Source organism: Hyperolius riggenbachi, chromosome 1 (genome assembly GCF_040937935.1).
Source record: "Hyperolius riggenbachi isolate aHypRig1 chromosome 1, aHypRig1.pri, whole genome shotgun sequence".
NCBI classification, from domain to species: Eukaryota; Metazoa; Chordata; class Amphibia; order Anura; family Hyperoliidae; genus Hyperolius; species Hyperolius riggenbachi.
In genome coordinates, this window is record NC_090646.1 from 345,952,239 (window position 1) to 346,096,417 (window position 144,179).

Below are 144,179 nucleotides of genomic sequence, written 5' to 3' on the forward strand. Positions count from 1 at the left end.
AGGAGATAATTCTCGAGGACGGACAAGCCAGGTCGGCAACAGACAGACAGATCAGATACAGAGGAAAGAGACTGATACGGAATCCTAAGGCACACAGGGTTTGGCAACGGAGTATCAGATATAGCGAAGTACCAAATCAGAGATCAGAAGAGAGGTCAGGAAAAGCAGAAGGTCATAACAAATAATCAACAATTGTCTAGTCTAAAGGTGTGAGCTCCTTGATCATCTACACCCTGGAACTAGTCTGAAGATATAACAGGATGGTAAAGCTAATTCCTAGTCTTGGGTGTGAGCTCCATAGTCATCAACACCCTGGAACTAGTCTGAAGAATAACACAGATAATATACAGTATTCCTAATCTGGGGTGTGAGGTCCGTGATCATCAACACCCTGGAACTGGTCTAGAGAATAACACAGAATCTGACAAAAAGGTCTGAGTGCTTCCACGTAGTGATCGCAACGGCAGACAACCAGAGAATGACCAGCACCCAGTATATATAGCAAGGCGCTCTCCAGCGCCTCCCCTAAGTGCTGGACCAATGGGAAGTGGTGGAATTGTCAGCTGACCGGCTTGGTCAGCTGACTTACTTCCGGCTGTCAGAAAAGCTCTGCCTCTCAGCGCGCGCGCGTCCTTCTGAACCTGTGTGGACTATCAGTCCCAGCCACACCAGACCTGTGCTGCAAACCATCCGCTGTGCTGAGCGCGGAACCAGCCGCACCGCTATCAGAGCATGTGGCGGTTCCTCCGCGTTCAGCCATACTGCCAGATGTAGGCCTATGCGTGCAAACCGCTGCGTCGGATGCGGAATCCGCCGCCTTGTTTTCAGGACATGCGGCGGTTTCTCCGCGTTCAGTCATGCTAGCGGATGCAGGCCCACGCACGCAACCTGCCGTGTTGGACGCGGAATCAGCCGCCTTGCTCTGAGCACCCGCGGCGGCTTTTCCGCGTTTTCTCACACTACATTTATTTTTTTTCACCTCGCAAATCCTATAAGTAACCCTTTAACTACAGATGTATTAGGCTGGCACACATCAATCCTTCCTAGCAAGCTGTGTGGACAAGTCACAGACTAGTCCAGTGTTTCTCAAACCTGTCCTTGTGGTTCCCCAACGGTGCATGTTTTGTAGGCAGCCTCACCTATGCACAGGTAGGGTAATTAGTGTCTCAGCTACATGGAATCCACCTAGCTGAGACACTAATTACCCCACCTGTGCATAGCTGAGGCTGCCTGCAAAACGCACTGAACTAAGGCCCAGTGCACACAAAAACCTCTAGCAGATCTGCAAAACGCTAGAGGTTATTGAAGCAGATTTTCAGAGCGATTCTAGGCATGTTTAGACAGGTTTTCTAAACATGCCTAGCGTTTTTTGGAGTGTTTTTGTATAGCAGATGTCATATATTGTTACAGTAAAGCTGTTACTGAACAGCTACTGTAACAAAAACGCCTGGAAAACCACTCTGATATAGCAATTTTCAGAGCGGTTTTCCACTTTCCTATAATTTCACATTAAGGCAGAAATGCCTCAGAAATCTAAAAACTGCTGCAACCCCTGAGTTTGCGTTTGTGGAAAAAACGAGCCGCTCTGGTGTGCACCATCCCATTCACTTTCATTAGCCAAGCGGTTTCCGCCCTGCAAGCGTTTTAAAAACCGCTTCAGAACCGCTCTGGTGTGCACCAGCCCTAAGGGGAGGGGAAGAAGGGGGGGATGCAGAAGGGAGACTAAAAATAATTTGTGTAGTTCCTTACCTCTATAGCTGAGAAAGCTTGTTTTTCCTGTTTAGTCCTGGAAACAGTTAAAGCGGATCCGAGATGAAAAACTAACTCTAACAAGTTACTTGTCTATATATCTTATCTAAAGTTTAGATAGTTTACACAGCATATCTAGCTGCAAAAGTTTATGATTATTTATTCCTGTCATACAATGAGGGCAGCCATGTTCTGTTTGTCACATTACACACAGGCTAAGGGCTGGAGATGCTATCAGCTTCCCTGTGTGTAAATTCAGTCCCCTCTCCGCCTCCCTCCTCCCCTCTGCCTCTGAAATCAATGGCTAGTAACACCTCCCCCTCCTCCTGCCCAGACTGAGCTCCTGTAAGCTCTTGCTTGTTTGAAAATGCTAAGGCACTCTGAAAAGCTGTGGGTGAGGCTTGTTTAGTTCCTAGGCAATTAGAGTATTAAAACAAAAACAAAAAAGTATTTGGCTTGAGGAATGCCCTATAAACTATATGAAAGGAACACAATTATGCAATGAGTAAAGGTTTTAAAAGTTTATCTCGGATCCACTTATCTCGGATCCACTTTAAAGGGAACCCGAGGTGAGTGGGATATGGAAGCTGCCATATTTATTTCCTTGTAAACCATGCCAGTTGCCTAGCAGCCCTGCTGATCTGGCATAAGTAGTATCTGAGTCGAAACTCTGGAACAAGCATATGGCTAATCCAGTAAAGCCTGTGACAGCTGAGTCAGAGTACCTGATCCGTTGCATGCTTGTACAGGGTCTATGGCTAAAAGTATTAGAGACACGGATCCTCTGTCTCTAAAGCCCCGTCTACACGGGGTGAGGTTTCGGCGATGTGCCTTATCAATCTCGCCACCGCCGATTCCCTGCTCGTTCCCCACGAGGGGACACTGGCAGGGAATCGAGCGGAAGATAAGCCGCGCCGGGTGGGGACGAGGGTGCATCGAATGCGGCACACGTGCGGGCTAACGGGACGTGGCGGGTATGCACGGGGATGCGGAAGAGGCGATCCGGCGGCTAATCGAGCCGCCGGATCGCCTCGTGTAGATGAGGCTTAATACATTTAGCCGTAGACCGTGAACAAGTATGCAGGAGATCAGGTGCTCTGACTCAGCTGACACAGGTTTTATTGGATTAGCCATATGCTTGTTCCAGAGTTTCGACTCACACACTACTTTTGCCAGATCAGCAGGGCTGCCAGGCAACTGGTATTGTTTAAAAGGAAATAAATATGGCAGCCTCCATATCCCTCTCACCTCGGGTACCGTTTAAAGGACCACTATCGCAAAAAAATAAAAAATTAGAACTCCATGTAAACACATACAAATAAAAAGGGCTTTTCCCGGGGTAAAATGAGCTATAAATTACTTTTCTCTTATGTTGCTGTCACTTACAGTAGTTAGTAGAAATCTGACAGAACTTACAGGTTTTGTACTAGCCTATCCCATCATGGGAGATTCTCAGTATTTAACTTATTATTTACAAAAGCGCACCTGTATCCGCACTACTCTGGCAGTTAGACTGAGTACATGCCGTTCCCCAAGTGCTTTTGAAAAAAAAAAAAGGAAATCCTGAGAATCCCCCATTAGGAGATGGACTAGTCCAAAACCTGTCAGTTCTGCCAGATTTCTACTACCTACTGTAAGTGACAACAACAAAGGAGAAAATTAATTTATAGCACATTTTACTCAGGGAAAAATTTCCTTTTTATTTATGTGGAATTGTGTACATTAAATTTTACAATTTTTAACAATGGCAGACCTTCACCTGTATGTTGCTAAACAGAGGTGCCCGAGGTGGGGGGAAGGGCACAGTATAAAGCAGGGGGGCCTGTGCTACTTCTGGCACCAGTGTAGCGATGCCCCTGGTAACGTGAATATGTCAAATAAATGCTTGGTGTTACAGCATTAGGAAATTCTAAGCATTCGCAGATGCACAGAAGTGGTTATGAGGAACTATTTAGATATTTCTAAACAGAAGGAAGTGCTGGAAGTTTGGCATTATTATCATTCTATCTGTCTATTTGATTTTGTGAAGTGTCAGGTTCTGTCAATGAAAAAATAACACTTGTAAATAATAATATCCATGATGAGTTGTACTCAGAAAAACCATGACAAGATTACTGAAGAAAGAAAGAAATAAAGGATACCATACATTTGATTTCTTTTAATGTCATGGATAAGGAAAAATACAGAAGAAACACAAGAGATAGAAAAATAGAAAAAAAAACAGCACTGAGATCTGTTGCCATCAAAAACTTAAAAATGCAAATGACATTGGAAACTGTAAACAGTAGGTGGGGATTAAGCACTAAATGAAAGCCCGCTGATGTGGCTGTCATATGCCGGCATCAGTTGTGCCAGCAGCAAATATTTTCCTATCGCATGGTACAATAGTCTTACAATGAGCAATGCATTCTGAATGAATGTCACATGTTTATCACTCTTATTTCTCCATTCCTTATACTTCCCCTTATGTATTATTACCTGACAATGTCAGGATTACAGTTTCTTTCTGTCTCTGATGCATTGTTAAAGAGATCATCCAGCTTTTTCTTTTATATCAAAAAGTGATAGTAGACCAGTGATCTCGTATAACCTGAAAGTACCATTACAGTAACGTATAGCATAGTACAAGGTAAATTCTCTACATCACAGACCCTTCTGCCTCTGTCACAGTGCAACCCCAGAACACAGAGAGGGACTACATTTGTTGCCCAAGAAATTATTTCTAAGTACCCTTTATAAGTAGGCAACATCCACCAATACATACTGGAAACAGGTTAATAAACGATAGCATTCCCTACAAGATATCATAAGTTTAACTCTTTCTCCCTGCTATCAGCGCCCTTGTGTAGCGAAGTCTGTCTTATACATATATAAATAACACTTCCAGTTAATAAATATGCCTCACGGTATGTACAATATACACATGGAATGCCCGTGTGCTCATTTTGACATCACTGTGACATCATGATGACTTCACACATAATTCTTTACTGCGTCATCTAGCTCCATGGAAAATTTTGAGTGCACTGTAAGTAAACACAGAGGAAAAAATAGCCATCAGTAATTATTAGACTGCAGAAAACTCTTTACTAATGAGGATACAAGGCAATCATTACAACCAAACACAGTTTCAGAATAAGATATAAAGAGATAACACAGACCTCTAAGTAGTATAAAACGTATTGCACTTCCCACAATTAGTTTAGAAAAACCCGTGTAATAGGCCTCAACTCTGGTCTTATGTGGTCATGAAACTGCGTACATGTAAAAGAGAAGTCCGGTAAAAAGGGGCGCTGGAAATAGCCGCTTGTAGAATATCAGTAAAATTACTGATATAATACTACTTAATTACTGTAGTGAAAAAATATGTATTCTTTACCAATATTTTACTATGTCTTAACCCTACTCTCACACAGTACCCTCCCTCTACCGATGTCTTACCCTAAACCGCCGCCCTCCCCTTGTTGGTGGCTACCTTACCCCCTTTTCCCTGGTGTGCCTAACTTTAACCACCCCTGGTGCCATGGCACCAAAAGCAGCGCTATAAACGGTAAATATCGGCTATAGAAAGCTAAATAGCGGCTATAAACAGTACTTAGCGGCTATAAACGTTGGGGGCCTCCAAGCACCCAATTGACTTTTTATAGCCACCAATCGTGGCTTTTAACATTTCTGCCTTTGGCGGTGCCATTTTTAACGGGGGCTTCCAATTCCCTTTGCACCTGCTTCACATGAAACTCTTTCCTGGCTTCTAATATATACTGCCTTATAAACTAATGTCAATCATGTATCATTCTCCATATGGATGCATTTAATGAAAGGAGCAGAAGTTCATGAGAACAGCAAATACCTGCACAACTGCCTGAGTGACGGACTCCTATAGATCTTCCTAAAAAGCAAGTGGCTCTTCTGAGATGACAGGCAGAAGGATAGGTAACATTGTTGTTCCCACATAGCATGTAGTCAGAGACAATCATTGGACATGGGGAGGTACGGCACATGACACAGTGAGCACTTCCTGTCTGGTCCACAACACATGAATGTGTTCCTGGGCACACAACATTGGAGCAGGACTCTGAAATAGAACACAACATTTATTAATTTCCAAAAATCTGGACATCAGTGAATAACTAAAGCCTGTTTGACTTGCACATGCACCGATGCATTCTGGGAGTGGGACACTCCACAAAATTTCAGTTGTCACCACAAATAGATTGTCATTGGAGTGCTATAGGCAAACAACTCTAGCAGCAGTGGAAGAGTTTTGGGGCATCAGTAAGAAAAGAACTACCAGTGCTAGGCTCAAAGTTTTCAGCACACTTCAGTCATGCTCCCTGTGCAACCCTTTGCATCATCAATAGTGATAAGTGTACTGTAATAAGAAGAGGGGTGCGGTTCCTGATATGGAATCAGGAAATTTTGGGCCTGCAGCTAATGGACAATTTGGGGATCGCCATAGGCGCTAATGCAAATATTGGTTATTGGTCGCCAAAAGCAGAAGTTTGGGTGCCAGATAAATAGCGGGTGTCTGGCCTGTCCAACCAAAATTTTAAGGGGGGGGTTAAGGTTAGGCATCAGGTAAGGGGGTTTTAGGGCTAGGCATTGGAGAGGGAGAGTAGGGTTAGGTTTAGCTGTAGTAAAATATCGATAACGTTTACCAATACTTTATTATCCAAATTATCACTATAAATATTTTTTCGTTTTCATTTGGCGCCCAATTTTACAACAGTATTTATTGTTTGGACTTTTATCGGCTTCAGTCCACACCCATTTTTTCCTCACACCTCTATTTAATGGAAGCCCCGATGTGCCCTCTCCAAGATGTTGTCAACTAAAGCAAGCTACAGCATTAGCTACCCTGTGTAACCCAAAATCTGGCAACATTTTCATGTATCCGACGTGAGGCATGTAACATTTCTAGAGTTAAAACAAATGATCTGTCGTACAGTTTAATTCTAGCATAAAAAGCTTTATGTTTGTAAACATGGATGCTCATGCAAGCAAAATATAACCATTTGGAAGAATATCCATTAGCCAGCAGAGTCTGCAACTTATTAATCACTTCCCACTGGCTGACTGCTAAAATCAGCCAACCTCAGTCGGTCACCCTTCCTTTCCCACCCTACTGTGAAGTGAAAGTGCAGGCAAACTCCTGCCATGTTATCACCTACCATCCTCTTCCAGGCTCACGAAAGTTGCCTCTCTCAATTAATAAAGCATAAAAGGCAGGGGCATAGCTAGAAATGACTGGGCCCCATAGCAAAACATTCTTATGCCCCCCCCCCACATGACCTTCCAACCCCACGGACCTCCCACCCAAACATTCCTCCAGGACCCTCCACCTCAAAATTCCACACCCCTCTAAGTATTGTGGCAACAGCAATTTAAACTAAATACTGTACAAACGTTTTAACACACACATGAACATTATGGGAAATCCAAGTTGAAAATAAACAATTTCATCCATCCTACTCCTGAAAAATATATTCTTTTTTTTTATAACCTCCCAGTTTTATTTTCTGTTTTAAAAAGCTAAAAAAGTAGGTTTAATGCTATTGTCTCATATGATGGTGATTCAGCTTTTCCCATAGCCTCACAGTTAGCAATCATGTGACCCCCAACAAGACAAATTCAGCAATCATGAGGCCCCTATCAAGACAAATTCAGCAATCATGAGGCCCCCAACATGACAAATTCAGCAATCGTGAGGCCCCCAACAAGACAAATTCAGCAATCATGAGGCCCCTATCAAGACAAATTCAGCAATCATGAGGCCCCCAACATGACAAATTCAGCAATCGTGAGGCCCCCAACATGACAAATTCAGCAGTCATGAGGCACATAAATAGACAGCATTTCACATAAATAGGCAGAATGCCCCCTTAACCACTTGCCGACCGCGCAATCATACCGCGCGTCGGCAAAGTGGCAGCTGCAGGACCAGCGACGCAGTTCTGCGTCGCCGGCTGCAGGCTAATTAATCAGGAAGCAGCCGCTCGCGCGAGCAGCGGGGGGCTCCGTGAATAGCCTGCGGGCCGCCGATCGCGGCTCGCAGGCTAAATGTAAACACAAGCGGAAATAGTCCGCTTTGTTTACATTCGTACCACGCTTCTAACAGTAGCAGCGTTGTACCAGATCAGCGATCCCCGGCCAATCAGCGGCCGGGGATCGCTGTCACATGACAGGCAGGAGCCTGTTAGAGGCTGCACAGGACAGATCTGTTCCTGTGCAGCCTCGGATCTCCGGGGAAGGGAGGGAGGAGAGGGAGGGGGGAATTTCACCGCGGAGGGGGGCTTTGAGGTGCCCCCCCCCCACAACACCCAGGCAGGCAGAAGCGATCAGACCCCCCCAGCACATCATCCCCCTAGTGGGGAAAAAAGGGGGGCGATCTGGTCGCTCTGCCTGCACCCTGATCTGTGCTGGGGGCTGCACAGCCCACCCAGCACAGATCAGCTAAAACAGCGCTGGTCCTTAAGGGGGGGGTAAAGGGTGGGTCCTCAAGTGGTTAATATGGTAGACACCTTTCACCTGGCTTCTGAATTCTCCTGTACTGCTGTTCCTGGCAATACTGTTTTTGGCTGGATTGGGGATGATGTGTGGGCTGAAAGCCCTGGTGTAACGATTGTGGGATATCTCCGTGTTCAGCGCACAAAGATGTGCGCTGACACTGCGGAGGTCCTCCACAAGCGTGTCAAGATACTAGAACCCAGCGTTTGGTGTAAGCACCAGTAGAGGGAAATTCCTGTCGGCAGATGGCGCTGGGGAGTGCAGAGGAACCAATCCTCTGTACCTCCACAAATGCCAGACAGGAATTGTACGAAGCGCAGAACGCAATCGCAAGAGAGGCGATTGCGAATGAGAATGAGCAAAGGGACAGGTTGTATGTGTGTGCGCCAATCCAGTCGCCACCCCGCGACCGCACACACACAACAGCAGATATGAAATAGGAACGCGATTGCGAGAGGTGCGATCGCCAGACGAGACACAAGGCAGATCAGGACAGAATACGAGGTTAGCAAAGGCACAGCAAATAATACAATGAGGAGATACGGAAAATAATAAACGCTAGCTAACCGCGAACACCGCACTCATTCGAAACAGTGCACGCGGTTATGCGCGGTCTCCACGTGATAAGCACAATAGAGACAAGCACGCCTAACTAACCTTCAACAGACAAACACGAAACAAAGAACTTGAACGCTTGCTTAACGGTTACCTCATCGAGCCTACAGCAAGCGCCCGTATCAGACAAGACAGACAAACAAGAAACAGAAACTAGGCAGAAAGGATCCACTGCTCTTCCGCCAGAGCAAGTGTGATCCAAGCAGGAACACAGATCAGAAAGATCCACAGCCGCTAACGCTAGCGGCTAGTGCGATCTAAACAAGACAGATCAGATGAGGTAGCTGGTAGCAACCGCTGCTCCAGCTTACACTCCAGGAACTAGATCAGAAGGATCCACAGCCGCTACCGCTAGAGGCTAGTGTGATCCAAACAAGACAGAGCGATTCGCTATCAACCGTCGCTGGTGACAGCGCAATCGCGACAGACAAGACAGGACAGAATAGGCAGTACAAATTATACACAAACTGAGTGCACTAACTAGGAATGCAAGGAGCACTCCCCAAGAATTAACTATACTAAGATAGCAGTGGCTGACACTCCAGGTGAGTCCAGCAGGAACAAACCTCTATGAGCAGCGAAGCATTGTGGGACACACATAGTACTTATAGTACACGCCTCCAATGAATGTGGCCAGGCAATTTGCATGACAACGTATGCAAATTCCTCAGCAAGCACAAGCTGCAAAACTGACAGAAGGTCTTCTTTCCAGAGTCCTGCAGCATGCAGACCTGAATAATGATCAAAAGGCTGCCTGCCTGCGCAGGCAGCCGAGCGGATCGTTACACCTGGCAGTGATGATGTGGCCTGGCTGGCGGTGATGCTGTGGCCAATGCTGTGGCTGGGTTGGTGGTGATGCTGTGGCCGGGCTGGCTGGCGGTGATGCTGGGCTGTGCTTGGCTGGTTGAAGTAAATGCTGGCCTGACTGGTGGTGATGCTGTGGCCTTTTTGACAGTGATTCTGGGCTGGTTGGCTGGTGGTGATGCTGGGCTGGCTGGCCTGGCTGGCCTGGATAGTTTAGGTAGTGACAGGTGCCCCCTAGTTAAGGTAGCACCACGAGTCCCCCAGTTTAGGTAGTGACAGGAGCCCCCCAGTTTAGGTAGTGACAGGAGCCCCCCAGTTCAGGCAGTGACAGGTGCCCCCCAGTTCAGGCAGTGACAGGAGCCCCCAGTGTAAGTAGTGACAGGTGCCCCCCAGTTCAGGTAGTGACAGGGACCCCCCAGTTCAGGTAGTGACAGGGACCCCCCAGTGTATGTAGTGACAGGAGCCCCCAGGTTAGGTAGTGAGTGACAGGGACCCCAGGTTAGGTAGTAAGTGACAGGGACCCCCAGGTTAGGTAGTGAGTGACAGGCGCACCCCCAGGTTAGGTTGTGAGTGACAGGGACCCCCAGTTAGGTAGTGAGTGACAGGTACCCCCAGGTTGGTAGTGAGTGACAGGGACCCCCAGGTTAGGTAGTGAGTGACAGGAGCCCCCCCAGTTAGTGACAGGGACCCCCAGGTTAGGTAGTGAGTGACAGGGACCTCCAGGTTAGGTAGTAAGTGACAGGGACCCCCAGGTTAGGTTGTGAGTGACAGGGACCCCCAGTGATGTAGTGAGTGACAGGGACCCCCAGGTTAGGTTGTGAGTGACAGGGACCCCCAGTTAGGTAGCGAGTGACAGGGACCCCCAGGTTAGGTAGTGAGTGACAGGCAGCACCCCCCAGGTTAGGTTAGGCCGCCCCTCCCCCCGGGCCCGCTCAGGGCCGTTTTTGGGGGCTGGAAGGGTCGCAGCATGAGGGGAGAGCTTGATGGCACGTCGGTGGGTAGGGGGGACGCCCCCCCCCCTCCCTTAACTCGGGCTCTCCCCTCTGCGCTCCCCTCCAGCATTAAATATCGTGGTTATGCAGGAAGTCGCGTCAGAGGCTAGATAGAGGAACGTCCACGCTGGAACGCACGGAAGGTATGTAACTGCCGCTGCCCGCCGCCTGCATAACCATGATATTTAATGCTGGAGGGGAGCGCAGAGGGGAGAGCCTGAGGTGAGGGAGGGCGCATGCCCCGTCCCCACCGACGTGCAACCAAGCTCTCCCTCCAGGTCCTAGGGGGGCATTCTGCTGCGTGCCCCCTGTGACGTAGGGCTCGGGCGGACCCCATAGCAACTGCTATGGTTGCTATGGCGATTGCTATGCCCCTGATGAAAGGGGTTGGGGAGTCAGGATGCTATAAGTCAGCTTGCTGTTTATTGGAAGCAATGCAATGCTTCTTTTTCACAGCTCACCTCTGCAACATGACTATGCATGCACATAGACATGCAACTATTAACTGACAGTGTGTATAAATAGAGATGGCCCGAACTGTTCGCGGGTGAATCTCTATGTGTCTATACTACTTCTGGGTCGCTATGACCCGGAGTAGTACGGCTGCGCTGGCCCGGCGGTGTGCGTCCTTGATCGCGCGCCTGTTGCCGGGCACTCTCTGCGCATGAGCGTGACGTCACTCATGACGTCACGCACATGCGCAGAAAGTGCCCGGCAACAGGAGCGCGATCTAGGACGTGCACCGCCGGGCAGCGCTGCCGTACTACTCCTGGTCATAGCGACCCGGAAGTAGTACAGGGTGAGGTGTTCGCTGGCGAACGGTTCGGGAACCGTTCGCTGAGATCTCTATGTATAAACACAGATTGAATGACACTCATCATCAAGCAGTTTTACATATTCAGGGCTCCCAATTGTTGTCACCTGAACTGATCTTTAGAGAATGTTTCAAGTGGCAGCTTTGGAACGACCCCTGTACAGCTCCCCGGAAGGCGGCATGTTCTGCTTTGGAGGATGCCTGAGTAACATCACACTGAGGAAACTTCCATTGGAATTCCTGCAGGAAACAAATGGCACTGAGTGACTGAGATCTGCCCTGACGGATCACTACAGGTAAGGCAAGGGACGTCACTGGACACCTGTATACTTTTTTGGTCTTTTGGATCAACCATTTCAGCCCAGAAAATTTTAAAATGTGTATGTAGTTTAAAGTAGTTATCCAAAAAGCTACTATGGCATGCCATCACTGAAGGCTGAGCTGTGAAAAAGTGCAATGTGCACAAAATAGGCCATCTTGGCCAGCCTCTTTGCCATGGAGCCCACTTGCAAAGTACCACTCTATGCACTCATCTACAGTGATATGATGACTGAATCGCCAATAAACACACTGAAGCAGTGCTGGTCTCCTCTGCCTTGGATTCTTTTCTTACATAAAACCTCCACACCCCTGACATATCCAACACTACCATGGACAAGGTCTCCTCCTGTCTATCAGCCATCTCCTCCTGGATGTCCGCTAGGTTCCTGAAACTAAACCTAGACAAAACGGAATTTATGATCTTCCCACCCCGGACATCCATAAACCTCCCAGATGTGCATGTCACTGTTAACCACACTACCATTCACCCTACCTCTCAAGCCCGCTGTCTGGGTGTCACCCTGGACTCCGCACTCTCCTTCACTCCCACATCCAAAACCTCACAAAGTCCTGCAACTTCCACCTTCGTAACATCTTTAAGATACGCCCTTTCCTGACCTCTGCCACCACCAAACTCCTCATCCATGCCCTCCTAATTTCCTGCCTTGACTACTGCAATGCCCTGCTGTCTGGTCTCCCTATGACCCGAACAGCCCCACTGCAGTCCATCATGAATGCGGCAGCCAGAATTATCCACTGCTCCCATCGCTCCACCATGGCGGATCCCCTCCTTGAATCCCTCCACTGGCTTCCTATCCAGTCCAGAATCAGATTCAAGATACTGTGTCTGACCTACAAATCTGTCCACAAAACCTGTCCAACCTACATTTCCGATCTTACTCAGAGGTACACACCTAGCCGATAACTCCGCTCTTCCAATGAACTTCGCCTAACCGCCCCCGCATCACCCAGTCCCATGCACGCCTCCAGGACTTCTCAAGAGCTTCTCCAACACTATGGAACTCCCTACCTCCACCCATTAGGGCAGCCCCCTCCTTCAACATCTTCAAGAAAGCCCTCAAAACTCACCTTTTCACTCTGACCTACTACCCCTCACAAGTGCTCTAAACCCACAGCTGAACTCTGGTCTCCTACCTCTCGTGTCCCTACTTCTGCCTTTAGATTGTAAGCCTTTGGGCAGGGTCCTCCTCCTTTTGTGTCCAACCTGATCATGCACCTCCATTACTGTGAACCCAAAGGACCATCTAGGCTAGGCATCTGAGTGAACCTAACTTGCCTAATCTCCATGCTCCCCTCCAGTGACTGACTAAGCATTACCTTGTACTCATACTGTGCTGCATGATCTGGTCTTTATTGTATTCAGGTATTGCCATTTTGCTGTATGTCACCCCTAAATATTGTATGTATCCCTATTTATTGTCCAGCGCTGCGTAATATGTTGGCGCTTTATAAATACAATAAATAAATAATAAATGAGGTAGGCAGTGCAGGAAGCCAGCTTCTACTGGTCATTACTACTGACATTAGCAGAATCACAATATAGGCGGTAAATATATATCTCTAGAATCAGACATCGCAGAAGCAAATTAAAGACAGATCTACAATCCTAGCTGATGGGAAGACTTGGAAATACAGTAGAATCTCTTTATAGTAAACTCTGATATAGTAAACTTTTGACTATAGTAAACTCTTTCCCCAGGTCCCGACCATGCGCCTGTATGGACATACAATGTATGAGACATTCTGATATAGTAAACTACTTAGCCAGATCCCTTGAAGTTGACCGTACTATAAAGCAATTCTACTGCAGTTTTTATGTTTTTAAAAAAATCAAGTGTTTAGGTTCACTTTAGGCATCTGTAGAAGTCTCCGAACATGCATACATCAAAAAATAGTCCACTTGGAAAAAAGGGCGTGTAGTGTATCCAAAATGTAATGATATTGTCTATAATCATATTTTATTGTTTCTACTTGTTATAAAAATCTGAAAATGTTGTTTATAACACTGAAAATGATAATATATGTATAATTGCGATAATTGTATAATATGGTCTATAACATTCTTTTATCATTTCTTCTTGTGTTAAAAAAATCTGAAAATATAGTTTATAACACTGAAAACGATAATACAGTATATGTATAATCGTAATTGTATAATATTGTCTATAAACTTCTTTTATCATTTCTTCATGTAATAAAATCTGAAAATATTGTTTATAACAATGAAAAATAATTCTAAGTACATTCATAATAACTATAGTAAAAAATGTGTAAATATTACCAACATTTTACTACAACTAAACCTAACCCTACTCTCACACAGAATGCTCCCTCTACCTATGCCTAACCCTTAGACCCCCCCCCCCCCCGGTGTTGCTTAACCCTAAACCCCCCTGGTGGCGCCTAAACCTAAGACCCCCCTGTTGGTGCCTAACCCCAAGAATTCCTGGTGGTGCCTAACCCTAAGACCCTCCTGGTGGTGCCTAACCCTAAGAACCCCCTGGTGGTGCCTAACCCTAAGATCCCCCTGGTGGTTCCTAACCTTAAGACCCCCCTGGTGGTTCCTAACCTTAAGACACCCCTGGTGGTGCCTAACCCTAAGATCCCTGTGGTGGTGCCTAACCCTAAAAATCCACCTACTTTGCTGCAAATAATATGAATATAAAAAGCTATATATTTCTAATAGTATAAAAAGCCTTACCATAGCGTACGCATTAAAAATCTTAAAATAATGATAATAAAAAAAAAAAAAAACAACTACCGTATATATTTGTAATAGAATAAATAGCCTAACAATAATGTGTGCATTAAAAAAAATCTTCAAATAACGTTAATATAAAAAAAAAATATATTAGATTAGAAATGTGAAAACTATAATTTACGCATTGTAATTCCCAAAAGAAGGTTAATTTAAGAAACAATATATTTGTAAGCTAATAAGCTTCAGAAGAATCATTTACGTATTGCACTCCTAAAAACGAATTTTAAAATTCTAAAATAAGTTAAACCGATAGTCAAAATGAATTTTTAAACGATATTTGTTACAAAGCAGCTTTTTGTTATCGAAAAATGTTGACTTCACAGTCCCGGCAACCCCTATTTAACTGGCGCCCTGATTTCTTCTTTGGCGCCCAATAGCCAATATTTTGCATAATAATGTTCATTGAGAAACATTAGGAGAGGGAGAAAAAACGGGTTGATGGCATTAATGGTTTGTTTTATAAAGTACTAGAATGATACTTATGTATTTGCACTGACATATTGCCTGTTGACCAATAAAACTGTTAGATATATATCTAAAAAAAAGCATAAAGAACAAATACTATATCCAGTCCAATGACGATTGATGACATTCTCCTTTAATACTGTATCAGTATATATTAATACTGGATTTTCTTTCAATTTTACACAGCTGACTGCTAGCTTTAAAGCAACACTGACCCAAAAAACAGAATGTACAGTGCCAACTTCTGGATCGAGGCTTGAGAGAGGGAGGAGCTTTCTAGATTACACATGAGGCGTAAAAGACTGTTGTCCTGAACTAAGCAAAATATGCAAAATGTCATTCCAATTACATATTAAAGCACAAGGTTTGAATCACTGAAGTGATTGCAGTTTCTCAGAGGAACATTTTACTAGGTCATAGCTCATTCTGTATTGCTACCTCCTTGAATGCAGAGGTAGAGTTTGTACTCCAACTCCATGCTGCAACCATATTAAATGAGTCCTGTGCTAGTTCTCCGGGCTGCAGATGAATGCGATCAGTGTATTGCTTTAAGCCGGAGGAGTTGGGAAGATATAAGACATGTGTTTGAGCGGACGGACTGTTCCTTCTCCCGCTGCCAAGTGTTTACACTGATTTCTGCTGCTTTTCTTAAGAATACACAATGTGTTTGTTTCTTTTCACTTTCCAAGAAAGGGGAGAAACTCGCACTGAAAGTAAGGCACATGTTCTCTGTGACAGAATTCAGAAGGAATAGTGCTATTATGTATCGCCAGAACGCATTGAATGAAAAAGAAAAAATTTCACAAAATCTTATTCAATGCATTGTCAACATAATAAAGCAATTGGTTCCATTGCTGCAGAAAGTGGGTTTGTTATCTGGTATTTTAATATTACATTCTAGATGAGAAACAATCTACATTTTCCAGCACCAAGTCTCCCCCCAGTGGCATTGTGTTTATGATGATAAACATCCTAGTAAGTTCACATTCGTATATTTCCACCTATAGCTGTACCCATTACATGCAGTATCAAGTTCAGACACTCATTTTATATCTATTTCATAGAAGAGTACCGTATAAATGTGCGGATAAGCTCTCCTGCTTTCGGCCTAAAAATAGGCGCTATGACCAGCCAATTGGTCGTCCCCTTAATGTGCCGCCATAGAGACCCCATGCAGAGGGGACATTGGAGCATTTGAAAAAAAAATCCAACCTTCTTCTTACTTCTAAAGGTGTAGAAATGTTTCTAAGCACTAAGAATGATGAAGTATTCAGCGATTTCTATAGAAGTACACATTTCTAGCCAGATGTCGTAAATCTCCTTTAACTTACAAAGCTACAACACCAGTGTCTCCTATTCATCATCTGAAATATATATATATATATATATATATGTATATGTATATATATATATATATATATAAATCATTTTTATTGAATTTTCAAAATTGACAGGAATAATCGAAACGGATATACAGATTGATTATAGAATCATATATTATAGAGCAGATTAACAATGATTTACACTGTGTATATACATAAACCGCAGCAGAAGAAACTAATAATCAAATATGAGAATCAATAACCTGTAGGAAAGGGAGCGAGGATAAGAAAGAAACAAATAAAAATAGGAGAAATAGAGTAACCCATCAGGAAAAGTCCAAGTATGAACATAGAAAGGCAATGGCACCTGAAATATTATTAATGATGAAGGTGGCGTACTATTCCTGAACTGTACAAAAATTCTACCATATCTGCACATTGTTCCACAGCACTTGCCATTATAATGCTGTATTCCAGGGTATCTGATATTTTAAGCATAAATATGGTTACAAACAAATCATCAAATATCTGTAATGAAGAAAGGATTTTTTTTTATATACAGGTAGTCCCCGACTTACAAATGTCTGACTTAGCACAACCCGCCGGTACGAACAGCATGGATTCTGTGTTTCCATGGGAACAAGTCAAAACTTTTCTTTCAAATTGGACTTAGAAAATCGATTTTAAAAAATTCAAAGAAAAAATGGCTTTTAAACTTGTATAAGCAGGTACAGAGGGCAGAGGTGATATAGAGGGGGACACTGGAGGCACAGGGGACACAGAGGAGGTACAGGGGACAGAGATGGCACAATGTTTCGACTTAACAGATTCAGGTTAAGAACAAACCTACAGTCCCTATCTCGTTCGTTAACCGGGGACTACCTGTATGTATATCACACAGACATATAGTATATAGTAGGCAAAACAAGTAAAAATATATACCGTGCTCACGTGTTCTTTGAATATGTAAGCACTCAGTATTGGCACTGACTGTTTCTTACTTATGTAGAAGTGCACCTGCTCAGCAGAGGTACTGAGATTGTTCTCAACTGTTGGCAATTATGCTCTCACAAACAGCACTGCCAAAAGAATCTGTTTGGCAGCATGTGTCCATGTTCAACACGAATCAAAAGAAAAACTATCTTTTAAAAACCATCAACAATGGTTTTTTTTCAGTAGTTCATCTATCTAAAAGTAAAAACAACAGATTCTACAGAATGACAAAGCAGCAGAGATATTTTCCAACCAGAAAAGCTTCTGTTTGTCATACATGCTTTTGGGGGACAATCCTTATTTTTGAACAAAATTCCTTTGTCCCTATTTGCTCCTCAGTTTTCCCTCTTTCAGCTCTTATATAAAGAAAGTAGGGCAAACACCATTTGTTAACTACCCATACGAGGAAGTCACTTGCAGAGACCATACACATTTATACTTCTTACGTTCAAATTCAGAAGGCAGAGATTGCTAGCATGAATCTAAAGAGAACCTGGAGTGAAAAAAGGGTAAGAAAATACATAATTACCAATGGAGAGGAAAGTCCTTGGATCCTATAGAGTTCTCCTCGCTCCTGCCACTGCTCGCCGGAACCCTCAACATCGGGGCCGCACTCCTCATCTGGCACTGGTGTGGCGGTGCTGTACCTGCCCAGGCACAGCTGCAGCTGCACAGTAGCACAGAGCCACTCATGCAGGCACAGCACGGCCACGTTTGTGTCTGAAGAGGAATGCGGCCTCAATGCAATTACCAACAAGCATTCTCTGCCAGAGGAGAGGTCATTAGTTCACAGACTGCTCTGAAAGAATCATTTTGAATGCAGAGTGTTGTGTAATCTGCACATATTAGAGAATGATGCAATGTTAGAAAAAACACTATATACCTGAAAATAAAAATATGAGAATATTTTCTTTGCTGCTAATCTTCCAGTAATTATTCATAGTACACAACCAATTCACTATATCATATTTTTTTTTCACTTCAGTGTCTCTTTAAAGTCTGCGTCACGGCAATAGGCGTGGCCGCGGCGGCAGCCCCAGGACTGTCTAACGCCAACTGGCATCAGGTCCTGGAGCTGGCTTGTGCAGGAGATCGCACACGCTGCTGCGTGCACATCTCTGCTGGGTAGGCGGAGCTCCGCCTTCAGTCTTATAGGGCTGTCTAGTAGGGCTGTACAGTGCTGCAATCTGTAGCAGTGCTATACTGTGGACAGCCGTATGACACGGCTGTCCCCCTGGGACACAGGAGAGCGATCAGCTCTCATAGGCTGAAACCTATGACAGCCGATCGCCGTGATTGGCTGGCTGGGGGGGAGGGATTTTAGAAAAATAAAATAATAAATAGCCACATTTATTGGTAAAAAATAATATAAATATTTGTAAAAAAAAAAAAAATACTGTGGGGGGGATCAGACCCCACCAACAGGAAGCTCTGTTGGTGGGGAGAAAAGGGGGGGGGGGAATCACTTGTGTGCTGAGTTGTGCGACCCTGCAGCTTGGCCTTAAAGTTGTGGTGGTCAATTAAGTAAAACATGGCCTGGTCTTTAGGGGGGTTTAACACTGCGGTCCTCAAGTGGTTAAAATGAGAAAGAACAAAAGACGGAGCTGGAAAGTCCCATTATTAGTCATTATATCTGTAAATCTGTAAATGCTTATACCTTTACACTAATACACTATAACCCTTTAAGCTATACATATGCCTGGATTTCTGAAAATGATCTGGTATCACAAGGAAAGGGTTTGCAACTCTTGCCCAGGTCATAACGAAGCATAGCAAGAGATAACAATATTTTTATTAGTAGTCATGTGACTTTGGCCATGTACATACACCTGCAGGGAGAATATATTTTGTAATAAATCCAGGCCAATTTTGATAACTTATGTAAAACCCATCTCCAAGCATAGATGTAACCAAACTATCAGATAGCGTAGCATTCATAGAGGCCAAATGTTATCTTGTTCCTGTGCTACTAGATGACACCGAGCAAAGAAATATAGATTTATTTTCCTCACTTCTTTGGCTCCACCCCATCCCCACCCACCACACATTTAAAAACAAAAAACCTGGCAGAGGTCCAACTATGACATCACATAACTGTTTGCTTGTTATTAGGCATGCTGATTTTTAAGTAATGATGCTGCAGCAATATATGTTCTCTAGCAGACAGGGGAATGACTGATGCAATAAGAATGGAAAATGGAGAGCAGTAGGCCAGACAGGTGCTGGTGGTAGATGCAACCTATAGCAGCAACCTATAGCAGCAGAAATCGGTGCTACTGGAACTGGTTGTCACAGAAGCTCTTGATCGGGTAACTTAACCATGAATGATGTAATATGTGATGACATGTGATAAGTGATGTGATATAGCTAATAAAGGTGTTTAGATTATCAAGCTCTGCCACTGAGTCCCTATAGTCTATGCACGACAATACAAACATTTGAGTCTGGCACTGAGTTTTCAGATCTACGCTCTGACATGGAGATGCCAAATCAGGCCTCTTGGCAAAACAACTATCTCACAGAAGCAGTTATTGGTCAGATGTTTGTTAGCAGCAGGGCTGGCCTTAGGTTTCACAGCGCCCTGAACGCAATCAGATTTTGGTGCCCCCCCATCATCCTCTTCCCACACACGCACCCAAACGCTCATGTGCGAGATCCCCTTTAGTGTATATAGGCAGATCCCCCCCTTTTGGGTATAAAGGCAGACTCCCTCCTTTAGTGTATGTAGGCAGATCCCATTTAGTATATATAGGCAGATCCCCTTTTAGTGTATATAGGCAGATTCCCCCCCTTTACTGTATATAGCAGATCTTCCCCTTTAGTGTATATAGTCAGATCCCCTTTTAGTGTATATAAGCAGATCCCCCCCTTATAGTGTATATAGGCAGATCCCCCCCGCCCTTAGTGTATACAGGCAGATCCCCCTTTAGTATATATATAGGCAGATCCCCCCTTTAATGTATATAGGCAGAGCCCTCTTGGTGTATATAGGCAGACCCCCCCCCCCCCCCCCCTTTAGTGTATATAAGCAGATCCTCCCTCCAGTATATATAAACAGATTAGTGTATATAGCTAGACAGAAATAGTGTATAGTATACAAGCAGATCCCCCTTTAGAGTTTATAGCCCCCCTCCCCCCAACCGGGTGGAGGCAGTTGGGGAATCCAACTTTTCTGCTTGTAGCTGGGGACAGAAGATGGCCAGGAGTGTGGCCGTCGCTCAAGGGGATCAGGACTCAAATCTTCGGATGACAGTTTGGGAGCTGAGCACTTTAAAGATGCCTCCCTCTGCTGTAGCTGTAGATCATCATTAGCTTCACCGCTCCTAAAGCACCTACTGTAGGACTAATAGAGGAGTTTCCCTGGCCTGCCAGAGACAGGATCATATAGCATCACATCAATATTTTGTAGGTTAATTACATCACGTTTAAGTTTATAGGTTTTGCTACTGTTTTCCAACTTACTTGCCAGGTCTCTTATACTTTACAGTAGCCCAAGACAGTAACTATTTCCCTTGCTGGATCAGGGTGTCACTTTCTACCAACTACCAATAATAGTTGTGAATTCAAAGAAAACCATGGAGACGGTTCAAACCTTCAGAACCTTGGGAGTCTATCTTAACCTGTCATGTACAAAAAACACAACAGAAATGGCCAAGAAAGGCCCACAGATGCTTTATTTGCTGATGAACATGAAGAAAGCACAACTTCCACAGAAGCTTCTGATCAAATTTCTACAGGTGCACCATAGAATCTGTTATCACATGCTGCATTACAGCATGGTGCTCTGGCTGCTCTTCTGAGAACAAAAAGATTGTCAAGCACATCATCACTACAGCTGAAAGAATCACTGGTGCTTACCAATACTTGATGACAACTTACCCCAGCATTTTACCCCAATGCCCTCTGGCTGGTGCCTTTAGAGCCATGCATGCTCACAATACTAGGCTGAAGAACAGCTTTTATGCCAAAGCAATCAGTCTATTAACCACTTCAGCACCACAGGGTTTTTTGCTTAAAAACCAGAGCAATTTTCACATTTCAGCGCTCCTCCCATTCATTCACCAATAACTTTATTGCTACTCATCAGATGTAAATGATCTATATCTTGTTTTGTTTTTTTGCCACAAATTATGCTTTGTGAGGGTGATATTTGCTTTTAGTAATTATGTTATTATCTGTGCATTTTAAAGGGAAAAATGAGAAAAAAAAGTAAAAATACACTATTTCTCCATTTCCATCCTTTATAGTTTTCAAATAAACAATGTTACCATAGGTAAAACCCACGCATTGTATTTGCTAATTTGTCCTGGTTATCTCAACATTTAAAAAATGTTTCCAAGTACAATGTATGGCGATAATATATTAGTTTCTGGTTTGTGTTTTTTGTTTTCTCATTGTACTCTATCAGTAATTAAAAGCCCTTATCTTCATGATTAACAGTAATACACTCTCATGGCATACATATTTTAAAAGCTAAGTCCCTAGGGTAACTATGTATTCTCTTTTGAATGCTGTCACTTTTGTTTTTTTTTACAAGTATTTCTTTGGGGGTACAGAGTACATGAAAACAACAGTTTTATTGCTTTTCATTCAGTTTTCCGGTAAAAACAATCACATGACTTAGCCCTCAGTTGTCAAACAACACAAAATCTATTCACTCACTTGTCACGGTTAAAATGATACCCTATATACATAATCAGATAGCTTATTGGGCATACAGCACACTGTTTACCACAAGTACGCCTATCCACTCCCCTGAGCTTCAAGTGAAGTTTTGTGGGGAGTAGATAAGCGTAGCAAGGGATTCAAAGTGGTTAAAAACTCAGAATGACTGCCATTTATTAAAATGGAAACTGTCACTGATTGAAAAAGACTGCTTCACTTTATTTATTCGTATTTTCTACTATGGCTCTTGCTTTGTGTATGGTGGCAACTGTAGAAGAATGCCTCTGGATGAAACAGATACACTTCCGTATGGTCAGATAGCATCTAATAGGTACATGCTGCCTCTGCTGGTGTCATAGGCACTGGTAAGCCAATGGGGTAATCCAGCACAACTTCCAGAGCCCCACATGGAGGGATAGAGAGTACTAGGGATTTACAGTGGTTTGCAAAAGTATTCGGCCCCTTTGAAGTTTTCCACATTTTGTCATATTACTGCCACAAACATGAATCAATTTTATTGGAATTCCACGTGAAAGACCAATACAAAGTGGGGTACACGTGAGAAGTGTAATGAAAATCATTCATAATTCCAAACATTTTTTTTTTAAAATAACTGCCAAGTGGGGTGTGCGTAATTATTCGGCCCCCTGAGTCAATAGTTTGTAGAACCACTTTTTGCTGCAATTACAGCTGTCAGTCTTTTAGGGTATTTCTCTACCAGCTTTGCACATCTAGAGACTGAAATCCTTGCCCATTCTTCTTTGCAAAACAGCTCCAGCTCAGTCAGATTAGATGGACAGCGTTTGTGAACAGCAGTTTTCAGATCTTGCCACAGATTCTCGATTGGATTTAGATCTGGACTTTAACTGGACCATTCTAAAACATGGATATGTTTTGTTTTAAACCATTCCATTGTTGCTCTGGCTTTATGTTTAGGGTCGTTGTCCTGCTGGAAGGTGAACCTCCACCCTAGTCTCAAGTCTTTTGCAGACTCCAAGAGGTTTTCTTCCAAGATTGCCCTGTATTTGGCTCCATCCATCTTCCCATCAACTCTGACCAGCTTCCATGTCCCTGCTGAAGAAAATCACCCCCGAGCATGATGCTGCCACCACCATATTTGACAGTGGGGATGGTGTGTTCTTAGTGATGTCCAGTGTTAGTTTTCTGCCACACAAAGCGTTTTGCATTTTGGCCAAAAAGTTCCATTTTGGTCTCATCTGACCAGAGCACCTTCTTTCACATGTTTGCTGTGTCCCCCACATGGCTTGTGGCAAACTGCAAACGGGACTTCTTATGCTTTTCTGTTAACAATGGCTTTCTTCTTGCCACTCTTCCGTAAAGGCCAACTTTGTGGAGTGCACGACTAATAGTGGTCCTATGGACAGATTCCCCCACCTGAGCTGTAGATCTCTGCAGCTCATCCAGAGTCACCATGGGCCTCCTGACTGCATTTCTGATCAGGGCTCTCCTTGTTTGGCCTGTGAGTTTAGGTGGACGGCCTTGTCTTGGTAGGTTTACAGTTGTGCCATACTCTTTCCATTTCAGAATGATCACTTGAACAGTGCACCATGGGATGTTCAAGGCTTTGGAAATCTTCTTGTAGCCTAAGCCTGCTTTAAATTTCTCAATAACTTTATCCCTGACCTGTCTGGTGTGTTCTTTGGACTTCATGGTGTTGTTGCTCCCAATATTCTCTTAGACAACCTCTGAGGCCATCGCAGAGCAGCTGTATTTGCACTGACATTAGATTACACACAGGTGCAGTCTATTTAGTCATTAGCACTCATCAGGCAACGTCTATGGGCAACTGACTGCACTCAGACCAAAGGGGGCTGAATAATTACGCACACCCCACTTTGCAGTTATTTATTTATAAAAAAATGTTTGGACTCATGTATGATTTTCGTTCCACTTTTCATGTGTACACCACTTTGTATTGGTCTTTCACGTGGAATTCCAATAAGATTGATTCATGTTTGTGGCAGTAATATGACTTGAATGAAGATGACCGGCACCATCCGTAATTATAATGCTCTTTTATTGATCAAAGATATCATGTAGCCATCCAGCAACGTTTCGGAGTTTACCTCCTTTGTCAAGCAAGGCAAGGCATGTTTAGCCTTGCTTGAAAAAGGAGGTAAACTCCGAAACGTTGCTGGATGGCTACATGATATCTTTGATCAATAAAAGAGCATTATAATTACGGATGGTGCCGGTCATCTTCATTCAAGTTGTATACATCTGCAGTGCTGGCGGATTGACCGAGGCACATCCATCTGGAAGCAAGGAAGGGTGCCACACTATCTACTACTACTGGCAGTAATATGACAAAATGTGGAAAATTTCAAGGGGGCTGAATACTTTTGCAAACCCCTGTAAATTAGGGCAAAAGTATGTAGCCTCCGCTATAAAGAATTTGCCTGAATTCTTTTGGTAAGACAGGAAATCTGTCAGTAATACATGGTGCTCAGTTAAAGGTAACTACAATTCAATTTTATAGATGTTTCTAAAAGGTATATTAAAGAGAATCTGTACTCTAATATTCTTACAATAAAAAGCATACCATTCTATTCCTTATTTTCTCCTGTGCCCCTCTGTGCTGTTTCTGCCACTCCCTGCTGCAATCCTGGCTTGTAATGAACAGTTTTAGGCAGTGTTTACAAACAAATGACATGGCTTCTAACCAGAGTATCATAGGCTGTGAACAGCTATCTGGTGTGACTCAGAGAGCTTGGAGGGAGTGTGTAAAGCTTCTGCCAATGACAAGCAGTGCTGCACATTCCACACATTCCAGCCTTAGCCCGACAGACACGACAGAGGAAAGGAGATAAGATTTATTACAGAGACAGTGCAAGTAGGAAAGGCTGCAGTAAGACAGACCACATTAGAACAGTAATAGGAACTTATAGGACAGAAGAAATAAGGCACAACATTTTGTTACAGAGTCTCTTTAAGCACTTCATGCCATGGGCTGAAGGGTTCAAATGTGCGGTGGTTTGCATGTGTGCTTTAGTGGAATAGTTGTACTTTTATTAACACCCTATTTGCACTAAAGGTGCACCAATAAGATGGTTATAAACATCCATTTTGCAGGATGTGGTTAAAAAAGTGATTTTAACCATGCTACAAGTCAAGCATTCAAACACATCTGCTTCTCGTACACGCACGTACTGCTCGCTCTCCATTAGTTAGTGCTGCTGTGTTCACCCTAAATGAGTTCCTGTGTCCCGCATAAAAGTTATTACTGCATCTATTGGGAGCTGAGGAGTTTGGCCCTATGACCTGGAAGTACTAGCGGTCCGAGCACCATTTTTGCTGTGATTGTCAAAACTGAAAGTAACGTGGTGGACTGGCAAAAATGCAAGAGAAAGAACACATTTAACACAATCATTTTTCATGACAGCTCCACGGTGTATATAAGGAACATAGTAATAGTAGAAAAGGTGAAAATAGAGGAATTATACAAGTATGACAGATATTTCAAATATTAAAACAATTTGTAAACAGTGTTCATTATTTTAACCACTTCAGGATCACAGGTTTTCTTCCCTTAAAACCAAAACAACTTTTACATTTCAGCGCTCCTCCCATTCATTCACTGATAACTTTATTGCTACTCATCACATGTGAATGATCTATAGCTTGTTTTTTTCGCCACAAATTAGGCTTTTCAAGGGTGATATTTTATTTTAGTAATAATGTTATTCTCTATGCATTTTAAAGAGAAAAAAGAGAAAAAAATGAAAAGATACACTATTTCTATATTTCCAACCACTGTAGTTTTAAAATAGACAAAGATACCATAGATAAAACCAACACATTTTATCCGCCCACTTGTCCCGGTTATCACAACATTTAAATAATGTTCCTAGTACAATGTATGGCGACAATATATTATTTGGAAATAAAGGCACATTTTTTCAGTTTTCTGTTTTCTGTTTTTTCATTGTCATCTATCAGTAATTAAAAGCCCTTATCTGTAAAAGTAACAGTAATATACCATCATGGCATACATATTTAAAAAGCTGAGTGACTAAGGTAGCTATTTATGTATTGTATTTTCAATTATGTCACTTGTGGGTTTTTTTACAAGCGTTTTATTTTGGTGCCGAGTATATGAAAATAACAATTTTATTGCTTTTCATTCAGTTTCTTGCTAAAGAAAATTCACATGACATAGGTTTCAGTTGTCAAATATCCCAAATTATATTCTCTCGCTTGTCACGGTTAAAATGATACCCTATATACATCATCAGATAGCTTCTTGGGCACACCGCACACTGATAACCACAAGTAGCACCATTGGATTTTTGAAGGCCATTTTTTGCAACAAAAGTAATACAATCATTCTTTCTTGGCAAAGCCCCTGGTGTCTCAGAACATTCAGTACAGGTCATAAACCAAACCATTCTGAAAACTAGAGACCTAGGCCTACTCAGATAAACATATTTTGTAACATTTGGATTAATGCCCTTTTGCTGAAATTGTACCAGAAGTTTGAAAACAGCATTTTTTTTACAGTTTTCTTCAGTTTGGCGAGAAAAAAAAATCACATGACATAGACTTCAACAATACTACATCCCAAATTATATTCTCTCGCTTGTCACGGTTAAAATGATACCCTATATACATCATCAGATAGCTTCTTGGGCACACCACACACTGATAACCACAAGTAGCACCATTGGATTTTTCAAGGCCATTTTTTGCAACAAAAGTAATACAGTAATTCTTTCTTGGCAAAGCCCCTGGTGTCTCAGAACATTCAGTACAGGTCATAAACCAAACCATTCTGAAAACTAGAGACCTAGGCCTACTCAGATAAACATATTTTGTAACATTTGGATTCATGCCTTTTTGCTGAAATTGTACCAGAAGTTTGAAAATAGCATTTTTTTACAGTTTTCTTCAGTTTGGCGAGAAAAAAAAAATCACATGACATAGACTTCAACAATACTACATCCCAAATTATATTCTCTCGCTTGTCACGGTTAAAATGATACCCTATATACATCATCAGATAGCTTCTTGGGCACACCGCACACTGATAACCACAAGTAGCACCATTGGATTTTTCAAGGCCATTTTTTGCAACAAAAGTAATACAGTCATTCTTTCTTGGCAAAGCCCCTGGTGTCTCAGAACATTCAGTACAGGTCATAAACCAAACCATTCTGAAAACTAGAGACCTAGGCCTACTCAGATAAACATATTTTGTAACATTTGGATTCATGCCCTTTTGCTGAAATTGTACCAGAAGTTTGAAAATAGCATTTTTTTACAGTTTTCTTCAGTTTGGCGAGAAAAAAAAATCACATGACATAGACTTCAACAATACTACATCCCAAATCATATTCTCTCGCTTGTCACGGTTAAAATGATACCCTATATACATCATCAGATAGCTTCTTGGGCACACCGCACACTGATAACCACAAGTAGCACCAACAGCTTTTTCAAGGCCAATTTTCTCCCCAAAGTGTCATTCTTTTTTTAAGTCCAGTACACACTTTCAATTAAAATTGGCCAATCACTGACCAATTGTACCACCTTACCATGTAGTATGAGAGTCAACAAATATTGAATAGTATGAGCAGATTGTGCAGGTAAACGCTCATACTGTAGTATGAGGGTTTACCTACACAATCTGCTCATATTATTCAAGATTCAATAGTAAAATTGATCAGTGATTGGCCAATCATACTTGAAAGTGTGTACAAGGCTTTAGCAAAGTATACTGAGGGCTTCACAATGTCTTTAAACATACACAAATTGGTACTCACCATTGTAGAAGCTGTAGAAAGGTGGAAGTCAGGAGGTCCGAAGGTGTCCGGCAGCCATGCCAAGGGTCAGAGTTTGGTAGATCAGCCATGCCAGAGGTCAGAGGGTAATTCGGCAGCCATGCCAGAGTTCAGAGGGTGGTCGTTAGTTATGCCAGGGGTCGAATTCAATAGAGTGGTTGTCAGCCATGCCAGAGGTCAGATCCGGAGAGTCAAATACAGTTCAATTATACCATAAAAAAAAAAGGCAGTGAAAGGGTAAAAAAAAAAAAAAAAAAAAAAAAACAACTAATAATGAAGGACTGTATGATAGGTCTCAAAGCAGGGATTAAGGCATAGTGCTGCTTTGGACGGACATTTCGGACAATGATATCGTGTGTCCCTTCGAACGTGATTTTTCCTGCAAACTCTGCACCTTTTTTGGGGGTATGGTTTTGATGCAGTTGGGGGGAGTGGGGCAGGAAAATGATTTCCCTCAAATCTGGCAACATTTTCTGCACGAAGTTGGTCTGGGTTTGGGGCAGGTTGTCCAGATTCAAAAAGGAGACATGTAATTATTGCCAGCTGGAACTTTAAAAAAGAGTCCCTGTTACCTGATTTTTTGTACAGGACAAAGGCGTTTTGGAGGCACATCTGGAAAAAATATAGAGCCACTTTTTTGTACCAGATCTTCCTCTTCCTGTTGAGCCTGTATGGTGCCAAAACCTGGTCGGACAAGTCCACTGCCCCCATGAACTTGGTGTACTCAGCGATGGCCAGTGGTTTTACTACTTCCCGACTACGAGTCCTCACAGTTGTTGTTGCCTCGGTGTGGATGGTGGTGAGGGCTAAGACATCGCGCTTATCTCTAAATTTTAAAGCGAGCAGCTCGTTGCTCCGTTGGCTGCAGGTCTCCCCCCTCTTCAGTTTTTTATGAACGACCTCTGATGGCAGGCCTTTGCGATTTGCCCTGACAGTTCCGCAGGCTGGAGTCTGGACTGAAAATAAATGTTTGAACAGTGGAACACTCGTGTAAAAATTGTCCACGTAAAGGTGGTAACCCTGGTGGAGTAGAGGGTTGAGGAGGTCCAGTACTATCCTCTCTGTTGTACCCATGTAGGGAGGGCATCCAGGAGGCTGTATTAAGCTGTCCTTCCCTTCATAAACTTTTAGTGAATAGATATAGCCACTCCCACTTTCGCACAACTTGTACAGTTTTATCCCATACCGTGACCTTTTGTTGGGTATATATTGTTTGATTGCCAGCCTCCCGTGGAAAGGGATTAAGGACTCATCGATGGCTATTCTTTGCTCTGGCATGTATTTTTCTGCAAAAGTTCTATTTAAATGGTCGATGAAGGGCCTCAATTTAAATAGTCGGTCATGGGCTGGGTCGTTAGGTGGGAGGTGGTCTGCATTATTGCTAAAATGCAAGCAGGTTAGCAGCATTTGGTAGCGGCGTCTGGACATTCTGGACGAATAAATTGGGATGCAGAGGATTGGATTTTTTGTCCAGTACAGTTGCTGTTCAGGTAATGGACAAAGGGCCATATCGAAAGTCAATCCCAAAAAAACTTTCAAATCACGGGTAGTTGCAGGGGTCCAGTGGGAAGCTAACACACAGGTGGGATGGTCTGCTATGCGTTGCTGGGCATAGATATTGCTCTGATCGCAGACATACTGCAGGAAGCTCTCTGGCAAAAAAAGTTCAAAAAAGTCAATGGGCTGCATGTTGCTGGTGTCCACTAATAGGCCACTCCTGGCTGTGAAGGGAGGGAGGTTAGGGGTCTCCATATTAGATGCTGACCATTGTGGGTCCCTTAGATCATAGGGTAGTGGTTCCCTCTGTGGTACCCTTGCTGGCATGCTCTGCCTTAGCCTGGCAGCCCTCTGACCTCTTGGGATGGCATTGCTGGAGGTAGCTATAGGTGACCCTCCTTCAGAAGCAGTGTCAGTGTCACTAATGCCCCTTGCCTGCTCCGCGCTCCTAGATGGCTGAGCTGTGGATGGCCCAGCAGACTCAGAATCGCTGTCCGTTGAGTCGCTTTCTGACTCGGACGGCAGCCAATCAATATCTGTGGACTCCAAATCATCCTCAAATTCGCTGCTGCTGTAACTGTCACTGTCACTGTCACGCTCCAGAATGGCGAACGCCTCTTGCAAAGAATACATTCTCTTTGCCATCTTTATAGAAAATGTATATAGGATATACACTATAATTGTATAGAGGCAAATTGTAAAAAAAAAAAAAAAAGAGAGAGAGAAAAAAAAGAGTCCACAAAAATACAGCAGAAATAATATTCTATAAAAAAAAGCAAGGGAGGCTAGGATTAGATCAGGGTTGATCAGGGTGATCAGGGTTGATCAGGGTTGATCAGGGTTGATCAGGGGTATATAGTCCTGGTATATTTATTTATCAGTCCTGGTATATTTATAAAATCCTCTAGGTGGCAGTCAGAATACAAGAAAAGAAGATTCAGTTACCTTGTAATCCTCTCAGGAGTGATTACAAGGTAACTGTATCTTCTCAAGTGCTGGCAACATTGTTTGTAAACCTCACAAATGAATGAGCACTGCTATTGGCTTATAGCAGTGCTCATTCATGGTTACAGGCATCTGATTGGTGATGGGAGTAATTACTCCCATTCATCAATCCCACCCAGAAATAAATGAAGCTGGTGCACGTGCACGTGCACGCACGGGGGCGCGCACCCGCGGGCGGGAGCGCGCGGGAGCGGGGGCGCGCGGGAGCGCGCGCGTGCACGCGCGCGATCGCGCCCGCACAGCACAATAGCGGCAGGGGCGTTTATAAACGCCCCTGATCCGCTAATTAAGTCAATAGGGGCGTAGTTAAGCGTCTGGGAAATCCGAAAGTGGTTAAAGAAGATTCAGAGTTTAACAAGTTTATGGCAGATGGGAAAAAGCTGTTTTTCAGTCTGTTTGTATGAGGATTGACCTAAAACGTCTACCTCACTGATGGAAGGAGCTCAAACAAGGTGATTCTAGGGTGAGTGTGGTCCTTACAGCGAGACTTATACAAGAATTCAAGTGATGGTGGTTCAGTGCTGATAATGACCTCTGGAGTTTTTACAACTTACTGCAGGGCTTCTTTAGCAGCCTTGGTGCAACTACCAGGCTGTCATTCAGTTGGTCAAGATGCTTTTTATAGTGCATCTGTAAAAATTAACCAGCAGCTTCTGAGGATGTTTAGCGCTCCTTAATTTTCTCAAAACGTAAAGGCTTTGTTCTGCTTTGCCAAGTCCCCTTGCGATGGTGTCTCCCAAAAACTTAAAGCTTGAAACTCTTTTTCTTACTCTTTGCTATTCACAGAGGGACCAGACAGGGCTGTCTTTTATCCCCACTATTATACGCCCTCTCAACAGAACCCCTTGCGCAGAAAATTAGAGCTGATTCCTGTATTAAAGGCATGTGTATTGGTGGTACACCTAACCCTTAAAAACACCCCTCTCTACCGCTAACCTTAACCGACCCCCGCCGTCAATCTGCCGCTATTACACTAATGTAGAGGAGCCGCCATAGGCGCCATTGTACATAGTGGCTATAGTGTGAAATGTATTTATCGGGCTCCATTAGTGTGAAATTTCCTATTGGGTTCCCAAATTTCACACTAAAGCCACTATTTAGAATGGCACCTCTGTCAGCACCCAAGTTTCTTACTATAGCAAGCGCCTATATTTCCTGCTTCATTTCAGGTCCCGCAGCTGTTGCTTGGAGTTTACCATCCTGCTACTCAAGCTTTAAGGGGACAAGCACATCTCATGTTATAGGAAGAGGTCAATGTACTGACCAGACCCTAAAAAAAGGTATTTGGCATACAATTCAAACAGGCTCTGAAATGTAGTGCTTATACAGGTCTGGAAAAATATTTGAGCCTGGATTTTGGCTTAAGGGGTTTCAGAAGTGCAATGCAGACACATAAAATGACCCTAAAACATGCCATATTACACCCCATGCTAATGTAATACAGCTCTACTGTTAGATGTGTACATTTTTCCACCTGCAAGTTCACTTTAAAACAATCTACTCAGCAGAACTGAAAAGGCTTGGTGTTTCTTTAACAGTTTCACAGCATCATTTTTAGCTGCATTTTTAGCTAAGCTCCACCCATCAAAGAAAACTGCCCATGATTTTTTTCCCTGATGCTGTGCAAAGCATGATGGGATTTCCTATGTTGTTATTCACGTTGCATAGCAACTGGGAGGGGTGATCAGCACACAGGACAGTTGGAACTGTGTCTCATGTTCCCTGTCCCCTCCTTTCAACCAAAAAGATGGCTGCCCTCATGAAATCAAACATTTGCCTGTTCTTTTAAAACAGGGTGGGTAAGAGATTATATTACCTATCTATTTTAATTAACATAACTAATGTAACTTAATGACAGTATGTTTGTTTAGGCTGAAGTTCCTCTTTAAGTAGCCAGCATCTGTTTACCAAAACCTCTCTGCGATGATAAGTGTGCATTAAATCAATCAGTCTTGCTTGAATGCATTAGCTAAGTGGGCAATTGCATGGTCAATTTTGCCAGAGCAAGCATCCAGACTCACATAAGACTGTTTTAATTACTGTACAAAGAGATCATTTGCTAAGGACTGTCATAGACAAAAGAGGCACAGACATGCTGAAGAGAAGGTCACAGCCAGACTGAGAAAGACTTCTTTCTCTAAAATGTTGAATATACACACAGACAGGCATTATCTTTTGCACTGTGCTTGAACCGGCGTGCAGTGTGCTGAACAAAACTGAAATGATACAGTGTTGCAGTAAACACGGCAAACAACTTCATGCATTTATGTACAAACCCTTTTACCTGCAGACATAATTTCTTTGTAGGAAATGCATAATGCAATTAAATGTTTTATATGCTTTTAAATGCATGACGATGCACATAACTATACAGTATATAAATTCAAAAACCACGAAAGGGCAAGAAAAATGCTTGCCTCCTCTCTACACAATGCCTTGACATACAAATGACCTTTTTTCTGTAACTGAAGCCTTTCACATAGCTTTCAGTATGCCATGAGTTATAGAAGTCATGAACGGTCATTACCCCATCCCTGCTTCAGGGGCCTGATGTGACAATTCTGAATCTATGGGGATAACAGCAAATGCTTGTGCACACTGAAACACTTGCTATCTCCATTTTAAATATTTTTATTGAGAAGAAACAAGCATCCACAGCTTCAGTCCATCTAGTTTTTACAGTGCTTTACAGAGTACACACCCTGAATGTTTCATCCCATGTATGAGATATCTCGTAAATAGGCAAAAACTGAGAAATAATGATTTTTTTCAATTTTTTCTTATTCCTTTTAAAATGCAGTCAGTATAAAATAATTCTTAGCAAAATGTAGCACCCTAAGTAAGCTTAACCCATTTGCGTTCCGTCGTTTTCACTTGAGCAATGTTTACCTCCCATTGATTAGCCTATAACTTTATCACTACTTATCACAATGAACTGATCTATAGCTTGTTTTTTCCGCCACCAATTAGGCTTTCTTTGGGGGGTACATTTTGCTAAGAGCCACTTTACTATAAATGCATTTTAACAGGAAGAATAAGAAAAAACGGAAAAAATTCATTATTTCTCAGTTTTCAGCCATTATAGTTTTAAAATAATACATGCCTCCATAATTAAAACTCACGTATTGTATTTGCCCATATGTCCCGGTTATTACACCGTTAAAATTATGTCCCTATCACAATGTATGGCGACAATATTTTATTTGGAAATAAAGGTGCATTTTTTGTGCAATTTGTTTTTTGTTTTTTTTATATTAAACATTTTATTTGGGTATTTTTGGGAGGGTGGGATGTAAAGTATAGTTTTTTAATGTAAATGTGTGTTGATTTTAATTTTTTTTACTTTTTGTTGTGGTTTTACTTTTTGGCCACAAGATGGCGGCCATGAGTTTGTTTACATGAAGTCACTCTAAGCGTAACACACGCTTAGAGTGACGCATCGGGGAGGGAACGGCCACAAAAAGCAAAGCTTCCGAGAGAAGCTGTCCCTTTTTAGCGGGGGAGAGGAATCAATGATCGGGCACCATAGCCCGATACATTGATTCCGTGGCTACCGAATCCGCGGCTGGGAGTGCGCGTGCACGCGCGCGATCGGCCGCGGGAGCGTGCGGTAGTGCGCATGGTTCCTGGACGTAGTTTCTACGTCCAGGAACCAAAATAGGTTAATTGGTGGAAAAAAAAACCAAGATCTAGATCATTTCGTTGTGATAAGTAATGATTACGTTATTGGCGAATGAGAGGGAGGAGCACTGAAATGTGAAAATTGCCCTGGTCCAGAAGGGAAAAAAGAAGGGAAAAAACCCGTTAGTGGTGAACTACTGTAGTTATTGTTCCTCAAAGCAGTTCACAATCTAATGTACATGCTGTAGTCATATAAGTGATAATTGGTGATGAGTTCTCATTTTGCAAAGTAGTAATTTTGCAGCCAAATTCAAAGTTACGATTCAAAATGATAATGAAAAATTTCAAACTATTGCAAAATTAATTTTGTAAATAACCGTAATTAGAATGCTTAATTTTGCATTGACTCGTAACTTCACAAAATATTAATTTATGTGAAAATGCTCATTGACTGCATTTGGTAATGAATTTTTGCATATATACAGGTAGTCCAATACTTACAAATAGGTTCTGCTACAGAAGGTTTTTTGCATGTTGAATTTGTTTGTAAGTTGTGTTTTACACAATGAAATGTAGATAAATGATTTACTTTCTGACAACTCTGGAATTGGACATATAGTATAAACAATGTTTTTGGGTTGTTTTCATTGTACTTTCCAGATTTTATACGTATTTAATACAACACTGCAACATGCAACAACAAACATATAGGAAAAACAGTACTGATTAGTTTGTGCATGAAGACAACTTTGCATGTTTGAAATGTTTTAAATGGAGTCGTTTGTAAGGAGAGGACTGTCTGTACTCAGCTATGCAAAAATGTTTTCTCATACCCATTAACTCCAATGCATTTACAATGCATTTGGTAAAAATTAATTTTCACATGCATGCCCATAAATTTGTGCACACATACTCATCTATGCAAACCCATGTTCAAAACACTTTAGTGCAGTCTGTGTATTTAATTTCAATGAAACTTGCGAAAATTATGCAAAATTTCACAAAAGCAAAATTATCCATTACGATCAATAGTAATAACAGGCCCCGTTCACACTGCAAGCGTTTCCAGCCGCGTTTTGGAAACGCGTGCAGGTGGCCGACACGCACGACATCAGACATTGCATAGAGTGCAATGTCTGATGTTCACACTGCATGCGTTCCGGACCTGTGCGGTCCGGGAACGCATGCTGCACGCATTTTTTGTAAAAACGCGTAGCTGTCCCATTTACTTTTCAGTGATGGGATCAGCCAAGCAACGCACACAAACGCGGATGGCGTGCGTTCGCATGCGTTGTGTTCCGCATGCGTGGCCATCCGCGTTTGTAATGTGAACGGGGCCTTAAAGGCTTGATATTCCCTTATAACTAAGAAACCAAGTTCCTTTACATAGAGTCTCTCTCACAGCAGGTAACCTTAGAACTGTGGTGGTCAACTCATAAGGTATAAAAGGCCTCAAATGAGGCTCCTGATATTACCAAAGCACTGCACATTACATTCCAGATTGTTCTCACACTGGCAATTCAATAATTGCGGTAATTCCTCCAACTCTATAATGAGTCTTACTCTAGGACAGTGGTTCCCAACCTTTTTGGAGTCGTGACACATCAAACCAAACGTTCAGATCTCCGTGACACGTAGACTAAATGCATGTAATGAGAGACAGCGTTTCCCCACTAAATGCACATAAGAGACAGCGTTTCACCAGTAAATGCAGGTAATGACAGACAGCCTTTCACCAGTAAATGCACGTAATGAGAGACAGCGTTTCCCCAGTAAATGCACATAATAAGAGAAAGCTTTTCACCAGTAAATGCATATAATAAGAGACAGCTTTTCACCAGTAAATGCACATAAGAGACAGCTTTTCACCAGTAAATGCACATAATAAGAGACAGCTTTTCACCAGTAAATGTACATAATGACAAACAGCCAGTTGTCCCCAGTATATGTAGCCAGATATATATGTGCCCAGTATATGTAGCCAGGGATATATGTGCCCAGTATATGTAGCCAGGAGTATGTGCCCAGTATATGTAGCCAGGGGTATATGTGCCCAGTATATGTAGGCAGGTGTATATGTGCCCAGTATATGTAGCCAGAGGTATATGTGCCCAGTATATGTAGCCAGGGGTATATGTGCCCAGTATATGTAGGCAGGGGTATATGTGCCCAGGATATGTAGCCAGGGGTATATGTCCCCAGTATATGTAGCCAGGGGTATATGTCCCCAGTATATGTAGCCAGGGGTATATGTGCCCAGTATATGTAGCCAGAGGTATATGTGCCCAGTATATGTAGCCAGGGGTATATGTCCCCAGTATATGTAGCCAGGGGTATATGTGCCCAGTATATGTAGCCAGAGGTATACGTGCCCAGTATATGTAGCCAGGGGTATATGTGCCCAGTATATGTAGCGAGGGGTATATGTGCCCAGTATATGTAACCAGAGGTATATATGCCCAGTATATGTAGCCAGGGGTATATGTCCCCAGTATATGTAGCCAGAGGTATATGTGCCCAGTATATGTAGCCAGGGTGTATATGTGCCCAGTATATGTAGTCAGGAGTATATGTCCCCAGTATATGTAGGCAGGGGTATATGACCCCAGTATATGTAGGCAGGTGTATATGTCCCCAGTATATGTAGGCAGGTGTATATGTCCCCGGTATATGTCCCAGCATATGTAGCCAGAGGTATATGTGCCCAGTATATGTAGCCAGGGATATATGTGCCCAGGATACGTAGCCAGGTGCCCCCCCCCCCCCCCAGGAGGAGAGAGCGAGGGAAGGAGAGCGGCACCTCAGGATGCTCTCCCTCACTCGCTCTCTCCTCCGGAACGAAGTGCGGTGGCTAGCAGAGGGGCGGAACTTACCTTCCGTGTCTCCGTCTGGTCTCGTCGCTGGCGCGGGATGATTTGCCACTACTCTGGTCTGATCCAGACCAGAGCAGCGGCTGCAGAACCAGAACTTCCGGCTGGCGCTCGGAGCGACACGGAAGGTAAGTCCCGCCCGCTGCCAAGCGCCGCCACACTTAGTATCGGAGGGGAGAGCGAGGGAGGCAGAGCACCCTAAGGTGAGAGAAGGGGGGGAGATGGCCCCCTTCTCCGCCGCTGCCCACAGCTCTCCCTCCACTGCGCTGCTCCCCTCCGAGAGAGCCGCGACACATACCCGAAGCTGCCGCGACACATGTATGTGTCGCGGCACATGGGTTGGGTACCATTGCTCTAGGAACTCAGGTTCAGTGCTTCCATATCAAGTTCCCACAGAAAACCAGAGCACTACATTTATGGTGATACATAGGATGTAAGAATTAGCAAAATGCAGTTTCCAAGTTTGTCCATTATCAATTAAGTCACCTGTTAATCAGGTGTCAATCACATTTCGGGATTGTTTACACTACATGTAATGATTCCAATTACTGATTTTGATGTGATTTTACATGAGATTCCACTTTTTGATGTGACAAAAAAAAGTCCTGCATGCTGCATTTTTTTCAGCATTTTTCATCCTGTATTGCTAGCATTCAATGAAGATTGAAATTGCAAATCAGAATTGGAATCGTATTGCCATTTGCAGTGTAAATGAAGCCTTATGTGGTTTTTCAAAAGTCCTCATACTATTGGATTTATCTACCCAAACACTACCGTGAAACGCACATGCTAGCATTGTCTGTACATGGCTATGTGTGACTATATAATAGGAATATGCACAGAGACAGACTCTATCGCCACCCTTCCCCATCTAGCTAAAGGGGCCCATACACTGGTCGATCGACGGCCGATTCGACCGTTTTGATCGAATCGGCTAGAATTTGATGCAGCAGAAAGCATGATCGATCGGCAGAACGATCAATTTCCAGCTGATTTTGATCGATTTGATCGTTCGGTCCAGATGGAAAATTTGGGTCGATGGGCTGCTGGCAGCCGATCGCCGATCGATGGCCCATTGGGTTGCATTGGATCGAATGGTGCAACACTGCATTTCGATCTAATTTCAATCGATTTCATTCTGAAATCTATTGAAATTCGATTCCTACTGTGTGGCACACATCAGATACATTACTGTCAGATTCGATCTGATAGGCATCTGACAGAAATCTATCTGATGGTCGAATCTGCTACAAATCTATAAGTGTATGGACACCTTAACACATCGTGTCCAACCCCAGGGCTGGAAATGGAATGAATCGGGACAGGGAGATAGAAAAATATTCAACTGAGGGTAAAATACTTGGTTTGTACCTGCCCTTTAGGTGTACTACCCTACCCATCATGCTGCCTCCAAACTATTTGTGGTTTGGAGGCAGCATGATGGGTAGAGTAGTACACAGCCCCCACACAGGTCACAGGCTGTGCACCTGAGCCTTAGAAGTACATGTGATATTGAGGCAATATAGCATAAATCCGATTACATATTGATCAGAGCACCACCACAGCTAAATCTGTACTACTCGAAAAACTAATACCTAAAATGTACACTGATTCACTAAAATCTTAGTATTGTGCAAAAATACAGTGTTATGTTTGCTAGACCTTAACTAAAAGCATACTCAATATGTAAATCACCAATCAGTCTCAGTCGCGTAGCCACAGAAATTGTTGCAACTTCACTGGGACAAGAGGAGCCCACCCTGACCCTAGGACAAGAGGTGCCCACCAGAGGACCTCATTCAACTGCAGTATTAGCTCTTCTTTGGTGTTTTGCTGGTAATGATCATCTTAACAGTAATTTTAAATAGTGGTAGCTATTACCAAACTGTTCCCCTTCCCTACTTACACATCTTTAACACTGCAACTGTGAATTTGGCACGCCATATTGATTGTTACTTCTAGAATGCTTGAGTGGGACCCAATATAAATTCACATTGGGGCCCATAGCTCCTTAAGTAGACCACTGACCAGTCTCTATCTTTATTTGCATATAGTGACAACATTTTTAGTCTACTGTCTAGACTCTAGAGCAGTGATGGCTAACCTTGGCACTCTAGCTGTGGTGGAACTACATGTCCCATGAGGCATTGCAATACTCTGACAGCTCTAAGCATAACTCGGGGAGGCAGAGGCATGATAGGATTTGTAGTTTTGTCACAGCTGGAGTGCCAAGGTTAGCCATCACTGCTCTAGAGCAAAACAAAGTCCGAGAACATTACACAAAGTGACTTGCTTCACTAGCTTCTGTAGCTCTAAAGCCTTCCCCTTGGAAGCAGCATAGGACACCATACTTAAAGTGGCACTTAAGTCAAATAAAAAAAATTTGTTTTACTCACCTGGGGCTTCCCTCAGCCCCCAGCAGCTGATCGGTGCCCACGTAGAGTCGCTCCGATCTCCAGGACCCGCCAGCAGCCACTTCCGGTTTCGCCGTCAGCCGCCGACAGGCTGGGAACGTGAGTGATTCTTCGCGTTCCCAGCCACAATATCACCCCCTACACTGCTATTGCGGCCTTCCTTGCTGGGTCCAGGAGGATCGGAGCGATTCTACGTGGGCACCGATCAGCTGCTGGGGGCTGAGGGAAGCCCCAGGTGAGTAAAACTCATTTTTTTTATTTGACTTAAGGTTCTCTTTAAGCTAAGTGCACACAATGAGAGTTTCTGGCAGATCTGATTTTTGATCATTCTCCACAGAAGTGAATAGAAAATCGATCAGAAAATCGATTGGAAATCAGATCGGACATGTTGGAAATAATCGATCTGGCAGTAAATCTGCCAGAAAATCTCATAGTGTGTATCAGGCATTAGTGAGGATGTGCCCACTCTGCACTATGTCAGAACTGTACAAGAGCTTCCATACAGACATTACAAGCATTTAAAAGACATGAGTACTGCAAGTGCTTAGCGCCTTATGTCTTGTACACACCGTGCAATTTTTTGTGTCAGATTGGCGGGTAATTTCCAGCATGTCCGTTCTGCTCCCACACCAGAAAGGGATCAGTTTTAAGTAGCACCATAGACACTCCTTGCATGGAGTATATAAGTTCTCTGTTTTCTTGGACTTTCTCCCACAACCCCAAAACACAGCACTAGATTGCCTGGCATACAACAAAACTGGCCCTAGGACATGTAGACTTGCATGAGTGTTTTATGGACATTAGACTGGGCCAGGAACATAATATGTTGGTGGCATACAAGAAAATAGTCCTTACAAAGTTCTTAAAATTGTTTTCAGAGATATGCCCAAATAGAGACTTTGCCTTCTTTCTTATTAAACTGAAACCTAAATATAAATATAGAAGAAAGTGGATTATCGGAGTTCATTCTGTAGACATAAAGCTATGCTGGATTTCTCTGTCGAAACAAAGAAAAACAAAAAACAGTTTTGTGCAATAAAGTACAATTGAAGGCATTATTCACGGCATCCTGAAGGTGTTTTCCAGTATTACATATGTTTTACCATCGTCTTGGCTACACTAAATGTCTGGTATGCTGGTATTCATTCAGTAGGTGGTGTGGTATGCAACTCCTCGTTGAGTGCAAGCAGCTAAATTCAGCTTGCCATATCAGCTTTCATATTATCTTGTCACAACATGAAATAAACAAGCAGTGGGTATAACCTGCTGCTTGGAAGCCAAGTTGAAGCAGCTATTGCTACTTTGGAAGAAATTATGTTCATGTAGATCTACAGCACTGTGGCCATGGTGTGATGAGAATACACTTGCCCAATTACTCTGACAGCTTTGTTTGCCAGCTGCTTGTTGTGCTATGAAAGTTCCCTACACTGTGCTGGAAACTCAGGAGAACACAGTGACCCACTTTCCATATTACTGACATGATTTTAGGCTTACAAGCAGTAAATACAGCTCTGTCATTCATTTTAAAAGGGATGAAATCTGGAATTTATGGACTCTGAAGGTGATTTATTTGAAGCACTAATCGGGGTTCCTGTTAGACATTGATCACCAATGCTAGTGCCTAGGATACCACCTAGTGGTAAGGGCGCACACTACACCCTTCTGCTGAAAAAGTACCAGAAAGCAAGACCAATCAGAAACTGAACAAAAATGGAAATTTAGCTATTGAAATGCAAAAAATATGAAAATAAATGCACAATTGAATTAAAATGAAAATAAAGCTATTGAAAGTGTTCATTATCCAAAGGTGGACAAAACCATTCACAAGCTTACAATCTACTACTAATATTGAATAAAACAGTCCCAAACATTTAAAAAGCTCACAAGAGTCCATGGAACCTCTGGGCACACAAACGGACCTAATTAACCTTTCCACATGCATGGATGGACTGCTGCACAGATTGACATCAATGATACAATCCAAATAAAATAGAAATGATTAGGCATTATCCTTGGAGATAGTACCAATGGGCACCCAAACAGAAAGGCACAAAGATAAAGTAGATTAATTAGCTAGTATACAATCTACGATACAAAGAGACAAAGGGTCATAAAGATGCACAACATACAACACCCTATACACAAAGAAAATATATATATTGAATAAAATATTTGCTTAAAATAAAACAACTTAAGGCTCACAAATATAAAGGAGATAATATTGAACCTTGAGGATTGTATATCTAAATTCTGTAAATCATTCTTTCGAGACTGTACTACTAAGTAATATTTCACTATTACAATCCACACTTGGTCTGAATATTGGAAAACATGGCAGGAATTGCTACCATTTTAGAAAAATCCTCAGAATTTAATATTCTCATGCAGCCTTCGTGGACACCTGTCCAATTTTTAAACCCAAGGGATTTCACTTAGAGTCCCAAGGGCCATAAGCTCAGTAAATGTATGTGTCCAAGTGGGTAGATAAAATGTTATATAAGTCCCCCAGTTCTCAACCAAGGCTATGGAGTCAGTACAAAATTCATTTGACTCAGATTCCTCAGTTTCTGATTCCACCGACTCCTCTACTTTGACTCCTCTAATTTGCATAGACCAATGTTATTGATTGAAAGTATGTAACATAAAAGTAATTTAGTCACTGCCAGAGCTTAGCAATTTTAAAGTTATATTAAGATGGCATCTGCTTTTGGGAACAAAAAGCTCCTGACCAAGAAGCTGACACTCTACGCTGTCAGGCTCAGCCATCTCGGCCTGTCATTGCCAACGCAAATGCCCCAGCATGTTGTCTGTATAAGATTCACCAAACCCACATATCAGCGTGAATCTTATTAAACAGACAATATTAGGACAGGAAGGTCTTTTTTATGTACACCAGTGATGCATTTTAACTAAACTTAGAATATAGCTGTAGAGTAGCTGTTAGATAGAAATAAAAAAAAAGTCCTTTGTAAGAGTACTTGTAGAGGGCGAAGACAGGAACAAACAACAATCAACCGGGCCCTAAGCAATATAACTGTGGGTACAGCTAAGAGTGAAATGCAGGTACTCTGCAGGTACTCTGCAGGAGGGGATTTTTCCTCTATTATACATTCTTCATGAATAATCTAAACCAGGTTTACAGGCGAGACAGGCAAAAACGGCGCACCATGCACCACCACAGGCCATGCATTATGGCTATTGCGGTGATCAGGTGGTAATTTGGTAACTGTCAAAATGCAAAGCCCAAATATCTATACAAACAGCACAATTGAGCCGTCAGCAATAGCTGGCAGACTAATTATGTCTTACCCCTGAGTCCACGGCGCCCTGGAGGGGGAACAGTAATTAAAGCTGCCGGGAATGTTGCACGAGCAAGGTGAGACTTTTGTGGCTTTTCCCTGCTCCCAAATTTCCTGCCGCCTTATTTACATACATGCGTGTGTATAGTACTACTATATAACCCCAAATGTAATAACCTATCAAATTAATTAATTTAATGAGCAAAGGGAGTTCACACATTTGCATACAAAATGTGCATAAACCTGCATCAGTGCAGAATTATTTGCATCTCATTGTCCATCCCTACTAAGTGATACAACTACACATTTTATTGGGCTTTATTCTTACAGCAGAGATGTTATTTATTATATATGTTACGGCCAGAACCCGAAGTTTGGCCACTTCTAGTTCTGGCCGGCCGGATTCCTCTGACATTAATGTATCTTCTGGCCGCAGCGCAGCGGCCAAACGTAGAACAGTTCATTTAATGCAATTCAGCCGGGCGGCAATGTAACAATTCAAGCCGCCGGCTTTTTCTCTGCCTCTCTCTCCTCCTCTTATGGGCAGCAGGCGGGGACACGCGTGTCCCCGGGAGTCGTTCGTCGCACCAGGAAAGCAGAGCGGGGAGGCTGCAGACATCGCTTCTGCCAGCACCCGCTCTGCAAGAACGGCAGGATTCCCCTGCCGCGACGAACGACTCCGGGGGGACACTCGTGTCCCCGCCCGACTGCCCATAGGAGAGAGCGAGAGAGGCGGGAGGGGGGGGGGAGAAGGAGAGAAAGATGCAGAGAAAAAGCCGGCGGCTTGAATTGTTACATTGCCGCCCGGCTGAATTGCATTAAATGAACTAAGTTGTTCTACGTTTGGCCGCTGCACTGCGGCCAGAAGATACATTAATGTCAGAGGAATCATTCCATTTCTAACATTGGCCGCAGCGCAGCGGCCACTTCGCGCATTGGCCGGCCAGAACCCGAAGTGGCCGGCCAGAACTAGAAGTGGCCAAACTTCGGGTTCTGGCCGTAACATATACAAAAGATATACACAATATATGTACAGTATATCTGAAAAAAAACAGTGACTACTTTATTGCAGCAGCACAAGTAACTTTTCTTTGATTGGTTTATTTCATTTTTGTGGACTAAGCAATGCTATTACTGTATATATACTGTAAGTTATTTATGGTGACTATTATCTGAGAAATAGAACCTTTTTGTCATGATCGCTGCTGCAGCAGGTATTGCTGGAAGTAGTAGTGCTGCAGCTCAGGCAGTTCTGATCTCTTTCCATGCAAGCTGCATAGCTTTGTCTGCCTTTCCCTGCTGTCAGCTTGTGACTGATTATCATTCACCTGTGTGGGAATCTGCATGTCTGCTCCCATTGGATGACCTCAGTATAAAGATCTGCTTCCTGCAGGACTCCTCGGGTTTTCATAGCTTCAGTTTAAGCCTGTCTTGCTGTTGCTTCAGCCCCCGATCGTGTTTCTTGTTCTAAAGATACTTTGCTGGTCTTTGCATCATATATTGGTTCATTGCCAATATATATGCATACCAGCACGTTTATTATTTTCCTTGTATTCGTGTTACGTTGATACATCAGTGTCGCTGATGTATACGTACACAAACTGTTTATATCCTGTGTGCAGTTAGTCAGCTTTCCAGCACGTTTTGGTAGTTTGCGCGTGTTCGTGATCACCCGTGCTGAGTAAGTTACCCTGCTCCTGGTTCTGTTTGTGGATTGTGTTCATCTCTGCAAAGAGATAACGAATCCTTCTGAATCCTGTTCTGTTACCGTTTGTGGATTGCGTTCATCTCTGCGAAGAGATAGCGAATCCTTCTGAGTCCTGTTCCCTGTATTACTCCTGTCCTAGTCAGAGTTCCTGCTTATGTCATATATCGGTTTATTGCCAATATATACATATGTTAGTCAGACGTTACAAATAGTTTCATTGATAGCTGTAATTGTAATACGCTAGGAAAACATACTTATTGTATATTTATCTGTGTTACGTTCATCTATCTCGATCCTGCTATTTCCTGACTATTCTGTCCTGTCTTTGTGAGGCACGCCATCGCTGCAACGCATTGGCTGCCTCATTCCAGTCTGTCTTGTTGTGGACGCTTGCTGTCACTAAGTAGCGGCTAGCTAGCAAGCGTTCATTCTGTCTACCTGTCCTGATCTCCTCAGTTCTGGTTTATGCGCTCAGCGCTACCTTGCGCTGAGACGTTATCGCAAAAGTATTGTTTGTGGCTGTCGGATCTGCACCGGCTCTGTGCGCCACAATCTCCTTTTGGAGTCAGTCCTCCCCTCCACTATACTAGGGATAGCCTGTTTCCTTGTGCTAGTGTGTGTACCTCCTCCGCGTCAGCTCATGCGTTGCATGCTGACTGTGGAGAATACACCACCAAGCCTTACATTATGAAAACCCCATTACCAATCCCCATTGTGGGGGGGATTCCCAGAAAGTATGACACTGTTAATTATGGTTCCTGTTCCTTTAAGAAATTTGAAGAACTTAGCTCTGAAACAGAAAATGAGTTTTTCTCTGAATGTGCCAGGTTCCTGGCCAATCCCGATCTCCAAGCGACTCCTGTTTCAACCTGGGCACTCCAACTAAGTTATATTTTGTTTAAAGGGGAATTATTTCAGTGGGCATTTGATGTTCTCAATCATTCCGATTTGAAAGAGAGACCGCTGGAATTTCTAGCGTTTGTGATCCATAACTGGTTGCGCATAGATTCATTGCCTTTTCCTCTAAATGAACTCCAGGCAGCAGGCCAATCAGCTTCCCCTTCAATTGTTTGCAAAAATGATCAGCAAGCAGAGAGTGTTCCTGATAATTTTCCTGCAGCTTTGAATAAATCACCAAAGGCAGCAGGGTCTAAGGCAAAACGCAAACGTTCTAAGAAACGTGTCCGATCTGCAGAGTCGTTATCCTTAGCGACTGAGACCTATAATGAGATTTTGCCATTAACAGATAATGAAATGCAATTGTCTTTCAGGGGAGTTAAATGGACTTATGAAACTACTAATGAACTTTCCTCCCTGGCTAGGGAAAATAAAGATTTTTGTTTAAAAGAATTATCTGAGTATGATTATGAGGAGATATTACAGAGTATTGAACAAATCAACTTATTTGTGAACCAAGGGAAGTTTGCATACACTACAGTTCAACACTTGCTACAGGTATTGGAGATTCTTAAGAATAAGGAATCTGCCAATCACCTGCTAATTAACCCTATACATGGGCCTGCCACAATCATATCTGCAAACTGTGATCAGCCTAAATGTTTCGCTGTTAAGTATGCATGGGATCCTCCATTCGAGAGGGGAGAGATGGAAGCCCTGGTCTGTGAATGGAAGAATGATTCAAGTTCATTTTGTCAATTTTACAGTGCAAAAAGTGAAATGGTATTGAATGCATGCATTAAGTCAGCCTATAACCTAATAGAGACTGGTGTGTGTAGGTATGACTGTGTGGCTCCTTTGATTGATGTGTGGGAACTGATTTTGGATGATTTTTATGTGACTCCGAATTCGCAAAATTGGCGTTCTGGCCCGCCTGCTTCAGCACCTTTCGCTGATTCAGCAGGTGATTCGGAGCTCTTTTTGTGTGAAATTGAAGTTCCTGCAATTCCACCCTGTACCATGGATAACTCAGTGTTACTTCCCAGTAAAACAGAAGCCACTGATACTTTCTTAACCTTGCCCTGCACAAATTTCTCAGCAGAGAATCCAGAGGTCCTGCTGACTTCCGAGTCCAGTCTAGCCAGTACTCATGAGTCTTTGTTCAGTGAAACAGACACCAGAAAAATCTTGCCTGCCTCTGCAAACACTTCTGCAGAAATTACCTGTGTTAATAAAGTTCAACTCCTGTCTGATCCAGCAGATGCCAATAGATGCACTACATCAGTTTCCGAGTCCCAGCAATCCTGTCTAGAAACCTCAGAACCCCAGCATCTGAATTTTCCAATTTTACAAATGAATGGTGATTCAGATGCGCAAACATTGTGTCTTGATCTTCCTGTTTCTACATCTCGCTCTAGTTTCGTGAATAGCTCAGAGCATCTGCTATGTGAACCTGAAATCGCAGAATTATTACCTTGTTCAGAAAATGTTCCAGTAAATTTGCCCTGTATCGTGAATAGCTCAGAGCATCTGCTATGTGAACCTGAAATCGTAGAATTATTACCTTGTTCAGAAAATGTTCCAGTAAATTTGCCCTGTATCGTGAATAGCTCAGAGCATCTGCTATGTGAACCTGAAAGCGCAGAATTATTACCTTGTTCAGAAAATGTTCCAGTAAATTTGCCCTGTACCATGAATTGTGCAGTAGATCTCTCCTATGAAGCTTAGGTCACAGAATCCTTATGCTGTCCAGCAGGTGCTTCCATGGTTTTGCCCTGCAATATGGACTGTTCAGTGATCCTGTCCAGTGAAGCTGGAGTCGCAGAGTCCTATGCTTCACCCAGTACTTTGGATACTTCAAACCCTCTAGCAGAAGACTCTGAGGCACTGCTTACCTCAGTGGGTGTTGCAGCAATATTCACTTGTTTAGCAGCTGTCTTAGAATTAAAGTCCACTCTAAATAAACTTGATGAATCTTTGTCTGATGAAGCAGAAGTCATTGAAATATTGTCCTCGTCAGCAAGTGTCTTAGATACCTTGCCCTGTACACAGTCTGATTTAACCAATATTGTGGAGTCCCTCTCCAGTGTTGTAATAGCCGAGGAACTCCAGCCCTGTCCTCTGAATGTTTCAGAAGTCTTGCCCTGTAACATGAATAATTCTGATTCTCTGGTCAAAATAACAGAAGTCTCAGAATTTCAGTCTGATTTAGTAAGCGTTCCTGAAACCCTGCCTTGTATTTTGGAAAATTCTGATTCTCTGGCCGGTGTGGCAGAGATTCCGGAGTTCCCTTCCTGTCCAGGGAATTCCTCAGATTTGCCCAGTTCAGTGGGGGATGCTGTAATATTGACTTGTTTTGCAGCTACTTTGGAGCCCCAATCCCAGGTACTAGATGAGTCTCTGTCCAGTCCAGAAGAAGTTGTGGAATTCCTATCTAGCTCAGGTCATACATCAGAAGACTTGTCCTGTCTTGTTTATGCCCCTGAACCTGATTTGTTAACAACCTTGCTAGAATCAGCGACATCCAAGTCTGTTCCTGCATTCTTTAGTGAGAGTCCAGTGCTTGTGAAGTCTAGTCATGATGAATTTTTGTCCAGTCCTGGTTTCGGTCCTATCTTGGCTGATCCTGAGGTTCACAGTTCCTTGACATGCCCAGAAGTTTCTCTTGTACCAGTGTGCCCAGATGTGCTTTGTGTGCCAGAATGCCCAAGTGTGTCTAAGGTGTTAGCGTACTCAGATGCTTCCTTAGGGGAGACATGTTCTGATGTTGCCAGTCTGCCTGCATGCCCAGAGATGGTTCTGGTCCCTGAAAGCCCTGATCTTGATGTTTGTCCTTGTAACCCTGACTCGGGAATTGCCATAGGTTCCATGGGGATTCTTGATAGTTCTCCATGTGAGCCTAAAGGGCGTTCTGATCTTTTGGGATCTCTTTGGAGCTTTAAAGTGTTCTGGGAGATCTCTGAGGAAGCTTGTCCTGGTACCTTGGACTGGTTCAACAGTGGGTTTTGTGTTGGTAAAGACAGTTCCGGTGGGCATTGCAAAGGCTTTGGCATTTTTGGACGGTCCCTGGAAGGCAGTGGGTATCGCTCAGAGAGCTTCGGGGGGCTTTCTTCTGAAAATCATGGTTCTGTAGGTTCTGGTTCTGATGGGTCCAGTCTTGTGATGACTGATTCTGGAATTTGGTCTTGCCGGGCTGTCCCGGTCATCATGAATTATCAGTTAGGTTGTCTCCTTGGGAAGGTCAGTTTTGAGAGGCATCTGGTATCCGCCTTTAAGGGCGGGGTACTGTCATGATCGCTGCTGCAGCAGGTATTGCTGGAAGTAGTAGTGCTGCAGCTCAGGCAGTTCTGATCTCTTTCCATGCAAGCTGCATAGCTTTGTCTGCCTTTCCCTGCTGTCAGCTTGTGACTGATTATCATTCACCTGTGTGGGAATCTGCATGTCTGCTCCCATTGGATGACCTCAGTATAAAGATCTGCTTCCTGCAGGACTCCTCGGGTTTTCATAGCTTCAGTTTAAGCCTGTCTTGCTGTTGCTTCAGCCCCCGATCGTGTTTCTTGTTCTAAAGATACTTTGCTGGTCTTTGCATCATATATTGGTTCATTGCCAATATATATGCATACCAGCACGTTTATTATTTTCCTTGTATTCGTGTTACGTTGATACATCAGTGTCGCTGATGTATACGTACACGAACTGTTTATATCCTGTGTGCAGTTAGTCAGCTTTCCAGCACGTTTTGGTAGTTTGCGCGTATTCGTGATCACCCGTGCTGAGTAAGTTACCCTGCTCCTGGTTCTGTTTGTGGATTGCGTTCATCTCTGCAAAGAGATAACGAATCCTTCTGAATCCTGTTCTGTTACCGTTTGTGGATTGCGTTCATCTCTGCGAAGAGATAGCGAATCCTTCTGAGTCCTGTTCCCTGTATTACTCCTGTCCTACTCAGAGTTCCTGCTTATGTCATATATCGGTTCATTGCCAATATATACATATGTTAGTCAGACGTTACAAATAGTTTCATTGATAGCTGTAATTGTAATACGCTAGGAAAACATACTTATTGTATATTTATCTGTGTTACGTTCATCTATCTCGATCCTGCTATTTCCTGACTATCCTGTCCTGTCTTTGTGAGGCACGCCATCGCTGCAACGCATTGGCTGCCTCATTCCAGTCTGTCTTGTTGTGGACGCTTGCTGTCACTAAGTAGCGGCTAGCTAGCAAGCGTTCATTCTGTCTACCTGTCCTGATCTCCTCAGTTCTGGTTTATGCGCTCAGCGCTACCTTGCACTGAGACGTTATCGCAAAAGTATTGTTTGTGGCTGTCGGATCTGCACCGGCTCTGTGCGCCACAATCTCCTTTTGGAGTCAGTCCTCCCCTCCACTATACTAGGGATAGCCTGTTTCCTTGTGCTAGTGTGTGTACCTCCTCCACGTCAGCTCATGCGTTGCATGCTGACTGTGGAGAATACACCACCAAGCCTTACACTTTTATCATATTTTCTCTTTAAAAGTGGTTTAAAACCCTGACATATCATTCAATAAAAACATGTTTTCCTACTTTTTATATGCCATACGGTTATCATATTTGCATTTGTGCATAAGTATTATTATTCATTTAGATATTATACGTTCCCAAAAGTACAGTTTTTTCCTTTGTGAGCTGGCTTTGCATTTTATTAATAACTGGTTTTATTCATTATGTATTAAATTCAGAAATGCTTTAAGTCTCTGTCTGTGTCCAGCAGCTTCTCCAGTCAGAGAATGTGTCACATTCCTCACTTGATACATTGAAGTAAACACATTATCTACAACTTCGGATGGGTCCACATTTCACTGCACTGAACTTTCAAGCTCTGTGTGTAACCCTTTGAATGCTGGTCTAGTAAAAAAAAAAATGCTGGTTGTATATAATATGCTGTAAATAATTTTTTAGAGCAAAGAAGAAATGCTGGGTTATATTCCGCTTTAATTACAGTTTAAATTTATTAGGAGTCGAAGTCAATTGCACTGACTCCTTGACTTCGACTCAAACTGACTCCACAGCCCCATCTTAGTGATCATTTTTTTTTATCCATCAGGGTGGGAAAAAGGAGTAGGTCAGAGGATAGATAGATTACGAAATGCAGAGCCAAAGATTACCGTTAGTTCATCAAGACAAAAACAGAAAGTATTTGAAAGAATTTAGGTTAGAGTTAGCTCCAAGATTTCTCCCAGTGCATCACTGCTGAAATATGCAAATTATCCATTGATGTCCCTGTGAGCTAGCCATGCCTCCAGATCCGCTGGAATGTAATGATGTATCAGCTTGTTATTATTACAGAGCCACACTTTAATCCAACCTGCATGCAGACTGTTTTGGATTGATTGATCCTCATCAGTGCATGGCATGGATTAATGTGACAAAGATTCAGGCCTGACTTTCCTCTTTCTATAGTTTCTGAATAGGAGGACAGGACCACCAAATATGCATGTAATTACTGTATTTATCTGCGGTGAGCACGTCCAGCAAAAGGAAAAAGCAAACCATATACTTTCCCCACTGTGTCAGTGTAGGGCACATCCCATCACCACTTTATATTGCATAAGTTGGAGTGAAGAATTTTTAGGAACCCAAATGAGTCTGAAGATGCTCATCCAGGTTTTATCGTCTAAGGTGATCTTTAGATCTCTTTCCCATTGTGTTTTTAGCTTATTAGTTTCCCTGTCGTGTTCAGCAGTGATTTATATAAATGAGATGGGCTTCTCGATGGCAAGAACCATATTTCTAAGCTGCATAGATTGGTCCTTAATGGTTCTGCACCTGTAACTTCTTTAGATATATAACTTGAGATATGTAGAAAATGGAAAAGAGGGAAGGACTGAGGGGGAGGGTTGGACAGAGTAAGAGCTTATGAAACTCCCAGGTCCTGGAGTCTTGGGCTAAACCAGTTTTCCTGAGCCAAGCCCTATCTAGGCCAGGGATGAATCCAGGGTTCTTGGCAATAGCTAGAAGAGAAGATGGACATGGTAATGTATTAATAAAGTATTTAAAGGGGTTCTGTATTAGTCAAAAAGTAAAACAAGCTGACACTTACCTGGGCTGATAGAAGCCCCAGGTAAGTGTCAGCTTGTTTTACTTTTTGACTACCACAGAACCCCTTTAAGTACCTTTAGAGTTGGCGTTATCAGTGGATGAGCACATTCTCTAACTAAACTACCCAGAGCCTTTAAAGGACAAAAATCAATAAACATGTTTGTTTTTTTACTGGGATAACAATTGTCTAGGTGTTCCCAAGTACCGCTGTAAATGTTTCCCTGTTTATCTCTTCCTTTCATGTGATAAAAGTGTCTTACTGACTGTTGTCGGAAACTGGTGTCAGACCAGTCAATCATGAGCGGAGGGGGGAATCCCTCTCCATACATTTGATAACCCTGTGTGTACTTTCTAGCTTTTGCAGGTGACAGGTCTTACTAGCTGCCGGTTTTCTCTCTCTCTGAATGAGCTATCCAGATAACATGTGGGGCTTTCAGGTATGGCTGAAATGTCTGAGGACAGCTGGTGTAAGGCACTAAGCAGAAAGAAATGTATGTCTTATCTGCTACAGTGAGTAAACATTCACATTCTGTACTAATTGTGTGTGAAACCTGACACCAAGGCAGGATTTTAACACTAAAGTTTTTTTCTGCCAAAGAAAAATCATCTGTAGTTCTCTGAGAAAAGAGACCAGCACTGGCTGTGATGTTACATTTAAAATAAAACAGAATCCCCTCTACTAGTGGACGCAGCTAAAACATACACAAACCAAAGTGTAGCTTTTGGCTCCGATTTATAACATAAAAAGTAGGAACATGTTTACACAGCTATTACATAATAGACAGTATGGCCTAGTGCACACCAGAGCGGTTCGGTTGCGTTTTTAGGAACGCTTGCGGCTGAGGAAACGCTTGGGTAATGTATTTCAATGGGCTGGAGCACACCAGAGCGGGTCGGTTTTAGCTGAAAAGCAAACTCCCGGGCTGCAGCATTTTTTGGATTTCTGAGGCGTTTCTGCCTCCAATGTTAAGTATAGGAAAAATGCAAAACGCTCGATAAAACCCTAGATCAGAGCGGTTTTCCAGGCGTTTTTGTTACAGTAGCTGTTCAGTAACAGCTTTGCTGTAACAATATCTGTAATCTGCTACACAAAAACGCTACACAAAACCGCAAAACGCTAGCAAAACGCTTCATAATAAGAAGAAAAAAAGCTTCAAAAACCGCTAGCGTTTTGCAGAACTGCTAGCGGTTTTTGTAGTGCACTAGGCCTATTTGTACATTGTAGTTTTAGAACACTTGTTGATTGATAGTTGATAAGTCACAGGCAAGCACATTGCTATTTCTGAGGTAATCTAATTCCAATTCTATCCATAGACAACGGTCCTCACCTCCAGTCCAACACTCTCCCTAAATGCTAAATGGGTTGCCTGATAGTAATTTGGATGTCTGGAAGAGCATGCCCTACTGGTGACTTTTCAAATGTTAATAGTTTATATGCTATTTTAATCCTTGTGCCCTTCCATACAAAGTTCCTCATCATCTTCTGACAAAATTTGAACCAAGAAAGAGGTATGTGAATAGGACAACATTGAAGCATAAAGAACATCCTAAGCAGAATCATCATCTTAACCACTTGACCACTGAGGTTTTTCCCCGTAAGGACCAGAGCAATTTTCACCTGTCAGCGCTCCTCCCTTTCTTTTGCCAATAAGTTAACCACTTGCAGATGAGCTGCCACATTAAAATGTCCTGTTGGAGACTGTTAACGGCTCCAGGATGTTTTAATGCGTTACTCGCTCCCGCCGCTGGGCACTAGCTCGCGCCCCCTCCGCTGCTGTTATCCTCCGGGACACCACGATCCACGATTGCGGAAGGAGAACGAGCGTTCCTCTACCCAATCGCAATGCCTGAAATGAATGGACATGACCCCGATCAGAGTCCATGTCCATTCATAAAACAGGAATTAGTTAGAAGATAGTAAACTGTGGGGAAAAAAAAGTGAACACTTCCTGTAAAACAGGAGGGTATTCACACCTAGTGGGCTAAAAGTAAAATTGCACATACACACACACATACACTTCTAATTAAAGAGGAGCTTACATACTGTCATTAAGTTTCATTAGTTATGTTAATTAAAATAGATAGGTAATATAACCTCTTACCCACCCTGTTTTAAAAGAACAGGCAAATGTTTGTGATTTCATGGTGGCAGCCATCTTTTTGGTTGAAAAGAGGTGACAGGGAGCATGAGACACAGTTCCAACTGTCCTGTGTCCTGATCAACCCTCGCAGCTGCGCATGCTAGGTTTCACATCCCAAATTCAAAATAAAAAAAAACACATTTTTGCGCCAAAACAGAAGAAGGAGAACAACATCAGAAATCCATTATGCTTTGAACAGCATCAGGGGAAACATGCTTAGGCAGATTTCTTTGATGGGGCGGGGCTTAGCTTCTGATGGTGTGAAACTGTTAAAGAAATGTTATTTTACTACTTGTAATTATGGACCAGCCCAAAAAAATAAAATAAAATAAAAACAGAAAAATGACACCTATATTTCCAAATAATATTTTGTCGTCATACATTGTGATAGGGACATAATTTGAATGGTTTAATAACTGGGACAAATGGGCAAATTAAATGTATGGGTTTGATCCAAAGAAGACCATTTTATTTTAAAACTATAACGGCCAAAAACTGAGAAATAATTATTTTTTTTCCGATTTTATTCTTATTTTTCCTGTTAAAATGTATTTAGAATAAAAAAAAATGTACTACCCACAGAAAGCCTAATTGGTGGCAAAAAAAACCAAAACAACATATAGATCATTTTGTTGTGATAAGTAGTAATAAAGTTATTGGCGAATAAACGGGAGGAGTATTGACAAGTGAAAATTGCTCTTGTCCGTTAGGGGGGTGGTTAATTAATGAATTACTACTAATCACAACAAAATGATCTATTGATCTATTGCTTGTTTTTTTTCACCACCATTTAGGCTTTGTTTGGGAGGTACATTATGCTAAGAATTATTTTATTCTAAATGCATTTTAATGGGAATAATAAGAAAAAAAACATTATTTCTCAGTTTTCAGCCATTATAGTTTTAAAATAAAACATTCTATTGTGAATAAAACCCACACATTTTATTTGCCCATTTGTCCCAGTTATTGCAACATTTAAAATATTTCCCTAGTACAATGTATGGCGCCAATATTTTATTTGGAAATAAAGGTGCATTTTTTCAGTTTTGCGTCATCACTAATTACAAGCCCATAAATTAAAAAATAACAGTAATATACTCTCTTGACATACGTATAAAAAAAGTTCAGTCCCTAAGGTAACTATTTATGTATTTTTTTTTAATTGTCATTTTTTTTATGCAAAAGGGAGAGTCTGCAAGGGAAGGAGTTAATTTTAAAAGTGTGGGTCTTAAAATAAATGTATTTAGGTATAATTTTACTATCTGGCCACAAGATGTCTTAGCGCATTATTTCCTTTTAGCGTACTATAAGTACATGAACAGGAAGTAATGCGTGGACGTGTTCCTTCCTAGTTACAATGAACGCAGGCATCTCATTGACACAGAGACTTAGATTAATGAATGAGAACTGTTTCCCCATTTATTCATCTCCCCTCTAATGAGCATCGACGAGTACCCACGTGGAACCGTGCATGGAGCGAGCGGCGGCCACCTGCAGCAGAAAACGAGGATCACTGGGACTTCAGATGATGTTTCCCAGGACATAGATATACTGCACTAAGTGCAGTAAGTGGTTAATTATAGTGACTATGCCTAAGGGGTTAAAGTGGGGTTTATTCCAGCTATCCAGGAGTTTTTTGCGGTCCTGCAGCAGCATACTATAGTTGGCTCCAAAAAGCTTAGTCATAACGCCACTTAAAATGAGTGATGGATTCAATTGTCTGTCTTGAGGGGATTGAAAAGCCCAGGTCAAGGATAGTTGTTTTACCAGAATTAATTTTAAAGTTCAAACAGAGACTACATTTTTTTAATACTTCAACTGCTCTCAGAATTCAGACTGTCGGATCTGATAAGGTGAGCAAGATCGCCCGCATACGCCAATCCCTTTATTTTATTATTCCTGGCTTTCAATTCTTTTATTAAAGGGTCACTCTGAATTGCTTGGATAAGTGGTTCTAATGCGTGGTTAAAAAAGTAGGGTGAAAGAGGGCTCAGCTACTTTTACTTTGGGATGGTCAACGAGATTGAAATAATTCTGAGTTGCAGGATTATGCAATCTCACATTAACTTCACTGGACTGGTCCATTTTAAGCTGTGTATATTTGATTTAAAAAATTGCATAATTCTGCATCATCTCTGGTCTCATTGACCAGTCCTACTCTTAATTAAACATACCAAAGAGAAACTATAACCTAGAAAAATGAGAGCCTTCACAGAATTATACCAATGAAATTGAAAAATATTGGGAAATTGAAATACAGACAAATAATCAAGGCGTAAGTTACTGATACTGTTATAATGTCTAAGTAGAAGGGAATAATTCAAGATACTACTATGTAACTGAGAATATTTCAAATATGGAAATGGAATACCCTTAGATTACTACAGTGAAAAGTATGCATAAGTATTTTTACACAAATTTACATAATATATGATTTTCTATTTATTTTTTATTTTTTACACAGACAGCAGGTCTGGAGCATACTTTACTTGTTGAAGAAGGGATATACCAAACTGGATTTTCTGTAGCCATCACTATTGTCTTTTTACCTCTCTTCCCCTTCGTCCTCCACAGAAGACAGTATGTTTGCTTAGTGTACCTAATAGTAAGCTTATCTTTCATGGGAAAAATCTATGCTTTACTTAGATCATACCCTACACCTTTTAATTATCATCTCAAGTCCGTATTTACCGTATTTTCCACCATATAAGATGCACTTTTTTTCCCAAAAATACTGTAAAGGCAGGGAATCCCCAACTTACAAACGTCCGCCGATATGAACCGCCGGAACGTCGGAGATTCCCTGCCTGTGTGTCCGCTTCCCCTGCGTGCCTCCTCTTTATCCCCCTTGTGTCTCCTGGCCCCCGCTGTGTAGTGGCAGCTTACATCATCCATGCACCCACTGTGATTGTAGACCTCTGCGTTCCTCCGCATGCCTTCTCTCCCTTGTCTCCTGACACCCCCCCCCCTCCCCCCCCCCCCGTGTGCTGTGGTGTGTAGTGGCAGCTTGCCTAACCCATACACCCGCGAGGATTGCAGACCTCCATCTCCTTCCTGCATCTTCCTCTAGTGAATGACTTGTACTGATCGCATCATCACTAGAGGGAGAAAGAAGTGCAGAGGAGACAGAGGTCTGCAATCCGCGCTGGAGCATGGAGTAGGTAAGCTGCCACTACACACCGCAATACAAGGGGGGCAGGAGACACAAGGGGGAGGGAGCAGAGGCATGCAGGGAAATGGGAACGGACAGAAGGGGACACATGGGGAAGACATGGGGTACATAGGAGGACATATGGGGATACAGGAGGACACATGGGGGAAACATGTGGGACACAGCAGGACACATGGGAGATACAGGAGGACACCATTTGGGGGAGAACATGTACAAGACGCTACTGGAACATTGACTAACCAGGTTAAGTATATATTTTTTTCCCCTGGTTTTTGCCCTCTAAACCTGGGTGCGTCTTATTTTCTGCATCTTACGCGGCAGAAAATACGGTAGTTTTCATCTCTATAGGCTGAATGATTTTATATTTTTTATTTAGTGAGTCATAAAGCAAAGCATCAGATGGACTCCTTTCTGTCTATTTTGTAAAACAAAACAGTTGTTTTGGCTTTTTGGCTGGTAGATCCCTGCTATTCAGTAGACAGTGAGGGTTTAAGTGATTCTGACATTACTGTCATAATGCAAAGGTTGGAGGATAACATGGTAGGGGAATGCACCATCTTCCACTACATGGAAGTGCAGATGAGAATGGTGACCCCTGGGACTAGCATCTGGCTTATAATAGCAGGCAGCCATGTCAAGGTAGATTATTGGGAATGTGGCATATATGTTTGTCCTGCATGACAGCAGCTCCCCCAGTAGGAAAATAGAGGTTAACAAATACCTACTTCAGGCAACCAATCACTGCCTTTCACACTTGAAGTAAAGTAGTTTATCACACAAAAAAAGCCAAATCAGCCTTTGCTATTGAGTACAAAGATAATTGCATAATTTTGTGTATATTAAAGCTGAACTCATGACTAATTTGTAAAATGCAGAAATGTATAGTTGTTGCTTAGTTATTAAATAAACTACGTCTGTTTTATCTGACAGTATCAGGGTTAGTTACAAATAGTCTGTTAGCTCATGGATGCCTTGCAGGCCTGTGCTTCCTCTCACCAACAATGTGCTGTGCTCTGAAACTCATCCACTTCTACGCCATTACAAGCCTTTGGATCAGTCCACCCAGGGACCTCTGACATCCAATTGTACTGCTGGCAGTAGGGATCATGGGACCGAGGACTTCTAGATGAGATTTTAGGTATCACTAGTAAACCTTTTCTGAAAAGGAATACTAGCTACAGGGATATTTATAAGAACACTCAGAGCTCAGCTTTAATATATTATGGCAGAAACACAATAAGAGTAGAGAGAAAATTGTTTTTACTTTTGCATTTTCCATAGTACATGACTTCTAGATCAGGCTGTCCACGACACTTGTGGGTGATAAGCTCACATTCATCCTGGTAAGTATTGCCATCAGAACCGCATACAGGAATATCACCATTGAGTCCTGAACAGTCAGGGGCACATTCACATTGAGGCCGTCCTTGCTTGAGAATACAGGTCTTTCCAGGAGAACACTGAACACCATCACAGCTGTCTGTAACAAGAAGGTTGCATATTATTAATATTATTTAGTATTTACTGTGTATAGCTCCAACATCTTCCACAGCACTTTACAGAGTATATGCTACTAACTATCCCTCATAGGGGCACACAATCTATTATTGTCATTTGTACATCATAGTCTAGATCCATTTTTTTATGGGGAAGTGTAATGATCTGCTCAGCTGCCTGTGCAGGCAGGCAGCTTTTTGACCATTGTTCAGGTCTGCATTCTGCAGGTCTCTGGAAGAGAGACCTTTTGTCAGTTTTGCAGCTTGCTTCTGCTGAGGAATTTGCATGCGTTTGTCATGCAGATTGCCTAGCCACATCCTTTGATGGCTTGCTCTATATACACCATGTGATGCCACAGACCTTCGCTGGTCATAAGGATTTAGTCCTGTGTAACACGCCTGGAGTATCAGTCTTGCTCATTGTTTGAAGATTTGTTTAGAGTAATTCATGGGACTGCACTAGGCAGGTTGCCCTAGTGCAGTTAGGATTGCTTATCTGTTTTGTTTGTCTGTTGCGATTGTCCTGTCCCAGCGGTGGTCAACAGGAAATCGTTCTGTGTGTCTGGGTGCTAACCTGAACAGCGGTTGTTACTGGTAGCCCCTTCTGATCTGTCCTGTTTTCCTGGATCGCACCAGCCTCTTGCGCTAGTGCTGTGGATCCTTCTGGTCTACTACTCTGTACTTGGATCGCACTAGCCAGTCTTCGCTAGTGCTGTGGATCCTTCTTTTCTGTCTACCTGGATCGCACTCACTTCGCGCTAGTGCTGTGGATCTTTCTGTTCTGTCTCCCTGGATCGCACTAGCATCTTGCACTGTGGATACTTCTGTTCTGTCTCCCTGGATCGCACTAGCCTCTTGCGCTAGTGCTGTGGATCCTTCTGTTCTGTCTACCTGGATCGCACTCGCTTCGCGCTAGTGCTGTGGATCCTTCTGTTCTGTCTTCCTGGATCGCACTAGCCACTTTCGCTAGTGCTGTGGATCCTATCTCTCGCTTGTTCCTGTTTTCATGTGTCTGTCTTGTCTGTTACGAACGCTTGCTGGAGGCTCGGTGAGGTAACCGTTAAGCAAGCGCTCGCGTCCTCTGTTTCATGTTTGTCTGTCGGTGGTTAGTTAGGCGTGCTTGTCTCTATTGTGCTTATCACGTGGAGACCGCGCACGAACGTGTGCACTGTTGCGAATGAGTGCGGTGTTCGCGTTCAGTTAGCGTTTGTTATTTTCCTTGTCTTCTCATTGTATGATTTGCTGTGCCTTTGCTACTCTCGTGCTCTGCCTTGCTGTAGCCTTGTGTCACGTCTGGCGATCGCACCTCTCGCGATCGCGTTCCTACTTCATATCTGCTGTGGTGTGTGCACCGTCGCGGGTTGGTGACTAGTTTGGTGCACACACATACAATCTGTCTCTGTGCTCATTCTCAATTGCTTCTCTTGCGATTGCGTTTCTGCCCCTCGTGCAATTCCTGTCTGGCGTGTGTGGCAGGGCAGAGGAGCTGTTCCTCTGCACTCCACAGCTCCACCTGTCGACAGGAATTTCCCTCTACAGGTGCATTGCACCTTTTGCTGGGTTCCCGCAAATTATACGCTTGTGGAGGATTTCCGCAGTGTCAGTGCACGTCTTGTGCGCTGATCACGGAGAGAATCCCACAATCGTTACAGGAAGTCAATTAACTTAAGTGTATATTTTGGGAACGTGGGGGGAAACCAGAGTGCTTGGAGGAAACCCATGTAGGCATGGGCTGCAAAGTGAGAGTGCTATCCAATATGCCACTGTGCTGCCTATATAAATTATAATTCGACAATACCTCTACTTCAACTAAGTACTTCAGTTCTGAGCTAGCAAATTGGTGTCCACTGGGCATGACGGAAGTGGAATACTGGGATTGGATAGGAGAGGGTGAGAAGGCAGAGAGAAGACGGCAGTAGTAATAACAGTAGGTATGGGTGAAGCACACATTTGTCTAGGTGAGGTATTGTTCTGAACAGGTGTAGGTCAGTGGGACTTTGGGAAGATAAGCCTACAGTGCGGATAAAAAGACAAGGTTGTATGGAAATAAGCAATTGAGTGGAAATGTATGTAGATTGGAGGAATCAAATAGTAGAGTCAGTCTTCATCCATTTCTTACTTTTATATGTGTAATGAGCTGTCAACTAGGTAGTAATGGATGTGAAGCTGAAGGAAATTGAAAATGAGAAGGCACAGTTTATAAGCTCGGATATCAAAAAGTGTACCTAGTCAACATCATGCCATGTGATAAACAATCGATAATGCAGACATGCTGCATTATTGATAATAGGCCCTCTGAAAAACATACAGATAGGTGTTTTGCTCCACCCCCCCCCCCCCCCAGCTCCCCTGAAGGACAGTTAGTGACATGACTATATACACTATGTAAAAAGAGTATAAGTAAGTAAGTGTAAGTGTACTTAAAATAACCTAAATTGAGGCTCTGATCAGCAATGCTGTGTACTGGTACCACTGTATTTGCTTTTGCACTTAAATGCAAACTTATTCTGTACTCATGTCAACATTACAAGAATGAGAACAGAAATCAGAATAGACTACTTGCCTTATTTGCCTTATTGATATCAGTATAAGGATAACAGTTTATATGGAAAATAGTGTAGTGGACATGCTTGTATCACAAAAATGGTGGAAAATAAATAATGCAAGTACACTGAATTATTAACCAGGGTCTCAGTTTAAATTGATTTAATCTGAAGTATGAATCCACAAATACCTTAAAATCAAGCTTTTGTCACCACTGGCATCATTAAATATGTTCATACATTTATTGGAAACCAGATAATTATCTTAGTACAGCAACAAGAGACACACAAGAAACTAAGGAAGACGCGGTACTTTTACAAGATAGCCATAAACTTACATTCATGTACAGTATATTGGTGACTCACCTCTACAGGGCTTACAGTTGACTAGTCCTAGGAAACCCAGCAGGCTGATCTTGTTCATGGGATCAGTATAGTTGGACCAGGCTGTGTCAAAGTGCCCATCTCCACAGCATTCCTCCCATGTAACTGCTGAAAGCAGCATCAAGCTGCAGGTTGAACTTGAACCTTGTAGGAGCCAGCATGTGCCACCTGAAAAAATACGGCAGACAAGGGTTCTTATTTCCATAGTGTGTATAACAAAACAAGCAAAAACTTCATGGTCTTCCCACCTTTTAAACAAATAAATAAAAAGTGTTGCTTACAACAAAGTAGAAAATAATAGTATATTTAAACTAAAGGTATTAAAACCACACTCCAGGTACAAATATTTTTATAGACCAGAAAGCAATCGGAAGCAGTCAGTTGCGGAGCCTGTTTTATTCTGTGAATGATCTCAAATAAACTACTTTCACAATACCTAATAAAAAGCTCAGACATTGGCCTCTTCCTGGAACACCCGGTCAATGCTATTAACCGCTATCTTTTCAGAGTTGTAGTCTGTACCTATCCAATCTGTTGCATTAGCCCCACCTACACATGGCCTGAACTTAATTCCTCAATTAAACAGGAAATTTAAGCAACCACATTTCCGCCTATAGCCACTATTCATATGGCCACCTACTGTATATCGACGCCCAAACTTCCGCAGCACCCAAACATTTTTGTTGTGGCAGGGGGTGGTTAAAGTTAATTGGGGGGCCGTTGAGGTAAGGCAAGAGGTGGTGTTAAGGTTAGTCATCTACCTGGCAATAGAGTTAGGTTTAGCTGTAGTACAATATTGGTATTCATTACGGATACTTTACTAATGTAATAGCACCGCAAAAGAGCAAATTTACCGCTATCCTACCATTGGCTATTCCTGGGTACCCAAATTTCCAAGGCACCCTTTTTGCATGTACACCCCCAAACTCAACTGCTTCTGGTTGTGTGACAGAATTTTCAGCTGTGGATAACTTGTTTCATATGAAGGAAAAGTAACATCATCACATTATTACATTTTATGTAAAGTATCCATCTATCGTAATACTCAAATAAAACAATTAAAATAATAAGCACACTTTAAAATCATGATTCAATAAAACGGACACAAATAAATCATTCAAGTAAGACCATAACTTGCCAAAGTAAGTAAATGGATATGCAAAGAGCAGATTATAAATGAGGAAGGATTATAACATGAACCTGAATTTAAGTACCAAAAGCAAAAGTAAAACTCACGCAGACATGGGATGAACATACAAACACCATGCAGATGGTGCTCTGGCTGGAATTCGAATGGGGGAACCCAGCGCTGCAAGGCAAGAGTGCCAACCACACTTGCCACAGTGCCGCCCATCAGGTCCATATAAACTTAAGTGCGGTAGTAAGATACTTTTCTCATAAACAAACCCAGCCAGAAACACTCCTGCCCCACCCCCAACTGCCCCCAACTGTGAACAACCCCCCCCCCCCCCCCCCCCCAATCATCACAAACTCTCTTTTCCTGACTAGCACTTTCTAAAACAAGCACCCCCTCAGTTGGGCAAGTATCAGTTGTCGTTCAGTTCCAGAATTAGTTCCAAGGGTTCCCCTACATTCCTCTATGGCATATCAGGCTGTGTATTTATTTGAAGGGGTAAATTAGACGCTGTAGTTCAGATGCTGGCAATTCCTTTTTTAAGAAAGGTCTCCATTTTTTAAAGAACGTCTTAAGACTCTTAAGATTCTTTTTCTTTATACATGTATGCATCCAGTTTATCAAGATTCATCAAGTGAAGCAGGTCCCCTGTCTCTCTACCTCCCACCTCTATTATAGGAATGAACGTGACTCAGCTGGGATAGGCTCATACTATACGCCTAGTTTACATGATAAATGTTAGACCATACATAGCACAGATGGAAACAATCTAAAGTGTGTAGGTTTCACAGGAATTCTAAACACTTTAAAAAAAAAATTGTTACTATATTGCATTTATAGTTCGAATGTACAGTTTAACTGCTGGTTTTGACTGCTGTATAAAATCATTTCTGAAACAGGGCTGAGAACATTACTTCTTCAAACTATGGACAGAGAAATTCTGTCTTGTGGAATCCAATAAGTGTTTGATGCTCGATTACTGATCAATGTTCAATATCAATGAAAATCAATTGAGACCACTCTAGTATTAACGTGTAACCGAGGCAACGTGTGATGTGATGAGATAAATATGTGTATATACAGTACAAAACATATTAACAGGCTGTTTGACTTGTTTTATTTTGCTGCCTGAAAGAGTTAATTTTTAGGAATGGAAGTAACAGCTTCTGTCTTCTTGGTACCATGTTTGGAATATAGTAAATATTACTAATAAGAAAATCAGACATACAAGTTTTCCTGGCAGAATACAACTTCTGAGAGTAGAAGGGGGTAGAAAAAGGTCAATAGTTCATGTATTTTAATTTAGGGACACTTAATAGGCTTCCACTGAGCAGATACAACTAAACATTGAATCTATTTTGTAAATGTTTAAATACTGTATAAAATAAAACCATAGGATATCTAAAAAAAGCAATTTTTAGGAGAAGGAGGATAAACAAAATTGTTTATCTACCAGTTTATTTTCACCTCAGGTTCACTTTAAATATTTTTTTTGTTTAGTGCAATATTCTTTATTTTTATCAAAAATGAACATATGATCTGCCAATGCAAATTAGCCTTTAATTTCCCATTTTGGTTACATGTTAAAGTTTTAAACTCCTGAAGGTAAGTTGGTGGTGTTGCTAATCCTGCGTGTTGAGGAATCTAAAATTCATTAGATGTGCATGCTTCAGTCTGGAATTTAGGTAAAAAAAAGATAACCGTTGCTAAGTGGTGTTCCCTGTCTGGTGTACACTGCCAAAGTGGGAGCAGGATTGTGTTTAAATTACTGCAATGAGTGGAAAGACATAGTTGGCTGCAGACTGAAAAGTAAGGATAATTTGTTACAACATTAAAGTGAACCAGAGATGAAGCACCCTCATGTATTTTACCATATACATCAGTGGGAACATTAGAGAAAACACCTACCCTGCTCTCTGTTTCATTCTTCACTGTTCAGCCAGCTTGTTATCAGCCCTGATAAAATCCCCGACTGAGCATTTAGTCTGGCTTTGCTCAGGAATCATTAAGTAGTAGAAGCAGGATGAGCAGTGAAGAATGAAACAGAGAGCAGGGTAGGTGTTTTCTCGAATGTTCCCACTGATATATATGGTGAAATACATGAGGGTGCTACGTCTCTGGTTCACGTTAAATTACAAAATAGCCTATGTAGCACGGTATGTTAGTCTTTCATAAAAGTTTTATCTTTGAACAGCAAAATTAGAGAGACACTGGCACTAGATGCAGGCTAAATACTGACTGGCTACACCCGATTGTGTACACTTTGTCATAACATGCTCTCAGAAGATAAGCCAATCGTTCAACCAAGAACAGAAGATAGAGGCATTGCATACCTTTAATAATAAACAGTGAACAGACATCTGGGTATACAGTGGGGGTGAGGGAGGCCTGAAAGCTGTTTCGCTTTAAAACAAAGCTTCCTCGGAGGCCTCCCTCACCCCCACTGTATACCCAGATGTCTGTTCACCGTTGATTAAAGGCACCTTGCAATGCAATAAACAGTGCCTCGATCTTCTCTTCTTGGTTAAAAGTTTTATCTTTATTTTAAAAGCAACATGATTTAAGTTTCAGATACTTTGAAAAGAGTTTTTCACTAATGTGCACGTCAGAATCAGAATCCATTTTATTGGCCAAGTACAACAGTCATCACACACGAACTTATTTGGAAAACACACGGCATATGTCATAGTGGAAAAAAAGACAGTAAGTAAAGTACATAATAGACAGACTTATAGACATTAAGGCATAGGTTCAAAGGCAACAAGGCTAATTAAGGAGTTGGGTTCTGGGGGTTTCAGGGACCTTCCAGAGAAGATGGGAAAAACACAGTACTCTAGTATGGGTACCTAAATCACAGTGTGGAGAACTGGATTAACTGGACTTGTTTGACAGTTTGCCCTAATGCTGGGAATACACCATAAGTTTTTTCAGCAGATGGTTCAATAGATAATTTCCGACATGTCCGATCTTATTTTCGATCATTTTTAGGATCGATTTCTCATAGAAGTGAATGCAAATTGATAAGAAAAGATAAGACAATTGATCGTAAAATCGATCAAAAATAAGATCGGACAATAAATTGACTGAAAAATCTCATTGTGTATTCCCAGCATTATATTACAATCCAGTGCTGGCTCCAGAGGTTTGTACTATTTTGTTCACTAGTTTCCAGATCTGCAGCACCTGTATGAAAATGGTGTTAAAAAGAACCTGAGGTGGGATTTACTTATGCTAGTGGGGCACAGAGGCTGGTTGTGTACACTAGCACCAGCCTCTGTTGCCCCATGGTGTGCCTCCAAGACCCCCCTGCGCGCCGCTATACCCCCCGCAGTGCTGGCGACACGCAGCGTGTCGCCAGCACAATGTTTACCTCTCGCCTGTCTGTTAGCGCCGCTCCCCCGCCTCCTCCGTATCGGCGCTACCCGCCCGCGTCACTTCCCTCCAATCAGCGGGAGGGAAGGGACGCAGATACAGAACTTTTGTCAAGTAAAGATGATAAGGCGTTATCACTGATAAGAGGCGATGAACGACTGATAAGACGCAGCTCAAATCAATCCAGCTGTTGAGTTGACTTGAGCTGCGTCTTATCAGTCGTTGGTCGCCTCTTATCAGTGATAATATCTTGTCGTCTTGACAAAAGTTGTCCAACTTTACTTGACAAAAGTTGTCCAACTTCTTCAAGTTGTTTAATAATCGTGCATTTAAAAGCCTTTTGTCGAGCGTGTGTATGTGGCTTTAGGTAAGTAGAAAAGACAATCACAATAGGTCTAGGACAATACAAGGGTCAACCAGAAAGTAACAACTGTTTTCTTTTTCTGCACACAAGGAATTGTTTCTGTATAATTTAACTTGCTGTCAGGTTAACCTCTTATCTCCTTCCACCGCTTGTCAAATGGCTGCAGAATGCTGGTAACTGTTCATTCAGCAGGATTAACATGAATTCCCCCCACCCACCAATCAGTTCCTCCTACCCAAAAAGTAACAGCCATTTGCTTTTATCTGCCACACAAGGTATTTTTCAGAGTAATATAACTTGCATCTGTCAGGTAAACTTCTTCTCTCCCTGCACTGCTTGTCACATGACTTCTGACCGCTGGTAACTGTTTGTTCAGCAGTAGTAACTGTTTGTTCAGCAGTTTTAACCCGAAGGCCCCGTGAGCGTGACCCCGAGCAGGTGCACAAGATGCCAACCTGGCAAGGTCGGCATCTAAACTGGAGGGGACCCCAGGCCACCCGCTGGAAGTATAGCTGTGGCAAGGGCACAGGAAAGCCCCCAGGAGCTGGAAGAAACCCTGGGCAAGTAGATCTTTTTTTTTAACTCCTCACATCTGTCCTTCAAGGCATGTTAATGACATGTATTTATGCTTGCAAAAAATCTATGTATCCCTTTTGATGCTGCATGTATATAGCTGTCTGTTCCCACATCTATTGAGCAAACAGAATTGAAGTCTGACGAAGGCAGCACAGCCAAAAGCTTAGTCTTATTCTTTTAAGTTAGCCAATAAATGGTATCATCCAGATTAAAAACTTTTTTGGTTTTACAGATGGCTAACACGGTACAATACGATACTGCTACTACTAAGACACAAAAAAGTAATCAATTCTAAATGAAATATTGTGAGTAACAGAGAAGCAGGTGTAGGCGTTTGCTACACTGTTTAATCTCTGCATGCATCAAAAAGGTGGATCTTATTCAGCAGATGGGCAAAAGTGGTAGGTTGATTTTGATGCAGGTACTATCTATAGTAATAGGGATTCCATACAGTGCTAAAATCACACATCCAAGCTGTCAGGGTTTAAGAGTAATTTAAAGAGAAATTAGCCCCTTCTCTAATGAGGGAGGAGTTATAAAGTGTATGTGTGTGTGTGTGTGGGGGGGGGGGGTGTAGAGGGTGAGGATAAGTATTGGTCTCACCATAATTGTACAGTGAACAAAGAAGTACCTGCCCATGGAATCAATTTGCAAATTTAATACCTGATATTGCAAGGTGAGCTTAATTAATGGTGAAACTGGAATGAACAACCCACCCAACCTCACCCTAGTGCCTTGCTGTCTGTGATGTGGGTATTCTGCAGTACTAGAAATATGCAAAGGAACCAGGGCTCAACTCGCAGTAATTACAGCAAAATCTTCTTCATTTATTTTTGTAGCGGAAAAAACACCAATGTACTGCAGTGCCACAGTATTTGGCTTGTGTCTTTTGACCCCTCACATTCCAGCTATATGAACATACAAATCACACTTACAAAGAAAGAGGGCCCTCCCAACTAACTATTCACATGGTAACATGGCAATATATACATACAGTACATATTGCCATGGGCAGCATGGTGACGTAGTGGTTACCTCTCTCACCTTGCAGCGCTGGGTCCCTGGTTCGAATCCCAGCCAGGTCAACATCTGCAAGGAGTTTGTATGTTCTCTCCTTGTCTGTGTGGGTTTCCTCCGGGCACTCCGGTTTCCTCCCACATCCCAAAAACATACAGATAAGTTTGAACCGGACCTTAGTCAATGTTTGCGCATCGTAAAATCTTCCCTCTCCCTAATTTACTTTCTGAAATTTATTACGGGTGGCACCATCTTTAGTACTGGCAGGCAAACTCTGCAGAATGTGTGTACTGAGAGTTTGAAAACCAGTACAAAAAGAAGACTACTGGGGAAGGGGGATTCTTCATAATAAACAGCCTAGGCTAAACCTCAGTGAGAGGGTGTGTCTACATACCAGTATACAGCAATATATAACTATAGGGAGTGTTTCTGATGCTGAAATCAGGATATTTAATGTAAAAATGGGTATCTTGAATAATTTACTGTATTCTAATATGTCCTTACGGTTCCTCATTAAGTTCAATCATTAAAGGTTTAGAATTACCTGCGTGAAGAAATGTTGTGGGGGATAAAATACACCTTATTAACAAGGTGGAATTCTATGTGCCCACTGTACACTAAAGACAGGTGAGAAGCAGTTCCTGACAAATATGTCTATGAGCAGTTTTTTGGTAAAGTTCTCAGGCTTTCCACCCTCTCTCTCTCTCTCTCTCTCTCTCTCTCTCTCTCTCTCTGGCCTGCCAGTTATGTTGGTGTGATGATATCTATTCTCCAAATCATCCAAATCATATTGCCAATTTTCTGAGAATTTTGAATTCATGGTTAGACATTAGTAATAGCCACCACCTATCATCGCCGGTTTTCTTTCATTAAAGGAATACTTAAGTCAAAATAAAAAAATGATTTTTACTCACCTGGGGCATCCCTCAGCCCCCTGAAGCTGTATGGTGCCCTCGCAGCCTGGCTCAGATCCCCCTGTCCCCACCGGCGGCTACTTCCAGGTTCGGCGACAGCCGCCGTCAGGCTGGGAACGCGAGCGATTCTCCACGTTCCCAGCTGCTATATCACCCTCTATGTTGCTAATGCTATAGCGTATATGTTATACTCATAGAGATGCTGAATTTAAAATAAACTGTAGTGGTCCCTTATATTTGACTTATATGTAATCTGCTCATTCCCAACTGAATTCTGTTCCCTCATTCCCTATCCTTTTAGATTTGAGGAGCGAAGAACAGATTCAGATCACATACTGTATATGTAAGAAGTGTTGTCACACACAGGATGGAAAGTATGGTGGGAGGGGGGTGCAGGGAGCAGGGGAGACAAGGCAAACTGTCAGACCAGCAGACAGCACTACAGGTGCTTGATGTACTTGTACACAGACAGCTCACAATGGGAAAGTACGTGCAAACAAAAGGCAGCCAGTGAGGGTTGTCAGTTCTGCTTAGTAAAAAACAAAAGCAGTATTGCGTTATAACAGTATAATAGCCAGGATAATGGCTCTTAAAAATATAACTTCTTATGGGCAGGACTCTCTCTTTCCTATTGTACCTCTGTATTGCTGTACCTACTTTTCCATCTTGTCTATATGAACATTTTACAAGGTTTGCTCTACATGCAGTGTGTTTACTGCTGTTTGTTTTTCAGTGTTAGTAGTATATTTGTTTTTCAGTGTTAGTAGTATATTTGTTGTGATTGTAAACAATCGCAAACGATTATGGCTGTACAGAAATAAATAACTCATAGTAGTATTATTGATCAGGGAGTAATGTGGAGTTGATTAAGTATGAGTTCACTTATCCTTAAAATAGACGGGGAAGGGAAGAGCCCACAGACTAGACAAGATTGAAGTAAGGTAGACATACATCTAGCGATTTGGCTGTGCGATCGACCATTCAATTCTATCATTTTATAGAATCGAGAGGGAATTGAGTGTGTTACAGAATTCTCAATCAATGAAAAGTGTCTGATTTCATGTTGAATCGACCAGCTTAGTCGATCGAGCAGGATGCAAGATATCAGTCAATCGCACAGGAATTGGCTACTGTTCACATGTAAATCGATCGACTCTGAATCGATTTTTGCATTCAGAACATTGAGACACAACATTGGTCAGATTGATGAAGGAAGGTGAATATCATAGGATATCGTTTGGAGTGTGTGTTACTATTCGATTGAGTTTCCATCAACCATACTGAAGTCAATTCCTTAATAAAGCTGATCGCTTTGTCGATTGAATCAGAATCGCTAGATGTATGGCTACCTGAACTGTCTGGAAATGCAAATACTAAAAAGAAAATAACAGAAAACAGCTACACAGTCCATGATGTCCATAAGCTTCTCTGTGATCATTTAAGAAATAGGAGCTCATCCTGGGTCTTTGGTTAAAGAGATCGCACTGCTCAGCCAAACAGTCTCACATAAACAGGTGCATTTCAACAGGTTGCTAAGCAGTGTGGACATCATAATTTGTCAGTATGCCTCATGTTTAAAAATACTATGCTGAAACTAAGACCAATTAACTGGTATAAGAACATCCAAAGGAATAACCAAGACTTTTCAGACATGGCTAGTGCATATGCCAAAGTAGCAAACAGATCAATCCCTCTCTAATCTGATTGAGATCAAAGAGAGATGGAATACTTCCATACACAGGCACATATTTTGAAAATATTTCACTATGAGGTCTAATGAAAATTTATGGAACCACAGCATTAGACCTGGGACCCATTACAAAGCACAAAGCGCTATCGCAATCGGTAGCGATTTGCAAGTAATTTTGAGAGTGATTGCCCTGCTCCTATACAGGGAAAGCGATCCCTAAACACTTAAAAAAACACTCTAGAGGGTTCCAGCCCTTACACTGTTTCATCAACCTATCACTACTCCCCTGCCGTGTCTGATTCACCAAAAATCATAATTTTGATCAATATTTGCGAGACTGATGCGGTTAGCTACTCTGTAGATTACAGTTCTATGGGCCTGTTCACATCTCTGCATTACATGTATATATGTCCAGTCTCTATTGCTGTCCACACACATTATAACGTATTGGTTATGCAACGCGCACAGTGTGACTCCTGCCCAAAGCTACAGGAATATATTACAGCTGCACCATCAATCAGGTCACAGTTTAGTTGTACAGGTGTCAACTGTCTTCCATCAGTGTCAACTGTCTTCCATCACCTCCTCTTCCACAATAGACTGTGTTCAATTTACTTAATCAATTGCCATTGTACTCCTTCCTGTGGGATATCTCTTCCCTCCCATCTACAAATCATATGTACTACTCGGAGATTCCAGAATGTGCTTGTACTGGCATTGCTGATACACACATTATGAAAGATCACTTCAAGTGACAAATATCTAAACTCTAAAGCTGGCCATACACTGGCCCGATTTGCCGCCGTTTTGACAGCAGATTCGATCACTGGGATCGAATCTGCTGCCAATCGTTCCCGCTACACGCCGAATTTCGATCCATTCCGTCCGATCCCGTCGATCGCGCCGTGCGGAAAATAACGGTCGATCGCCCGCGGGTAAAGAGCGCATCGCTAGCGGCGTTCGAGTGCCCGACGACCAACGCAATAGAGCTGCAATACATTACCTGCTCCGCCGGCGCGACTCCCGGGGCTTCGCTCTTCATTCTCCGCTCTGGTCTGATCTCCGGCATGCTTCCCTTCTTCCTGTCCCGGCAGGAAGTTTAAACAGTAGAGGGCGCTCTACTGTTTAAACTTCCCCCAGACAGGAAGAAGGGAAGCATGCCGGAGACCAGACCAGAGCGGAGAAGAAGAGCGGAGATCCGGGAGTCGCGCCGGCGGAGCAGGTAATGTATGCGGGATGGGGGGAAGCAGCGGCAGCACCACCACCACCACAGATTGTGAACGGTTTCAGGCTGAAATCGGTTCACAATCTGTTTGCAGTAAAGGTAGCCATACGATCCCTCTCTGATCAGATTCGATCAGATAGGGATCTGTCTGTTGGTCGAATCTGATGGCAAATCGACCAGTGTATGGCTACCTTTAGGGCCTTTTTCCACTACCTTGCAATTTGCAATTTGATTCTGATCGCAAATCGCAAGATTAAAGTAATGGAAACTGCAGCAACAATTTCCATTACTGCGATCCGATTGCAATGCGGTTTTGGTCAAAACGCAATTGTCGTCCTGCCGCTTTTTGGATGCGATTGAGCTTTACTATACTAAGTATAGTAGCTCAATCACAATTGCATGGTGGAAATTGAAACGTGATTGCGATCGTAGTTGCGATTGCATTTCATTGTGGAAAAGAGCTCTTAATGTGATCATATGGTCAGGTTTATATTAGTATTGGGGTAAGGGATAGTGTTCGGTTAGGATTAAGAATACATTAGAAGGTAGATAAGGGCAGAGGTTGTTTAAAGATGTAGGTTAGGGTTATGACTGGTGCACACAATGCAATTTCCAGTCAAATTTACGGTTGAATTGATCATTTTCGAAAGGTTCGATCTGATTTCCAATTGGTTTTTTGATCGGTTGTGTATAGAAGTGATCGGAAAATTACTCAGAAAAACAATCAGAAATCAGATTGGACCTGTTGGAATGACTTGTTTCACTGTACTAACCTGCACTCAGTTACATGGGGCAAGAATCTGTGGCAAAATCACACACATGCCCGACTTATTAAAGGAATAATTTACATGTGTGTATTTGCTTTAAATACCCAGTCATCATCTTCTAGAATTTTAAAGGACATCTGAAGTAAGACGGATATGGAAGCAGACATATTTATTTCCTTTTAAACAATGCAAATTGCCTGGCTGTCCTACTGATCCACTGCCTTGAATACTTTTAGGGCTGGTTCACAGGGGCGTCTGCTGAGCTTTTGCTTGGCATTGCGTTCAAACGCCACCGTTTAAACGCCACCGTTTAAAAGCTAGCTTTTGAAAGCTTTTGAAAAGCGTTCAAGGCTAGCAGTTCTGGTCTCTGCTATTGTTTCCTCCCGTTTACTGCCTCTGAAAGCAGCATGTTGCTTTTGAGACTAGACGCAACGCTGGGATCTACTGCCAGGCTTTCATGAAAGCCTGCAAAAGCCAACTCTAAACGCTCCCATTCACTTGCATGGGATGGCAGTAGATCCCAAAAAGGCTGCGTCTGAAACGCTGCGTTAAACGCCACAAAAACGCCAGTCTGAACCAGCCCTTAGCCTTATGCTTAGTACACACCATACAATTTTCTGCTAGATTTTTCTGTTAAGAGTTTTCTGTTATGCTGGGAATACACGGGTCGATTCTAAGCTGAAAAGATGGTTAGATAGATAATTTTCGACATGTTCGATCACCGTTCGATCAGTTTGCTGCTCAATTTATCATTGAAGTGAATTGAAAAAAGATTAGAAACACGAGCAGAAGATAAGAGAATCGAGCTGGCAAGATGATCGGGCGCAGAATCGAGCGCCAGAATCAACCCGTGTATTTCCAGCATTAGATTTTTTGTTAGATTATTTTCTGTAAAGTACTGGAAGAGACTGGTCATTATCTCTGGTGCATGGTCTTCTGGTTATCTCCTGCTGCGTAGAGCAATGCCTAATTGCTAGGCAGATAGATGGTTAGATAGATCATTTCCAACATGTTGAAAATTATCTATCTGGCAGGTAAATCTAATGCTGGGAATACACAGTGAGTTTTAGGAGCCGGATCGAGCCAGCGGCTCGATGCCAGGGCATCACCGCTCGTCCACGCGGATCGATTCCCCCTCGTCCCTGCGGGCATCCCTTATCAGCCGCTCAATTCCCCGCTATTGTCCGCCCGCGGGGATCGAGCGGGGAATCTATCCAGCGGGTCATCGGACCTGTCGGATATTATCAATGGAGCCATCAGCGGCTCGATTGATAAGGAAGAAATGAGCCGTGTATGCCAGGCATAATGCTTTGTACCGCTCAACTATGCCGCCGGATTGTTTCCCGCTCGTCCCCACGAGCGATTCACTTATCTTCTGCTCATTTTCCTTATCTTTTTTCCATTGTCCCGCTCGTGGTATCGAGCGCGGAATCGATCCGGCGGGTGATCGGACATGTCGGAAATTATCAATCGAGCCATCTAATGGCTCGATCGAGTGGTACAAACATACTGTGTATTCCCAGCATTACAGAAAATCTAACAGAAAATTGTATGGTGTGTACCTAGCAATAGACCCTGAACAAGGTAGATCAGATGTCCGACTGAAGTCTGACTGATTTAGCTGCATGCTTGTTTCAGGTATGTGATTCAGACACGACTAATGCCAGAGAGATCAGGAGGATGCCAGGCAACTGGTATTGTTAAAAAGGAAATAAACATGTTTGCCTCCATATCCTTCTCACTTCAGATGTCCTTTAAAGCTCTTTGAGTGCAGTTACATAACTTTAGAGAAGTCAGGCCAATGTCATCTAAAAATTAAAGCTATAAGGAGAGTCTTGAACAGGTGATTGTACATTGAAATTTCATACAGAAATTGCTTTCAAGAATGCTGCAAAAAACCTAAGTGATGTCTTAGAAAACGTCATGATCTCTTACATTATCCCTTTGCCTCCAATGGTGGCCAACTATTGCAACTTTCTTACCTGATTGTATAGTCCTTCCCAGGAGGCTCTGAATAATTAGGAAGTCAGATTATAAATTATTGAGCACACTGAACGTCACTACTGGGATTGCTATATGAAATCCCCCCACTTTAACTTAACAATGTCATTCACACCTGCCAAAAATCTAAACCTCTTGATTTAGATATAATTACAATTCAGTGTTGCAAAGGCAGTAAGGATGAAATGATTTCATATTTAACTTTTAAGTAGAAAGGGAGAGGAAACAAAAAATAGCTTCTTTCGCTATGATTTTTTGTATCTGTAAGGACTAGAGCTCTGCCCTGAGGGTCCAAAGGAGTGCATAAGGTTACACAGGAGAGCAGTGTGACTCACCAGTCTGCATTGTGTCCCCTCCAGGGATAGGGTGGCATCGGGTCACAGTCAGGAGCAGGACAGCAAGCAGCACGAATTGCAGCATGGTGCAGGAACTTCCCAGCTTCAATGGGACCTCTTTGGCTGTCTGAGTGCTGTCTACCTGAGTGAGTGATTGAAGCCTGGCTGTCTGGGTGAGGGGAACTGTCTGTGGCTGCTGTCTGATGCCTTCCCAGTGTCTGAGGAGGTCTGTACTTCAAGCCTTTCTATCTCCTTATGAGATTTTTATGTTCAAAAATGCATCCCGTCCCTCCCGTTTGTTTTGCCACTTCTCCCTCTCCCTCTTGTGTGCCTCTCTCCCTCTGTCTAGTCTGTCAGTGTCTCCCCCTTATTTGTGCCCCTATGTCTGTCCTGTGTCTAAGTGCTGTCTGTGTCTAAGAATTGTACAAATCTGTCTGCCCCCTCCTCTTCACTTCTTTATTTCCCCCCTTCTCTCTCCCCTCCTTCCCTCTTTCTCCCCTTTTGCAGTCCCCTCAGGCTGGGTGTCTGTTTTTGCTATATGCCTAGGCACTTTTGTTTTACTATTGCTTCACCTGTCAGTCTGTGTGTGGATCTGTCTGTCTGACCCTTGTCTGCACGCGTTAGTCTGTCTGTCTGGAAATGTGCCTGTAGTACTCTATTAGGTGTCTGTCCTCCCTCTTGACATGTGAGAACATTTCTGGAACTTTAGCTACTTACCCGGCCGTTGTGTGTCTGTGCGTGGGTGTGTCTGTGGGTGACTTTGTGTGTGTGGTGCTTGTCTGTTGTCCGGTGGTCCTCCTGTAAAATTCTTCACCCTCTGTCTGGCTCATAAACTTGTGCTGTGCGCAATGTCGCCTGTCTCACCCTTCTCTGCCATGTGGACTGCGCGCCCTTCATCAGGTATGGTTGCTGTAATCCAGTCTGTGTGGACACCTCCTAAATTCCTTCTACATGAATCTTTGATATTTTTTTTTTAGGAAGTGCAATTGATATTTCCTCGTAGGATGTCTGCGAAAGGATTCATATGTCTGTCTGTGTCTGTCTGAACCTGCTGATTTTTTTTGACGTAGTTATTGATGTGCTATCTCCACTACAGTTTGAACTAGTTGTCCTTATTTATCTTGTTACAGACTGATCACTATCTTTGTACCTGTTTTGGTTAGTGGGTATTTGGCAGTTTATATGTGTATGCAGTATCCAGCTTTATCTGATGAGATACATTTCAGTCTAGGTACCCTGTGAAGAGTTCTCAGCAAGAAACCCCCACCCCCCTTCCTTCCCCTCATACACACATACACTTATACAAATACATACACACCTCCATCACACCCCTGTACTGGCCCGCTGCCAGTCCCTTATCACTTTTGACTTGAGAAAAAAGCATGTCTGGCTGATGCTCTCTTAACCTGTTCTATACTGTAGGGGTCATATGAGTTGTATTTTGCAACAGAAAAAAAACAATGTGTATACATATCTCTGTCAATGTGTAAACTAGCTGCATCCTACAACCTTATCCATGTCTGTCCATTGATCAGTTAATACATCATCTTTCTAATGCTGGCCATACACTGGTCGATTACAGGACGATCGATTGACTTATCGATTCTTAGATTCCATTCAAAATAAATGAATCGATTGAACATGAATCAATTTTTTGCCCATACACTAGGGTCGATTTTTGTTGCATTTTTCCATCTTTAATCAATATGAGGATATTTTACAAAATAAGCACCCTGATGAATCAGATCAAGTAAAGGTCGATCGAATACATAATGAAAAGCTCTCGATTCTTGTTCCATCAAATGAAATAACCCGACATACTCGATCGATTCATTTTAAGAGTTTGATTGAATATTGGCCGATAAGAACCGATTCTACATCAAAATGCCGACTAGATTTTTGATCCATTCGATTAATTTATCAGTTATAATAAACAATCGAAGTAAAAAATCAACCAGTATATGGCCACCTTAACTACTGTTTATTAATCTATTTATTTATCAATGAATAGCTAGCTTTTTTTTCATATACTAAACATATTTAGAATTTTGTTTTTCAATCTGTCAATATCTATCCATCATATGTGACTGTCCATCATGGCATTGCAATAAAAATGTATTTAACAGTCCTTTTTTTATTGTTTTGTTTTGCTTATTAAAGAGTAAGAAATACATAAATGTCTGCTTTGCTGCAGGAATGATTTATTTATTTATTTATTTATTTATTTATTTTTGGAAAGCCAGAGCAGACATCAAGAGTACTGCCATTTTATTCAGAGAGAGTACAGAACTACAAATGCAGTCAGTGTAGGTAAAAGCATTGTGAAATGTATTATTACTGCTGCCCCATGCGTCAGGTGCAAAACTTCAAAGAATGCTGAGCAAAAAAACAAAAGCTTCTGTGACCGCAGAGCTGGGCGGAGGGTGGCTCAGACTATTATTGCTCCCTCCCTCTGATACAGGGGTACATCAGGCCCATCCTCCAGATCAGTTGTTGAGGCAACATTTTTGGTTATGGGCGTAAGGATCATGATGGCCACTCTTGTCTTACAACCCTTGCAATATGGGAACCCAAGCTGTAGAGTCACCAAAAGAAGCAGTGTGAATACTGGGAAAGCCTATCCAAGTTTTGATGGGAGGACATAATTAGAGATGGCCCAAACCAAAGGGTTCGCGAACCTCCTGCGAAAGTTCGGTTTGCGCAAACTTTCGCGAACCACAATAGACTTCAATGGGGAGGCGAACTTTGAAAACTAGAAACATTTATGCTGGCCACAAACATGATGGAAAAGATGTTTCAAGGGGTCTAACACCTGGAGGGGGGCATGGCAGAGTGGGATAGACGCCAAAAGTCCCAAGGAAAAATCTGGATTGGACGCAAAGCAGCGTTTTAAGGGCAGAAATCACATTGAATGCTAAATTGCAGGCCTAAAGTGCTTTAAAACATCTTGCATGTGTATACATCAATCAGGGAGTGTAATTAGAGTACTGCTTCACACTGACACACCAAACTCACTGTGTAACGCACCGCAAACAGCTGTTTGTGTAGTGACGGCCGTGCTGGACTGGTACACACCGTGGCGAGATTGCTGTTCCTCACTCAGTGATGTCAGGTAATGTCTGACTGCCTTATCAACTTTCGATGGGTCTTTCTCTACCATTGTTAAAGCTTACATCTATTTTTTAAAATACTTGTTCTGCTTGCTGTTCAGTAACTGCATCGAGAATCTTTTATGGAGGGCAAGTCTGCCATTGCGAGTGACCACGGGTAATGGCCGGAGAATCCTGGTTCGATTCCGGTCCGGAGTGGGAGCCTAAGAAACGGCTACCACCACCACACATCCAAGGAAGGCAGCAGGCATGGCATGCACGTCCCGAGGTAGTGACCAAATACAATGTGCACCTGTCACACACAGACAGGTAGCAGACAGGCACAGTGACACTGCGTGCGCTCACGTAGGTAGGTGGTTGCACTGTGAACAACAGATAGGTAGGTATATGCAGTGATGGGTATTACAATGTGCACCTGTCACACACAGACAGGTAGCGGACAGGCACAATGACATTGCGTGCGCTCAACTCACGTAGGTAGGTGGGTGCACTGTGAACAACAGGTAGGTAGGTATATGCAGTAATGGGTATTACAATGTGCACCTGTCACACAGACAGGTAGAGGTCAGCAGGCAGGCACAGTGACACTGCGTGCGCTCACATAGGTAGGTGGGTGCACTGTGAACAACAGATAGGTAGGTATATGCAGTAATGGGTATTACAATGTGCACCTGTCACACACAGACAGGTAGCGGACAGGCGCAATGACACTGCGTGCGCTCAGCTCACGTGGGTAGGTGGGTGCACTGTGAACAACAGGTAGGTAGGTATATGTAGTAATGGGTATTACAATGTGCACCTGTCACACGCACAGGTAGTCACTGAATGTGCTGGGCCTGGCAGTGGCGCACACAGTATGAATTATCAAGGCTGTCTATGCAACACAAGTGTCAGTGGGACACACAGAAAAAAAAATAGATCACAAGAACAAGATTAGCTCTCAAAAGAGCTGTTGTGGAGTGCTTTTTTTAGCAATAAGAATCAGCAAGGAGCAAGATAACAAGCCTACAAGAGCCTAACTAAGCTTTCCCTATGAGAGTCTGCAGCAGCTATCTCTTCACTAATTACTGCAGGCACACAAGTGAGTCCACTGCCTGACGCTGCCTGCCTTTTATAAAGGGGGGTGGGGCTCCAGGAGGGAGTGTGGCTTAATTGACTACAATGTGCCTGCTGACTGTGATGTAGAGGGTCAAAGTTGACCCTAATGGTGCATTATGGGGGCGAACCGAACTTCCGAAAAAGTTCCGGGAACCGTTCTCCAGCGAACCGTTCGGGCCATCTCTAGACATAATAAATAGTTACACCTCAGCTGCTCTTGCACACGAACACACTGTACACACACAGTGTAATATCTTGTAAAATTTAGTTTTAATCGCTTAATAGTTTTCTTTTTTGTGTGTGTGGGCAGCCGTATCAAAGGGTGAGTGACCTAGCTCCTTGGTACAGGTGGAGTGCAGCTGCATGGTTACAGACCACAGATGGAGGATTTGGGTGGTGGAAAGATCCCCCTATCTTGCACTATGAGTTTTTGTTTAAATATTTTGAGGTAATTATGAGCTGAATGCTAAAAGCAAAAGAGCAGAGTTTTAATACAACGAAAGGACTGGATATATACGGTATACACATAGCTGCCCAAATAAAATCCTGTTGCAGAGTCATCCTGCAGTGTCCACTAAAACCTAAGAACCCGATATAGAGCACCACTAAATGCTTAGGGTCAATATTATGGTATCTTTATTCAAAAATGATGAAGATTTAACAGGTGTACATAGATAAGACATCTCAACATCATGTACTTTATATGTGCATTCCACCACTACCACCATATTACAACCATAAAAAACAAAATGAATACATGTGAGCCTGAATAACCTGATTAATCAACTTTATCCACATTTTTCAGGATAGGCTTAAGAACATACAGTAAATGGATAGTTGAAAATTGGCCCACGGCCTAGCATATAACCAGCATGTCCCTTAAACACCAATCTGGTAAAAGTAAACCATGGTAAGAATGAGGCCACTAGCATGCAAATTTGAAACCTAACAGTCCATGCATAACTCCATTTTGGACTAAAAAAAACCCTTGATGAACATATATTGCATACCCTCCGAAGGTTGTGGGATGCAAATACCCTGGCACTGCTGGTTATAATTCACATGTAGGTTTGTAACTACACCACACAGCCATCTAGAGGCAGTGCATTGTTACATCCATACATAGGGATAGATGTATATAGGCACCAATTGTTCAATACATGGCTTCATATAGGATAGTCCAGTCTGAGGCACCAGTCCTGTAATGTAGAATTGCCACTACATGGCCAAAGTCCAAATAGGTTGGGTGCTGTTTCCTGACATTAAGCACCAATAGGCCTGAACATACTGTAGGTGACCCCTGGATAGATGATGGCTAATAGGATTAGCATTCCGATTAATGAGGCCGGGAATATCACGATTTGGTACTCTAGTGCCAAAAGTGTCAGCAAGCAAAGCAGTAGAGTATCAAAATTCAGTCTTATCCGCCTCTTCAACCTTCTCTACCTGGCCACCAGTCACCTATTGCCAAGAAGAGGTGATTGACAGTCTTCCTTCAATCCTATCCAGGCACTGAGGTTACACAGCCACTTGTTCGATATTGCCAGGATCTTGAGGTATCCGCTATGATTGCATGTGGGTGGCATAAGCCTGGTACACATATCCAATTTTGATTGGCCAATCATTGCCCAATTTTACAACTTCAATGTGGTATGAGAACTTACCCTACACTGGGCTTAATTCACTAACACTTAGCGCCGGTGTGAAAAGCCCTTTTTGGGCGCCAGTGTGCGCAAACCTACTTTGCGCGCAGCGCGGGTGCGCCGACATCAGTGTGCGTTGCGACGATAACGCCGTAATAATGTTGCACCCGCTGGCCTTTAAAAGTTGCACCCGGTGCTACGAAAATGGCGCATCGGGTGCCCTCGAAGTGGCGCATCATAGCGCTGCTTAGCGGGCACCCAATGCGCCATTTTCGTCGCCAGGTGCGACTTTTAAGGGCCAGCAGTGTGCACTATTACCCGCGCTGCGCACGCAGTGAGCAGGATTGTTTCAAATGTGTGGGCGCAAAACACCTAACGCCGTGGTTTGCGCACACTAACACTTAGGGCACACTAACCGGCTTAGCGCCGGTTAGCGAATCAAGCCCACTATCTGTTCAGAGTATTCAAAATCTGTTGGCCTTCATACTACATGGAGGTGGTAAAATTGGCCAATGATTGTACAATCAAAGTTGGAAGGGTGTACCAGGCTTTAGATAGCTTCGCCTCTGTGTTACTTGATCTAATCTAGCTGTTCATAGCAGTTATATGTTCTGAGAATCTCCAGTACCAATTAGCTAGAAGTTTTTCCCAGTAATTTTAGATTAGACAAACATAAGTGCCCCACTGCAGAGACTGCTAAGGGAGGACAATAGCATTTTGGCACGTGTATTCAACTGCGGCATATCACTCATAATATCAGGGTGCATCTTTATTTATGCTAGATTTTTACCTGAGACAAACAAAAACATAGTGTGTGTACATAGTTTATGATTGGCAGCACACTACTTCTGCTCCCTTTTTCAGTTTGGTTCCAACTTTGTGGGATGTGGGTCCAGCTGTGTGGGGCATAGGTCCAACTGTACTGGATGAGGATTCACCTGTGTGGGCATGGATCCAACTGCACGGGGTGTGTATCCAGCTATGCAGGGTGTGGGTTCAGCTGTGAGGGGCGCAGCTCCAGGCGTGCAAGACATGGGTTCAGCTTTGCAGGGTGTGCGTGCAGCTGTGCAGGACATGGCTCTGTGTGTGCAGGGCATGGGTCCAGCTGTGCAGGCTGTGGGTCCATCTTTGCTAGGTTTGGTTCCAGGCGTGTGGAGTATAGCTCCAGGTGTGCAGGGTGTGGGCCCAGCTGTATGAGGTGTGGCTCCAGGTGTGCAGTTCATGGGTCCAGCTGTGCAGGGTGTGGCTCCAGGTGTGCAGGGCAAGGGTCCAGCTGTGCAGGGTGTGGGTCCAGCTGTGAGGGCTGTAGCTCCAGTTGTGCAGGGCATGGGTCCAGCTGTGCAGGGTGTGGGTCCAGCTGTGCAGATCGTGGCTCCAAGTCTGCAGGGCAGTGGTGCAGCTGTGCAGGGTGTGGGTCCAGCATTGCTGGGTTTGGTTCATGGTGTGCAGGGTGTGGATCCAGCAGTGTGGGGTGTGGCTCCAGCTTTGCTGGGTTTGGTTCCAGGTGTGTGGGGTGTGGCTCCAGGTGTGCAGGGCATGGGTCCAGCTGTGCAGGTTGTGGCTCCGGCCAGGTGTGCAGGGCAAGGGTCTAGCTGTGCAGGGTATGGGTCCAGCTGTGAGAGGCATAGGCGCAAAACTGTACTGGGTGTGGATTTAGCTGTGTGGGCGTGGACCCAACTGCAAAGGGTGTGACTCTAGCTGTGCTGGGTGTGGGTTCAGCTGTGCAGGGTGTGGGACCAGCTGTGCCAGGTGTAACTCTAGGTGTGCAGAGTATGGGTCCAGCTGTGCGGGTGTAGCTCCAGGTGTGCAGGGCATGAGTCAAGCTGCGCAGGGTGTGGGTCCAACTGTGAGGGGCGCAGCTTCAGGTGTGCAGGACATGGGTCCAGCTGTGCACGCTGTGGGTCCATCTTTGCTAGGTTTGGTTCCAGGTGTGCGGGTGTGGTTCTATCTGTGTGAGGTGTGGCTCCAGGTGTGCAGGGCATGGGTCCAACTGTGTAGGGTTTGGCTCCAGGTATGCAGGGCAAGGATCCAGCTGTGCAGTGTGTGGGTCCAGCTGTGCTGAGTTTGGTTCCAGTTATGTGGGATGTGGCTCCAGGTGTGTAGGGTGTGGGTGCAGCTGTGCGGGGTGTGGCTCCAGGTGTGCAGGGCATGTGTCCAGCTGTGTGGGTCGTGGCTCCAAGTGTGCAAGGCAAGGGTCCATATGTGCGGGTGTGGGTCCAGCTGTGAGGAGCGTAGCTTCAGGTGTGCAGGGCTTGGGTACAACTGTTCAGGACATGGCTCCAGGTGTGCAGGGCACGGGTCAAGCTGTGTAGGGTGTGGCTCCAGGTTTTCAAGGAAGGCTTCAGCTGTGGAGTGTGTGGGTCCAGCTGTGAGGGGCATAGCTCCAGGTGTGCAGGGCATAGGTCCAGGTGTGCAGGACGTTGCTCCAGGTGTGCAGGGCATTGGTCCAGCAGTGCAGGGTAAGGGTCCAGCTGTGCTGGGTTTGGTTCCAGGTGTGCAGGGCATGGGTCCAGGTGTACAGGATGTGGCTACAGGTGTGCAGGGCATTGGTCCAGCTGTGCAAGGTGTGTGTCCAGCTGTGCTGGGTTTGGTTCCAGGTGTTCCATAAAAATGTGCTTACTGATGGTATATTGCATGTATTTCCTCAGGGAAACATAGTGGGCTTTTTAAAGTGAAAGTTAAGATAAATAAAGGATGGGTGTACGCCAATCAACTCACAAAATACTCTTAAAGATAAAATATCATAATTTTATGACTTGGAAATAAGTAAACCTGACATCTGGGCTGGCCGGCTAGCCCCACACTCACACCACATGCACCCACACACTATATCAACAGAATAAAATTGGTAGCATAGAGTGCAACCAACTGCTTAGGGGATTAGTGCTCTTGTTCCTACTAACGTGCATATCGAAAAAGCAGCATCTCAAAGTGCAAGTTCATCAGCACAAGTCCCAATGGATTATATATACAGTGGTGTGAAAAACCATTTGCCCTCTTCCTGATTTCTTATTCTTTTGCATGTTTCTGCTCATCAAAAACCGTTAACTATTAGTCAAAGATAACATAATTGAACACAAAATGCAGTTTTAAATGATGGTTTTTATTATTTAGTGAGAAGAAAAACTCCAAATCTACATGGCCCTGTGTGAAAAAGTGATTGCCCCCCTTGTTAAAAAATAACTTAACTGTGGTTTATCACACCTGAGTTCTATTTCTGTAGTCATCCCCAGGCCTGATTACTGACACACCTGTTTCAATCAAGAAATCACTTAAATAGGAGCTATCTGACACAGAGAAGTAGACCAAAAGCACCTCAAAAGCTAGACATCATGCCAAGATCCAAAGAAATTCAGGAACAAATGAGAACAAAAGTACTGTGATTGAGATCTATCAGTCTGGTAAAGGTTATAAAGCCATTTCTAAAGCTTTGGGACTCCAGCGAACCGCAGTGAGAGCCATTATCCACAAATGGCAAAAACATGAAACAGTGATGAACCTTCCCAGGAGTGGCCGGCCGACCAATATTACCCCAAGAGCGCAGAGAAAACTCATCCGAGAGGCCACAAAAGACCCCAGGACAACATCTAAAGAACTGCAGGCCTCACTTGCCTCAATTAAGGTCAGTGTTCACGACTCCACCACAAGAAAGAGACTGGGCAAAAACTGCCTGCATGGCAGATATCCAAGGCGCAAACCACTTTTAAGCTAGAAGAACATTAAGGCTCGTCTCAATTTTGCTAAAAAACATCTCAATGATTGCCAAGACTTTTGGGAAAATACCTTGTGGACTGACGAGACAAAAGTTGAACTTTTTAGAAGGTGTGTGTCCCGTTACATCTGGCGTACAAGTAACACAGCATTTCAGCAAAAGAACATCATACCAACAGTAAAATGTGGTGGTGGTAGTGTGATGGTCTGGGGTTGTTTTGCTGCTTCAGAACCTGGAAGGCTTGCTGTGATAGATGGAACCATGAATTCTACTGTCTACCAAAAAATCCTGAAGTAGAATGTCCGGCCATCTGTTCGTCAACTCAAGCTGAAGCGATCTTGGGTGCTGTAGCAGGACAATGACCCAAAACACACCAGCAAATCCACCTCTGAATGGCTGAAGAAAAACAAAATGAAGACTTTGGAGTGGCCTAGTCAAAGTCCTGACCTGAATCCTATTGAGATGTTGTGGCATGACCTTAAAAAGGCGGTTCATGCTAGAAAACCCTCAAATAAAGCTGAATTACAACAATTCTGCAAAGATGAGTGGGCCAAAATTCCTCCAGAGCGCTGTAAAAGACTCATTGCAAGTTATCGCAAACGCTTGATTGCAGTTATTGCTGCTAAGGGTGGCCCAACCAGTTATTATGTTCAGGGGGCAATTTCTTTTTCACACAGGGCCATGTAGGTTTTGAGGGTTTTTTTCTCACTAAACAATAAAAACCATCATTTAAAACTGCATTTTGTGTTAAATTATGTTATCTTTGACTAATAGTTAACGTTTTTTGATGAGCAGAAACATTTAAGTGTGACAAACATGCAAAAGAATAAGAAATCAGGAAGGGGGCAAATAGTTTTTCACACCACTGTATATATATATATATATATATATATATATATATATATATATATATATATACATATATATATATATATGGAAATAAACAGTAATTTCATCCTGTCAGCAACAGATGAAGGAATAATGGAGGCCACAACGACAGACAACGATATCACATTTTGGGCTTGATTCACTAAGACAAATAGCATGCCTTATCAAAGTTAGAACGCCTTGTCAAAGTTAACACGCCTTATCAGAGTAGCATAGCAAACTTATGCCTGCTAATTGGCAGTGACGAGAGTTCCACTCGTCAAGCCCTGAGCCCCTGCGGGTTCATAGCGTTCACTATGCTACTCTGATAAGGTGTGTTAACTTTGATAAGGCGTGCTAACTTTGATAAGGCATGCTATTTGTCTTAGTGAATCAAGCTCTTAGTGTGCAAAGCAAAGCTGTATGTGGCCATGCAGAGGTGTAACAACCCTTTTAGAAGCCACAGCAACATGCAGCAGTCACAGTTAGTGTGCAAAACAAGGCTGTATATGGCTGTGCAGGGTATAGGCGCTCAGGCACTTCAAGACAGAGTCACATACACAGCCTAAAGTAAGCAGACAAACATGCTGGTCAGCAATAATATACTGTACCACTCCAGTGCCCTTGGCCGGTTGCAGCAGTGGCAATGATGTTGCTGTATACAAGTCCCAGGCTGATGCGCAGAGTAGAATTAGAGTTGCAGCTCTCCAGTATAGGTACAGAACAAGATAAATAAATGATGGTATGGCAGCGTGTCGCTAGATGGTAAAGCAGCCAGTGCTTGTCTGCTTAGGAAAGCGGAGATGTTCCACAGCTATCAGGGGGTGCACGCCAGTGTCAGGGCGCGCCGATCCAGATTCTCAAAAATGCCAACATGCCTGCAAGGCCTGACATGTTTCGCTAGTGACAGATTCTGGCTTCCTTGGAGGGGGAATACCTGGATACCTATGTCGTGGGAACCTATACCTGGCTACCTATACAGGGGGGCTAAATACAGCATCAGAAATACTGTTCTGGGTTGGGGCGCAATTTTTTTCACCTTCGCCCTGGGAGCAATTTAGCCTAGAAGCTGCCCTGATTGGAAGCTTAGCTTCCAATGGGCACTCGGTATCACGCACACAGGGGAGACATTCTTATACTGGTCTGGAATCTGCTTATACTCAACATTGGCATGCTGATCCCTTGTCGTGTACCTCTGATAGCTTCCCCAATGTCTTCTTTTATGTCCCTCTGCGGATTTTCTTCTCCCTTGACGATGACATTTTCCTCGGCGATTGGTGTTGATGACGCCGAAGTCATACAATGTTATCAACATCTGGCGGCAAATTATTTTTTTTTTATATTGAATTCAATAACCTGTATAAAAAGGCTTGAAAAGTATTTGCAATCAATTGTACCACTTTTTGCAAATAAATCCTGGTGAAATTGAACACCAGGGAGGTTAAGGTAAAGGGTATGGGGAGGGTAGTGTTATTAGTCAGGTCATGATTACACATTAGAAAGGGGGTTTTCGTTTGGTATGAAAGTTAAGGTTAGACAACAGGTAGGGATTTTTCGGATTTTTCATTAACAGAGAGGTTAGACATGAGCAAAGGATTAATATTCCTTAAAATTTTGCTCTTAATGCTTTAGCCCAGCCTTTTGAGTTCCTCACATTTTAGTTGTCAGCCTGATGACATGGTCAGTGCAGTAACACAGAAACAGATGTGCTAGTCTCTGAAGAGACCAGTAGAGATGGGCTGAACCTCTGATTTTAGGTTCGCGAACTTCCGCGGAAGGTTCGGTTCGCGGAAAAGTTCGCGAACTGCAATAGACTTCAATGGGGAGGCGAACTTTGAAAAATAGAAAAAATTATGCTGGCCACAAAAGTGATGGAAAAGATTTTTTTTGTTGTGTGTTGTGTGTTGTGACGGCCGTGCTGGACTACTGCGCAACATGGTGAGATTGCTCTTCCTCACTCAGTGATGTCAGGTAATGTATGACTTCCTTCTCAACTTTCCATGGCACTGTTAAAAAGCTTACGTTTTGTTTTTAAATTACATTTTCTACTTGCTGTGTACTTGTTCAGTACCGCTACAATGAGAATCCTATGGAGGCGGGCAAGTCTGACATTGTGACCCCGGTTAAAGGCCGGGGAATGAGGGATGGAATCCGGTGTGGAGCCTGAGCAACGCTACACATCCAAGGAGGGCAGCAGGCAGGCATGCACGCCCGCCCCGAGGTAGTGACCAAAAATAACAATACAGGAGGAAGACTTTCGAGGGCCTGCTGTGTATTTGAAATGAATGTACTTTAAATCCTTTAACGAGAACCAGTTATGGCGGGCAAAGATGACACCACATTCCTTTCACGAGAATCATATGGAGGCGGGCAAGTCTGCCATTTGTGACCCCGGGTAATGGCCGGGGAATGAGGTATGGAATCCGGTGTGGAGCCTGAGCAACGGCTACCACTGCACATCCAAGGAGGGCAGCAGGCAGGCATGCAATACAGGACTTTGAGGCCCTAATTGTAATGAATCAACTTTAAATCCTTTAACGGGAATCCGTTATGGAGGGCAAGTCTGCCATTGTCACCGCGGGGAATGAAGGTTGGATTCCGGCCCGAAGTGGGAGCCTGCTGAGACCCATGCTGTAGCTGCCCTGACCGTGCTTTGCAGACTAGGCATCTGTGGTCAGATGGACCCTTGAGCCAGCGGAAGACAAACCAACTCGAAAGCATTTGCCAAGAATGTTTTACGGAGGGCAATTTTTGTTGGCATTTTTGTAAATTGTTTGAAAATGTAGATGGTTGTATTTTTAAATTGTTTGAAACTTTAGATGGTTGTATTTTTAAACTGTTTGAAACTTTAGATGGTTGTATTGCGTTCTGGAGTTGGAGCCTGATCAACGGCTACCACCACACATCCAGGCAAGGAGGGCAGCAGGCAGGCAGGCATGCACGCCCGCCCAGAGGTAGTGACCAAAAATAACAATACAGGACTCAGGAGGACCTTTTGAGGCCCTAATTGTAATGAATCAACTTTAAATCCTTTAACGGGAATCCGTTATGGAGGGCAAGTCTGCCATTGTCACCGCGGGGAATGAAGGTTGGATTCCGGCCCGAAGTTGGAGCCTGCTGAGACCCATGCTGTAGCTGCCCTGACCGTGCTTTGCAGACTAGGCATCTGTGGTCAGATGGACCCTTGTGCCAGCGGAAGACAAACCAAGTCGAAAGCATTTGCCAAGAATGTTTTACGGAGGGCAATTTTTGTTGGCATTTTTGTAAATTGTTTGAAAATGTAGATGGTTGTATTTTTAAATTATTTGAAACTTTAGATGGTTGTATTTTTAAATTGTTTGAAACTTTAGATGGTTGTATTTTTAAATTGTTTGAAACTGTATCCATTCAAGTGCAAGTTATGCACTGACTGCCAGGTATAATGTGCAGTCACAGATGCAGTGAAAGGTATGCAGTGACTGCAAACAGCCGTTTGTGTAGTGACGGCCATGCTGGACTGGTGCGTACCATGACGAGAGTGCAGGTGATGGTGGCTTTTCAGCCCATATGCTCGCCCGGCTGATGTAGCTGAATGACAGAACAGTGACTGTCCAGCTGATCAAATTTGGTCTGACCACAATGAAACAACGACCTTATTATCTTTAGTGTGCCACCCCCACCCGAGACACTCATATAGCCGGCGGCCATTGCTTTATTGTGATACGCAAGCCCCTTCACCGCGGCAAGGTAATGATCACGAAGGGGGATGGGCACATGTACATGCCTTTTGTTTATTGTTGCAGCCGCCTGCAGTTCAGCCATAAAAATTAGGCAGGCATGTGCATGCCCAAGAAAAATTAGTATAGCGACCGCTGCTAGCAGCGGCCTTAAAAATTCTGGAATCCGCCTAGAGTCCTGGACCCTGGTGGTGGTGGCGGCGGAGAAGGCAGTCAAACGGCCTTCAGGCAGAGATGCTGTCTGTGGGGACTGACTTAGTCTTCGGTCGTGCAATAGCCCTCAGGGATCCATGCCTCGTTCATTTTGATAAAGGTCAGGTACTGAACACTGTCATGACTTAGGCGACTTCTCTTCTCAGTGACAATGCCTATGTGCAGTGAGGTGAGTTCACTCAACCCAAAGGTAGTTATATATGCAGTGAGGTGAGTTCACTGAACACAGAAGGTAGCTATGTGCAGTGAGGTGAGTTCACTCAACCCAAAGGTAGTTATATATGCAGTGTGGTGAGTTCACTGAACACAAAAGGTAGCTATATGAAGTCAGCTGAGTTCACTCAACCCAAAGGTAGTTATATATGCAGTGAGGTGAGTTCACTGAACACAGAAGGTAGCTATGTGCAGTGAGGTGAGTTCACTCAACCCAAAGGTAGTTATATATGCAGTGAGGTGAGTTCACTGAACACAGAAGGTAGCTATGTGCAGTGAGGTGAGTTCACTCAACCCAAAGGTAGTTATATATGCAGTGAGGTGAATTCACTGAACACAAAAGGTAGCTATATGCAGTGAGGTGAATTCACTGAACACAAAAGGTAGCTATATGCAGTGAGGTGAATTCACTGAACACAAAAGGTAGCTATATGCAGTGAGGTGAATTCACTGAACACAAAAGGTAGCTATATGCAGTCAGCTGAGTTCACTCAACCCAAAGGTAGTTATATATGCAGTGAGGTGAGTTCACTCAACTTAAAAGGTAGTTATATGCAGTGACGCAAGTTCACTCAACACAAAAGGTAGTTATGTGCAGCGAGGTGGGTTCACTCAACACAAACGTAGGTGTATGCAGTGATGAGGTGGGTTAACTAAACACAACAGGTACTAGTAGTAGGTAAATGCAGTACTGGGTAGGTAGTACAATGTGCAGCTCCCTGTCACACACACAGGTGTCACTGAATGTGCTGCTGAATGCTGGTGGGCTGCTGGCAGTGGTACACACACATTATGAATTAGCAATGCTGTCTAAGCAACACAAGTGTATCACACACACAGGTAGTAGTCACTGAATGTGCTGCTGCTGCTGCTGGCAGTGGGACACACACAGTATGAATTAGCAATGCTGTCTAAACAACACAAGTGTATCACACACACAGGTAGTACTAGTCACTGAATGTGCTGCTGCTGCTGGCAGTGGGACACACAGTATGAATTAGCAATGCTGTCTAAACACCACAAGTGTCAGTTTCAAACACAGAAAAAAAAAAATTGATCACAGCAGGATGAGCTCTGGAAAGAGCTTTTCTGGGGCGATATTATAGCAATAAGATTCAGCTAAGCAAGCTAAGAAGGCAAGAGCCTGACTAATCTGTCCCTAGGAGAACAAGTCTGCAGCAGCTGTCCCTATTCTTTCTCCAGCAGGCACACGAGTGAGGCTAATGGCCGCCGGAGCCTGCCTTATATAAGGGGGGGTGGGGCTCCAGGGCTTAGCGTAGCCTGATTGGCTACAATGCGCCTGCTGACTGTGATGCAGAGGGTCAAAGTTGACCCTCATAGAGCATTATGGGGCGAATCGAACTTCCGGGAAAGTTCGCCGGCGAAGGGGAACCACCCGATGTTCGCCTGGAACCGTTCGCAGGCGAACCGTTCGGCCCACCTCTAGAGACCAGTAGGTGCTGGGGGGGAATGGTCAAATAATATTGCTATATTATGGTGGGCGCAGTAACACAGGAAGATTCTGCTGGTGGTTCCCTCTTCTCCTACGAGGTTTGGAGCCAATAGCCTCGTGGGCAACCTCAGGTAAGTCTGCTCTCAGGTTTGTATCCAATTAGATATGTGTCAAATTGAGTACTGTATATATTTATAGTATGTGTAGGATGTAATTACATCCACCACTATCATAGGGACCTTTCAGTGAGGGTGACTTGGATGCTGGCTAAGGAGCCCACCCGCATGTCTGTGGATATGAGGAACCAATCTCGTTTTTTTAGGTGTATGCATCTGATGGCTTTGGGTAAGTTTTGAGTCTGCGTCCCTTTAAAATTTCCTCTGACTGCTTTTGAAAAGCATAAACAAAATTTAAAAAGAATTCATAACAGTTCAACTGCCGATCTGCCATGGAACAATCACTATTTGGTTGCTATTATATGCAACCACATTTGTGATAGCATGTGTGCCAGCAATTTACATACTGCAGTTACTCCATGCAATGTCTAGTAGGTGTACAAGATACAGAGGCGCCAAAAGAATGAAAGGTAATTAAATGAACTTAAAAAACCAACTGGTTAAACAGAGGAGGCAGCGGTGGTCCTACCCTATCCAAACAGACACAGGCAAGGACAGGCAAAGACAGTCAACAGAGGCGCCGAGCTCGCTGATATAATACAGATGCTGTGACTCCTACTGTATTTTGCCTGAGGAATCGGGATGTACGGCCCGTGAAACGTGTCGCATTGTTTTTTGGAGTTCCGAATAAATTGTTGACTGTTTGAATCGCAGTCCTTGCCTGTGTCTGTTTGGAGGGGGTAAGACCACCGCTGCCTCCTCTGTTTAACCAGTTGGTTTTTTAAGTTAATTTAATTACCTTTTATTCTTTTGGCACCTCTGTATCTTGTACACTACATTGAGTCCACCCTGGGTGGAGGGTTGTTACCCTATTTTCCTGTCTACAGAGAGCGACTTTTTATTCCTGAGTGGGGTCAGGATTGTTCTCCCCACCTGCCTATACAGTGGTTGCATATTGGTAACCCTGGTTTGTAAGTATCATTTTAACTTCTCATTTATTTGTTGTCCCCAAGACGCATTACACTATTGGGGCTCTTGGTGTCCCTCTGCTTTAATGTCTAGTAGGTGGCTGCTGCCTGTGCACAAATGCTTCAAGAGCCATAACACTGCCTGTGTTGGATGCTTGCAGCTGCCTGCTGCAAGCAGGTGACAGACCCACCCCTGTGAACTGCCCATACAAATGACTCCTAAAAGAAATGTAAAGGGTTAATTTTAAGCAACAAGTCAGGTGCATGAGGAGTTTAAAAAATGAGAACAGGGTGTTTCATATTTATCCAAAGTAGCTTTACTGTGTATCTGCCTTACTAAATCACCCACGTACTCTGGACATCTGGAAGATGTCCAACGAAAATGTAGCAGTTTTATAAATCACTGAAGAAAAGGAATATGATGTGGAGATAAGGGAATAACATACATTTCAAATAATTTTAGATATTTCTTTGAACCGTTACAAGTTTATATTTCTGATTTCTCTACATTACTATTGACTTTTTATGGTAGTAAAATAAAAAGTGATTAAAAATGGGTGCAGTTATTGTGTACCTTTTATGCAGCTGTTCACTCACAAATGCAAGCAGATACACAGGAAAACAAATAATTATCGTACATGTACTAGGCGTAATCAATCTGATGTCACACCATACCATACTTTCAATATGTGCTTGCTGATGACACATCTTACCCCACTGTTCACTACTAGATTTCAAACATTGCTTCCTACGTGTCTCCTTCACAGACATAGCAACATTTCCATGCTTGTCTCACCACCCACTTGTACAATATCTAGATTAAAGATGGCCTGAATGGTTCGCCCGGCAAGTAGTTCGCGTGGATTTCAGCTTTCCACATCCGCGGCGGGTAGCGGACACATAGCGTGGGCTAAACTTTGACCCTCTACTTCACAGTCAGCAGACATATGGCAGCCAATCAGGCTGCACTCCCTCCTGGGCCCCCGCCTCCCCCTTTAAAAACGCAGCAGCGTCGGCTATTTTCTCACTATCTGCTGTTGTAGTGAGAGGAAGGGAGAGACATTGCTCGAGAGATAGGGAAAGCGTTTGTTAGGCTCTTGTTATCTTGCTCCTCGCTGAAATTTGTTGCTGAAAGCACCCCCAAAAAAGCTCTTTTAAGGGCTAATATTTTTCTGATGTGTTTTTTTTGTGTGTGACACTGACACTGCATAGATACAGCCCTGTCTGTCGCACTCCCAGCTGGCCCTTGCTGTCCTGTGCCAGCCAGGCTCAGCACACTGTATTATACCAGTGCATATCTTTCGACTGTATTTGTGTGATTTAACTTACTATACTCTTTGTGGGTGACACTGCATAGATACAGCACACAGTTGCAAGATGGCATTTGTAGTCCGCCCACCAGCACACTGTATTATACCAGTGCATAAATTTCCACTGTATTTGTGTGACAGCACACTGTATTAGATCAGTGCATATCTTTCCACTGTATCTGTGTGACATCACACTGTATTATACCAGTGCATATCTTTCCACTGTATTTGTGTGACAGCACACTGTATTAGACCAGTGCATATCTTTCCACTGTTTTTGCATGACAGCACACTTTATTATACTTGTGCATATCTTTCCACTGTATTTGTGTGACAGCACACTATATTTTACCAGTGCCTATCTTTCCACTATATTTGTGGGATTGAACTTACTAAAGCATTGCTCTCTTTGTGGGTGACACACTGCATACTGCCCACAGAGAGACAGGGACAGTTAGCTAGGCTGTTCTTTATTGCTGAAAGCACACCAAAACAAAAAGCGGTTTTGAGTGCTCATATTCTATTCGTGCGTGTGTGTGTGTGTGTGTGTGTGTGTGTGTGTGACACTGGATACAGGCCAGGCCACAGTCATTGCTGGGCCTTGCAGTTCTACTACCCTCTTCTATCTATTACAAGCCAGCTCACTGTTTATCATCATAAGCTGTGCGTAGCTTCCAACTGTATCTGTTATTGATATCTGTGTGGGTTACACACTGCATACAGGCCACAGTCAGTTGCAGGCCCTTGTAGTTCTACTATACTGTTCTAACTATTGCAAGCAAGCCAGCACACTGTCTTGCTTAGCTTGCAACTGTATTTGCGATTGAAAGTACTATAGGATATCTCTGTGTGTGTGTTAAAGTACACAGCTCTATGACACACACACACACACACACACAGCTGCTGTGTATTTGACACTGATTGTGTGCCTCTTTGCAATTACACACACTGTCTACCACTATTGAATATTGTTAGTAGTGCTGCATACCCCCAATTAGAGTTGGGCCGAACCTCCGATTTTAGGTTCGCGAACCGGGTTCGCGAACTTCCGCGGAAGGTTCGGTTCGCGTTAAAGTTCGCGAACCGCAATAGACTTTAATGGGGATGCGAACTTTGAAAAAAAAAAATTATGCTGGCCACAAAAGTGATGGAAAAGATGTTTCAAGGGGTCTAACACCTGGAGGGGGGCATGGCGGAGTGGGATACACGCCAAAAGTCCCCGGGAAAAATCTGGATTTGACGCAAAGCAGCGTTTTAAGGGCAGAAATCACATTGAATGCTAAATGACAGGCCTAAAGTGCTTTAAAACATCTTGCATGTGTATACATCAATCAGGTAGTGTAATTAAGGTACTGCTTCACACTGACACACCAAACGCACCGTGTAACGCACCGCAAACAGCTGTTTGTGTAGTGACGGCAGTGGCGGGTTCACTGAACAGGAATACAGTGGCGGGTTCACAGAACAGGTATGCAGTGGCAGGTTCACTGAACAGGTATACAGTGGCGGGTTCACTGAACAGAACAGGTATACAGTGGCGGGTTCACTGAACAGAACAGGTATACAGTGGCGGGTTCACAGCACAGGTATGCAGTGGTGGGTTCACAGAACAGGTATGCAGTGGTGGGTTCACAGAACAGGTATTCAGTGGCGGGTTCACTGAACAGAACAAGTATGCAGTGGCGGGTTCACTGAGCAGTACAGGTATGCAGTGGCAGGTTCACTGAACAGGTATGCAGTGGTGGGTTCACTGAACAGGTATGCAGTGGTGGGTTCACAGAACAGGTATGCAGTGGTGGGTTCACAGAACAGGTATGCAGTGGTGGGTTCACAGAACAGGTATGCAGTGGCAGATTCACTGAACAGGTATGCAGTGGTGGGTTCACAGAACAGGTATGCAGTGGTGGGTTCACAGTACAGGTATGCAGTGGTGGGTTCACAGAACAGGTATGCAGTGGTGGGTTCACAGAACAGGTATGCAGTGGCAGGTTCACTGAACAGTTATGCAGTGGTGGGTTCACAGAACAGGTATGCAGTGGTGGTGGGTTCACAGTACAGGTATGCAGTGGTGGGTTCACAGAACAGGTATGCAGTGGCAGGTTCACTGAACAGAACAGGTATGCAGCCAGGAACAAGCTAAGCCTAACTAATCTTTCCCTATGAGAGACAGTCTGCAGCAGCTCGCCCTACTCTCACTAACGCAGGCACACGAGTGAGCGTAATGGCCACCGCTGCCTGCCTTTTATAAGGGGGGGAGTGGCTCCAGGGGCTAGTGTAGCCTGATTGGCTACACTGGGCCTGCTGACTGTGATGTAGAGGGTCAAAGTTGACCCTCATGGTGCATTATGGGGCGAACCGAACTTCCGCAAAAGTTCGCCTGCGGGACGCGAACGCGAACCACTGAAGTTCGCATGGAACCGTTCGCAGGCGAACCGTTCGGCCCAACTCTACCCCCAATATGGAAAAAATAACAGGTAGAGGCAGGCCACCCCACAGGTATTTTCGAGGTCCTGCTGGTGTGATTTTGTGCAGCCCTCGACCAAAGTATGGTGTTTAGAAGGCACGTACCCTCAACCCCCAAGAATCTGAGGACGTGGTTGACTGGCTTAACCTCCCTAGCGGTATGGACAGAAATGTCCGTTCAAAAAAACATGCTGTGAACAGTATAAACATGCATACACATCAATACTCTCCTGCACTGTATACTAGACCCTTGCTTGACACATTTTGGCAAGTTACAGGAAAAAAAAGTTTTAAAAATAAATTTTATCACTGTTTGCACAGAAATCCTGGGGAAATTGAACGCTGGGAAGGTTAAACAACGCACAACATCTTCTACAGCTTCCGCACAGAACCTCCTTGACGCACCGTCCTCCTCCTGCTCTGCTTCTGGTTTCCCACAAAAACTTAACACTGCCACTAGCAACACAGCTGCTCCACTTGATGTGTCAGAGGAGTTATACACACATGATTCATTTAGTGATACACTTGGGGTCATCCAGCCAACATGCCCTTCAATGCCTGCTGTTGCCACCGCCTGAATGACAACATTCCAAAGCTCACCAGTGCAGCCTTTTTTTTGTGTGTGTGTGCCTCGGATACCAGCAATGCCACCTGCAACCTCTGCCAAAATAAATTGAGTCACGGGATGCCCAACACCCAACTAGGGACAACTTTTTTGCGAAGGCACCTGATTGCAAAACACAAACACCAGTGGTATGCACACATTAATAAAAGCAGCACACAAATATAATAATGTTACAAATCTTTTTTGACAATTTGACAAACATGCTTTAAGAAAAACTAAATAAAATAATAGGTTGTACAGTGAGCCAGTCTGCTTGCTACCATCATAAAGTTCTATAATTAACTTCCCATCCCATCTAGGCCTCTGGTACACGTGACATCATGACGCTACGCTGGTCCATTTACTTGAGCATAACACACTAACTTAATTATTTTTTGTAAATGGCATTGACTTTTTTTTCAAAAAAACAAATACTTTTTTTTTATAAATAACGCCCAAGCTGGTACATTCAGTTGAGGGCACATGCAGCACCGGCAGAGCTAAGGGCCTTACAGACCTGTTACTGCCCAATATCACATGGCTGTATGGTCGCATACCAAGTTACCATGGTGGAGCTCCAGGGCCTCTGTTATCACTGTATTGTGTTTGCACTATTGCATAGCTCTGTGTCTGCGATACTCCACAGATACAACACTGTCACTGAGGGGCTGGGGGAGGAGGAGACATTTTGTGACCTAAGTGAGGAAGAGGAGCTGGCTATCTCAGCATCCATGCTTGTTCAAATGGGGTAATTTATGCTGTCCTGCCTGTTGAGGGAGGGACCCCGGTATAAAAATGGTTAATGGAGAATGACCTGTACTGGGTGGCAATGCTATTGGACCCTCGCTGTAAGCACAAAGTGGCGGAACTGTTAGCGGGCATCTCACCACTTTTAAACCCTTAGCTCCTCTTGATGTTTGTATGCCCCTCTCAGTAAGCATACTGTAATGTTCAAGCCCGATTGTGTGGGATACGGGATACTCCCACTCAACACATTAACAGTGGTTTGGTTTATTTTGTATTGTCATACTCCCCACCCCCACCCATCACTACCACCCAAAAAATAAATAAATTAATACATTCTAAAATAAAAGATTATTTTAAGCTAAATCAGTTTTGAAAGAGATCTAGAGCATGATCCCTGGGCAGAACAAAAAAAACACATGGGAAGGCTATTCAAAGCAAGGTAATTGTGTGGGCGATGAGCAAAAAACGATGCTGGTTGTTCCCAACACTTACAGTGGGTTGCAAAAGTATTCGGCCCCCTTGAAGTTTTCCACATTTTGTCACATTACTGCCACAAACATGCATCAATTTTATTGGAGTTCCACATGAAAGACCAATACAAAGTGGTGTACATGTGAGAAATGGATCGAAAATCATACATCATTCCAAACATTTTTTACAAATAAATAACTGCAAAGTGGGGTGTGCATAATCATTCTGCCCCGAGTCAATACTTTGTAGAACCACCTTTTGCTGCAATTACAGCTGCCAGTCTTTTAGGGTATGTTTCTGCCAGCTTCCCACATCTAGAGACTGAAACCCTTGCCCATTCTTCTTTGCAAAGCAGCTCCAGCTCAGTCAGATTAGATGGACAGCGTTTGTGAACAGCAGTTTTCAGGTCTTGCCACAGATTCTCGATTGGATTTAGATCTGGACTTTGACTGGGCCATTCTAACACATAAATATGTTTTAAACCATTCCATTGTTTCCTTGGCTTTATGTTTAGGGTCACTGTCCTGCTGGAAGGTGAACCTCCGCCCCAGTCTCAAGTCTTTTGCAGTCTCCAAGAGGTTTTCTTCTAAGTTTGCCCTGTATTTGGCTCCATCGATCTTTCCATCAACTCTGACCAGCTTCCCTGTCCCTGCTGAAGAGATGCACCCCCCGAGCATGATGCTGCCACCACCATATTTGACAGTGGGGATGGTGTGTTCAGAGTTATGTGCAGTGTTAGTTTTCTGCCACACATAGCGTTTTGCATTTTGGCCAAAAAGTTCCATTTTGGTCTCATCTGACCAGAGCACCTTCTTCTACATGGTTGCTGTGTCCCCCACATGGCTTGTGGGAAACAGGACTTCTTATGCTTTCTGTTAACAATGCCTTTCTTCTTGCCACTCTTCCATAAAGGCCAACTTTGTACAGTGCATGACTAATAGTTGTCCTATGGACAGAGTCTCCCACCTGAGCTGTAGATCTCTGCAGCTCGTCCAGAGTCACCATGGGCCTCTTGACTGCATTTCTGATCAGCACTCTCCTTGCCTGTGAGTTTAGGTGGACGGCATTGTCTTGGTAGGTTTACAGTTGTGCCATACTCCTTCCATTTCTGAATGATCGCTTGAACAGTGCTCCTTGGGATGTTCAAGGCTTTGGAAATCTTTTTGTAGCCTAAGTCTGCTTTAGATTTCTCAATAACTTGATCCCTGACCTGTCTTGGACCTGTCTTGTGTGTTCTTTGGACTTCACAGTGTTGTTGCTCCCAGTATTCTCTTAGACAACCTCTGAGGCCCTCACAGAGCAGCTGTATTTGTACTGACATTAGATTACACACAGGTGCACTCTATTTAGTCATTAGCACTCATCTGGCAATGTCTATAGGCAACTGACTGCACTCAGTTCAAAGGGGGACGAATAATTATGCACACACCACTTTGCAGTTATTTATTTGTAAAAAATGTTTGGAATCATGTATGATTTTCGTTTCACTTCTCACGTGTACACCACTTTGGCCTCGATTCATAAACAGCAGTGCGATAAAAAAAATCTTGTCGGGGAAAATACTGCACTCTGTATTGTCCCGGTCTGTGTGCTAATTCATAAAAATTTCCGCAGCTGCCCTTGGAGGTCGGTAAATTACCGCAGCCCATTGAGCGGTAGAGTAGAGCAGTGTCTCGATTCTCTCTTTGCCCTTCAGAAATGAATCACACAGACGGCTCTCTCTAGCTCTCTCCACTTATGACTCAGACAGATGAGTCACACAGTCTTTCCCTGCCTGCTCAAATGATTCACACAGAGGGCTCTCTGGCTCTCTCCACTGATGACTCAAACAGACTTCGGCTCTCTGCACTTTTGCATTCATCAGAGCTGTCGGTAACTTGTTAACGCCTCACCAGAGGTGTCGGTAACTACCGCCAGGCTTACCGCATGTTGAAGGCTTTATGAATTGACATTTGCTGACAATTTACTGACATGTGTTGTCGGTAACTGCAGCCAAGTCGGTAATTTATCTCCCTGGTCGGTAATGTCAGCTTTTCATGCGGTAACAGCCTTTATGAATTGACATTTTGCTTAGTGGTCGGTAAAGTCTGCTGTTTTCAGCATTACCGCATAAGTTAATGCTTTATGAATCGAGGCCCTTGTGTTGGTCTTTCATGTGGAATTCCAATAAAATTGATTCATGTTTGTGGCAGTAATATGACAAAATGTGGAAAACTTCAAGGGGGCCGAATACTTTTGCAACCCACTGTAAAGAAAGATGAGCTTATCACACAGCTGAATGGAAGGCTCATGGTGAAGGAACTGCCGGGCAGGAAAGCCAGCTTGTGGGCATATTTGCAAGGTGCATCTCACGTTGCTGTTTTCCAGTACATGTGGCACAATTTGAAAGTCAACCTTTTTGTAGATGGTCAGGGCTGAGGTTTGCAGTGTTCATTACACATATATAGTGAGGGGGAATGCCACACCCTTGCCTGACATGGTGGGAGAGCAGGAAGAAATTCACACAGTCGCATTTTTTTTTTTACATGGATTAAAATGTATTATTTTTTTTAAAATGGATTAAAAAGGATTATTTTTTTTCAAAATGGATTAATAAGGATTATTTTTTTCAAAATGGATTAAAAAAGATATTTTTTTTCAAAATGGATTAAAATTGATTTTTTTTTCAAAATGGATTAAAATGGATTATTTTTTCAAAATGGATTTTGTCAAAAATACAAATATGTTATATATGTATGTATTTTTCAAAATTAAATTTGACAAACAAGGTAAACTGAAAAAAAGAGGGTGCCAGTTCACGCACACCACCGACCACCCTCCCATCTCATTCTTGGTTCAGGATGGAGTTTCTTGGTGATGGAGTTTCAGGTAGCCTGCATTTCATTGCTTGCAAGCCTCCACTGCGTGGTTCTGCACTGCAGTGTAATTGGTGGCACCACTCCCACCATGAATGGCAGGCAAGCCTGCCACCCACTAAACAACATTGGCAACTGGCGGCAAGCCTCCCCTGCGTGACTCTGCATTGGAGTTGGGTGACACCACCCCCACTACAAATGGCAGGCAGGCGTGCTGCTGCCAGCCTGACACCTGCTGACTTTACATTTTTTGAAAATTATCATTAAAATTATAGAAGTATTACCTTGACATTTTTTATAAATAAATTTGTATTTTTTAATTTGTTATAAATAACAAATCTATACATCCATAACTTTCAAAATATTTTTTTTTATCAATAACTTTCACAAATAGGCCCAAGAAAAAAATAAGCCTCAGTTGAGCACGCATGCAGCGTCCACACACCTAAGGGCCTTACAGACCTGTTAGCGCTCAATCCCGGTAAACGTGGCGTTTTGTCTGTCAGTGTCAAATATGGGAATGTACTTTGATGTCTGCACATTAGGGATTATAACCCTATGCTGCGTCAAGTACGTAATTTTCCCAGTGACTTTTGGCTTGTATCTTGTAACCCATTTCGCCCAGGGCCGGATTTGGGGGCAGGCTTCCAAGGCCGGTTCCTAGGGCGCCAGAATCCACCTGAAACTGAGGGGCGGCTGGTGACAGGCTGACCCCGAGAGCAAGTCCGCACATGGCCCCTTTACCATACCTGCTTGAAGTGGTGCAGGCGGGAGCGAGCGGCTAGTACAGGCAGGACTCGGGAGGCTGCAGCGATCGACTTGCTGTGATTGAGCAGCAGCTGCCCTGCCCCTCCCCTTCCACTCACCCAGAGCAGGAGCAGAGTCACTCTTACCCCTCCACTTCCAGCGCCGAAGGTTCCGCTATCGCTCCATTAACTGCATCTCTCTCCAGTCGGCGTGTTTCACATGTGACTCCAGTCACGTGATGGGAATCGCCAACAGAGAGAGATGCACAGCTGCAGCTGAACTGATGGAACGATAGAGGAACCTTCGGTGCTGCTAGCGGAGGGGTGAGAGTGACTCTGCTCCTGCTGAGGTGGGAGGTGAAGCTGCTACTGCTGCTGCCACACACTAAACGCTGCTCTGGGGGGGGGGTGGAGTGAAGGGGTCATCATCTGACTGGGGGGGACCTGACTACCTTTTCTAATGGGACACACACACACCATCTATCTATACTGAGGGGGTGGGGCTAAAGGGGATGGCAGCACTTGAATACCTAGACTAAAGAGGGGGGCAGCACCTGATTACCTATACTAAGGGGGGCAGCACCTGCCTACCTATACTAAGGGGGGGGGCAGCACCTGACTACCTATACTAAGGGGGGCAGCACCTGACTACCTATACTAAGGGGGGGGCAGCACCTGACTACCTATACTAAGGGGGGCAGCACCTGACTACCTATACTAAGAGGGGGGCAGCACCTGACTACCTATACTAAGGGGAGGGCAGCACCTGACTACCTATACTAGGGGCGGCAGCACCTGACTACCTATACTAGGGGCGGCAGCACCTGACTACCTATGCTAAGGGGGGCAGCACCTAACTACCTAGGCTAAGGGGAGGAGGCAGCACCTGACTACCTATGCTAAGGGGGGCAGCACCTGACTACCTAGGCTAAGGGGAGGAGGCAACACCTGATACCTATGCTAAGGGGGGCAGCACCTGACTACCTAGGCTAAGAGGTGGAGGCAGCACCTGACTACCTATGCTAAGGGGGGCAGCACCTGACTACCTAGGCTAAGGGGAGGAGGCAACACCTGACTACCTATGCTAAGGGGAGGAGGCAACACCTGACTACCTATGCTAAGGGGAGGAGGCAACACCTGACTACCTATGCTAAGGGGAGGAGTCAGCACCTGACTACCAATACTGGGGGGGGGGGGGGGGCAGCATCTGACTACTTATACTAAGGAGTGGAGAACAACAGGTGACAGCATCTGACTATCTATACTAAGGAAGGAAAGGGAGGGACAGCATCTGACTACTTATACTAAGGGGGGAGAAAGCATCTGGAGTCAGCACCTGACTACCTATGCTAAGGGGAGGAGGCAACACCTGACTACCTATGCTAAGGGGAGGAGTCAGCACCTGACTACCAATACTAGGGGGGGGGGCAGCATCTGACTACTTATACAAAGGAGTGGAGAACAACAGGTGACAGCATCTGACTATCTATACTAAGGAAGGAAAGGGAGGGACAGCATCTGACTACTTATACTAAGGGGGGAGAAAGCATCTGGTTACCCATACTTAAGGGGGGGGGGGGAGGTCATGAACATATTAAACCCCTCTTTGCTGCCCGGGACCCTATTTTTTCTTGTGGCTGTGTGCAAGTGTAACTGTACTGGGCATGCATGAGTATGGTCCTCACATTCCCGTTAGCACAAAGTCTCTTGCGCACAGAAGAAACAGATCTGCACAAAAAGTTTTGTTCATAGTATATGGACCATACTCGCACAGGCCCAGTACGATTACACACAAACGGGAATGTAGCCACAAGGAAGAACAGAATCCCAGACAGCAGTGAGGGGTCTGAATATGCTCAGAGGACCCGAGCACAGGAACAGTGGGCACCGGGGGAGGGGGGCGCTGGTGACAGTGGGCCTTGGACGGTAAAAGGTACAAATCCGGCCCTGATTCCGCCATGCCCCCCTCCAGGTGTTTGACCCCTTGAAACAACGTATCCATCACTTTTGTGGCAAGAAACAGTCTTTGTAGGTTTTAAAATTCGCCTACCCATTGAAGTCTATGGTGGTTTGCGTAAACTCTGACTTTTGCAGAACGTTCACGTCCGCGGTCTGCGAACCCAAAATCTGCGGGTTCAAGCCATCTCTACTCTGGAGATTGGGGTTGGGGTAGAGACCAGAAATGGTTGGGGAAAGAATAGGGCATTACAGCTGGTGGAGAACTGTAACAATTGCCTATTAGGATGAGGTTGTTGAATAGCTAAGGAGCTGTGAGGAGATTGTATTTTTTTTTTTTGCAACAGTTGCTAAGCAGACAAGATGGATGTAATCAAAGTTGTACAGTCATCAAAGTTATCATTGACAGTCATATCAAACCTGTCAAAGGTTAAGGCTGCTTTCACAGTAAGACGTTAAAGGCGCACGTTAGTGCAGCCTGTAACGCAGCCCAACACACAGTAATGAAAAATCAATGGGCTGTTCACAGTGCCAACGTTGCGTTACATTGTAACGCTACACGTTATTTAAAAGTGCAGCATGCTGTGCGTTCCCGTGTTAGACTGTTTGCACATGCTCACTTGCTGAGTATTGTGTTTTTTTTTATTTTGAGGAGGAGGGGAGAGTCCGCTATTGTTAGCCACATGGCTAATTAATATTCACTGCACTGCCGTGTAGTGATGGGAAGTTCGGCTCGATTCATTGAATCGATTCATTGAAAAGAGCCGGACTTCTTATCTCTACTGTTCAGAATCGATTCATTGAAAAGAGCCGGACTTCCCATCACTAGGTTCAGTCCTGCTGCTCTGAATCGATTCTGAACAGTAGAGATAGGAAGTCCAGCTCTTTTCAATGAATCGATTCATTGATAAAGAGCCGGACTTCCCATCACTTCTGCTGTGTTTTCTTACTGGAGTGGCCACTGATTGGCTGGCAGGACCACTTGATGCGAAGTGTTCTAATCACGTGGTCCCTGCAAGGTATGAGACAAAAAAGGCGCACCAACAGCCGCACAACGCGGCTCACTCTGGCGTCCACCTCCAACACCACCATGCGTTGCGTTAGGGGCACGTTATGCGACCTTAACGTCCCCTAAAACGCAACGTCTCGGTGTGAAAGAGGCCTTAAAAGAAGATTATGGTAGAATCAGCCGCCTTTAAAGGAATACTATCGATTCACATATTTTTTTCAATTGACACAGAAATTGTTTGGGAAGTGCTGCTAAGTACTGGTGTATACATTTTAGTAGCAACTTCTTTGTTTACTGTTATCAAAATACATTCAAAGTTTACTGACGCCAAAACTGACGGCAGACTGAGCCATGAGGAGAGGGGAAATTTCCCTCACACTTGATCAGTTAACTCTATGTGTAGCTCTGTGTGTGACAGAGAGAGAGAGAGCTCCCAACAGCTGCAGATCCTGTGTCCTGTGTTTCTGACTGAAGTGTCTGAAGAGAGCAGAGGAAATGTAACTAATTGTCACAGCTTTTTCATACTGTTTTTGCTTTCAGAGTTTGATATGTTTGATATTTGCTTTCTGTAGTCTGATATGCAACTCTGGCTGTGCATTGAAGCAGACACCCCTTCTGCAATTGATTTGTCCCAATATAGCTAAATCCTACCCTCAATAAATTACAGCTTTTGCCTCTGATATTTAACATGAAAAGTAGGAAAATGTTTACACAGCTACATAGACATTATTTGTACATTGTCATTTTAGAACACTTGGGTATCGATAGCATTCCTTTAACTTAGAAGTGGTCTCCAGACACTTCCTGGTTTCCATCAGTGCGCTGGTCTTGCTATCTTGTAATGTAGACTAGAAGCTCTCTGCTCCAATTTGAAGCCTTATGTTTCTATAGAGTAGCTATCATTACCATTTATTGTCACATAGAGCCTATGTTAGCCTCTAATGGCTGAAACAAGTAAAAATTGTTTGTAAAAATCTGTACATATAATCTTCACAAATAAACAGTCCCTGTCTTTTCTCTCTTAGCACATGCTGCACAAATGAATGCCCTAATATGCATTCTGCATTAAAGAGAATCTGTACTCTAATATTCTTACAATAAAAAGCATACCATTCTATTCCTTATGTTCCCCTGTGCCCCTCTGTGCTGTTTCTGTCACTCCCTGCTGCAATCCTGGCTTGTAATTAACAGTTTTAGGCAGTGTTTACAAACAAATGACTGGCTTCTAACCAGAGTATCATAGGCTGAGAACAGCTTACTGTGTGATTCATGCAGAGCTTGGAGGGGGTGTGTAAAGCTTCTGCCAATGACAAGCAGTGCTGCACATTCCACACATTCCAGCCTCTTGCCGACAGACACGACAGAGGAAAGAAGATACGATTTATTACAGAGACAGTGCAACTAGAAAAGGTTGCAGTAAGACAGACCACATCAGAACAGGTATAGGAACTTATAGGATAGAAGAAATAAGGCTCAAAATTCTGTTACAGAGTCTCTTTAAGGGACCCAATTTGTAAACATGGACATAGTTTAACTAGAAAGAATACATTCCTTCACACATTACAATTATTTAAATGTAATTTGGGGTAGATCGGTTCATTCTGGTGTGGGCTAACAGATAGGTTGTGACAGCATAATTGGACTTAGATGCTTAAAGTGGAACTGTAGTGCAAATAACGTAATGAATAAAATTGCTTATATTTTACAATTATCATTTATAGATTATTTAGTCAATGTTTGCCCATTACAAAATCTTTTCTCTTCCTGATTTACACTCTAAAAATGTATCACTGGTGGTGACATCTTTAGTCCTGCCAGGTGAACTGTACAGAATGTTCGTTTGCTGAGAGTTCTATGTATAGAGGGAGATGTTGCTTGCTTGGCAGTTGGAAACAAAAGTTATTTCCCACAATGCAACAAGGACTACAGGCAACACACTTTCAGGACCACGGTCCTGACATCAGATTGTGGGAGGAGTTTCACCATAATATCAGCCATACAGACCCCCCTGATGCTCTATTTGAAAAAAAGAGAAAGCTTTCTCGTGGGTTATTGGCTACTGATTGGAATGAAGTTCAATCTTTGGTTAAAGTTCCTCTTTACTACAGGTACACTATTAGACAGAGGAAAGATGAGCAGACATATTCATGCAATAAAATATTGCTAATATAAACACAAGTGTGTTCTGTACAAAGGGGTGAGGTCCTCGACCTAGCTATGGAACTAAGCAATTAAAAAAAGAGAAAAGCACCACCTATATAGTGGGAATTTTGCAGGAACAGAATAACTGGTGCCAAAGACAAAGTAAATGCAAATACTAGTTTTATTAAGCCAATTACACAAATATAAAAACAATTAAAAACAAGACAACGCCGTGCCCAGCCAATAAATCCCTTATGTTATAAAATAACCAAATCTGTAGGCTCTGCTGTGAGGTAATTAGACTGCACAACAGTACTAAATATAATGATAATGCCAGTGATATTACATTACATGTGGCATGCATAACATGTAGGGCAATAACAGTGTCACAATAATATTAGAGTAGGCAACAATGTAGTTGACACTGCATTGCTATAGTCCACAGGCAATACATGCAACCACAATATCATGCAATCCAGGTCATTGACTCTCCTATACAAAGCATCTGATGAAAAAACGTGCTAAGCAAACAGTGAAACAACATAGAAAATACGACCTCATAGAGGATAATGATGGTTTGATACAAACAACAAAATAAGGTGCATAACTATCAGCAGGTCAAAAACCACTAACTAACAGTGTACATGGAGGTGAACAGTGAAGGCGTGAGATAGAGCCAAGTTCAGGAGAGAGTAGCAGAGCTTACCCGGTAAAAGATAAATAGAAGGGCTGGGGACGGCTGCAACGGCGCTCCTGAGGTCGTATTTTCTATGTTGTTTCACTGTTTGTTTAGCACGTTTTTTCATCAGATGCTTTGTATAGGAGAGTCAATGACCTGGATTGCATGATATTGTGGTTGCATGTATTGCCTGTGGACTATAGCAATGCAGTGTCAACTACATTGTTGCCTACTCTAATATTATTGTGACACTGTTATTGCCCTACAGGTTATGCATGCCACATGTAATGTAATATCACTGGCATTATCATTATCCTTAAATATTTAGTACTGTTGTGCAGTCTAATTACCTCACAGCAGAGCCTACAGATTTGGTTATTTTATAACATAAGGGATTTATTGGCTGGGCACGGCGTTGCCTTGTTTTTAATTGTTTTTATATTTGTGTAATTGGCTTAATAAAACTAGTATTTGCATTTACTTTGTCTTTGGCACCAGTTATTCTGTTCCTGCAAAATTCCCACTATATAGGTGGTGCTTTTCTCTTTTTTTAATTGCTTACTACAGGTACACTAGCACAAATAACAGAGCATATAAACCAGCACTGAACACTGTCGATAAAAATTCCACCTGTTGCATTATGGACAGGTTGCAGTGGCAAACCATAGGAAGTCCCTGTGCTCACTACACAAGCAAGAGCCAACAGTTCCAGTAGTTTGGCTTTAGAGATACAAGGAATCTGTACTTTGAAAAGCAAACACAGAGACAATGCGAGCCCAGATGGTGCAGTAAGACAGGTAGTAGTGATGTTGGGTGCAATAAAATTGGTACTCACAAAATAGGTTTGCTCACTAGGGCAATTAACTGATAAGGCCTGTGGACAAACGCCATCTCCACACTTGGGTACAAGGGTCTCTCTGTACTCTTTGGTTGCCCTCTTAAATAAACAGGGACTCAACCCACCGTCCGACTCAGTAGAGCAGGATAGTAGATATAATGGGGGAAAGAGATGCCCAGGTACAGGTGGCTTACTTCAAGGATGACCCAGAATTTAGTGAAAAGAACACAAATGTTTTATTTTCACATGGCAACGGGTTTAGTGCGTATTTAGGACTGACTTCCTCAGGCCTAAATACGCAGGCTCAGGCTGTCAGGATACCCTTGCCCTACACCCACCCGTCCACTGACTGGCCACTGGGATCAGTATGTGCATCCCACTTTGATTGCCACTCATGCTCATGATTGTTTTGTACTGCATGTGTATTGCATACTTCATCTATTAAATACGGAAGAATGCAGTGCCGACCTCCACTTTCTTTCTTTATTGGATAATATATAGGGAAATGCACCAAGATTGGAAGACATCTACATTTAGTTGATGGGGTTAGGAATCAGGAAGAGACAGATTTTTTCTTTGGTGGTGGTGGTGTGGGGGGGAGGGGTAGTCTTCATTAAGATGTTAACATTAGGTGTGGAGGTTAGGGTTAGGCATAAGCAAGGGGTTAGGCAAAAGTGTCAGGAAAGTGTTAATGTCAGGAAGCGTAAAGCCTTATGTATACCCTGATGGAACTCGGCTGAGGTGGCCATTCTGGGTGGTATTGGCCAAGAATCTAACATGTGTACGGGTATACCCCAAGGTGTTTGCACAGTAAGAATAATAATTACAGTATTTGTATAGCGCTTTTGTCCTGTTGGATTGTAGATCTTTAAAAGACAGAAATGGACAAACCCATTGTTTCCAGTCCGCCAGAAGCTACTCTGTCTTGCACCATGTCATCATCTCTTCTCCCACCTCCACAGAAACAGTAATTTAACTCAGGTGCACCTGAGTAAGGCATTTGTACAATACTTGATCCCCTCAGTATCAATTGCAGGGTTGACCTTGATTCTGATGAGTGACACATATGTTTAACCTTTAGGATCAGACGTAGGGAACAAGAATACATGATAAGGGGATTGGAGAGTGTTAATGTACCCACACACCATACATTTTGTAACATTTATTTTTAAATTAAAGAATTACAATTAACATTTGAAAAATCTGACCAATATACTACACACGTGTGTTGAATTTTTCCCCAATTATGAAAAATTCTGAAAAATTTGCATGGGTCTTTACATAATAAAAATGGCAATCTACTCTACACTACACAATTCAATTTTCATAAAAATTGATGAAAAAAATCCACCACTCACAATCGACTTATATAGTAAAAAAAAAAGGAAATTCGATCAGATTTCTCAAACGAATACATTTTTTAAAAAAAAAAGTCTGTATTAACGATCGTTTTTTATCAAATTGCTATAAATGTGGATCATTTTCATGTGTGGCCACCGTTAGGCTAACAATGGAAGAAAAAAAATTGCTGACAAAAACAGTTGCAAAGCTGATTATAAGTAATCTCACCTACCAATACTGTAAAGGTAGCCATACACTGGTCGATTTGCCATTAGATCGACCAGCTGACAGATCCCTATCTGATCGCATCTGATCAGAGAGGGATCGTATGGCTGCCTTTACTGCAAACAGATTGTGAATCGATTTCAGCCTGAAACCGATCACAATCTGTTGAGCTACTCCTGCCGCCTGTTCCCCCCCCCCCCCCCCCGTATACATTACCTGGTGCTGGCTCCCGGGCATCTTCTCCGCGCTGCACGGCTCTGTTCCGGCTCCATCCCGGCGCTTCCTGTGTCACTCCGTGACCAGGAAGTTCAAATAGAGTGTCCTCTATTTGAACTTCCGGGTCACTGCAGTGACACAGGAAGCGCCGGGATGGAGCCGGAACAGAGCCGTGCAGCGCGGAGAAGATGCCCGGCAGCCAGCATCAGGTAATGTATACCTGATCGGATCGGCCGCGTTTCGGGAGGAAATCGGATCGGCGGGTGCGTTTACTGCGAACGATTGGCAGCAGATTCGATCCCAGGATCAAATCTGCTGTCGAAACGGCCGCGAATCGGGCCAGTGTATGGCCACCTTTAGTTTTCCTACTGTTTACAAAACCTACAAGGTGCTATAATGTGGCAACAGTAAAATCACAGTGTGAGGTGGTGGAATGTGACTGAACTATAAGATCACTAACTGTAATAAAGGTATTCATTTTTATTTTTGGTAATGGTTGTTAACCACTTTTTGTTCCACTACAGATATTTACGTCCTCTGTGACTCCATCTAAGCCACGAGAATGTAGAAATAAATCTGTAACACCCGCAGTAATGGTGGCTGCGGACACTCAGGGTGTTTCCGCAGCTGCCTTGCCTTCATGTTCAGCGACCTCGCCCGTGCCTCTAGCATCTAGTACGTCGAGGACACATAGAGTTGCCGTATCGAGCGAGCGCGCACGGAGACAGGACCTTTATGCACGTAGGAGGCGCGTCAGCTGACCGGCCAGACATCAGAGGAGGCTCACGGCGCTCCGGATTGGTTGATTGTTGTGGGCGTGGTGGTGGGGTCTACTCTGCTTCATAAGCCTTCTCTGTTCATTTGCAACTTGTCTGCTGTTGTGAATACTTATGTGCTAGCGCTCAGACCTTAGATAGTATCCGGTGTGCTTTGATCTGGGAGGAAACCAGGGATTTCACACAGGACTAGGATTGTATACTGTTATTGATATTCTGTGTATGACTCTTGCTACCCTCTGACTCTGCTCTTGCTTATCTTTCCTGTACATCTGCCTATCTGACTCTGTTGCTGAACCCTGCCGGATATCTTACTATTCTCTTGCCTGTCGATTCTGTACCGTGCCTGCTCGCTCGTTACTGATCATAGCCTGTCTGACCTCTCTACTCACCAGTGAGCCCTTGTCACTGGTGAGGTGCTCTACTGATAGTACCCACCAGCTCCTCTGGTGAGGTGAAGCCAAACTATCAGTTATTGTGTCCAGATAGTACCCACCAGCTCCTCTGGTGAGGTTTAGTCAAACTATCAGTTGCTGTGTTCTAATAGTACCCACCAGCTTCTCTGGTGAGGTTAAGCCAAACTATCAGTTACTGTGTTCTAATAGTACCCACCAGCTCCTCTGGTGAGGTTAAGCCAAATTAATCCGTTACTGTGTTCTAATAGTACCCACCAGCTCCTCTGGTGAGGTTAAGTCTAACTACTCAGTTACACTGTTCTATAAGGACCCACCAGCTCCTCTAGTAAGGTTTAGCTACTATTCTGTTACTGTTGCACCAAGCACTACATACCTCGTTGCTTACCTGTTATACTTGTATTATTGGTGATACTGCAGATCACACATAATCAGACATCCGTGTTGCTACAGCAATCGTTACAGAACAGCAGACCAGAAAAAATATGGAGACACTGTGCAGTTGGGTCGAGATGTTGACTACGTACGTTAACGATCTCATCAAGACGGTTAACACACAGCAAACTCAGATTGACCAAATGGCTGAGACAATTAACCGTCTTGAGAGTTCTAATGCACAAGTGTCCTCCCCTCGAGCTATTGAGCCCAGGATGCCCCCTCCTGAAAGATTCTCGGGCATCGCTCTGATTTTCGAAATTTCAAGCACCGGTGCTTATCATATTTTGAGTTACGGCCAGTATCTTCAGGTACAGAGAGTCAAAGGGTTACATTTATAAAGACCTTATTAACTGGGGATTCTCAGTCCTGGGCCTACAGTCTCCCCGAGGGTAGTGAGGCTTTGGCCTCTGTGCAAGATTTCTTTAAAGCTATGGCAGTTATATATGACGATCCTGATTTGGCTACAACATCTCAGAGGAAACTTAAGACTCTCAGACAAGGGCAAAGCCCTGTCGAGATTTATGCAGCCGAATTTAGAAGGTAGGCAGTAACAGCCAGATGGGGGCAGTATGCTCTGTTGGATTGTTTTCTGACAGGATTGTCTGATGCTGTAGCCGATTTGATGTTAGCTCACCCTGAGCCTAAGTCCTTGGATGAGGCGATATCCTTGGAAATCAGGATTGATCGGCGAGTTCGCCATCAAAAGCAAACTCGGGGTAAAATCCCAGGGCGAACCACTTCTGGTATTTTTTCACCTCAATGCAGATTGGACAGACCAAACTCTCGGAGGTTGAAAAGAACAGGAGACGTGCTGAAAAACTCTGTCTGTATTGTGCAGAGAAAGGACATATAGTGGCAAATTGTCCCAGAAAGGTGGAAAACTCTATCGCCTAGGTGTAGCTGGAGGTACTACCCTAGGCGATCCAGTCTTACCTCTAAAAAACAATCGTTTACTTCTCCCGTGTTCTATTGCCTGGTAGGGTCAGGTTCATTCCACCCAGGCCTTTGTAGACTCGGGTTCTGCAGTTAACGTGATGGCCTATGATTTTGCCGTTAAATTTGGTGTTCCCCTCTTATCTGTGAGACGCCAAGAGGTGGTTACTGCAATGGATGACTCACCATTGCAGGGGAAACAACCACTTACTCAGACTCCTGTGCTAACATGTCAGCTAGGAGTGTTGCATAAAGAACAAATACAGTTTCTGGTTCTGAAAATGTCCACCTCCACTGTAATTCTTGATATGCCATGGCTAAAGAAACACTCCCCTCAGATCGACTGGAGTTCCAGACAACTCTTGAGTTGGTCCTCCTACTGTCGTCATCATTGTTTGGAGAAAGTCATTATAGGCGCTACCGAGATTCAAGTGGAGGGAGATTCATCACAGTCCTCTGACACCCCTGACATTGAGACCTGGGAAAATTGGGCATCTGTAACGATTGGTGTCAGCACGCAGAGAGAATCTGATTATTGGTGATCTGCAGTATCACCAAGAATGCAGATATATACCTGATTATTGATGATCTGCAGAATCACAGATAATACAGATATATTGCTAACCTCTGGACACCTATGGTATGTGAGTGTTTGGTGTAACAGTAATACTTTGAGTAATGCACCTGCTGAGCAGATGCTCAAAGGCAGTAAAGGAATACTGCTCTTTGAAGACACAGAAACCTTCCAGCAGCCTGAGACTCTCCAAGGGGTGGAGTCAGGCTGGAGGTAGGAAGGACCAGAAGGTGAGTGACACCTGAAGGTGGATGTCACTATCTGATCTGGAGACTATCTCTTAATGGGAGAGATAGCTCTCGAGGTCGGGCAAGCCAGGTCGGCAACACACGGTCAGATAAAGTACATAGACAGAAGGCTGATTCGATATCCAAGGCTAGCAGGGTTTGGCAACAGAGTATCAGATATGCGAGGTACCGAATCAGAGGACAGAGGAGTGGTCAGGAAACTAATAAGTCATAACAGATATCAAACAATGCCTAGTCTGGGTGTTAGGTCCTTGGTCTCTACACCCTAGAACTAGTCTGATGAATAACAGAATGATCGCACAAGTTCCCTAGTCTTGGGTGTGAGGTCCGTGGTTTCAGCACCCTGGAACTAGTCTGGAGTATAACACAAATGATGATACAGTTCCCTAGTCTTGGGTGCGAGGTCCATGGTCTCAGCACCCTGGAACTAGTCTGGAGTATAACACAAATGATAATGCAAGTTCCCTAGTCTGGGTGTGAGGTCCGTGGTCTCTACTAGTGTTGGGCGAACACCTGGATGTTCGGGTTCGCGAACGTTCGCCGAACATGGCCGCGATGTTCGGGTGTTCGCGCCGAACTCCAAACATAATGGAAGTCAATGAGGGCCCGAACTTTCGTGCTTTGTAAAGCTTCCTTACATGCTACATACCCCAAATTTGCAGGGTATGTGCACCTTGGGAGTGGGTACAAGAGGAAAAAAATTTTGAAAAAGAGCTTATAGTTTTTGAGAAAATTGATTGTAAAGTTTCAAAGGAAAAAATGTCTTTTAAATGCGGAAAATGTCATTTTTCTTTGCACAGTTAACATGCTTTTTGTCGCCATGCAGTCATAAATGTAATACAGATAAGAGGTTCCAGGAAAAGGGACCGGTAACGCTAATCCAGCAGCAGCACACGTGATGGAACAGGAGGAGGGCGGCGCAGGAGGAGAAGGCCACGCTTTGAGACACAACAACCCAGGCCTTGCATGAGGACAAGAAGCGTGCGGATAGCAATGCATTTTGTCGCCATGCAGTCATAAATGTAATACAGATAAGAGGTTCCGTAAAAAGGGACCGGCAACGCTAACCCAGCAGCAGCACACGTGATGGAACAGGAGGAGGCGCAGGAGGAGAAGGCCACGCTTTGAGGCGCAACCCAGGCCTTGCATGAGGACAAGAAGCGTGTGGATAGCAATGCATTTTGTCGCCATGCAGTCATAAATGTAATACAGATGAGAGGTTCAATAAACAGGGACCGGAAACGCTAACCCATCACAGATGTTCATTGTTCATGTTACTTGGTTGGGGTCCGGGAGTGTTGCGTAGTCGTTTCCAATCCAGGATTGATTCATTTTAATTTGAGTCAGACGGTCTGCATTTTCTGTGAAGAGGCGGATACGCCGATCTGTGACGATGCCTCCGGCAGCACTAAAACAGCGTTCCGACATAACGCTGGCTGCCGTGCAAGCCAGCACCTCTATTGCGTACATTGCCAGTTCGTGCCAGGTGTCTAGCTTCGATACCCAATAGTTGAAGGGTGCAGATGGATTGTTCAACACAGCTACGCCATCTGACATGTAGTCCTTGACCATCTTCTCCAGGCGATCGGTGTTGGAGGTGGATCTGCACGCTTGCTGTTCTGTGGGCTGCTGCATGGGTGTCAGAAAATGTTCCCACTTCATTTTCCCAGGACACTGCCGATACCATTCCCTTTTGGGCACTAGCTGCGGCTTGTGTTGTTTGCTGCCCTCCTGGTCGTCCTGGGTTTGCGGAAGTCAGTCTGTCGGCGTACAACTGGCTAGAGGAGGGTGAGGATGTCAATCTCCTCTCTAAAGTCTCCACAAGGGCCTGCTGGTATTCTTCCATTTTGACCTGTCTGACTCTTTCTTCAAGCAGTTTTGGAACATTGTGTTTGTACCGGGGTATAAACCCAGTAATTGGTGTTGTCCAGAATGCGCACAATGCGTGGGTCGCGTTCAATGCAGCCTAGCATGAATTGAGCCATGTGTGCCAGAGTCCTGCCAGAATCCTCATCTCATCATCCCCTTGTGAGCGTTGTGATAGTTGTGATGCATCATAGTCGTCACCTTCTTCCTGGTCTGCTTCTGCTGACCATTCGCGCTGAATTGTGGAAGTCCAACGTGCACCGCTCTGGCCCTCGTCAGTGGTGGCATGAAATTCCTGCTCCAACTCCAGCTGTTCCTCCTCCTCTTCCTCGTCATAGCTGCTGGGGCCAGCGTTTCCTGAGGCAGATGGCCTGATGTTGGTATCATCACGCTGATCGTTTTCTCCTTCAGATTCCCCCAGTTGCATCATGACAGCTGTTTCCTTGATTTTCAACATTGACTTCTTCAGTAAACACAGCAGTGGTATGGTAATGCTGACTGAAGAGTTGTCACTGCTCACAAGCAACGTGGATTGCTCAAAATTTTGGAGGACTTGGCAGAGGTCCAACATGTTGGCCCAATCGGATCCACAGAAGCTTGGCAGCTGTCCGGATGCGCCTCGGTACTGCGCCGTCATGTACTGGACCACTGCACTCTTCTGCTCGCAAAAGCGGGCTAGCATGTGCAGCGTAGAATTCCAGCGCGTAGGGACATCACACAGCAAGCGATGGTGGGGGAGATTGAAGCGCTCCTGCATCCTGGCGAGTGCCCCTGAAGCAGTACTGGAATATCTACAATGTTTGCCACTTGTCGCACCTTCAACAGAAGATCGGCCACGCCTGGGTATGTCCTCAGGAACCGCTGAACTACTAGGTTCATCACGTGCGCCAGGCAAGGGATGTGTGTCAGCTTAGCCAACCTTAAAGCGCGAATGAGATTACTCCCATTATCACACACAACCATGCCCGGTTTCAGGTCCAGCGGTGCCAGCCACAAATCCGTCTGTTCCTTTATTCCCCTCCAAATTTCCTCCCCTGTGTGCTGCTTATCCCCAAGGCAGATCAGCTTCAGCAACGCTTGCTGACGCATGCCAACAGCTGTGCTGCACTGCTTCCACGATCCTACTGCTGCTGGGTTAGCGTTTCCGGATGAGGTACAGCTTTGAGATGCGTTGGAGGAGAAGGAGTCAGAGAGGTAGGTGCTGCTGTTGTTATCCAGTGGGAGGGACGGCGGTGCAGCTGTTTGCGGCGTGGGCAACACCCGTGCCGTAGCAGGTGAGGAATCGCTGCCAGGCTCCACAAGGGTGAGCGGTGTATTACTATTCCCAGCAGCGACACAGAGCACAATGCTATACAGTGGTGGGTGAGCGGTGTACTACTATTCCCAGCAGCGACACAGAGCACAATGCTATACAGTGGTGGGTGAGCGGTGTACTACTGTTCCCAGCAGCGACACAGAGCACAATGCTATACAGTGGTGGGTGAGCGGTGTACTACTATTCCCAGCAGCGACACAGAGCACAATGCTATACAGTGGTGGGTGAGCGGTGTACTACTGTTCCCAGCAGCGACACAGAGCACAATGCTATACAGTGGTGGGTGAGCGGTGTACTACTATTCCCAGCAGCGACACAGAGCACAATGCTATACAGTGGTGGGTGAGCGGTGTACTACTATTCCCAGCAGTGACACAGAGCACAATGCTATACAGTGGTGGGTGAGCGGTGTACTACTGTTCCCAGCAGCGACACAGAGCACAATGCTATACAGTGGTGGGTGAGCGGTGTACTAATATTCCCAGCAGCAACACAGAGCACAATGCTATACAGTGGCGGGTGAGCGGTGTACTACTGTTCCCAGCAGAGACACAGAGTGGCAGTAAACACAATGCTATACAGTGGTGGGTGAGCGGTGTACACAGAGTGGCAGTAAACACAATGCTATATAGTGTGGGTGAGCGGTGTACTACTGTTCCCAGCAGCGACACAATGACTGGGGGGACCCTGGCTAGCCTGGCTGGAGAGAGAACTACCCTGCCTGCCTACCCAAAGCTAAACCCACAGACAAATGGCGGAGAAATGACGTGGATCGGGTATTTATTTACCCGAACCACGTGACCCGTTCGGCCAATCAGAGCGCGTTCGGGTCCGAACCACGTGACCCGTTCGGCCAATCACAGCGCTAGCCGAACGTTCGGGGAACGTTCGGCCATGCGCTCTTAGTTCGGCCATATGGCCGAACGGTTTGGCCGAACACCATCAGGTGTTCGGTCGAACTCGAACATCACCCGAACAGGGTGATGTTCTGCAGAACGCGAACAGTGGCGAACACTGTTCGCCTAACACTGGTCTCTACACCCTGGAACTAGTCTAAAGTATAACACAAATAATAATGCAAGTTCCCTAGTCTGGGTGTGAGGTCCGTGGTCTCTACACCCTGGAACTAGTCTAAGCATAAACAGAATAACAATACAAGTAGTCTGGCTCAGTGTGAATTCCCAGGTCCACCTGGTTCAAACACACTGTTGGATCTGACTAAGGTCTGAGTGCTTCCACGTAGTGTTCGCAACGGCAGACAAGTTGAGACTGGCCAGCAGTAACTATATATGGTGTAGTGCTCTCGGGCACCACCCCTAAATGATCAACCAATAGAGTACTGCTCTGGAGTCAGCTGATCGGCGTGATCAGCTGACCTCTCCTTGCCCAGTATAAGAGTTCTGCCTCTCAGCTAAGCCTGTGTGCACTAACAGACTCAGCCACACCAGACACACGCTGCCGTGTGCAAACCGCCGCGCTGGACGTGGAACCAGCCGCCTTACTGTTGTTACATGCGGGGGCTTTTCCGCGTTCTGCCCTGTTACCAGATGCACGCTTCCGCGTGCAAACCACCGCATTGGACGCGGAATCAGCCGCCTCCTCAGCAGCACACGCGGCGGCTTTTCTGCGTTCTCTCACAGCATCTGTCTTGAACCCTTTTCAGCAGGAGGTTCCTGAAGGGAAACCAGATGGGGTTCTGTTTGTACCCCTCCAATTCAGATTTCAAATTTTACATGTTTTTTACGCCCATAAGAATGCAGGTCACCCGGGTATTACCCGCACGCAGGAGTTGCTGGACAGATGTGTCTGGTGGCCTTCTATTGTCTCGGACTGTAAAGACTTTGTGGGAACCTGTTCTGTTTGTGCCAGAAGTAAGTCATCCAGATGGGCTCCTGTGGGTACATTACAGCCATTGCCGGTACCTGAACACCCATGGACTCACCTGTCCATGGACTTTGTGGGTGAATTGCCCAGATCTGATGGGAAAACAGTCATATGGGTGGTAGTCGATAGGTTCAGTAAGATGGCCCATTTCGTGCCCTTGGACGGACTCCCCTCTGCACAGGAACTGGCAGAGCTCTTCATTCACCACATTTTCAGATTGCATGGTATCCCGGAGAATGTGGTGTCAGACAGGGGAGTTCAGTTTGTTTCCAAGTTCTGGAGGGCCTTTTGCCATCATTTGGGTATGAACCTATCGTTTTCCTCCAGCTACCACCCACAGACTAATGGGCAGACCGAAAGGGTTAACCAGTCCTTAGAACAGTTCCTTAGGTGCTATGTGGCGGATACCCAGATGGATTGGGTCAAGTTCTTACCTTTTGCAGAATTTGCTCATAATAATTTGAGGAGTGCTTCCTCAGGGTTCTCCCAATTTCAGGTTGTAACGGGGAGATCACCTACATTTTCCCCACTGCCCGTAGTCTCTTCTCCTTTCCCGGCTCCGGAGGACTGGCAGGGAGCTTTAAAGGAGATCTGGGGTATGGTCAGGAGAAATCTTAAGAAGGCCTTTGCTACCCAGAAAAAGCAGGCAGATAAGAGACGATCTGTGGAGTGGGTCTTTTCGCCAGGGGATATGGTATGGGTGTCTACTCGTCATTTAGCACTGAAGCAGCCCTCTGCAAAACTGGGTCCCAGATTCATAGGGCCATACCCAGTGTCCAAAAAGATCAATGATGTTACCTATGTTGCTTCACTTCCGACTTCCATGAGAGGTGTCAGATCGTTCCATGTGTCCCTCTTCAAGCCTGCTGTGCATGTGGATTCTTCTCACCCCCCCCCCCCCTTCCCTGTAGTGATTGATGGGGAACCCGAGTATGAGATAGAACAGATATTAGATTCTCGGATAGTGCGTAATTCCCTACAGTATCGGGTTCACTGGAGAGGGTATGGCCCAGAGGAAAGATCTTGGGTACCGGCTTGTCGCATGCATGCAGAGAAACTTAGGGAAGAGTTTCATAAGTTGCACCCTGACAGACCAGGTAGATCGTGTCCGGAGTCCACGCCTTGGGGGGTTACTGTAACACCCGCAGTAATGGCGGCTGCGGACACTCAGGGTGTTTCTGCAGCTGCCTTGCCTTCATGTTCAGGGACCTCGCCCGTGCCTCTGGCGTCTAGTACGCCGAGGACGGGTCTGTCGCTTGCACATACAGTTGCCGTAACGTGCGGGCGCGTGCGGAGACAGGACCTTTATGCAGGGAGGAGGCGCGTCAGCTGACCGGCCGGTCGGCTGACGTCAGAGGAGGCTCACGGCGCTCCGGATTGGTTGATTGTTGTGGGCGTGGCGGTGGGGTCTCCTCTGCTTCATAAGCCTTCTCTATTCACTCGCAACTTGTCTGCTGTTGCGAATACTTATGTGCTAGCGCTCAGACCTTAGATAGTATCTGGTGTGCGTTGATCTGGGAGGAAACCATGGATTTCACACAGGACTAGGATTGTATACTGTTATTGATATTCTGTGTGTGACTCTTGCTACCCTCTGACTCTGCTCTTGCTTATCGTTCCTATACATCTGCCTATCTGACTCTGTTGCTGAACCCTGCCAGATATCTTACTATTCTCTTGCCTGTCGATTCTGTACTGTGCCTGCTTGCTCGTTACTAATCATAGCCTGTCTGACCTCTCTACTCACCAGTAAGCCCTTGTCACTGGTGAGGTGCTCTACTGATAGTACCCACCAGCTCCTCTGGTGAGGTGAAGCCAAACTATCAGTTATTGTGTCCTGATAGTACCCACCAGCTCCTCTGGTGAGGTTTAGTCAAACTATCAGTTGCTGTGTTCTAATAGTACCCACCAGCTCCTCTGGTGAGGTTAAGCCAAACTATTAGTTACTGTGTTCTAATAGTACCCACCAGCTCCTCTGGTGAGGTTAAGTCTAACTACTCAGTTACACTGTTCTATAAGGACCCACCAGCTCCTCTGGTGAGGTTTAGCTACTATTCTGTTACTGTTGCACCAAGCACTACATACCTCGTTGCTTACCTGCTATACTTGTATTATTGGTGATACTGCAGATCACCACATATTCAGGTATAACGTCTGTATTATTGGTGATTCTGCAGATCACACATAATCAGACATCTGTGTTGCTACACCAATCGTTACAAAATCTTGTAGCTGAAGCACAGCTGTGCACGATTGCACTTGCACCTGTGCAAAACCTCCGGCACTATCTGCTGCAGCACTAATTGGTAAAGCAAATGCACTCACCTAAAGGATTATTAGGAACACCTGTTCAATTTCTCATTAATGCAATTATCTAATCAACCAATCACATGGCAGTTGCTTCAATGCATTTAGGGGTGTGGTCCTGGTCAAGACAATCTCCTGACTCCAAACTGAATGTCAGAATGGGAAAGAAAGGTGATTTAAGCAATTTTGAGCGTGGCGTGGTTGTTGGTGCCAGATGGGCTGGTCTGAGTATTTCACAATCTGCTCAGTTACTGGAATTTTCATGCACAACCATTTCTAGGGTTTACAAAGAATGGTGTGAAAAGTGAAGGAAGGTGAATGGGCCGACTGATTCAAGCTGATAGAAGAGCAACGTTGACTGAAATTACCACTCGGTACAACCGAGGTATGCAGCAAAGCATTTGTGAAGCCACAACTCACACAACTTTGAGGCGGATTGGCTACAACAGCAGAAGACCCCACTGGGTACCTCTCATCTCCACTACAAATAGGTAAAAGAGGCTACAAATTGCACGAGCTCACCAAAATTGGACAGTTGAAGACTGGAAAAATGTTGCCTGGTCTGATGAGTCTCAATAGAGTCAGAATTGGGCGTAAACAGAATGAGAACATGGTTCCATCATGCCTTGTTACCACTGTGCAAGCTGGTGGTGGTGGTGTAATGGTGTGGGGGATGTTTTCTTGGCACACTTTAGGCCCCTTAGTGCCAATTGGGCATTGTTTAAATGCCACGGGCTACCTGAGCATTCTTTCTGACCATGTCCATCCCTTCATGACCACCATGTACCCATCCTCTGATGGCTACTTCCTGCAGAATAATGCACCATGTCACAAAGCTCAAATCATTTCAAATTGGTTTCTTGAACATGACAATAAGTTCAATGTACTAAAATGGCCCCCACAGTCACCAGATCTCAACCCAATAGAGCATCTTTGGGATGTGATGGAACAGAAGCTTCGTGCCCTGGATGTGCATCCCACAAATCTCAATCAACTGCAAGATGCTATCCTATCAATATGGGCCAACATTTCTAAAGAATGCTTTCAGCACCTTGTTGAATCAATGCCACGTAGAATTAAGGCAGTTCTGAAGGCGGAAGGGGGTCAAACACCGCATTAGTATGGTGTTCCTAATAATCCTTTAGGTGAGTGTATATGTTCCCTGAGCCAATAAGATTGATGTTTACCATTAAAAATACTTTTATTTTCTCAGTTCATAGTGAAAAATACACACTGCAGCACTATTTCAGAATCAAATATCTTCACCATAAATAGTGACAGGAATGTAATTTGATTGTTAGTTTGTTTGTTAGTGTTGTGATAAACAGTAGAGATAGCCAAACAACAATTGTGTTTTTTATTTACAATAGTGCTTTTTATTTTTAAACTGGAAATGGTAAAACTGAGATATGATGTGTTTTTCCATTTTTTCCCTCTTTTTCCCATTAAAATGCATAGAAAACAAAATTGTTTGAGGGAAAAAATGCCATACAATGAAAGCCTAGTTGAAAAAAACAATATATATTTCATTTAGGTGTCATTAATAGGGATAATGTTATTGCTGATTAAATAGGGACATAGCTAAAAAGTCTGCTCTGGTCCATAAGGGGGAAAACAAGGTCTGGATGCAAAGTGGTTCAATACATAGTACTGTAAGTGCAACTGTAAGCCAATCACAGAACCCCTGTGCATACTGAGTGGAACTAAAACTATAAAACTACTAAATGTAATGTAGATGTTGATAAACAGCAACTTGAAAGTGCAAAATCACAGACAACCCTGTGTAAATGGGTGTGATGGATGAGACGAGTATACTGTATGACTGAGAGGGCTTCGATGTTGCTTTGTGAGAGAGGCTTTGCCACCCTGTCTTGCAATGCACCATTCATTACTAACAAGCACATAATGGTATCTAGAAGGAGGGGTGGGGGTTAACACATTTGCCAGGTTTCTGCTTCTTACCAGCCACTATGGCTGAACAATTGTTTATTTCCCATAGCAAAAACTCAACTTAGCAATGCTTAATCAGTTTAGATCTGTTTCAGTTGGATCTTACATTAGCACTGTCATGAATCACTCATTAATATTACATTTCTGTACAGTTCCATGCTTACATGGTAATTTATGCTCATAACTAGTATCTCAGATAAAAGGTTATACGTGGGAGTTTAGTTAATCATAAAAAAAAATGAGGTCAGCAAAAATGTGAAATGAAATAGTGGTTAAATAAAAGCACTAAGGACATTTAATGGAGCATCCCAAAATCTCTAAACATTGTTGGTATTTGATGGTAATACTAAACATTTGTTTATTAAAAATAATAATAAACAAAAGGAATAAAATGTTTTTTTCTACCACTGCCTTACTGCTCTTCCATCAGCCTCTATTACATGCTTGACCTTTTCGTTACATCTCCCCAAAAAAATTAAACACGGGAAACAAATGAATTGGCCATGCCACATTAGTAAAGCATGTTCTTTCAACCCTCATCTGCATTCTTTGGAAGGACTATCACTTGTTGCATTACTCCACCCCTTTAAAAACATCTTAACAGACACAAAAACGCTAATTATGGTCAGTCTGATATGAAAAATGCCACTAAGATTTTTGTTCATGATTGCTTAGACCTTAAGAAATTTGCATTAGCCTGTGTATATAAGATCAGAGCAATGAATTGTAGGTATAAGAGATGTACCGGCATCAGATTAAGAACCTGTAATTCTGTTAATTTTACTAATATATAGAATGGCAGTTCTGTAGTACAGACATTTTTAAACATCATTCCAATAATAAAGTGTTTTCTTGCATTAATTAAAGTGGGATGAAACTGCAAATTGAAAACTCATGTACCTGTTGTATTAGTGTAACATATCACTCCCCCAACATTTTTTTTATAAATAGATACATTTATACAGTTACATGTGTCCCTGTGCAGTGCCTGTATCAAGGAAGGTGCCCAGTGACAGTAAACTGTTTTTGTTATACCTCATTCCTCCCTTCCTTCCCCCACTACAGACACATTGCCGTGGCAATGGCTGACACGTCATTCGGAAATTGACCCGAACTATAAGGCTTTCCAATAACCCGATACCATTGTCAGTTGCTGTGACATAGGCAGTATTGAGGATGTGGAAATCCACGCAGTTCAGGTCCATTTCCGAATGATGCATGAGCTGTTATCATGGCATTGCGCCTCTACGAGGGAGGAGGCAGGGAGGAGTGAGCTTTAACGAGAAGAGAGCTTCCAGTCCCATTGCACTGTATAGGGACATAGGTCATTGTATAAATGTGTCTATTAATCTAGTGTGGTATACCTAAGTTAAATGTTAACAATTAAATTAGTTGAAAGACACTCATTGCTTTTCCCTTAATAAGTAAACAGTGTGGATGCCTCCTGGACACACCTCCCTCATTTTCTACATAGGAATAAGGACATTTTTTTTCATCTGCGTGTTCAGGAAGACTCCTTTATGAATTGTAAGTGATAAATTACTGTGTAATGTTTGCTGGTTCAATATTGGGCATCATACAATAAAAGAAATCCTTCCTGTAATGATCGGTGTCAACACACAGAGAGAACCTGATTATTGATGATCTGCAGCATCACCAGTAATACAGATATATACCTGATTATGGATGATCTATAGAATCACCAATAATACAGATATATGACTAACCTCTGGACACCCGGCACAAGAAATACAATAACGACAGTAATAGATATCACAGAACTGTGGAAATATCCACCACACGGCAATTCCTCAGAGGTGTGGTTACCTCTGAATGGGAACCCCGTGAGTGAGATCCTCTAACCAGGCAAAGTGAGGAATCTCGACCCCTAGCAGTAATCGTCTGCTTGGGGTAGGCGTCTCGGAGAGGCAAGCCTCAGAGAAAACCCTCCAGTGGGAGACGTTCCACTAAAGGGAGAAAGGTCAGACAGGCAAGGGTTCGGCAACAGAGATGGCGGCAGCAGTACAGGAACGGAAGGCAGAAGAGTAATCGGTAAACAAGCAAGGGTCGGCAACAAAAATCAGATAGGCAGAGGTACAATAGCGAGGAGAGAGAGAGTAGTCAAGGATAGCCGGAGTCAAACACAGATACAATATTAAATACAATCCTAACTAAGGTGTGAAATCCTTAGCATTAACACCAGGGCACTGAACTAAGGTCTGAGCGCTAACACAGAAGTGTATCCACGACAGCAGACAAGGAGCAGCTGAAAATAAGCTCCTTATATGCTGGGAGCGCATCAGCAGTGCCACCCAGCCGTCCAGCCAATCAAAAGGCCTCCTGAGGTCAGCTGACTGGAGAGTCAGCTGACCCTCCTGCGTAGGAGGTAAAAATCCTGCCTCCTTGCGCGCGCGCGTGCGACCCTCTGCCTCTGTGCACCAGAGAGGCCAGGCCTAGGGTCCGTGCACCAGCGGACCCGCCGCCATGTCACCAGCCGCTGCGGCAGTGTCCCCACCAACCCGTGCCAGCAGTTCCGCATGTGAAGCGGCACTCGCTGGCTGGGAAGCGGAGACCGCCGCCATGTTGCCCCGCGCGGCGGCGTCTCCGTGGACTCTCACAGTACCCCCCCCCTTGAGGAGTGGACTCCGGACACTTCCCACACGGTTTCTCAGGATGTAACTGATGAAATCTCTTCCTAAATCTCTCAGCATGCATGCGACTCTCTGGAACCCATGACCTGTCCTCCACACCATACCCCTTCCAATGGACCAGATATTGTAGCGAATTCTGCACTAGACGAGAATCCAAAATCTTTTCAACTTCAAACTCTGTCTGGCCCTCTACCACGACTGGGGTGGTGGGGGAGAGGAATCCACATACACTGCCGGCTTCAGCAAGGAGACGTGGAACGATCTCCCACATCTCATGCTGGCTGGAAGATCAATAACATAAGAAACATCATTGATCCTCTTGACCACCGGATAAGGCCCTATGAACCTAGGACCCAATTTGGTGGACGGTTGTCTGAGTGCCAAATGTTTTGTTGACACCCACACCTTGTCTCCTGGAGCAAAGTGCCACTCAGCAGACCGTCTCTTATCTGCCTGTTTCTTTTGTCTCTGAAAGGCTATACCTTATTTATTTTTTCACCTTTCCCCAAAGCTCCCTCAAAGCCTTCTGCCAATCCTCCAGGGCAGGGAAGGGAGAAGAACACACAGGCAATGGGGAAAACTTAGGGGATTTTCCTGACACAACCTGAAAAGGGGACAACCCTGTTGATGAACTTTTCAGGTTGTTGTGCGCAAACTCTGCAAAGGGCAAAAACTTAACCCATTCGGTTTGCGCGTCCGCCACATAGCATCTCAGGAACTGCTCCAGGGCCTGATTAACCCTTTCGGTCTGCCCGTTGGTCTGTGGGTGATACCCTGAAGAAAAGGACAGGTTCATACCCAACGTATGGCAAAAAGCCCTCCAAAACTTTGCCATGAACTGGACTCCCCTATCAGAAACCACATCATCCGGGATTCCGTGTAACCGGAAGACGTGTTGTATGAAAAGATCGGCCAACTCTTGGGCCGAGGGGAAACCCCTTAAGCGGAACAAAATGGGCCATCTTGCTGAACCTGTCTACAATTACCCAGATGACTGTCATGCCTTCGGACCTGGGGAGCTCGCCAATGAAGTCCATGGACAAATGGGTCCATGGTTCACTTGGCACTGGTGAGGATTGTAAGGTGCCCACTGGAGCCAGGCGAAAAGGTTTGTTCCTGGCACAGACAACACACTCTCTGATGAATTCCTTACAATCTGAGGCCAATGAAGGCCACCACACACACCTAGTGAGCAGATCTAGAGTGCGAGTGACCCCAGGGTGACCTGCATTCTTATGGGCATGGAACAACTGCATGATTTGTAATCAGAAAGGAAGTGGCACGAAGAGAACCCCTTCCTGTTTCCCTTCCGGGGTATCTAACTGATAAGCAGCTAGTGTGGCTGCCCAATCCTCCCAGGTCTCAACAGCAGCTAGCACCACCTTGGGAGGCAGAATACCCTCGGGAGATGGTGACTGGGCTGTTTCTGGCTCGAAACATCTTGAGAGGGCGTCTGCATTGATATTTCTAGAAGTGTATGTGATGACAAATATGAAGCGTGTAAAAAACAAAGACCAGCGGGCCTGTCTGGGAGTAAGCCTTTTGGCGCCCTCAATGTACTCCAGGTTCTTATGGTCGGTATATACAACAATAGTATGTTCTGCACCCTCAAGCCAATGACGCCATTCCTGAAAGGCTAGCTTGTGCCTACATCGTAGTTTCTTTCAGCAGGGGAGAATCTACGTGAAAAGTAGGCACAGGGATGTGTCTTGCCTTGCACACCTGAACGTTGAGACAGGACCGCCCCCACCCCAATCTCCGAGGCATTCACCTCCACCATGAAGGGAAGGGTGACATCGACATGTCTTAATATCGGTGCAGAGCAAAACAATTTCTTTAGGGTGTTGAAGGCTGACTGGGCCTCTGGTGACCAATGGTAAGGGTCAGCCCCTTTCTTGGTAAGACTAGTCAGAGGGGCTACTACCGAAGAGAATCCCTTGATAAATCTCCGGTAGTAGTTAGCAAAACCCAGGAATCTTTGAAGTGCCCTCAAGCCTACCGGTTGTGGCCACTCTAAGACAGCCGAAACCTTTTCTGGATCCATAGAGAGACCTGACGTTGAAATAATGTACCCCAGAAAAGGTATTTGAGTGACCTCAAAGAGGTACTTCTCTAGTTTTGCATACAATAAATTCTGTCTCAACTTCTTCAACACATACTTGACATGCTTATGATGCTCTATGAGGTTTGGAGAGAAAATCAGTATGTCATCAAGGTATACCAAGACAAACCTCCCCAACACCTCCCTGAAGACCTCGTTAATTAACTCTTGGAAGACGGCCGGGGCGTTACACAACCCGAAGGGCATAACTAGGTACTCGTAGTGCCCGTCGGGTGTATTGAAGGCCGTCTTCCACTCGTCACCAGCCCTAATGCGCACCAGGTTGTATGCCCCACGTAGGTCCAATTTTGAGAAAATACTGGCATTGGTAATCTGGGCAAAGAGATTGTCTATCAAAGGCAACGGATAGCGATTCTTTATGGTGATCTTGTTTAGACCTCGGTAGTCAATACAAGGTCTAAGACCACCATCTTTCTTTTGAACGAAGAAAAAACCTGCCCCGGCCTGTGACCGGTAAGGGGGGTTGAACCCCTTTGCCAGGTTATCAGTAATGTACTCCCGCATTGCCAGTTCTTCCGGTCCGGACAGATTATAGAGATGACCCCAAGGGGGCATACAACCAGATCTTAAGTCGATAGGGCAGTCAAAAACCTGATGTGGTGGGAGTTTATCAGCGGACCTAGGACAGAACACATTCGCGAACTCAGCGTATTGTGCTGGCACCCCCTTAACCTCTACCTTGGCAGTACAAATGGCAATTTTCCCCAAACAATGAGTATAGCAATAAGGCGACCAACTGAGTAGCTGACCTGACGCCCAATCTATCTGTGGGGAATGGAGCTGTAACCAGGGCATACCGAGAATTACGGTGGCGGTTGTCATGCGTAAAACAAGAAACTGTAAACTCTCCTTATGTAGAACCCCTATCGTGCATGACAACCTCGGGGTTTGAGAGAGAGGTTGTCTACACTGTAAAGGAGAATCATCCACTGCGGTGACGACTACTTGTCGGTCTAAAAGCTGTAAGGGAACACCCAGTCCTTTCACAAACTCGTAATCTATAAAAATGGCCGCGGACCCAGAGTCCACGAAAGCTTCAGTGCAAACAGTAAAATTCCCCCAGGAAATGGAACACGGGAGGAGTAATCGGTTATTTTGACTTAGAGGTAAGTTCTGTGCGTCTAGGGTATTACCTCTAACTACACCTAGACGGCAGCGTTTCCCGATTTCCTGGGGCAATTTCGAGCAATATGACCCTGCTCTGCGCAATATAAACAAAGATTTTCTGCCCTTCTGCGCTCTTTCTCGGCCAGAGTCAACCGAGAATGTCCGATTTGCATCGGCTTGTCAGTAGGAGGGGTAGGTGACGAGGACGCATAAGAGAGAGCTCTTACTGCATTCCTGCCTCTCGATTGACGCTGATATCGCAATCTGCAGTCCGCACGCACCGCTAAGGAAATGGCGTCATCGACGGACTTTGGTTCCTGGTGTCCTAACATTAATTCAGAGACTGCGTCTGACAGGCCTGAGAGGAAGTAGTCTAATAAGGCGTAGGACCCCCACCTAGATGACACAGCCCACCTTCTGAATTCGACCGCATCAACTTCAACTGTATCTCGACCCTGCTTGAGAGTTTTGAGCTTCCTCTCAGCAGTAATCGAAGCATCCGGGTCATCATAAATTATAGCCATTGTCTTGAAAAATTCCTCAACTGAAGTCAAAGCCGTATCCCCGGGTGGAAGACCGTGTGTCCAGGTCTGCGAGTCCCCGGATAATAAAGTCTTAATAAACGTCACTCTTTGCTGCTCAGAACCGGATAAGTTTGGTCTCAACTCAAAGTAAGACAAAACCCGATTGCGGAAGTTCTGAAAATCAGATCTTTGCCCTGAAAACTTCTCGGGAACTGATATGCGGAGATCTGTGACCGGAGGGGATTGCATTGTGGCGACAGTCGTTTGCAAGACCCGTACAGATCCAGAAAGTTCGGTGATCTGGGCCTGTTGTGAATTGACCACCTCAATAAGCTTATTAACCGAGGTGGTTAGAGTCTCGACCTGACTGCGTAATGCATCCATATTGGTGGTCTGCTGTTCTGTAATGATCGGTGTCAACACACAGAGAACCTGATTATTGATGATCTGCAGTATCACCAGTAATACAGATATATACCTGATTATGGATGATCTGCAGAATCACCAATAATACAGATATATGACTAACCTCTGGACACCCGGCATAAGAAATACAATTACGACAGTAATATATATCCCAGAACTGTGGAAATATCCACCACACGGCAATTCCTCAGAGGTGTGGTTACCTCTGAATGGGAACCCTGTGAGTGAGATCCTCTAACCAGGCAAAGTGAGGAATCTCGACTCCAGTGGGAGACGTTCCACTGAAGGGAGAAAGGTCAGACAGGCAAGGGTTCGGCAACAGAGATGGCGGCAGCAGTACAGGAACAGAAGGCAGAAGAGTAATCGGTAAACAAACAAAGGTCGGCAACAAGAATCCGATAGGCAGAGGTACAATAGCGAGGAGAGAGAGAGTAGTCAAGGATAGCCGGAGTCAAACACAGATACAATATTAAATACAATCCTAACTAAGGTGTGAAATCCTTAGCATCAACACCAGGGCACTGAACTAAGGTCTGAGCGCTAACACAGAAGTGTATTCACGACAGCAGACAAGGAGCAACTGAAAATAAGCTCCTTGTATGCTGGGAGCGCATCAGCAGCGCCACCCAGCCGCCCAGACAATCCAAAGGCCTCCTGAGGTCAGCTGACTGGAGAGTCAGCTGACCCTCCTGCGTAGGAGGTAAAAATCCTGCCTTCTTGCGCGCGCGCGCGCGCGTGCGACCCTCTGCCTCTGCACCAGAGAGGCCAGGCCTAGGGTCCGCATGCGAACGCGTGCCTAAGTCCGCCGGCTGCACCACCGGACCCGCCGCCATGTCGCCAGCCGTGGCGGCGGTGTCCCCACCAACCCGTGCCAGCAGTTCCGCATGTAAAGCGGAACTCGCTGGCTGGGAAGCGGAGACCGCCGCCATGTTGCCCCGCGCGGCGGCGTCTCCTTGGACTCTCACACTTCCAAATTGATAAAAGCTGAACAGATCTGTAATGAATAGCGGAGATGCTGCCGCATGGGCAAGCGGCAGGACGGCCATCTCCACGTTCCAGCCGGCGGCTTCTGCCGCGCGGCTACTACATGCTGCTGGTTCGCCTGGTCCTTCTAGTGCACACAGGGTGAGAGCTAGCAGAAGGGGAGTCAGCTGATCATGCCGATCAGCTGACTCCAGCTATTCTCCGGATTGGCTGAGTGACTGGGGCGGCGCTGTGGAGCGCTTTTGGTATATATAGGACTTGCCTGTCAGTTGCAAGTTGTCTGCTCTTGCAAACATTTACGTGTAAGCGCTCAGACCTGAGTCAGATCCCACAGTGTGTTAGAACCAGCCGGAGCTGGGAATTCACACTGAGTCAGATTCCATTGATAGCTTTAAAGTACTATTGCTTGCTACTGTTTATGCTTTAGACTAGTTCCCAGGCGTTGAGACCAAGGACCTCACATCTAAGACTAGGAGATTGCTACATTGCTACTGTTTATGCTTTAGACTAGTTCCAAGGTGTTGAGACCAAAGACCTCACACATAAGACTAAGAGATTGCTACATTGCTACTGTTTATGCTTTAGACTAGTTCCCAGGTGTTGAGACCAAGGACCTCACACATAAGACTAAGAGATTGCTACATCACTACTGTTTATGCTTTAGACTAGTTCCCAGGTGTTGAGACCAAGGACCTCACACATAAGACTAAGAGATTGCTACATTGCTACTGTTTATGCTTTAGACTAGTTCCCGGTGTTGAGACCAAGGACCTCACACCTAAGACTAGGAGTTTGCTACATTGCTGCTGTTTATGCTTTAGACTAGTTCCCAGGTGTTGAGACCAAGGACCTCACGCCTAAGACTAGGAGATTGCTACATCGCTACTGTTTATCTGTTAGACTAGATCCCAGGTGTTGAGACCAAGGACCTCACACATAAGACTAGGACTGAGATACGTTACTGTTACTTGTTATGACCTTTGGCTTTCCTAACTACTCTCCTGTCCTCTGATTCGGTACTTCCGCCCATCTGATTACCTGTTGCCAACGTTGCCTGTACCTGGATACCGAATCAGTCTTTCGCCTCTGTGCTTTATCTGTCCGTGTGTTGCCGACCTGGCTTGTCTGACCTTTCTAGCTGTCACCTAGCCCTTGGGTGATCATCCTTACTGTACATGTGTGACACTTGCTCTTCAGGTGGTCACTAGCTGCAAGATCAGGCCTATGATCACCGGCTCCTCTGGAGACCATCTTGCAGCACAGTCAGTGGGTCTCTACCAGGTCCACTGGCTGCAGTACAGTCTGATTCCCTACCTCTCAGGGAATCCTTGGCGGCTGCAGTACAGTCTGATTCCCTGCTCCTCAGGGAATCCCTAGCTGCAGACCAATTCTCATCACATTACTCCAGCCAGTGATCCCTGCTCCTCAGGTATTCACTGGCTGCAGTACAGTCTGATTTCCTGCTCCTCAGGAGATCCTCGGCTACAGGTCTATCTGAATCACTCATTCCATTATACATCATTTCCTGGCAGCACAGTCAGTGGGACCCTGCCCCTCAGAGGTCCACTGGCTGCAGTGCAGTCTGATTCCCTGCTTTTCAGGGAATCCTGGGCTGCAGTAGGGTCTGTATCTCCCGCTTCTCGGGAGATAACCTTTCCAATTACTTTTGCACCAAACACTATACCACATTGGGTGTCCTGTGTCTAGCTATACTAGTATTATTGGTGATTCTGCAGATCACCACATAATCAAGTATAGCATCTGTATTATTGATGATACTGCAGATCACCAATAATCAGAAAAATCTGTGTTGCTGACACCGATCGTTACAAGATCCTTTTTGATATTGCTTACTCATGTTGTATGAAGCTAAATAATATGTAATTAGTCAAAAGCTCTAATTTCCATTTCTTCCACCTTTATAGAATGCCACTGTGAGTGTGAAAAAAAAACCTAAAATGATTTGCAATCAATTTTGTTTGTCTGGCAGTCGTTTACAAGGGAATGCTGTACAAATCTGATGTGAGTAATATTCCCACACTTCCTCAGTTATTTGCCAGAAAAATTCATAAAGGAGAGACCTGTAGTCAGGGCCGGCCCGCTCATGAGGCGGGGTGAAACATTTGCCTCAGGCGGCACTTCTGGGGGGCAGCACTCGTCTGTCCATGGGTGCGGGGGCCGGCCGCCAAGCTGGAGGGGGTAGCAGGCAGGAAGGGGGTATTGGGCAAAGCGGCAGGGAGGGGGGTCGGACCTCCCCTCCCTCACCTGGGTCCCCCATCTGCACTCCCCCTCCAGCTTTAAAAAGTTAAGTAGCAGCCACTACTAGTAAGAGGTAATGGGCGGGGATCACTCACCTCTTCCGCGTTCCAGCGTGAGCTCCACTGACGTCACTTCCTGCAACACCGTCCACTTACAATACAGTGGGCGGCGTTGCAGCAAGTGACGACAGTGGAACGCACGCTGGAACGCGGAAGAGGTGAGTGATCCCCGCCAGTTGCCTCTTACTAGTAGTGGCTGCTACTTAACTTTTTAAAGCTGGGGGGGAGCGCAGATCGGGGGACCCAGGCGAGGGAGAGGGGATCCAACCCCCCTTCCCCGCTGCTTTGCCCAATACCCCCATCCTGCCTGCTACCCTCTCCAGCCTAGGGCCGGCCCTGCCTGTACTGCAGATGTGTTGGATGTGTGTCATTTCAGATACACTCTGAGAGATTTACTTCTTCAACTCTCTTGCAGGGAAAAGAGCAGTAATAGAGCATTGCACACTCTGAAGTAATAGTGAATCCTTGCCATAGTTATTAAAGAGCTCACTCAATAGAGAATTATAGAAGGGACTACATTTTCTCCCCACTTCAACTCTTTGCCTTTGAACATAAAATAACAGGCATCCAGTCTGGATGTACATGGTTGGATGGGTGTTTAAAGTGGATCTGAACTCTTGCACAGGACTGAAGAAATACATAGAGAAATGCACCCTGTATGTATTTAGAGAGTTTAGCCTGTTTAATTCCCCCTCATTTGTGTCTAATCACAAATTGTAATTTGTAAGTTGTAGTTGTAATAACAAAGAAATGTTTATTTAGTTTAAAGGTTATTATGTTGTGTATCATTTAGAGCAGAGAGGAGTTCTGAGTTCAGGTCCACTTTAAGCTCACCATTAGCACATGACATTGGGGGGGAAGCGGTTGGGCAGGTTGGAAAATCTTGCTCTGCCACTACTGTTTTTCCAGCACTTATTTTCTGTTCAGCATTCTACATTCCATTTCCTTTAAGGCCTCTTTCCCACCAGGACGTTGCGTTTTAGGGGACGTTATAGGTCACATAACGTGCCCCTAACGCAACGCCTGGTGGTGTTGGAGCAGGACGCTACCTAGAGCTGCGTTGAACAGCTCTTGGTGCGCCTGTTTTGTCCTATGCGCCGGCGGAGACCACATGAGCGGAACACTCCGCATCACGTGTTCCTGCCAGACAATAAGCGGCCGCTCCAGGAAATAAACACTGCAGTGCAGTGAATATTAATTAGCCATGTGGCTGGCCGCATTAGCGGACTCTCCCTGCCTCCTCCACGCCCCCCAAAATAAAAAAAACCCACATCACTGAGCATGTGCAAACAGCCTAACGCGGCTAAAGCCGCTAGAACGCACAGCATGCTGCACCATATGTGAACGTGTAGTGTTACCCTGTAACGCAACGTGGGCACTGTGAACAGCCCCTTAATTTTACATTGCTGTGAGTTAGGCTGCGTTACAGGCTGCTCTAACGTGCGCCTGTAACGCCTTACTGGGAAAGCAGCCTAAACACATTACATATGTCACTCCTTTATAAATAAGTGTGCCATGTCTAGCATAAGCATAGTTTTTCTTGGTTCTCAAATTACCATTTTCATATGCATTTGTAGCGAGACACCGACCTGAATTTCTAAAATGAGCCCGCAGCTTCCTTCTACAGCAGGCTGCCCTCTCCCATTGGCCCACTGTCACTATCTCTACTCATATTGGTGACATGATTAACGGGCACCTGTCTTCAATTAACCTTGAACACCTTACCTCAATAAAAAAAATTAAACTGTAATCTAGGTTCCCATATAAAGAAATTATTTTTGATTTTTCACCCATAGTAGCAGCTCATATTTATTATTTCATTTTACAGATGAGTACTGTACTGTTGGAAGCAGGATACACATTTAAAAAGAACCAACAGTGTGTCACGTCTTTCTCTAATCTGATAGTGAGACCATATAGTATACAGTCTGAATACTATAGTAGTACTTTCTGTTTTCACAAATGGGACACTACTGAGCTCCTGCAGTCACCAAAGCTGGATCAAAATATGACTATGATTTGACTAGTTACTCCTCCCACCAACCCCATGTGATCACTACTTGGCTTGGCAGGGGCATAACGGAGAGTAACTGGCCTTTGAACCAGGGAGCAAACCCAAACTCATGAAGCTCAACAGAGCTGTAACGATTGGTGTCAGCAACACAGATTTTTCTGATTATTGGTGATCTGCAGTATCACCAATAATACAGATGCTATACTTGATTATGTGGTGATCTGCAGAATCACCAATAATACTAGTATAGCTAGACACAGGACACCCAATGTGGTATAGTGTTTGGTGCAACAGTAATCCGAGAGGTTATCTCCCGAGAAGCGAGAGATACAGACACTACTGCAGCCAAGGATTTCCTGAGGAGCAGGGAATCAGACTGCACTGCAGCCAGTGGACCTCTGAGGGGCAGAGTCCCACTGACTGTGCTGCCAGGTAATGATATGTAATGGATTGAGTGATTCAGATAGACCTGCAGCCGAGGATTTCCTGAGGAGCAGCAAATCAGACTGTACTGCAGCCAGTGGATATCTGAGGAGCAGGGAGTAATGTGATGTGGATTGGTCTGCAGCTAGGGATTCTCTGAGGAGCAGGGAATCAGACTGTACTGCAGCCAAGGATTCCCTGAGAGGCAGGGAATCAGATGGTACTGCAGCCAGTGGACCTTAGAGAGATAGAGACCCACTGACTGTGCTGCAAGATGGTCTCCGGAGGAGGCGGTGACCATAGGCCTGATCTTGCAGCTAGTAACCACCTGAAGAGCAAGTGTCACAGATGTACAGTAAGGCTGATCACCCAGGAGCTAGGTGACAGCCAGAAAGGTCAGACAAGCCAGGTCGGCAACATACGGACAGACAAAGTACAGAAGCGGAAGACTGATTCGGTATCCAGGTACAGGCAATGTTGGCAACAGATAATCAGATGGGCGGAAGTACCTAATCAGAGAACAGGAGAGTAGTCAGGAAGCCAAAGGTCATAACAGGTAACAGAAATATCTCTCAGTCCTAGTCTTAGGTGTGAGGTCCTTGGTCTCAACACCTTGGATCTAGTCTAACAGATACACAATAGCGATGTAGCAATCTCCTAGTCTTAGGTGGGAGGTCCTTGGTCTCAACACCTGGGAACTAGTCTAATGCATAAACAGTAGCAATGTAGCAATCTCCTAGTCTTAGGTGTGAGGTCCTTGGTCTCAACACCTGGGAACTAGTCTAATGCATAAACAGTAGCAATGTAGCAATCTCCTAGTCTTAGGTGTGAGGTCCTTGGTCTCAACACCTGGGAACTAGTCTAATGCATAAACAGTAGCAATGTAGCAATCTCCTAGTCTTAGGTGTGAGGTCCTTGGTCTCAACACCTGGGAAATAGTCTAATGCATAAACAGTAGCAATGTAATAGTACTTTAAAGCTATCAATGGAATCTGAATTCCCAGCTCCGGCTGGTTCTAACACACTGTGGGATCTGACTCAGGTCTGAGCGCTCACACGTAACTGTTCACAACAGCAGACAACTTGCAAGTGACAAGCAAGTCCTATATATACTAAAAGCGCTCCACAGCACCGCCCCAGTCACTCAGCCAATCCGGAGCATAGCTAGAGTCAGCTGATCGGCATGATCAGCTGACTCCCCTTCTAGCAGCATAAAGGTCCTGTCGCCTGGCGCGCGTAGTTCTCCATCTATGTACACCAGAAGGACCAGCAGCCTGTAGCCGTGCGGCAGAAGCCGCCGGCTGGAACGCGGAGATGGCCGCCCTGCCGCTTGCCCATGCGGCGGCATCTCCGCCATTCATTACAAGAGCATTATTAGAGATAGCAGCCAGAGATGATCAATCAAGGGTCTGCAGAGGTTTCAGAGCTTAGCTACATAGTCATACAGCATGTTCACGTCCCTATCTTGCATTAATCTACTAGGCCTTGTTATGAAGCTTAACGTTATATTTCACAAGGGTATGAATCTTAAGAGAAATATAGAGAATTCACTAACATCTGAAGGAGATTTTGTTTGTGAGATACATTTATCTTAAGGATTTATCTCTCTGAAGTCAACAGAGAGTATGTAGGATGAAAAGCTGAGACATAATTTAAGTCACAGAAAATAATTCATCAAAGCTGTCCTCGAAATACCACTTTCTTGTGCAAGAATCTTCAAGATCATTTTACTGAACATACTTACACAATTACTCAAGTCTACTTCACTGTGAGTGAGCTGCATCTATGTAAAAAGAAAGAAAAAGCAACTACCAGACTCCCTGCTTCCTTTCAGAGGAAACATCTGATTCATCGCTCTGAACAACTGCTCTTAGCAGTAAGCAGCAAGATACGTTTGGGAGGAAACCTCAGTCTATGAGCAGCCAATAAGATCTTTTGTGCAAGTTGTGCATATATATCTTGGTTTTGGTTAGATTTTCTTTTTGTTTTTCCTTTTCCCATGGATTTTGTTTTAACCTCTTGAGGACTGCAGTGCTAACCCCCCCTAGTGACCAGGCAATTTTAAGGAAACTGTGCCACTGCAGCTTTAAGGCTAAGCTGCAGGGCCGCACAACACAGCACAAAAGTGATTTCCCCCCCCCCCTTTTCCTCCCACCAACAGAGCTCTCTGTTGGTGGGGTCTGATCGCCCCCAGATTGTTTATTTTTTTTTTTTACAAATATTTTTGTTCCTGATTTTATAAAAAAAAGTATGTTCCCTTAACAGATTCCCTCCCTCCCTCCCCAGAGCCAGCCAATTGTGGCGATCGGCTGTCATAGGCTTCTGTCTATGAGAGCCGATCGCTCTCCAGTGTTCCAGGGGGACAGCCGTGACAGCGTGACGCGGTTGGCAAGAGGTTAAACTAAGCTGGTGCATTCATGAGGGCTTACATGCAATTCTTAGGGATAAGAAAAAGGGACAACTTTAAGATACAGCACTGCCTTACCTAAACCTAATCAGTCACGCCCCTGCTACACCCCATTTTTAGCCTGATGAAAGAGAGTTGAGCTCTCGGATACGCGTTGCTGTTTATTAGAATAAATACTTTTAACTACACTACATGGCAGCCGCCTTTTATCCTTTCTACCACGCACTTGCTTGTCAGCTCACAAACTTACCTCCAGGTGCCTGCTGCTTGCTTGTGCAAGACACGCAGAGTGGAGTTTCTCCCAGCCATTACCCCTCACACAAACAGCCAGCTCCTGGCTCCAAGAGCTCCTGCAGCCTGTGGCTTACAAGTGTAAAAGCATACAGAGCTGCGTGAAGTAATCTAGGCACAAACTTGGTCCCTCCTGCACATCCAAGACACCTCTGTGCAGACATTCCTATGCATAAATGTGGCCGCCTATAGTGGTAGGTAGCATTCGCGAGCAGGGCCGGATTTGTATTCTTTACCGCCCAAGGCCACTGTTACCAGCCACCCCCCTTCAGTATAGGTAGCGAGATGACCCCCAACCCCTTCCCTCCAGTATAGATAGTGAGATGACACCCCCCCCCCCTTCCCTCCAGTATAAACCAGATGACCCCTCGCCCTTCCCTCTAGTATAGCTAGCCTGATGACGCCACCCCAGTATAGGTAACCCTGTGACCCCTCCCCTTTCCCTCTAGTATAGGTAGCCAGATGACCCCACCCCCTTTCCCTCCAGTATAGGTAGCCAGCTGACCCCTCCCCCCTTCCCTCCAGTATAGGTAGCCAGATGACTCCTCCTCCCTTTCCCTTCAGTATAGGTAGCCAGATGACTCCCTTAATCCTTCCATTTTCCACCTCCCCTTTCAGTATAGGTAGCCAGCTTGCCTTCACAGGCAGCAGCCATCAGTGTCACTCATGTCTCCGCTCGTCTCCAGTGCAGAAGCTTCCTCTTTCTTTCAGTCTCCAAAGTTGCGGTCAGGCGGTCACCTGATCTCCCTGCATTGCAGCATTTGCAAGCTTGCAAATGCTGCACTAGTTTAGCTTGCTGCTTTGGTGCCCCTGCTCCTGTGGTGCCCTAGGCCATGGCCTAGGCGGCCTTGGCCTAAATCCGGCCCTGTTCGCGAGGAGTGGAAATACATCTGATCCAGGACTGAAATTTAGTAGACGGAGGAGCATACGTGCCAGTACCTCTTGTGGAGGAAGATCGCTGGAAAGACCTGGTCCCCGGTTCTGGGTGGGACAAAAGCTCTTCAGCCGACCAATCCATATGGGCTAATCGGCAAGAATCTCAGGTGAGATTATTCCACGGTTGGCTAACCAGTTTTCTCAAATTGTCTATGGAGTGTGCTCTCCCCCTCCCCCTCCTTTTTTCTCCCTTGTCCGTAACAGATGCTACACCCCTATTTATTCATACAAACAATATATATATATATATATATATATATATATATATATATATATATATATATATATATATATACATATATATACATATATATATATATATATATATATGCAAAAGACGTGGGTTTATATTTCAAACCACAATAGTCCTCAAGGGTCTTTTCTATCATCACTAATTTTCCTTCCTATTTCTTCTTGAAAATAAGAAATATATCAATTATATGAATTGTTTGAGTATAAATATTCAGTTGGAAGTAGTGAGGTCGCTTGGAGGAAGAGGAGGGTTGCAGTACAGAGAAGGGTGGTGGGATGAGTTGGGAGGCTGCTCTTGGGGAAGATTCTAGTGCTTTTGGGGGGTCAGTGAGGCTGCTGGTGGAGGAGATTTTAGGGATAGTGAGATGTGGAGTAAGAGTTGAGGGTGCTGAGGGGGGGGGGGGGGGGGGGGGGGGTTAGGAATGAATGGTATTGAGCTGGATGTGTGATTGTGGGGGAGAGTTGAGAGTGCTCCTGGGGGAGATTTTAATGGTATGGCGGGGAGTACGGAAGTCAGTAAGGGCACTACTGGGGAACAATGTTAAGGTAATGGTGCTGTGGTATAGGATGTATATTCACCTGGATCAGAAGGTACATGTTTTTTTATTTCCTTTGTTTGAACTTGAGCATTTATCTTTTTCAGTATCCCTAACCATGAAGCTGTATGATTTTGTGACAGCTGTTCCTCAGTCAGATAATTATCCATTGAGGTTTAAATGCCTTTTTTTTGTACTCTAAAAAAAGAAAACAAAATTCAGATTGCATTATACCTGTACATTTGTCATTTTTCCTGCAGTACTACACAATCCAGCTAAAAATGTAGAAGTACATTATAAACACTTGGTACAGAGTGCATATTGTGAATGGAATATATTCCCAGACATGCTGGGCGCTGTCCCTGCCTGTCACACACTGAGCTCTTTGTTTGCTCAATACCTGCTCTCCAGACATCTCAACACCTGAGCGAATCTGTTCTGTCTGGATCCTGTAACCCTCTCACTTCTTCACAAACCAGCCATCAGGCAGTGCATGACTAGTTACATTATTTAATACAGGTTTATAAAAGGGAATGCACAGATACAGGATATCAAGGGCGAGGTACAGATTACTTGCAAATGCTTAAGCAAGACATATTTGATTAAATTTAGCTAGCATGTTACGCAGAGGCCTATTTATAAAGAAGGTAAAATGGATGTTTTTCAAAATAGTGGCTCTTTTCAGACCACCAGTTTTATACATTTGGGAATCATGTTAAAGTATCTCTACCTTATTTTTGTTTAATGACAGTTTAGTGATGACTAAAGTGGTGATAGTAAAAAAATGCTAGTAAGTTAGGGCAGCACGGTGGCGAAGTGGTTAGCGATCTCGCCTTGCAGCGCTGGGTCCGCGGTTCAAATCCCAGTCAGGTCAACATCTGCAAGGAGTTTGTATGGTCTCCCTGTGTCTGTGTGGGTTTCATCTGGGCACTCGGATTTCCTCCCACATCCCAAAAACATACAGATAAGTTAATTGGCTTCCCTTTAAATCTATGTGTGACATCCTCTCTCTCACACAGAAGTAATTTCCTGATGGCTTCCAGCCTTGTTTTATTTCATCTCTAGATTACAGATGTCACGAACCTCCGAATTTCGGTTCGCGAACCCCGTTCGCGAACCTTCTCGGAAGGTTCGGTTCGTGGAAAAGTTTGCGAACCGCAATAGACTTCAATGGGAATGCGAACTTTGAAAAATAGAAAAATTATGCTGGCCAGAAAAGTGATGGAAAAGATGTTTCAAGGGGTCTAACACCTGGAGGGGGGCATGGCGGAGTGGGATACATGCCCAAAGTCCCGGAGAAAAATCTGGATGTGACGCAAAGCAGCGTTTTAAGGGCAGAAATCACATTGAATGCTAAATTGGAGGCCTAAAGTGCTTTTAAACATCTTGCATGTGTATACATCAATCAGGGAGTGTAATTAGAGTTCTGCTTCACACTGAAACACCAAACTCACTGTGTAACGCACCGCAAACAGCTATTTGCGTAGTGACAGCCTTGCTGGACTGGTGCGCACCGTGGCGAGAGTGTAGGCCGTGGCGGTTTTCAAGCCCATTTGGTCGCCGGGCTGTGGTAGCTCAATGATAGAACAACAGTGACTGTCCAGCTGATCAAATTTGGTCTGACCACAATGAAGCAACAACCTTATTATCTTTTGTGTCCCACCCCCACCCGAGACACTCAAATAGCCGGCTTCATTGTGATACGCAAGCCCCTTCACCGCGGCAAGGTAATGATCACGAAGGGGGAAGGGCACATGTACATGTCTTTTGTTTTTTTGCCCGCAGTGCAGCCAGAAAAATTAGGCAGGCATGTACACGCACCAGAAAAATAAGCGTAGCGTCAGGAATCCGCCTAGAGTCCATGACCCTGTTGGTGGTGGCGGAGAAGGCAAGCGGCCTGCAGGCAGAGATGCTGTGTGTGGGGACTGACTTAGTCTTCGGTCATGCAGTAGCCCTCCGTGATCCAGTCCTCATTCATTTTGATAAAGGTCAGGTACTGAACACTGTCGTGACTTAGGCGACTTCTCTTCTCAGTGACTATGCCTCCAGCTGCACTGAAGGTCCTTTCTGACAGGACGCTTGCGGCAGGGCAAGAGAGAAGTTGTATGGCAAATTGGGACAGCTCTGGCCAGAGGTCAAGCCTGCGCAACGAGTAGTCCAAGGGTTCATCGTCGCTTTTCGGGGTGTCTACATCCACACTCAAGGCCAGGTAGTCGGCTACCTGCCGGTCCAGGCGTTGGTGGAGGGTGGATCCGGAAGGACTATGGCCAGGAGTTGGACTAAAGAATGTCCGCATGTCCAACATCACCCTGAGATCGCTGGAGCGTCCTGTCCTTGCCTGCGTGGACTTGGGAGGAGGAGGGTTACTGCCAGTGGTACCTTGATTGCGTTGTGCAGCCACATCACCCTTAAACGCATTGTAAAGCATCATCGACAGCTTGTTCTGCAAGTGCTGCAGCCTTTCCGCCTTCTGTTGAGTTGGTAACAGGTCCGCCACTTTGTGCCTGTACCGAGGGTCTAGTAGTGTGGCCACCCAGTACAGGTCATTCGCCTTGAGTTTTTTGATACGGGGGTCCCTCAACAGGCTGGACAACATGAAAGAGGCCATCTACACAAAGCTGGATGCAGACGTACTCTCCATCTCCTCTTGCTCTTCCTCAGTGATGGGATGCAACTCCTCTTCCTCCCCCCAGCCACGAACAATACCACGGGAACGTGGAGCAGCAGAAGCCCCCTGTGACGGCTGCCGCGTTTGTTCTTCTTCCGCCGCCTCTTCCTTCTCCACAGAAACATCTTCCTCATCACCATCACCAGAGTCTGACTCCTCTCCTTCCCCACACGACTCCTCTTCTTCCTCCGCCTCCTCCCCCTCTGTGCTGCCACAGGTGTTGTGGAAACATCGGGTTCGGATGTAAATCGCTCCCACGACTCCAGATGCCGTAACTGTTCTTGTTCACACTCCTCCACAGCTGTATCCACCACTCTACGCACGGCTCGCTCCAGGAAGTAGGCGTAGGGGATCATGGTTGATGGTGCCCTCAGCGCGACTCACCAGTTTGGTCACCTCCTCAAAGGGCTCCATGACCCTGCATGACCCCAGTGTCCAGTTGTTGGGCCACAACATCCCCATCCTCCCAGATTGTGTCCTTGTACTGTAATGATACAGGTACTGGGTGACGGCTTTCTCCTGGTCTAGCAGGCGAGAGAACATCAGCAGGGTGGAATTCCAGCGAGTCGGGCTATCGCAAATCAGGCGTCTCACCGGCAAGTTGTTTCTATGCTGAATGTCCGCAAAGCGTGCCATGGCCGTGTAAGAGCGCCTGAAATGCCCACACAACTTCCTGGCCTGCTTCAGGGCGTCCTCTAAGCCTGGGTACTTGGACACAAATCTTTGCACGAACAGATTCAGCACATGTGCCATGCAGGGTATGTGTGTCAACTTTCCTAAATTCAACGCAGAAATAGGATTGCTGCCATTGTCACACACCACGTTGCCGATCTCAAGCTTGTGCGGGGTCAGCCATTGCTCCACCTGTTTGTTAAGAGCAGCCAGGGGAGCTGCTCCAGTGTGACTGTCCGCTTTCAGGCAAGACATGTCTAACACTGCGTGACACCGTCGTACCTGGCATGCAGCATAGGCCCTGGGGTGCAGGGGCTGTGTAGCTGGAGAGGAGATCGCGGCACCAGCCAAGGAGGAGGAGGAGGAGGATGAAGACAGCGAAGAGGTGGTAGCAGGTGAAGAAGAGGTGGCTGGAGGCCTGCCTGCAAGCCGTGGAGGTGTGACAAGTCGGTCCGCTGCGCAGCCACGTACTCCCTGCTTGCTGCCATCGGTCACCAGGTTGACCCAATGGGCTGTGTACGTAATGTAGCGGCCCTGCCCGTGCTTGGCAGACCAGGCATCCGTGGTCAGGTGGACCCTTGACCCAACGCTCTTCGCAATAGATGACACCACTTGCCTCTCAACTGCACGGTACAATTTGGGTATGGCCTTTTGTGAAAAATAATTGCGGCCTGGTATCTTCCACTGCGGTGTACCAATGGCTACAAACTTACGGAAAGCCTCCGACTCCACCAGCTTGTATGGTAATAGCTGGCGAGCTAATAGTTCCGCCACGCCAGCTGTCAGACGCCAGGCAAGAGGGTGACTGGCAGACATTTGTTTCTTACGCTCAAATACATCCTTCACGGACAGCTGGGTACTGCTGTGGGCAGAGGAGAAGGAACCGCTCAAGGGAAGAGGCGGTGTGGAGGTGGGTGGCTGTGAAGGTGCAAGGGAGAAAGCGGATGAAGACGATGCACCTGAAGGAGGAAGAGGAGAAGGAGGGTGGCTTGTCTTTTGGGTGCTGCTTTTCCTCAGGTGTTCTTGCCATAGCTGTTTGTGCCTTCACTCCAGGTGCCTTCGTAAGGCACTTGTCCCTACGTGAGAGTTGGCCTTTCCACGGCTCAATTTTTTGCTGGCAGAGACAACAGATGGCTGGATGGTGTAATGGTTAAGGGCTCTGTCTCTGACACAGGAGACCTGGATTCGAATCTCGGCTCTGCCTGTTCAGTAAGCGAGCACCTATTCAGTAGGAGACTTTGGGCAAGTCTCCCTAACACTGCTACTGCCTATAGAGCGCGTCCTAGTGGCTGCAGCTCTGGCGCTTTGAGTCCGCCAGGAGAAAAGCGCAATATAAATGTTTTTGGTTTTTTTTGCTCCGATCTGAGACATACATGTTAAAAAATTTCCAAACCGCTGAGCCCCCCTGAGGTGATGGCGATACGGTGGCATCAGCAGCTGACGTTGAAGGGCATGTTGGCTGGCTGTCCATAGCTGGCGATACATGGCGCCGGACTCTGCCCCCAGCTGTTTCTGAGGACAAGCTCCCTCTGCTTCTATCATGGAGTCGTCTCCTCCTACTCCTCTCTGACTCCCCCTCTGAACTGTCCCCCTGGTCATCTCCTCTACTGGGAACATACGTGGCATCCGTATAATCGTCATCATAATCCTCCTGCCCAGCTTTGCTTTCCTCAGACACCTCCTCAACTGCACCAACTTCAGGTGGTTCATCATTCCCCTCTTCACACGTTACGTCCATACTATCACCACCTAACTCAGATGTATGAGGTGGTGTACCTGCGCCTTCTTCTTGTTGTTGCAGTAGTGGCTGTGAATCAGTGATTTCACCACCACCAAATAACTCCTGCGAAGTGTCAAATGCAGCGGATGTGGTGCTTGTACTAGCGCTGGTGGCACTGGCTGCGGGAGATGGGATCTTCTGTGTTAAATACTCAACCACGTCCTCACAATTTTGGGAAGTGATGGCACGTGCCTTCTTCTGAGCACTGTATTTTGGGACAGGTCCGCATGAAATCACAGCAACACCACCTCGCACAGACCTGCCGGTGCCTGGTGGCCTTCCTCTGGGTCTGCCTCTACCTCTT

At 44.5% G+C, this 144,179-nt stretch overlaps 1 protein-coding gene across 2 annotated transcripts; it reads right to left on the reverse strand.

Moving 5' to 3' along the window:
• Positions 1-3,892: 3,892 nt before the first annotated feature.
• On the reverse strand, positions 3,893-75,585 carry FSTL3 (follistatin like 3). Of its 2 annotated transcripts, none has more exons than XM_068271242.1 (5): positions 75,067-75,585; positions 60,936-61,121; positions 57,795-58,010; positions 5,600-5,824; positions 3,893-4,775 (listed from the first exon to the last, which is right to left on the reverse strand). In XM_068271242.1, the coding sequence occupies exons 2-5, from the start codon at positions 61,072-61,074 to the stop codon at positions 4,723-4,725; spliced, it is 633 nt and encodes a 210-aa protein (XP_068127343.1). In that variant the 5' UTR covers positions 61,075-61,121; positions 75,067-75,585; the 3' UTR covers positions 3,893-4,722. The 2 variants fall into 2 exon arrangements, with proteins under 2 accessions (XP_068127343.1, XP_068127342.1); XM_068271241.1 differs by having other exon boundaries at positions 74,350-75,585.
• Between the last annotated feature and the right edge of the window lie 68,594 nt (positions 75,586-144,179).

Coding starts and splice junctions, on each gene's coding strand:
- FSTL3 (XM_068271241.1), bottom strand. CDS start 74,434: ATGCTGCAATTCGTGCTGCTTGCTGTCCTGCTCCTGACTGTGACCCGA. Junction 61,122..74,349: donor AGGGGACACAATGCAGACTG/GTGAGTCACACT, acceptor GTATTTTTTCAG/GTGGCACATGCTGGCTCCTA. Junction 58,011..60,935: donor CAACTGTAAGCCCTGTAGAG/GTGAGTCACCAA, acceptor TTCTTGTTACAG/ACAGCTGTGATGGTGTTCAG.